This window comes from Microcaecilia unicolor, chromosome 8, assembly GCF_901765095.1.
Source record: "Microcaecilia unicolor chromosome 8, aMicUni1.1, whole genome shotgun sequence".
Classification (NCBI taxonomy): domain Eukaryota; kingdom Metazoa; phylum Chordata; class Amphibia; order Gymnophiona; family Siphonopidae; genus Microcaecilia; species Microcaecilia unicolor.
The window spans coordinates 227,741,935-227,864,776 of NC_044038.1; the positions used below are offsets into that span (position 1 = coordinate 227,741,935).

Consider the following 122,842-nt stretch of genomic DNA (forward strand, 5'->3'; position numbering starts at 1 on the left):
AGCACAGGTACTCGACGGTGATGGGGGAGGGTTGGCGATGCCGGGGGAGGGGTCAAAGATGGCGTGGGCGGGGGGGGGTCAAAAATGGCGAGTGGGGGGGGGGGAATGTATCCCCTTACCTTGGGCTCTGGCTCCCTCCTCCCGCCGAAGTCTGTCTATGCCCCTGCATTGTAGTTTCATCGCATGCCCCCTAGTCCTAGTATTTTTGGAAAGCGTGAACAGACGCTTCACATCCACCTGTTCCACTCCACTCATTATTTTATATACCTCTATCATGTCTCCCCTCAGCTGTCTCTTCTCCAAGCTGAAAAGCCCTAGCCTCCGTAGTCTTTCTTCATAGGGAAGTCGTCCCATCCCCTCTGGCAGAATCTCATCTTCATGGAGATTCTAGCTCTCTTTTTGCTTATAGCTTGGCCCTCGAGTTGTTGAGCCAGACATATAAATTGATTAAAAACATACATGTACATAATAATCAAAGCAAATTTCATTAAAAACATGCAAATAAATTATAAGAAAATGAATTTCAATATGACATCCATAAAAATAGCCAGAACAAAATGATTATAATATAACTAGTAAAAAAGGCCCGTTTCTGACACAAATGAAACGGGCGCTAGCAAGGTTTTCCTCGGAGTGTGTATGTTTGGGAGAGTGTATGTGAGAGTGACTGTTTGAGAGAGTGAAAGTGTGAGTGTGTGTGAGAGAGAGAGTGAGTCTCTCCCTGAGCCCTACCCTCCCAATCCATGGCCATCCATGTTTCTCTGTCACCTGCCCCCTCCATTCATCCCTATCCTGCATTTCCCCTCTCTGCCTGAGGCCTGCCCTGCAATCCATATCCATCCATGCCCATCTGTCCCGTCCATTCATCCCTATCCAGCAATTCCCCTCTCCCTGAGTCCTGCCCTTCCAATCCATATCCATCCATGCTCCTCTGTCACCTGGCCCCTCCATTCATCACTATCCAGCAATTGCCCTATCTGCCTGAGGCCTGCCCTGAAATCCATATCCATCCATGCCCATCTGTCCCCTCCATTCATCCCTATCCAGCAATTTCCCTGTCCCTGAGTCCTGCCCTCCCAATCCATGCCCATCCATGCTCCTCTGTCCCTTGCCCCCTCCATTCATCCCTTTTCAGCAATTTCCCTCTTTCCCTGAGCCCTGCCCTCCCAATCCATGCTCCTCTGTCCCCTGCTGCCTCCATTCAACCTTTTCCAGGAAGTCCCCTCTCTCCCTTCCATGGCCCCTCCTCGATGCTCCTCTCTCTCCCATGTCCCAGCCTGGCCCGCCCTCTTCTCCCCCCCCCCCCTTCGCATCCATGCATCCCTTTTTTGTTTTTTTTATTCTTTTTAACTTTACCTCCGTGGCGTTTCCGGCAGCGAAGCGTCAGGGAAGGAGGCGGCGCTCCCGACGTCTAGCTTTCCCTTCGCTGGAACACAGCGAAGGGAAGGCTAGACGTCGGGAGCGCCGCCTCCTTCCCTGACGCTTCGCTTCCGGATTTGTTTGTTTAGACGCGAGGGCGGGGCAGAGACGGCTGGGTGGCTTCACACCACGAACGCCACGAACCCTACAGCCAGGGACTCAGGGAGTGACGTCAGATGGCTTCAGAACGTTGTCCTCATTAGAACGTTCACGGTGCGTTTTATTATATTAGATTAGATAATACAGTAACAGATAATAACATTAACATGCATAAGAACAAACCATATTAATGAGTGCAAAATCAGCACCAGTTGATCATATTGAGTAAAACTGCAGAAACCAACAGACAATGGTGAAACCAATGACTAGCAAACCACCATCTTCTAATATAATAAAACGCACCGTGAACGTTCTAATGAGGACAACGTTCTGAAGTCACTAAAAGGTTCGTGGCGTTCGTGGTGTGAAGCCACCCAGCCGTCTCTGCCCCGCCCTCGCGTCAAACGTCATGACGTCGAGGGCGGGGAAAACACACGGATCGCGAGGGCAGAAAAAAAACCAAACTGATCGCACCCACGCACGGTGCGTTTTAGTATATTACATCTACCTCTGTGGTGGCGGTTCCGGCAGCGCAGCGTCAGGGAAGGAGGCGGCGCTCCCGACGTCTCTAGCCTTCCCTTCGCTGTGTTCCGCCCTCTTCTGACGTCAATGATGACGTCAGAAGAAGGCGGAACACAGCGAAGGGAAGGCTAGACGTCGGAAACGCCGCCTCCTTCCCTGACGCTGCGCTGCCGGAACCGCCACCACGGAGGTAAATAAAAAAACAAAAAACAAAAGAAAAGGGATATTGGGGGGATAGAAGAGGGTGGGCAGCAAAGTTGAACACTGGGAGCAGGAGGGCAGGGGAAAAACGACAGCATGGATGCGAAGGGGGGGGGGGGGGGGGGGAAGAAGAGGGTGGGCCAGGCTGGGACATGGGACAGAGAGGAGTATGGATGCGAGGGGGGGGTCATGGAAGGAAGAGAGGGGAATTACAGGAAAAGGAAGAATGGAGTGGGCAGGGGACAGAGGAGCATGGATGGGCATGGATTGGGAGGGCATCCCTCAGGGAGAGAGGGAAATTGTTGGAAAGGGATGAATGGAGGGGGCAGGGGACAGATGAGCATGGATGGGCATGGATTGGGAGGGCATCCCTCAGGGAGAGAGGGAAATTACTGGAAAGGGATGAATGGAAGGGGGCAGGGGACAGAGGAGCATGGATGGGCATGGATTGGAAGGGCAGGACTCAGGGAGAGGGAAATTGCTGGATAGGGATGAATGGAGGGGACAGATGGGCATGGATGGATATGGATTGCAGGGCAGGCCTCAGGCAGAGAGGGGAAATGCTGGATAGGGAAAAATGGAGGGGCCAGGTGACAGAGGAGCATGGATGGACATGGATTGGAAGGGCAGGACTCAGGGAGAGGGGAATTGCTGGATAGGGATGAATGGAGGGGACAGATGGGCATGGATGGATATGGATTGCAGGGCAGGCCTCAGGCAGAGGGGAAATGCTGGATAGGGATGAATGGAGGGGGCAGGTGACAGAGAAACATGGATGGCCATGGATTGGGAGGGCAGGGCTCAGGGAGATACGGGAATTGCTGGAAAAGGATGAATGGAGGGGGCAGGGGACAGATGGCCATGGATTGGGAGGGCACGGCTCACACTCTCTCTCTCATATACAATGTCTTTCTGACTCTCACTCTCACACACTCTGTCTCACACTGTATCACATTCACTCTCAATGTGCCACACAGTCACTCACACACTCGCTTGGTCTCATACACTCACTCTCACAGAGAATCTGTGTCTCACACACACTCTCTCTCGCACACACACACACACACACACACTCTCTCTCTCTCGCCCACACACACACACTCTCTCTCACACTGTGTCTCACATACACACTTGCACACACTCATTCTCACACACACACTCTCTCACAAACACACTCACACCCAGACTCACTCTCTCTCTCACACACTCACACTTTCACTCTGACTCTCAGTCACTCTCACATACACTCTCCCAAACATACACACTCCAAGGAAAACCTTGCTAGCGCCCGTTTCATTTGTGTCAGAAACGGGCCTTTTTTACTAGTCATTATAATGATTACAGACAAAAACAATGCAATACAAAAGGGCAGAAGTAACATCAAATAGGCACATACCTAAATGGGAATGAAAACAAGCTTTCCCCTTATTAGCTACAGGTCTTCTTGTTCAGAGCAGCACTTTCAATCCACAGGCAGAACTGGAGAATCTGCCATACTGTGGAAAGTGCTTGCTTAAATGTCTCCAGCAGAAGTCAAAGGTCGTCATTAGAAATAACTTATAAAGCTGATACAAACAAAAGCTATTATTCCAAAGCTGGATTAAATCACAAAATGTAATGGGGGGGGGGGGGCAGGAAAGAAAGGAATACAGACTGGATCCCGGGGGAGGGAGGGAAAAGAGAGGGACATGTGCTGGAGCCTGCAGAAGGGTAGTAGGAGGGAGGGAAGTGGGAGGAATATGTGCTGAATTCCCTGGGAGGACAGGAAAGGAAGGATGGAAGTGAGGGGGACACATGTTGGACCCCCAGGGAGGGGATAGGAGGAAGGGAAGTGCAGAGCTGCCATGGGGGTCGATCCACTCAGTGCGGGATTTTAGGGCCCACCCCCAGCCCACCCCGCCCTTTGCTTCACCCAGCTCTGTCTACAACTCCACCCATCCCGAGCCATTGCTCTGATCCAGCACAGCTGATTCATGGCCAGAAGCAAAAGGAGTGGTCTCCCCATCCAGCGGCAGCAGGAAAGACCTTCATAAAATGTCACCTCTCGCTGCTGTGGGATCAGCGGCAGCAGGACGTGGTGCTTTATGAAGGTGTTGCCTGCTGCCATTGGACGGGGAGGCCACTCAGCTGGAGATCCTGGCTTCTTGTTGGTAGTGAGGGAGACTTGGCAGGTGTAGGAGAGAGGCATGCTACACCCCTGGAGAAGGGCGCAGGAGGGTGAGAAGAGAGAGGGCCACATGCTGGACAGGAGGGAGAGAAGAGAGGGGGCACATGCTGGATCCCTAGGGAAGGAGCTCCCTATCCGTTTTCGCATCCTGTTCAAACTTCTTCTACTAACCTATAAATGTACTCACTCTGCTGCTCCCCAGTATCTCTCCACACTCGTCCTTCCCTACACCCCTTCCCGTGCACTCCGCTCCATGGATAAATCCTTCTTATCTGTTCCCTTCTCCACTACTGCCAACTCCAGACTTCGCGCCTTCTGTCTCGCTGCACCCTACGCCTGGAATAAACTTCCTGAGCCCCTACGTCTTGTCCCATCCTTGGCCACCTTTAAATCTAGACTGAAAGCCCACCTCTTTAACATTGCTTTTGACTCGTAACCACTTGTAACCACTCGCCTCCACCTACCCTCCTCTCCTCCTTCCTGTGTACATTAATTGATTTGATTTGCTTACTTTATTTTTTGTCTATTAGATTGTAAGCTCTTTGAGCAGGGACTGTCTTTCTTCTATGTTTGTGCAGTGCTGCGTACGCCTTGTAGCGCTATAGAAATGCTAAATAGTAGTAGTAGTAGAAGGAGCAAGAGGGAGAGGACACATGCTGGACCACCATGGGAGGGGGGGTAGGAGGGAGGGAGGGAAGGGAGAGGGCCACATGCTGGGGCAAGAGGGAGAGAAGAGAGCAGGGCATATGCTGGATCCCTACGGAAGGTGCAGGAGGAAGAGGACACATACTAGACCTCTGTGGGGAAGGGGCAGGAAGGAGGGAAGAGAAGGGACACATGCTGGAACCCTGCGTAGGGTTTAGGAGGTACAGGAGAGCGAGAGGACACCTTCTGTTACGCAGTGTCCTCTCCTCCAAGGATGCAGCGAAGGAGGTGCTGCAGACAAGCAGGGAGAAACAGGGAGCTTCCTCCTTGATGGTGGCAGTGGTAAATGGTGATGTTACAGAAGAAACAGTGCACAGAGGTAAATGTAGAAAAACACAAGGAAGTCTTCCCTGCTCATTTGTAAGGTTGCATGCACAACAGTACTGCTGGACTGGGCAGAGGGTGTGGAGGGAGAGAGTGAGAACAGGGGGTGCTATGCAAGGAGGTATCTCTCTGCTGGAACCACCTATGGTAGGTTGGGTGCTTAAAGTGCTGTAGGTTATGTTATGGGATGCTTGTATTCCACCAACTCCCTATCAAAGGTTCAAAGCGGATCACAAAGGAGTGGAGGAGTGGCCTAGTGGTTAGGGTGGTGGACTTTGGTCCTGGGGAACTGAGTTCGATTCCCATTTCAGGCACAGGCAGCTCCTTCTGACTCTGGGCAAGTCACTTAACCCTCCATTGCCCCATGTAAGCTGCATTGAGCCCGCCATGAGTGGGAAAGTGAGGGTACAAATGTAACAAAAATAAGATAGATACTATTGGAGATTCTACATGGAATGTTGCTATTCCACTAGCAACATTCCATGTAGAAGCCTGCGCAGGCTTCGGTTTCTGTGAGTCTGACGTCCTGCAGGACGTCAGACTCACAGAAGCGCACATGGAATATTGCTAGTGGAATAGCAACATTCCATGTAGAATCTCAAATAGTAGCAACAGTGGAGGAGTGGCCTAGTGGTTAGGGTGGTGGACTTTGGTCCTGGGGAACTGAGTTCAATTCCCACTTCAGGCACAGGCAGCTCCTTGTGACTCTGGGCAAGTCACTTAACCCTCCATTGCCCCCATGTAAGCTGCATTGAGCCTGCCATGAGTGGGAAAGCGCAGGGTACAAATGTAACAAAAATAAAATAAAGGAATAAAAATGTATGTTCCAAAAGTTAACATACAAGATATTTTTCAAACAAGTAGATTTTCAGATGTTTACAGAATGTAAAGTAAGAGTTTAGAGTTCTTAATTCCCTATGTAGCGAATTCCAAAATCTGACCATCTGGTAACAGAGAGAATGTGTTAATATACTCAGGCCGAAGGACAGTATAGCATACAAGAATGAAAGGTATGAAAGAGATCTAGAGCACCTAGAGAGTAACTGAATACAGTAGGTGCTGATTTCACATGTAAATGTTTAGAATAATTGCCTAAATTCTAGAATGATAAATTTTCCTATAACATTCTATATATCAGCTACTGAACTGCTGAAGAAATATTTCTCTGATATTTTGCAAATCCTTTCTGATAGCCACCCTCTGGTGTCTAAAGTGATTTATATTTCCCTTAAAATTTTCTTTATCAGAGAAAAGAGATGTGAACTTAACTGACATTTTGGAAATTCAGAAATTACAGATAGAGTTATATTATTAGTGACTTTCGCCTTTGATTTAGGTAGGAACAATGTTTTGAAATTGTATTTCCGACACATGGCTGATAGTTTTTTTCGGTTCAAAGATGAATATATTTCCTGACATATCAAGGGAATCGCAGACTAGGAAGTGTGAACTCTTGGCTTTTAAGCCAGGAATCATTGCCCTTGGTGGGACCTTCCTAGTGCGATTCCCTTGTAAGTGTTCTATTTCTTTGAATTTTAATAATTACTTATTTGTTGAACCTAAGAAATTACAAGAGTTTGTGGAATTGAAAGAACAGATGAAGAACCCTCTGCAGCAACTTCCTTTAGTTACCACTGTACCGGCTGCGATTACCGATTAACCTTCCTCCCTCAGAAAATGTGAATTGTAAGATTAACCATTTTGAGTTTTTCTCATTTTCTTTGAGATTGTTTTCCTGATCTTGGATCTCCCAATTGTGGACAATTATATAATATATATTGATGAGAGAAAATGTTTTCTTTTTCCTTTAAATTAATTTCTGTTTTTCCTTACTTTTATGTGATAAATGTGAATGTAATTAAGTAAAATGATAAATAAAATAATTAAAAGAAAAGAATAATTGCCTAAATTCCTCCTATGTGCAGAGCCTTGATGGAGTGTGGGCGGGATTAACATGCGTAACTTGTAGAATAATATAAGTTAGGCACATACACATCTGCATGGCTGGTGTAAATGCTCACGTCTAAGTTCATACGTGTGTATATTCTTTCATAAAAATAGGTGCCCACTGGACACACCTAAATGCTATAGAATTTCCCTCCGAATGTCTTTGCAGCGGCCGTAATGCTGGTGAAAATAGTCCCTCTTCAGGGCATTTCCGTCTCCTGAGAGTCTAAAGCTGTGGGTCCATGAAGCGGTGGCACTTTGTGGTCCACTGAAGGATGAAATCGCTCAATCAACATTTTAAGCAATTTATTAAAAAAAAAAGTTTAAACTTGTTGATAAAGTATTTGTAAATGATATTTAAAGATGATGAGACATTAACATCCTGAGCCATTTTAAGGTTACAGTGCTCTCTGCTGGTCATATACCGAACTACGCTATTAGAATTCTTTGAAGGCCTAAGAAAGCATGTAGATAAAAATGAACCGGTTGATACAATGTATATGGATTTTCTGAAATCAATTTGATAAAGTCCCTAATGGATTGAGAAGGTATGAGCAAAATCCAAATAAATAAATAGAAAAAAAACCCATTGAGCAGGGGAGGGGTGACCATTCGGCGAACCGGTCAGGGCCCAGAGGCTCTGCCTGGATGCATGGCGCGTTGCTGGTGATCTAGTGGCCTCAGCAGTGGGGAACATGTTCTTTCCTGCCCTATTCTCCCTTCCCGGCACTACTGTATTTTAAAAATGGCGGCCGAGACGCCCTGCGGAAGTCTCACGAGACTGTCGAGAACCATGAGAGTACCGCGGGAAGTCTCGGCCACCATTTTGAAAACACGGCAGCACCGGCAGGCAGGGGAATAGCGGCAGCACAGTGGGCAGGAAAGACTATCCCCTCCCCTCCCCCCCCCCCCCCCGCAGAGGCCACCAGACTACCAGGATCCCTCATAGGACCTGGGCAGTGGGGATGTTGGTTGTGGGGGAGCCCAGACCACCCTCAGTGCCCAGGGGCCCAGACCATACTCAGTCCGCCCCTGCCATTGAGATGGGACGATTCTATAATAGGACTCCCCCCCCCCCCCCCTTAGCCACTCCAGTGCGGCACAGGAAGCGCTTCTTCTAAAATGACATCTGTGAGCCAAAATGCCGTTTTAAAAATACTCGCCTTAACCTGCGTTGGCATGTCTGTACTAACTTGGCCCACGTAAGTGCACCTTGCATTGTGCTTAACATAGAGGGGCAATTTATGGAAAGGACATGTAAGTCAGATGTCCTCCTCATAATGCCCCCCAAAACCCCCAACCATCTCTCAGCCATTTTCGAGCAGGAAAAACTTTGTGTGCGTGTGTGTGTGTGGGGGGGGGGGGGGGGGAGGAGGGGTTACCTGTTTGAAAACACAAGACAACATCCAAAATGTACAGCCATTTTCTAAAATAAAAACATCCAAATTGTGAATGGCCCAAAATCAAGGGACAAGGACATCTGTCTGGCAGCATTTTAACAGAAATGGCCACTCGTATGTCCTTGCAGAGCAGAGGGGCAGCCCAGTGGTCAGTGCAGTGGGGACTGTAAACTTGGGCACCCAGGTTCATATCCCCCTAAAACTCTTTTATTTTAAATGCTGAGCCCTCCAGGAACAGGGCAACACCTACTGTATCTGACTGTACACTACCTAAGTGGCCTTCATAAATATTTAGGTACAGTGAACAAGTGCAAAATAATGCATGTGGGGAAAGAGGAAGCCAAACTATAGCTACGTGATGCAAGATTCCACATTAGGAATCACCCAGGAAAAGCATCTAGGTGTCATTGTTGATGATACATTGAAACCCTCTGCTCAGGTGTCTAAGACAGCAAATAGAATGTTAGGAATGGAACACAAAACTGAGAATGTTATATTGCCTTTGTATCGCTCCATGGTGCGGCCGTACCTCACATACTGTGTGCAATTCTGGTCACCGCATCTCAAAAAAGATGTAGCGGAATTAGAAAAGGTACAGGGAAGGGCAACGAAAATGATAAAGGGGATAGGACGACTTCCCTATGAAGAAAGGCTAAAGCGGCTAGGGCTCTTCAGCTTGGAGAAAAGATGGCTGAGGGGAGATAGGATAGAGGTCTATAAAATATTGAGTGGAGTGGAACGGGTAGACATGAATCATTTGTTTACTCTTTCCAAAAAATACTAGGACTAGGGGGCACCCAATGAAGCTACAAAGTAAATTTAAAACAAACCAGAGAAAATATTTCTTCTCGCAACATGTAATTAAACTGTTGAATTTGTTGCCACAAATTGTTAGTTTAAGCAGGGTTTAAAAAAGGTTTGGTTAGTTCCCCCCCCCCCTCCAAAAAAAATAAAAAGCCCCTAAGCTATTATTAAGATGGACATGGGGAAATCCACTGCTTATTTCTAGGATAAGCTGCATAAAATCTGTTTTACTGTTCTGGGATCTTGCCAGGTATTTGTGACCTGGATTGGCCACTGTTGGAAACAGGATACTGGGCTTGATGGATCTTTGGTCTGTTCCAGTATGGCAATGCTTATATTCTTATGTTCCAGGTATCTGTTTCTGGAGGGCTCACAATTTAAAGTCTTTGTTGACAGGTACACCTGCATGGCGCTGAAAGACAGGACAGGGTGCCAACAGTGTAAGACCAGCGCGGGACAGACGCCTTAGCTGGCGTGGGTTGGTGACCCCCACCAGCCAAACCAGGGGCCCTGGAGCCAGTTTGAGGGGGCACAGGCCCCCATGGCCCCCTGTAGCTATGCCACTGCCCTAGACCATTAACTAGTTGATTTTGGCATAGGCAGTGTGGAACTGGTCAATGTAGGGTTAACTTCTTTTAAATTGGAAAAAATGTTGTTAATTTATATAAGACTAACTTGCTCTCTCAGCCTTCACCCGTTATCTCAGGAAGGACCAATCCATGTAGATAGATTGTCCACGCACTGCGTGCATAGCTAAAAGATAAGCTGACTGTTGAAGAATGTTTTCTTACACTTGCTCAGGCACCAAAGTGACTTATTTATGATTCTGGGATTGGCCATCTGTATTCTGTCTAACCTCTGACCTTTGTATTTTGTTATCCATCAATAGAACGGATTCAACTCCTAACCCTTATTCACTTGTTCAGAACCCTAATTTTATCATCCTCACTTTAATATTCCCTTATCTCTTGTTTGTCCTGTTTGTCTGTCCTAATTAGATTGTAAGCTCTGTCGAGCAGGGACTGTCTCTTCATGTTCAAGTGTACAGCGCTGCGTATGTCTAGTAGTGCTATAGAAATGATAAGTAGTAGTAGTAGTCTTTGGGATTCCGGAATCTTGCTACTATTTGGGTTCCAGAATCTTGCTACTCTTTGGAATTCTGGAATCTTGCTACCCTTTGTCCTTATCCCTTATGTGTCCTGTTTGTCTGTCCTAATTAGATTGTAAGCTCTGTTGAGCAGGGACTGTCTCTTCATGTTCAAGTGTACAGCGCTGCGTACGTCTAGTAGCGCTTTAGAAATGATAAGTAGTAGTAGTAAAATGTAACCATTTTGTATGTTAGGGTAGGAAAAACCTACATGGACAGCAGTGTCCCTGCTGGTTGTTTCTCCCTGTTAATAGGATAGGCTATGCAATTCTAGAATAAAAGACTGGTTTCACTGACTATTTGTAGATTTGTTTATAGGAATGACAATTCAACAGCAGTTAGAGAGGATATTCAGAGGGACATTTTCGAAAGAAATGTCTAAGTTGCGATTTGGACTTCCTTGCAATATATGTAAACCACTTTGAATGTAGTAGCAAAAACCTCAGAAAGGTGGTATATCAAGTCCCATTTCCCTTCCCTTCCCTTATTCGCTAAAAAAACACGTCCGGGTGAAAACATCCAGGGACGTCCTTGTTCTTTTCGATTATGGGTCAAAGACGTCCAGTCCCGCCTTCGCTACGCCTCCGACATGCCCCCTTGAACTTTGGACGTCCGTGCGACGGACTGCAGTTGGAGACGTGCAAAATCGGATTTCGATTATGCCGATTTGGACGCCTCTGGGAGAAGGACGTCCATCTTCCGTTTTATGTCGAAAGATGGATGTCCTTCTCTTTCGAAAATGAGCCCATCAGTGACACTGTCTGGTTAAGTGTCGGTTAGGCCTCCACAAGCATTTTAAAAGCCCATGAGTGCCTTCTGACTGTTGACGTTGCTTTGAGTATCGATCCCATAGCAGATTGCCACTGAGAATCACTGGAAATCCATGTGATTCTTGTGGTTGTCAGCCAGATAATTTGCTTGGTTTGCTTCTGTGATAAACAGATGAGCTTATGCCTAGTGCTGAGTCTCCTGAAAGTTCATAACACGCCTGACGTGCCCTAAGTTTTCTATCTTGGCAGGGTCCTGGTTTTAATTTCTACAAATGACTTCTTCTTTCTGAAACTGTAGTGGCGTTAGGGTTTATTAAAGTCTTTTGACATGGTTTGTCCTGTTTCTTCATTACTTTTTATCTCTAGTGCTTAAATGCTATCAGCCCTGCGGCTGATTTTTTAGGCACCAGGCATTCTTTTGAAATTCAAAGTTTCTTTCTTACATTCTGCTGTGTCACATCCTTCGGTATTAGCTGGAGGGGAAGTTAGCAGGTGTACCTGTCAACAAAGACATTTAATCCTCAATGTTGTCACCTGGATGGATGTCTGTACACTTGTAGGCTAATAATCCCTTGGTATTGACATGATTTATGATGACATGTTTCTTTTAGTAACGTTAAGCTGGTAATAGAACCTTACAGACCTAAAGCAATTATCTATAAGGCCTGGGTAACAGTGATAGACCAAATCACAGGCAAATCTGAAATTGTTCCACCTTAAAAAGAATTTGACAGGCTGACGGGGATCCTGTTTTCCTAGAGAAAATGGGATTTTTTTGTAGGTTGTGAAGCCTTTTTTTTAAATTTTATTTATAACAACTTAATTTTACAAGCACTAAAATAACTTGCCAGAGATACAGAGAAAATAACACACAAGAATTATTTCAATCAGGTAATTCTATACTCTTCCTTAGACCACAAAATAGGAGAGTGAAACAAGACAAGGAGATCAATTAAACAACAGTAAACAAAGAAAACGTGGTATTAACCTGATTATCCCCAGTTATTATTTATCTGAATCATTACTCCACATTGATCGTCTGGTTGGCTTCTTCAAACCCAAAACGGTGTATAGTCAATTTATTTCGTTGGAAACATACTTATTGTCCAATATTAGTGGAAATATTACACCTGATTTCATTATTTTCTCTTTTAAAACCAGAAATTATATAACAATACAAACACTTAAGTCTCTAATCCAATTCCCACTGATTAAGGTAATCCCAGTTTCATAGGCTTCACTCCTTTTGAATTAATATACTAAGAGGAATCATTTCAGAGGAAAAATCTTTAGGAGTCATAGCCGGAACTCTGGGAAAAAAACAACCTCGTTATTAATCATCTGTAATAATATTCATTTTGTTCAAATTTTTCTGGTCTATTATCATTTTCAAAATCTTAACCGTTTCCTACTCCTGTAGAACTTCATTTGCTGTATCAATTTTTCATTCTTAAAGGATTCGATTAGATTATCCATGTGGCTCACTAATAAGATTATATCTGAAGCAAAATTATTTACTACCACCGTTAGGTCCTGGAGCACCTTCCAGATGATATTCAATGTTACCTCCACGGGAGCCAAAAACTCCAAGCTGATAGCTCTTACAGGTTTAGGAGTGGCACCACCGACACGGGTTCAGCTGTAAACGACTTCCGTTTCAGCATACACTCCTAACTCACTCCTCCACTCCTTTGGACATGGTGGTTAAATGATTTGGGAGCGATGAAGTTGTTTCCAGGTCCAAGAACATCGACGCTCCTTTGCCGGCGCTAATCAAAGGACTCACCAAGCCAGTCATCTGTGGGCAGCTCGTCGCGCAGCGGTCCCACACTTGCTGCACAGGGGACAAAACGCTGGCCATCGGAGGCTGACCCCCCATTGTCCCCTTCCTCTCAGTTAAGGTAACTGCAAATGCAGAGAGGAAATTTCAAATAAACAAAGACAGAACTTCAGAGGACAGCTGGGCCGTTGAGCGTACGAGCTTCAGGTCGCCATCTTTCCACTCTCCCTAGTTTGGGATACTCTTTGTCTGGTTTCTCCTCAGAGGCCTGTCTGATATGGGTAACCCTTCAGCATAGCTCTCTGAGTCTTTGAAACACAGAAGCCCCTCCACCACTACAAGGTGGTGTCCCTTCGGAGGGGGGTTGTGAAGCCTTTAAAGGACAATTAAAAGAAAGATATTGTAATACTTGGACTCTAGAGATCCTGATATGAATGAAAGAAAGAACTAAACCAGCCTTTTAGCCTCCAAACACTTAGGGGGTCTTTTACTAAGCGGCGGTAAGTCCAACGCGGGCTTACCACTCGAATCGTGAAGTACCGCCGGACTACCACAGCTAGGGTTACCATATGTCCGGATTTACCCAGACATGTCTTCTTTTTGAGGACATGTCCGAGCAACTGAGCGGGTTTTGCCAATCTGCCCGTTTGTCCGGATTTCTGGACAAACGGGCAGATTGCTAGCCTCCCCTCCCCTTACTTACTACTGCCCTGGTGGTCTAGTGACCTCTTCCACCTTCAGGGCAGGAAAGAGCCCCCTCTTTCCTGCCCGGAACCCTGCCCTGCGTGCATCCTTCCTGTTCCTGATCTCGGCGCCAGTTCAAAATGGCCGCCGAGAGTTGAAGTGACCTCGCAAGGCAGTAGTAAGGTAAGGGGAGGGGGGTGACGGGGAGAGGGAGTGATGGGGTGTGTGACGGGGGAGGGGGAAATGTGACAGGGGGTGGAACGAGGGCGTGAAAGGGGCGTGGTGGGGTGTGTGGTGGGGTGGGACATGTGTTCTCCTTTTTGGGGGACAAAATATGGTAACCCTAACCACAGCAGCCTGGCGGTAGTTCCCACCCCCAACATTCACCATTTCCAGCACGCTGCTCAATTACCACTGGGTTAGTGCAGGAGCCCTTACCGCCATCTCAATGGGTAAGTGCTCCCCCATGAAATGGCCACACGGCAGGTGCGTCACATGCCACATGGCCTTTTCTTTAAAAAGAAAAAGCATCCTTTTACCCACTGTTTTAAAAGGGGGCCTCAGCGCTCGTCAATAACACACACCGATGCCATCGCAGGCCCCCTTTTGCCACAGCTTACTAAAACGACCCCTTCCAGTGGTAGACCCAGAGCTAGAGATGGGTTGTTGTCACTTGCAATGGACAAACTAAAGCCTTTATTTTAGAAGCTCAAGGAGCAGGTTATGCTCCTTAGTGTGCTGCTGTGTGCACACCCTGAGTGTGCACCCATGATCACCATGCCTCTCCTTAGTTGGATTCTGTTTTTTTTCTCATTGCTTTTGCTCCAAACCCTGCCAGTGGCTTTGGCCTCTTCCCTGCCCAACCCTGTTCATTGAGGACTGTAGGCTAGAGACTTGCACGGGAACAGGGTTTGCGGGAATCCTGCAGAACCCGCAGGATTCCCGCGGGGACAGAAGCAGTTCTGCGGGGTTCCCGTGGAAGTGTATGCGGCACTTGCGCCAGCCTCTCACCTACCGAGTACCAAGTTCTTTGAGTGCTGTCTTCTCCTCCTCCTCCTTGCTTTAACAGCACAGATGTGGAAAGCCTCCATTAAGGAGGTGGTAGAAATACAAATGGTGACAAAATTCAAAAAGGCATGGGATGAACACAGAGGATCTCTATTTAGAAAATGGAAGTTATAAAAACCCTAAACTTAAATGGCTGCATGTGAGTGGATGAACGGGGATGAATGGGGACAGGTTGGATTCCAGTGGGGACGGGTGGGGACAGGTTGGATTTCCGCGTTAGGAGTTACGGATCAAGAAAGGGATCTGGGTGTCGTCGTCGATGATACACTGAAACCTTCTGCTCAGTGTGCTGCTGCGGCTAGGAAAGCGAATAGAATGTTGGGTGTTATTAGGAAGGGTATGGAGTCCAGGTGTGCGGATGTTATAATGCCGTTGTATCGCTCCATGGTGCGACCGCACCTGGAGTATTGTGTTCAGTACTGGTCTCCGTATCTCAAAAAAGATATAGTAGAATTGGAAAAGGTACAGCGAAGGGCGACGAAAATGATAGTGGGGATGGGACGACTTTCCTATGAAGAGAGGCTGAGAAGGCTAGGGCTTTTCAGCTTGGAGAAGAGACGGCTGAGGGGAGATATGATAGAAGTGTATAAAATAATGAGTGGAATGGATCGGGTGGATGTGAAGCGACTGTTCACGCTATCCAAAAATACTAGGACTAGAGGGCATGAGTTGAAGCTACAGTGTGGTAAATTTAAAACGAATCGGAGAAAATTTTTCTTCACCCAACGTGTAATTAGACTCTGGAATTCGTTGCCGGAGAACGTGGTACGGGCGGTTAGCTTGACGGAGTTTAAAAAGGGGTTAGATAGATTCCTAAAGGACAAGTCCATAGACCGCTATTAAATGGACTTGGAAAAATTCCGCATTTTTAGGTATAACTTGTCTGGAATGTTTTTACGTTTGGGGAGCGTGCCAGGTGCCCTTGACCTGGATTGGCCACTGTCGGTGACAGGATGCTGGGCTAGATGGACCTTTGGTCTTTCCCAGTATGGCACTACTTATGTACTTATGTCCCCGTGCAACTCTCTACTGTAGGCCAGCATTTACCCGCCCTTCTCCAGTTCTTCAACAGGTGAGACAAAAATACTTAGGGCACCTACTGGCTGAAATTACAATGCCTCTTTCACTCACAGTTACACCCTGACTTTCTTTGCAGCGCCTAAATGTCTTCTCTCTCTGAGAGAAGCATTTTCTAGTTAAGCATTTGATTTTGAAGCATGGACTGGACATACAAGCCCAGATTCTATATATGGCGCTATTAATTGTGCGTGCAGAGTTGGCCATGCGCCCAATTTGTGCGTGCAATTTAATTGGTTATTGAGCCAATTAGTGCTAATAATTGGCATTAATTGATAAAAATGTGGATGTATGCACATACATTGCTATGTGCCATCCAATACAGAGGAGTGCATAAATCCTTTAGTGCACAATTGAAAAGGGGGTGTGGCAATGGGAGGGGCATAGGCGGATCAAGGGCATTCACTAGAGTTGCACACAGTATTATGAAATTCAGGGGATCTGTGCATAAGATACGCGCAAGGATAAAGGGTACTACAGCTGACGTCACTTCCTGGCAGGCAGAGGAAGTGACCACCGCATTCAATGCAGAGGAAGCTGGCCGTCAGGTATCGGTGAAACTGGGATGAATCACTAACTTCTGCTAACCCCGAGATTACCCCCAAATAAATTCAACCCTCAATACTACCCCCTACCTTGAAGATACGTTTTAGATGCTGGTTTAATGTTCTCTGTTTGACTCACAAGGCTCTTCATTTTGGTTCTCCTTTCTACTTGTCTTCTGTCACTATTCCTTAAACTCCCGCTCGTGCACTTCAATCCCTGGATTCTTACTGGTTAATCCTTCCATCCTCTAGAAACGCACACTATGAATCGATCCAAAGATCGGCATATTATTTTTTATCTCCATCACTTTGGAATAGTCTGCCTCCACACCTCCGTTCTGAATTGTCATTCTCTAAATTTAAAACATTACTAAAGGCTTTTACTTTGAGTAAGTTTTTGGTTGCTCCCATCCTTGGGGACCGGTGGTTGCATTACTGCAATGAGTTTTAATTGGGGGATTGGGTAATATAGGTCCTTGCATGCTTGTGGTATGCTTATTACCCTGTCCTGTGATTTTATGACATTCGTTTCCAATTTTTATTTTTGTTATGATTTTATTGTAAGCTGCCTTGACCTGATATCAGATTTGGCGGGATACCAAACTCAAAATAAACATAATCACAGACATTTTTGTGTTCATTGTGTCTATTTTTTTGGTTCTATTTTTGAAAAAAACAAGTCCTAGGGTAAACACACAAAAATAAGCCATTGGGATGTCTGGGGCCCAGGGTTCTTAGTAGACAAGCCAAACAGACATCCCAGCAGAGCAGTGAGGCAGCCCGGGGGGCCACTGCAGTGGACTTCACATAAAAGGTCTCAGGGACACGGGTGTAGCCAGACTTTGACGGGAGGGGGGGCCAGAACCCGAGGTGAGGGGGCACATTTTAGCCCCCCCCCATGGTGCCGCGGACCCCCAGCACCCCTCCCCTTTCAAGCCCCCCTTCCCCCCACCGCCGTCAGGTACCTGTGCTGGCGGGGGTCCCCAACCCCCGCCAGCCGAAGTCCTCCTTAGCCGGTCTCCGGGCCGGCGCGTTGCTGCAGCTGATGTGGAAGCCTAGGATTCTGTTTCTTCTGTGGGAATGAAGGGGATATTGCACCGTTCACCAAAGAAAGTATTTATAAACAACTTGAAAACCTGAAAGTGGAAAAAGCTATGGGACCAGAAGGGATACATCTCAGGATACAGAGGGAGCTCAGAGAAATCCTGGAGGGACCTCTTAAGGATTTATTTAACGGATCTGTACAGACAGGAGAGGTTCTATGGGATTTGAGACGAGCTAATGTGGTCCTGCTTCACAAAAGCAGGGACAGGGAAGAAAGAAACTACAGGCTGGTAAGCCTCACATAGATGTAATCTACTTGGATTTCAGCTATGCCTTTGATACGGTTCCTCACAGAAGACTCATGAATACACCGAGAGGGCTGAACTTAGGACCCAAAGTGATGAACTGGATTGGAAACTGATTGACTGACATGTGACAGAGGGTGGTGGTAAATGAAGTCTGCTCAGAGAAAAGGAAGGTGAGTAGTGGAGTGCCTCAGGGTTCAGTACTGGAACCGATTCTGTTTAATATTTTTTGTGAGAGACATTGCTGAAGGGTTAGAAGGAAAAATTTTGCGGATGACACAAAGAAATCCAATAGAGTGGCTACCCCGGAGGGTGTAGAAACCATGAGAAGAGATCTCCAAAAATTAGAAAAATGGTCAAAGGTCTGACAGTTAAGATTTAATGCCAAAAAGTGCAGAGTGATGCACTTGGGGTGCAGAAATCCAAAGAAGACGTACCAGATACATAGTAACATAGTAGATGACGGCAGAAAAACACCTGCATGGTCCATTCAGTCTGCCCAACAAGATAAATTCATATGTGTATACCTTACCTTGATTTGTACCTGTCTTTTTCAGGGCACAGACCGTATAAGTCTGCCCAGCACCATCCCCGCCTCCCAACCACCAGTCCCCCCTCCCACCACCGGCTCTGGCACAGACCGTATAAGTCTGCCCAGCACCATCCCCGCCTCCCAACCACCAGTCCCCCCTCCCACCACCGGCTCTGGCACAGACCGTATAAGTCTGCCCAGCACCATCCCCTCCTCCCAACCACCAGTCCCGCCTCCCATCACCGGCTCTGGCACAAACCGTATAAGTCTGCCCAGCACCATCCCCGCCTCCCAACCACCAGTCCCCCCTCCCACCACCGGCTCTGGCACAGACCGTATAAGTCTGCCCAGCACTATCCCCTCCTCCCAACCACCAGTCCCGCCTCCCATCACTGGCTCTGGCACAGACCGTATAAGTCTGCCCTCCACTATCCTCCCCTCCCAACCACCAACCCCTCTTCCCCCCACCTGCTCCGCCACCCAATTTCGGCTAAGCTTCTGAGGATCCATTCCTTCTGCAGGGATCCTCAGATAGGAGTTGAGAGACTGATAATTGCTTCATGTACAATTTTTCATTCATAATAGATTTTCTACATGTTAAACTTCCATAGTTATCCCAGTATGTTTATGATACTGTATTGAAAAATTGGATTCTTACAGCAAATTACTTTCTTATGCATTATTCTTTGTTATGTATCCTGTACTGTTTATTGTAAGCCACGTTGAACTCAAACTTGTTTAGGATAATGTGGGATATAAATGTCACAAATAAATAAATAAATAAACACAATTCAGGGGAGGGACCTTAGTATGATGGTGTCCAAGGATCTTAAGGTGGTGAAACAATGCGACAAGGCATTGGCCGAGGCCAGAAGAGGCTAGCCTGCATAGACAGAGGTATAACCAGTAGAAGAAAGGAGGTGTTGATGCAGTGGCGTAGCCACAGGTGGGCTTGGGTGGGCCAGGGCCCACCCATTTATGGCTCAGGCCCACCCAATAGTAGCACATGTTTAGTGGTAACTGGTGGGAATCCCAAGCTCCGCCAGCTGAAGATTTTCCCCTGATACTAACAAAAACGCTACTCTCCATGACACCGGCACCTGCGCATGCTCAGTTTTCAGTGCGATACTGCTGCCAAGGTGGAAAGAAGCATTTTCCCACCAGCTGAGATCATTTTTTTTGGGGGGGGGGGGGGGGGAGGAGAACACTTGGTGCCCACCCAATTCTTGCCTAGGCCCACCCAAAATCTGTTGTCTGGCTACGCCTCTGTGTTGATGCCCCTGTACAAGTCATTGGCGAGGCCCCACTTGGAGTATAGTGTTCAGTTTTGGAGGTCGTATCTTGCTAAAGACATAAAAAGACTTGAAGTGGTTCAGAGAAAAACAACGAAAATGTTATGGGATTTGCATCACAAGACATATGAACATGTATACCCTAGAGGAAAGGAGAGACAGAGGTGATATGATACAGACATTCAAATATTTGAAAACTTTTAATCTACAAACAAACCTTTTCCAGAGACGGGAAAGTGGTAGAACAGGGAGGACATGAATTGAGATTGCAGGGGGGCTGACTCAGGAATAATCTCAGGAAGTATACTTTTTCATGGAGAGGATAGTAGATACCTGGAATGCCTTCCCGTGGGAGGTGGTGGAGATGATAACAGTAAAAGAATTCAAAAATGCGTGGGATAAGCACAAAGGAATCCTGTGTAGAAGGCATGGAACCAAACAAGCTTAGCAGTGATAGCACCAGTAATTGGGAAGCAAAGCCTGTGCTGGGCAGACTTCTACAGTCTGTGACCTGATTGTGGCTGGAAAGATTTGGATGGGCTGGAATGGGGCTTTGATGACAACTTCAGGAGTTGGGAAACAAGGCCAGTGTCGGGCTGACTTCTATGGTCTGTGCCTGAAAATGGCAAAGACAAATGAAGGTCAAGTATACATATGTAGTATCACATCATACCTTATGCTATAAGTTATCTTGTTGGGCAGACTGGATAGACCGTACAGGTCTTTATCTGCCATCATCTACTATGTTACTATGGGACTCATTTTCAAAGCACACAGACTTACAAAGTTCCATAGACAGTGACGATCCTAGGTCGGCTGCCACCTGGGGCAGATCGCCGATGCGCCCCCCCCCCGGGTGCAGCACGACACCCCCCCCACCTCGGCGCATCAACCTCCCCTCCCCCCGGGTGCATTCTTGGCTGCTGGGAGCTGCCGCATGGCTCTCGGCTCCGCTGGCTCCCTCTGCCCCGGAACAGGAAGTATTTATTTATTACATTTGCACCCCGCGCTTTCCCACTCAAAGCAGGTTCAATGCGACTTACATAGTAATTGGGATTACAAAGTATTGATGAAGAGAAATAAGTTGGGTGTTTTCGGAGTAATAAAAGAAATGAGAATGTAGAGATGCAAGGATGAGGGGAGTAGGAGAAGGATGAGCAAGGGTAAGTGAGCAATTGGAGGGGTAGATGAGGCGGAAGGGGATGGGCAAGAGTGAAGGGAGTAGGAGAGGTGAGAGCAAGGGTAGGTGAGCATTGGGGGAGGGGTCGATGAGGCGAAAGGCGATAGAACAAGGGATAAGCAGGGGAAAATGTGGCGGGAAATGTAGTCTAGGTCTTTGTCATTGTCTCCTGGATATGTGATGAATAGAAGGGTTTGTGGGAAGTAACCTGTTCCAGGGCAGTGGGAGCAGGGAACCAGCGGAGCTGACAGGCGCGTGCCTGCTCTGTGCACCCCTCCAGCGGCCTGCACCCAGGGCGGACCGCCCCCACCGCCCCGCCCTTGGTACGCAGCTGTCCATAGATTACTATACAACTTTGTAAGTCTAATTGTTTTGAAAATACGCTTCTATGTATGTTACTATGATAGAAGCAACAAGGTTAGTGTTATCTGTAATTAGTCCAGCTGTAAAACAATCAATATGTGTGATGTTATCGGCCTCATAATTAGCAAGCCGTAAATATAAAGATGCTCGGAGCAATTTTGGTCATGTTATGATTATAATAATGGGTTTGCTGTCCTTATTGCAACATTTTGTGGGTATTGGAATGCGCTCAACTCTTCATCGTGTTTCTCAGCATGTACCAGATATGTTTATCTCCTGTTGTATCATAGTAATTACAGTAATTCAAATACTGAAACTAATTACTCATGATGGTAGCCAAGGCAGTATATTTAGATGTTTTATGGTTAGATGTTTTTCATAGTTTTCACTTACAAAATCCATTTGTGTTGGAGATTTGAATGTAGTACCTCCATAATAATATATGGGATCTGTTTTTAGAAGGCCAGGCAGTATAGCTTAGGCCAGGGCTCAACAAATGCCAGGCTTCAGGTTACATTGGTGCCTGGAAATTGCATCCTGGTGCCTGGTATTTCTTGATCCCAAACGCTGCAATCCAGCTGTCTGAAATCTTGAGCCGCATGTTGCAGGAAATTCAGGACGTCTCATGGTTTCAAGTCTTGTGAGATTTGAAACCACGAGACCAACTTGACCCTTCCCCTCTTGATCTTCACTTTGAACAATGTTGGGTGTGGGGTGGAAAAGAAACAAAAGAGGTTTCAGCTGCCAATTCCTAAGTTTTTTGGGTTAGGTCCTCAGTGAAAATTTCTTAAGACTTGGCTTAGGAGACCCTGATGGGCATAATTGAACGGCGACGGCCTTCTCCGGGGCCGGCTCCATAAAGGGGCGGAGCCAACCGTATTATCGAAAAAGATGGCCGGCCATCTTTTGTTTCGATAATACGGTTGGGGCCGGCCAAATCTCAACATTTAGGTCAAATGTTGAGATCGCCGGATTTAGAGATGGCCAGCTTCGGTTTGCGGCCATAAAGGAAGCCGGGCCCAGCCATCTCAAACCCAGCCAAATGCAAGCCCTTTGGTCGTGGGAGGAGCCAGCATTTGTAGTGCACTGGTTCCCCTCACATGCCAGGACACCAACCGTGCACCCTAGGGGGCACTGCAGTGGACTTCAAAAATTGCTCCCAGGTGCATAACTCCCTTACCTTGTGTGCTGAGCCCCCCAAATCCCCCCCAAACCCACTCCCCACAACTGTACACCACTACCATAGCCCTTAGGGATGAAGGGGGGCACCTACATGTGGGTACAGTGGGTTTTGGGGGGGGGGGGGTTGGAGGGATCAACATTTATCACCACAAGTGTAACAGGGGGGGGGATGGGCCTGGGTCCACCTGCCAGAAGTGTACTGTACCCACTAAAATGCTCCAGGGACCTGCATACTGCTGTCAGGGAGCTGGGTATGACATTTGAAGCTGGCATAGAGGCTGGCAAAAAAAATATTTAAAATTTTTTTTTTGGGTGGGAGGGGTTGGTGACCACTGGGGGAGTAAGAGGAGGTGATCCCCGATTCCCTCTGGTGGTCATCTGTTCAGTTGGGGCACCTTTTTGATGCTTGGTCCTGAAAAAAAGGGACCAAGTGAAGTCGGCCAAATGCTCGTCAGGGCCGGCTTTGTTTTTTCCATTATCGGACGAAGCTGACCATCTTGTACCCATGCCCCCATCCCGCTTTCTGCACCCTGCCGACACGCCCCCTTGAAGTTTGGCTGGTTCCACAATGGAAAGCAGTTGAACCCGGCCCAAATCGGCCTTTGATTATACCGATTTGGTCAGGTTTAGGAGATGGCCGGCCATCTCCCGATTTGTGTCAGAAGATGGCCGGCCTTCTCTTTCGAAAATAAGCAGGCCTGTGTGTTTGGAGATTCCTCCTGATAGAACCTAGAATGGGCATGCTTCTATCACCAGTGATCTTCACTAATTTTCAAACACTGGCAAAACTCTTCAGTGTGAGAGCCAGAAGCATTTCCAGACTAAGTGGTTGGTGCCCAGTATCCCCCAGGCACTGAAACCAGAGCTACCAAGGGGACCAACCCACTCAGCAGGAGATCTAGGACCTGCCCCCAGCTCATCCTACTCCACCCAAAGCTCCACCCCACCCATTGAGTCCCTGGCACAGCTGATTTGCGAACCAACAAAGAAAGGGTCCAAAGTACAAAATAAAATCCAGAAAACAAAAAGAAGTACCAAGAACCTTCAAAATCGGGATACAATTCTTTTAATGATGTAACTTGAAAATCAATCTTCCGTTAGTGACCCAACACGGGCCATGTTTTGGTGCACAGCGCCTGCGTCAGGGGTCTATTGCAAGCGGGTGAATCTGTTTGAATGTCTGATTCAGGATGATCCATGATGGGGAGATCTTCCTCTTGTTTAACGCTCAGCAAGAACACAGATGTTATAACTGGAAGGCCTCTCCTCCGATCATCATCCTGCTCTCTCGTGTATTCCAAGCCTTCGGTGGAACCGAAGGGACTTAATAGGGAAGTGGAATGGTGGGCATTTTTGTAATCTTCATTGTATCGTGTTTGGAGGGGTGTTCCTGTTTTTCCAGAACTTCTTGTTGTTCCAGATCTTCCTTTTTACCGGGGGATGTGTGGTCATGTGTCTTTGTGCTATATATAGGACGGTGACACCGTCCGGTTTCTTGGTGGTTTTTTGAACAAGTATGAGAGGACCTGCATGAGAGGTGCTTGAGTTTCAGAGCTACCCGTTTGTTGCAGTATTACAATTTGCTTTTATTGCGAATGAATACATCTGAACATAGATTTTGAACAAGTTTATTGACCATGTGGTTTATTTTTCAGATTCAATGTCACACCGAACAGTTCTCGCTTATTGATAGTGTGGGTTCCTAGAAACAGCTGGGGACCCATGAAAGGGAAACCTGCCAATATGCTGACTATCTGATTTAAGATAAGTTTTCAATGTTTTTAATATTTATATGTTTTCACAGTATTTAGTTTTGGTATTTTCTAGCATGGGGGTGTGTCACAATTTAGATCAAATGTGCGATAATTATATGAGTCTATGGACAAACAATTGACCTATCCAAGTATTTGACCTGTTTGGTTGGCGATGGTCCAATTACAATAATGAGCACATTTGAAATGATCTATGCAGTAGCTTTGATATATTTAAGGCATTTCACTCTGGGTTATTTGATAAGCGAATGTGGGAGACTTGTCAGGCCTGTGCAATGAAGGGAGGTCTCTTTGCAATGATGCTTCCAGTCTGGCTGTTCAAACACTCTCAGATCAACCCGTGTAACTAAAATGAAGTCTGATTCCCCAGACTTGCTGTCTCCCTGAACCCAGCTTGTCTTCCCCAACACACCCTGCCCCCAAATTATCTCAAAGGCAGGAAGACCAAGCAAGGAGAAGTAGAGGTAGACTAACAGACGAATCCAACGCTGGAGATATTGTGAAGAAATACTTTATTGTTGCTGATATAGGGGGACCCGACACAGTCCGTGTTTCGGCGTCACAAAACGCCTACATCAAGGGGTCTTGTAATAGTCCCTCGGAAAACACTTTATAGATCAAATTTAAATTACCAAACTAAACTATTTCCAGGGCGTAGCCACAGGTGGGCCTGGGCCCCTCCACTGGAGACCCTCTCCAGCGGCTGGGTGCAACATTGCTGTAGCTGGCGAGAATCCCCAAGCCACACCATCTGAAGAACTCCAGAGCAAGTCAGCAGAAGAAATCTGGAGGAGTCGGTGGAGCACCAAAGAACATTGCCAGTCAGCAGCAGCACTTTGAGCCTCTGAGACCAGCACCGCAAGCACGTTCGGTTCACGAAGGAACAGTCTCTTTGAAATAGTGCATTATCAGAAAATAATGCAAAAACTGTGCACTATATAAACGGTCAGCAGCCATTCTGACTGTTTAAATAGTGCTGAATATCAGGGGGGGGGGGGGGAGCAGTGCATAGATTTAGACATGCTTCCAAGATATGTGCGCATCGTAGTTAGCTAACGAGCTGTTAACCATCAATAATTGAATGCTAACAGCCAATTATTGATGGTAATTGGCACCAATTAGGAGTTGTGCGTACTTCTGGCTGCATGCTATTCTATAATGCTGGGTACCTAAATCCCATAGCTTGCAACCCAAAAGGGGGTGTGGCCAAGGGAGGGGCATGGGCTGGTCAGGGACATTCCATAAAGTTGAGTGCAGTATTATAGAATAATGGGTCTCCACGCTCAACTTGGGCAGCAGGATTTACTGCAGGATTCAGCAGATGTAAGTCTGGCATTCAGAGTGGGGCACAGGAATCAGTGCTAAACGCTAATATATGAAGGGTGTGCGACCTCTATAGAATCGCTGTTAGCACCGATCTTTTCTGGCGCCCATTTTTGAGTTCCATTTATAGAATTCCCCCCTACCCCCTTAGTTCTATAAAAGTCACCAATAGCTGCACTCAGAAATTTGGGCTCATACCTAATTTGTGCACATAATTTAATTGAATAACAAGCTAATTAGCGCTAATAATTGGCTTTTTAACAAGCAGTTATTGGCACTAATTTGCTTTAATTGGCATTTACCTGTGATCTGAAAAAGGGAGGTACAGAAATAGGAGGGTCATGAGCATAACGGGGGGCATTTCTAAAATTAATATGCGTTGTTATAGAATAATGGGGTTACGCACCTAATGTAGGTGTACACATTTGCACTACGATACAGTTGGCACAAAAGGCTGCTCCCAAAGTTAAGTGTGATTCCCGGGTGTAAGTGCTATTCTATAAACTGTGCCTAACTTTAAGTGCATTTTATAGAATAGCACTTTTTTTGGCACTGATTTTTTGGGTGCCTTATGTGGAGGGGCATAATCGAAAGGGGCGCCCAAGTTTTCCTGAGGACGTCCTCGCAGGATGTCCCGGCGAAGGGATGTGGAAACCTGTATTATCGAAACAAGATGGGCGTCCATCTTTTGTTTTGATAATACGGTCGGGGACTCCCAAATCCTGAAATTTAGGTCGACCTTAGAGATGGTCGTCCCCAATTTTTGGCGATAATGGAAACCGAGGACGACCATCTCAGAAACGACCAAATCCAAGTCATTTGGTCATGGGAGGAGCCAGCATTCGTAGTGCACTGGTCCCCCTGCCATGCCAGGACACCAACCGGGCACCCTAGGGGGCACTGCAGTGGACTTCAGAAATTGCTCCCATGTGCATAGCTCCCTTACCGTGTGTGCTGAGCCCCCCAACCCCCCCCCCAAAACCCACTCCCCACAACTGTACACCACTACCATAGCCCTTATGGGTGAAGGGGGGCACCTAGATGTGGGTACAGTGGGTTTCGGGTGGGTTTTGGAGGGGGGCTCACATTTACCAGCACAAGTGTAACAGGTAGGGAGGGATAGGCCTGGGTCCGCCTGTCTGAAGTGCACCGCATCCAATAAAACTGCTCCAGGGACCTGCATACTGCTGTCATGGACCTGAGTATGACATCTGAGGCTGGCATAGAGGCTGGCAAAAAATATTTTTAAAGAATTTATTTGAGGGTGGGAGGGGGTTAGTGAGCACTGGGGGAGTAAGGGGAGGCCATCCCTGATTCCCTCCGGTGGTCATCTGATCATTTAGAGCACATTTTTGTGGCTTGGTCATAAAAAAAAGGACCAGGTAAAGTCGTCCAAGTGTTCGTCAGGGACGCCCTTCTTTTTTCCATTATCGGTCGAGGACACCCATGTGTTAAGCACGCCCCAGTTCTGCCTTCGCTGCACCTCCGACATGACCCCGTGAACTTTGGTCGTCTCCGTGACAGAAAGCAGTTGAGGATGTCCAAAATCGGCTTTTGATTATGCCGATTTGGGCGTCCTCTTTCGAAAATAAGCCTGATAGTAACCTATGGAACTTTGTAAGTCTAAGGGGCTCTTTTACTAAGCCGCGTAGGTGCGTACGCGCGTCCTACACGCATCAATTTTGAACTACCGCCCGGGCCAAGTGGTAGCCGGGCGGTAATTTCATTTTTTATGCGCATCTACTATGCACGCCGGAAAAATTTCCTGGGCGGTAATCGGCATTGTATGTGCGCTGCCGATTACTGTCCGGTTAACACATGAGACCTTACCACTAAGTCAGTGGGTGGCAATAAGGTCTCAGGCCCAAAATGGACACGCTCCAATTGTCATTTTGCTGCACATCCATTTTTGGCCAAAAATAAAAGGCCTTTTTTGCAAGGGCACTGAAAAATGAACCTGTGCGCGTCCAATACATGCGTCCACACCAGCAGAGGCCATTTTTTGGCGCACCTTAGTAAAAGGACATCTAAGTGCTTCAAAAATGAGCCCCATAGTTACCTATGGAACTTTGTAAATCTAAGTGCTTTGGCCCAGGCTCCCGTTGCCCCCTGTAGCTACACCACTGATAAAAAGTGCATTACCCATGCAACTGGACTTTTATACATTTGCCTACCCTCTGTGTTTATATGTGCATGTTCATAATGCCATTTCATGCACACTTTTAAAAATTGGAGGGAGAGAGTACAATACCCGAGAGCAGTGCTAGTGGTGGGTATGTACATTTTGTGCATCTTTTTCCTCCAAAAACTATCTGCACAAATTAGCAGGTGCACATGTATGCGGGTAATTGACTTGGGATCATTTTATTTTTATTATTATTATTATTTGTATCATTTGTATCCCACATTTCCCCACCTATTTGTAGGCTCAATGTGGCTTACATAGTTCCGTAATGGCGATCGCCAATTCCGGAATAAGAAATACATAGTTATAAAGCAGGTGACAGAGTGGATTAGGCAATGAAAATAGAGAGAATACATTTTCGTAATTAGAAATAAACAAGGTATTGCGTTAAAGTTCAAACGTGACAGGTTAACTTAAGCAGTCAAGAATAGAGAGTTCGGTTTTGTACAGTTCTGGCATGAGTTTTCTTGTCTGGTATTTAGGATGGATCATTGTGGTATGCCTTATTGAATAGGTTGGTTTTTAGTAGTTTTCGGAATTTAGTTATGTTGTGTATGTGGATGTATGCGCTTTGATCAGGATACTTTCCCCCCCCCCCCCCCCCCATGTGATCAGGTATAAAATGTATCTCCTGAGTTCAGTGGCCTCGTAATGTAATGGTATTTTTAGAGAATCTGATGTGGCCGGGCTGTTCGACTTTCTACGATGTTACATGCATCTGCGGACTGCACATTATCGCTTATCTCTCATTGGTCCTGTGGGTTTAGTTTTTCCTGTGGCATACACTACTTGAGGCAAAGCACATCAAATAAAAAAGACAATGAGGTAAGTTAGCATATGAAGGGCCATATATTAATTTATTTTTTTGTTATATAATATAATATAATAAATTAACATTTTCAGTATTATCTGAGAAGTCCACCTTTTCTTGGTTTCATACATATCAGTTGACAGACTAACCTCCCCCCCCCCCCCCCCCCCCCGTTTACTAAAGCTTAACTCAAATTATTTGCAGCAGGGTCCATTTTATTCCTATGAGCCGTGCTGCGGATATCTCGAGCTAAGCTTTACTAACCAACCCCCTAAGGCTCTTGCTGTTCCTCTGATTCATCCCCTTCTACATCTATAATCAGATATCCCTTTGCATTTTTAATCTTGTCAGAGGAAAAGTCCACCACCAGCTGCTTGGTGCCACTTCTGTAGGGGGTAATTTCAACCTGAAATTTTGAATTCTGTTTTGGCTTCAGGGATGGCACCCTAAAAAAAAAAGAAAAGAAAGAAAACACAAAATCATTGATTAGTAGAACATATTTTGCCGTTATTCCCCAGATTCTATAAAGGTTGTTCAAATTTGGGTGCAGATGCCAGATCCTTGTGTAAACTAATTAATTAATGAGCCATTAACAATTATTGGTGTTAATTAGCACTAATTAGGACACGCCTATGTGCTATCCTATAATTGTGCTCTTAGGGTCCCTTTTACTAGGCCGTGGCAAAAAGTGGCCTGTGGCACTGGAAGCGTGTCTTTTGGGCCCACACTGGGCCATGTTTGCCATGTCCTGGAAAAAGGGCCTTATTTAAGAGGACAGAAAATGGACATGTGACCAAATAAAAACCAGCACGTGTCCATTTTCGGCCTGAGACCTTACCGCCACCCATTCACTTAGCAGTAAGGTCTCACCCGCTACCCAGGCAGAAGGCATGCAGCGTTCACACGCCGTTGTTTACCGCTGGGTAAGCACCATGCAGTAGAAAATATTTTCTACCGCGTGTTTTTGGCACATGTCAAATTCAGAATTACTGCCCAGGCCACGCGGTAGCCAGGCGGTAACGCCCGTTTGGCACACGCTAGATGCGTGTAAGCACTTATCTGGTGGTAAATCGCAATGTGCACACACTGCATGCCTTCTGCCCGGGTAGCGTGTCAGACCTTACCGCTAAGTGGACGGGTGGCGGTAAGGTCTTCGGCTGAAAATGGACGCGCGCTGGTTTTTATTTTGCCGCACGCACGTCCATTTTCTGTCCCCTTAAAAAAGGCCCCTTTTCCAGGATGCTTTCTTAAAAATCTCAAAATCCCAACGCTCTACAATTAATTTAGTGAGCAGAAGTTCTTCCGAGCTTACTTTTTAGTGTATATAGACCTCAGAAGCGACTTGATTCACACAAGGTACTCCACCTTGTGACTCACTCTCATCATCATCGGCTTTCACTTTAATATAATGTAACTATTATTTTAAGTTTACTCTTGCTTGGCTGTTAATTTCACTTTAAAGTAAGAGTAAAGTGAAATTAACAGATAAGTTTCTTAAAATTGAAATGTAACTTTAAAGTAAAAGTTACATTTCAATTTTAAGAAACTTATCTGTAAGGACCCCAGCCGACATGGGCCATGTTTCGCATTACTGCATCAGGGCTGGTCCTTAATTTGCCACAGCTATTCTTACTGCCATCAGCTCATCAATAATAGTTAACATATTAAAATGTGGACCAGTGACAATGAAGACGAGTCACAAGGTAGAGTACCTTGTGTGAAATGAGTTTTTTCTGAGGTCTACGTATACTAACAAGTAAGCTTGGAAGAACATCTGCTTACAAAGGGCGTCTTTACTACTACTTACATAGTAACATAGTAGATGACGGCAGAAAAAGACCTGCACGGTCCATCCAGTCTGCCCAACAAGACAACTCATGTGTGCTACTTTTGTGTATACCCTACTTTGATTTGTACCTGTGCTCTTCAGGGCACAGACCGTATAAGTCTGCCCAGCACTATCCCCGCCTCCCAACCACCAGCCCCGCCTCCCAACCACCAGCTCTGGCACAGACCGTATAAGTCTGCCCAGCACTATCCCCGCCTCCCACCACCGGCTCTGGCACAGACCGTATAAGTCTGCCCAGCGCTATCCCTGCCTCCCAACCTCCAGTCCCGCCTCCTACCACTGGCTCTGGCACAGACCGTATAAGTCTGCCCCGCACTATCCCCGCCTCCCAACCTCCAGCCTAGCCTCCCACTACCGGCTCTGCTATCCAATCTCGGTTAAGCTCCTGAGGATCCTTTCCTTCTGAACAGGATTCCTTTATGTTTATCCCACGCATGTTTGAATTCCGTTACCGTTTTCATCTCCACCACCTCCCGCGGGAGGGCATTCCAAGCATTCACCACTCTCTCCGCTACTAGACGTACGCAGTGCTGTGGGCACGCTAAACGTTAGAGATACCAATGCATTCCTATGGGCGTCTCTAACATTTATCTCACCCACAATTTTAGCGTGCGCTAAAAACGTGAGCGCACCTTAGTAAAAGACTCCCTAAGTTAAATATAGAGTTTTGGGATGTTGATATTAATGTGAGAGGAGCCCTCACTTTTGACAATAATATTTGAGCGACCGGACAATTTGGCTGATTTTTCTTAAAAATCTCAGCAGCTCCACCCAGAACTGAGTATTTTATTGTATTCATTTTAATGCAAGGAGCAAGTTGCTTATGGAAGCTCAATTGATTTAGGATAATGTAACTTTCCATAAGCTAATTTGAATCTGGCTTTTTGTCAACACATTTAATTGAAGAAGTGGTTATGACATCTGGGCTTTTCTGCTGTATTGCTGTGCAATGTGATATGTTGAAATCTGTCTCAAATATGGAATATTGTTCTTGGATTTCTACTGCTAAAAATGGTTGTTTCTTTTCTGAAGCGTGTCAATCAAATGGGTTAGTTATAAGTTCAATAAATGAAATGAAATACTCTTGAATTTTTTTTCATGTGATGGAAATTTTGTATTTTTAACAACAGCAAGCCTGCACCGAATTAATTAAAATGTTAAGGGCCCTATTTACTAAGCTACACTGTAGGCGTGCTAAAAATGAGAATAACACAAAACAGCGAAGATGACCTCCAAAAAAGGGAAACATAAACAATAAAAAATAAAAACCCAAGTATAAAATAAAAAAAATAATAAATAAAAAATGATAAAAATAAAAGGTAAAAAATAAAAAATAAAAAAAAGTAAAAAAAAACTCAAGACGATACACAAAAAGATAAAAATCCAAATTTTATTGAAGGGTGAAATGACTCGACACAGCTGTGTTTCAGCCCAACTGGCCTGCGCCAGGAGTCTTTACACCATGTATGTGTTCTCTTGTCGTTTGGAAATCTATATGGAATGTTCTGTCAAACGGAACCTTATTAAACAAGCTGAACCTTTATAATCATACTGTGTAAACAGTCTTTCCAACAGTCACTACAAAGATCTTCGAACTCAAGACATCAAACACTGTCTGTAACAACTGGAGAAGCTAAAATGAGCGCCTCACTCAAAGGATTTTTATCTTTTTGTGTGTCATCTTGAGTTTTTTTTTACTTTTTTTGATTTTTGATTTTTTACCTTTTATTTTTATCATTTTTTATTTATTATTTTTTTATTTTATACTTTGGTTTTTATTTTTTATTGTTTATGTTTCCCTTTTTTTGGGTCATCTTTGCTGTTTTGTGTTATTGTCAATTGTTTGCGAGGACTAGTTTCTTTTGTTTTTTGGACATGTGCTAAAAATGAGTACACACTAAGACTAGAGACACCCATAGAAATATATGGGTGTCTCTAGCATTAGCTTGTGCTCATTTTTAGCGCGCCTCCAGCGCGGCTTTAGTAAACAGGGCCCGAAGTGCACAAAGAGACATCTATTTCAAACGATGTTTTGTGGTTTCATAGAAATCCACTTTAACATTACTGAGATGTCTCATTTTAAATAACAGTACCCAAAAGTTAGAGTTTCTAACACAGTTAATGTTAATCTTCTTTTGACAATATTTTGTTTGTTTATCAATGGGCAATGACGTCACGAATGACATCAGCAGTAAGTTGCACTAAGAACGCTAGTGCGCCTACAGCATGGCTTAAATGGAACGAGGGACTCCTACATAATGTGGCGTCGGTGCTGCAAATAGATGCCATTTTGGGCATGTAAAAGTTTATTTAATTCGGTGTAGGTTTGAGGTTGTTATTGCAAAATGTTTAGGGGGCTCAATGTTTTTCAGATACAGTCTATCTATCTATCTATCTATCTATCTATCTATCTATAGATATAGATATATACACACACTCAAATTGCAACTCTATTCATACTCTAACCAAATTCCATTCCTGAACACTCATAAGTAAATAAGTATTGCCATACTGGGATAGACCAATGGTCCATCAAGCCCAGCATCCTGTTTCCAACAGTAGCCAATCCAGGTCACAAATACCTGGCAAGATCCCAAAAAAGTTCAATACATTTTATGGTGCTTATCCCAGAAATAAGCAGTGGATTTTCCCCAAGTCCATTTTAATACTGGTGTATGGACTTTTCCTTTAGGAAGCCATCCAGACCTTTTTTAAACCCCACTAAGCTAACCGCCTTTACCTCATTCTCTGGCAACGAATTTCAGAGTTTAATTACATGTTGAGTGAAGAACATTTTTCTCTGGTTCGTATTAAATTTACTGCTTTGTAGCATGCCCCCTAGTCCTAGTATTTTTGGAAAGAGTAAACAAATGATTCATGTCTACCCGTTCCACTCCACTCATTATTTTATAGACCTCTATCACAAGTCCCCTCAGCTGCCTTTTCTCCAAGCTGAAGAGCTCTAGACGCTCGCTCGTAGGGAAGTCATCTCCAGGGCCGTGCTGATGCAGTAAGTGAGGTAAGCGCCACAGGGGGCTGCCAAATCTTTCACCTGAACTTGTGATTCTCCTATTTCCACTGCCCTCCCCTTTTCATGCAAAGGAGCAGTATTAATTGAGGCAGGCACGCTCTTCAAGTTACATGAGAATACAACCAGATTGCTATTTATGCTTCAGTTTGGGGCTAGCTCCTCAGTCAGGGTGAGTTTCAGAGCTTGACACAGCATTCAAATTAAAGAGAACTTGAAATTTTAAAAGTGCTAAAAATAAGTTTTAAAAGTATTTGCCTTAAATCTAATTGCAGAATTCAGGTGCTGGGAGTCTGTACTTGGTTGTCATATGCTCAGATTTGTTTAAATCATATGCAAATTAGTCCGGTGTTTTTCACTAAACATTCCCATGAGTGTCTGTATGTTAATCTGCATTCAAATAGAGCTCGCTGATTGGATGATCAGCTTCTGTTAAGAAATCTGCCCGGGAAGTGAACAGAGTGAGAGCTGTCCTTTGCCAAGAGAGACATCCAGCTGTGACTTCCTGTGTTTGTTGACTGAAGTTATAAAAGAGTGCCTGATTGTGGTAAATGAGAAAATATAAGTGAAAAGAGATTGGTGGCGATTGAAGTTTCTCTAGTGAGAAAAGGATCTGAATATTTCAGGATTACTTGAAGTTTATGAAGAATAGAAAAGGGTGAATTTCAGTTTAAGAGTGTTTAAATCCTATAAGCTATATAAAGGCTAGGTAGATTTAAGTGACTGTAAGCAAGGAAACCTTAATATTTGATCTGAAATAAATATTTGATCTGAGATAGTTGATCAGAGATAAATGTTTGATCTGAATTATATCCTTTGGTGCAAAGGAGATTAGAATGCAATAGAGTATTTCTTTCTGTTTACCAGTACAGTCAAATAATTCCATTCCACTTAAATAATTTTTTGTTATATATATGAGGGAGTAGTATCTGGATTTATTGTAAATCAAATTGATTCCATTCACAGGAATTCATATTCACCTTCATGCATTCATCCGATATTATCTTTTAAGGATGAAGTTTTATTTTATGTTCACTCTGTCTTTTGTGAGCTGAGCACAGTTAGTTTCCTCGGCTGGCACGACTACATATTAGAGGTATTTTGATACTGTGTGAAGTTTTACCACAGACGGGTGACATATATAAAACATTCTCCTTGGATAGGATGTGATATGTGAAAATACATTTTGCTTTAATGAAATTGCTAAACTTTAGAGTCAGAGACTTATCAATGAGGGATACATACAGTGCTATTTTTTCCTGAGGTCCGGCTTACTTGCCTGCTCCCTTCTGTTCCTGCTCTGCTGGACGGGGGGGGGGGGGGGGGGGGGCAACCGATAGTCTGCAGGGGGGCACCAGAGACCCTAGGCACGGCCCTGGTCATCTCATCTCCTTTATCATTTCCATTGCCCTTCTCTATACCTTTTCTAATTCCACTATATCTTTTTTGAGATGCGGCAACTAGAATTGAACTCAATATTTGAGTTGCGATCATTCCATGGAATGATACAAAGGCATTATAATGTCCTCACTTTGTTTTCCTTTCCTAATAATACCTGCATCAGAGTCACATATAAGTATAGGCAAAGTGATATATGTTCTATATTACATGGGTATGCTTCCATACATGCATGAAACAGCCTTTTGAAAATTACCCCATCTGTGTCACTTACTTTGTAATGAGCTGGTCCTCTACCAGGCCGCTGCCTTCTACCACCAGTTCACAGTCTGACACTTCCTCATTCAGAGGGTTGGCAAATATTACATCTACGGTAACTGGCTTGCCCACTTTGGCTTCTCCTTTAAGCTGTAAAAGAAAACAAAATGCCATCCATAGACAGTCAGAAATGTTTATTCCTTCTGTTTTTAGGGATATACTTAAACAGGGCTTTTTTTGAGGGGGTACTTGGGGGTACTGAGTACCGGCACCTTTTCCACTGTCTGCTAAAATTGACCCATGGACCCCAAGTTTTAACGAAAAATTCTGCCTTGTCATAGATTCTGTGACTGGTTGCAGGGGGCCTGGCTATTGGGTGGGTCCCTCAATGATCACCCCAACCCCTGAAGGGTGGCCCGGCATTTGAGTACCGGCACCTTTTTCGCTAGAAAAAAATACACTGGATATATCTGCATATTTTTGGCTAAGAACAAGGCTAATCTGCATATTTTGGTAACCCTAAACACAAAACCTAGAGGCAGGGCATTTTTTGAGGGGGTACTGAGTACAGGTGCCTTATCCATTGTCTGCTAAAATTGACCCATGGTGCCCAAGTTTTAATGAAAGAGCTCAGGCTCTACACACCAATTCTGCCTTGTCATAGGTTCTATGACTGGTTGCAGGGGGCCTGGCTATTGGGGGGGTGGGTCCCTCAATGATCACCCCACCCCTGAAGGGTGGCCTGGCATTTGAGTACCGGCACCTTTTTCGCTAGAAAAAATGCACTGCATATATCTGCATATTTTGGGCTAAGAACCAGGCTAATCTGCATATTTTGGTAACCCTAAACACAAAACCTAGATGCAGGGCTTTTTTTGAGGGGGTACTTGGGGGTACTGAGTACCGGCACCTTTTCTGCTAAAATTGACCCATGGACCCCAAGTTTTAATGAAAGAGCTCAGGTTCTACCAACCGATTCTGCCTTGTCCTAGATTCTGTGACTGGTTGCAGGGGGCCTGGCTATTGTGGAGTGGGTCCCTCAGTGATCACCCTACCACTGAAGGGTGGTCTATCATTTGAGTACCTGCACCTTTTTTGCTAGAAAAAATGCACTGTACTTAAACATCAGAGATCACAGAAAAATATTGTACATGTTGTTGGGGAAATACCTAGTGCACTTGAATATAAACTCACCTTGAGTTACAACTGAAAAAAGTGCGAGCCAAGTATAACGAAGTAAATAAATAAATAAATAAATAAAACAAATAGCATAACTAAACAAACAATGGCACATATCCATTCAACTTATATAAATAACATAACCCTGGTATGGATAATATACTGCTAAATAGCACACAAGAACCTAGTCTTCTCTAGGAAGTGATCTGTTGGTTAGCACAATGGACTGAGATCCAGGGAAGGTGGCAAAATGTAGTGAGAAGTACCAGACAAATGAGCAAATGGTGCAAACACAGCAGTTCTTTATAGTAAAAAGTTGCAAATAGCAGTGGCGTAGCCAGACAACAGATTTTGGGTGGGCCTAGGCAAGAATTGGGTGGGCACCAAGTGTTCTCCCCCTCCCCCCCAAAAAATCTCAGCTGGTGGGAAAATGCTTCTTTCCACCTTGGCAGCAGGAATGCACTGAAAGCTGAGCATGCGCAGGTGCCGGTGTCGTGGAGACTAGCGTTTTTGTTACCATTAGGGGGAAATCTTCAGCTGGCGGAGCTTGGGATTCCCACCAGTTACCACTAAACATGTGCTACTGTTGGGTGGGCCTGAGCCATAAATGGGTGGGCCCTGGCCCACCCAAGCCCACCTGTGGCTACGCCACTGGCAAATAGGACTCAACACAAGTTGTGTTTCAGCACATTGCCTTCCTCAGGCATCCATAGAATCCATACAGTACAATAATGATGTCTAGAAATGGGGAGTTGTGTCAAATATACCAAAATCTTTTAAGTGTTGTTTTTCCTTGTAGAGGCCGCTAGCAGCGAACAGCAATACAAATGCACTGTTTTGAAAAGGTGGATCATCATATACAAATAGAAAAAAGCCTCTATTATTATCCAAGGGTTTGATCAGTACAATCACGGGTCCCCTTTTAACTTGTATTTTTCATGATTTTTTCAGACTCAACTGTGAAGAGTGAATGACTCAAAACTTTCACTTAACTTGTGACTGAATGCCTCATTTAGGGACCCTCTTATAAAGCGTTGTTAAAATGTGGCCTTAACGTGCCCTTACGTGGGCCTTTCCCATGGGTTAAGGCCATTTATAGCGCAGCAGTTAAACGGTGGATTTCTGAATTTTTGTGTTAATGGCCATGCACTAATGTGGCATTAGCGTGTGGCCGTTAAAATAGAATAGCGTGTGTGAGCCCTTACCACCACCTATTTTGTAGGTGGTAAGGGCTCTTGCGCTAATCACATGCTAATTAGCGTGTGGTAATGTAGCTGCGCCAATTACCTCAGAAACGCCCACTCTCCTCTTCCAGATGCACCCCCTCCACAGTAAAAATAAAAATAATTTTTTTGAGAGTGGTGTGTGTGGGCTAACTGAGAACTTACCGCGGGAAGCCTGAGCGCAGTGGCGTACCAAGGGGGGGGGGGTGGTCTGCCCCGGTTACACGCTGCTGGGGGGGTGCCGCGTGCCTGTTGGCCGAGTCCGCTCGTTCCCTCCCTGCTGCTCCCTCTGCGTGGAACAGGTTACTTCCTGTTCCGGGGCAGAGGGAGCAGCAGGGAGGGAACGAGCGGACTCGGCCAGCAGGCGTGTGGCACCCCCCCCCCAGCGGTGTGCACCCGGGGGGGGGGTCGCACTGCACCCGGAGGGGGTGTAATTTCACCAGGGGGGGTCGCGCTGCACCCGGGGGGGGGGGGGCGCATCGGCGATCCGCCCCGGGTGTCAGCCAGCCTAGGAACGCTACTGCCTGAGCGTGCCCTACCGTAAGCTCCCTTAAGCATGCACTTACTGCCAAGCTATGGGAAAAAAGGCCCTGTGCTAGTGACAGGGCCGTTGTTCCTGCTCGCTAGGGCCCTTTTTACCGCAGCGGGTAAAAAGCCCCCAGACACACAAGAACTCTTACCGCACGGCCATGTAGCGGAGAGTCCTTACCGCCACCCATTGAGGTGGCGATAAGGGCTCCCATGCTAACCTGGCTGTAACTGGGCAGTGCATGGTGATGCCTGGTTACTGCTGTGCAAGCCAGTTCCAGGGGGTTTTCTTTTTCCCCCAGAAATGGCACATAATCGTGGTGGGACTACTGCCGGCGGCCATGTTGGGCTGGCGGTAGTCCCGGAACAGCGAGCTAGCATTGGGCCCTCAGATCAAAGGCTTCAACTTAGCTAACACGCCGCAGTGTATACCTTCAGAGCCAGCGGTAATAGTGCACACGAAGACGATCTAAATGTTTGTGTGCACTCTATGCGTGTGCATGCATTTTTGATAAACTACTTGGGCTTAATTTTGTAAAGTGACACTAACATTTATGCATCGAACATGATTAGAATAATGGTTCAGCAAATATGTGCAGATCTTACAAACAGACCGAGTCTGGGACTCACACTTAATATGCGTAACTTATAGAATACTTTAAGGTACGTGCGTATTTCAGCATTTAGGCAGGGGCATTCTGCCCTAAGTGCTCATGCCCCAGGTCCGCCCACCCTATACCCCAAGAATGCCTTTGTGCAGCATGCACATTAGTACACACAATCTAGTTGCTGTGCACACTTGTACATGCATACTGATCCATGCCAATTTCCATACGTAAAACATATTTTACACGTGCAAAATGATTTATAAAATTACAGCCAAGATGGAGAAAAACACCACAGCTCAACCAAAGCAGAGGATGGGTGCAGTGTACCCCCCCTCCTACACCTTTTCTGATCCAGTCTACATTATAAATTGTTCAATTTCATGAGCATGAATCAACGTGTAAAAGTGAAAGCAGGTGTAGCGTCAATCTCTTGAACGTATTTGTACTGAATTTTCCCAAGCTCACATTAGACAACCATTTCTTTACCTCAATGATGATGGGCGGATTGTTCAGGACGAAACTCCTCTCTATCAGCAGTCTCCCTTCTTTGTTATCCTCACACACAGTGGAGACTTTGATCATGTTACCGTCAGTCATCGATTTTTCATACTGAGAATAAGGTATCCTAATGGGTATCGCTTTCTCTGGATCATATCATAAAAAACAATATTTACGTTAGAAAACGTGATGTCAGCTCAGGCGAAATTGACGCATGCTTTCTATACTTCTACTCTGGGAAATCCACTTAACTACAACCAGTGCATTTTGTCTAGCAAAAAAGGTGCCAGTACTCAAATACCAGGCCACCCTTCAGGGGTGGAGTGATCATTGAGGGACTCACCCCACAATAGCCAGGACCCCTGCAACCAGTCATAGAATCTATGACAAGGCAGAATTGGTATGTAGAACCGGAGCTCTTTCATTAAAATACGAGAACCATGGGTCAAGTTCAGCAGACATGTGGAAAAGGTGCCGGTACTCAGTACCCCCAAGTACCCCCTCAAAAAAAGTCCTGACTACGACGGTCAAGGGATGGGTGAATAATGAACTCTTTTTGAACCAAATTGCATGGAATTCCTTCCACAGAAAATTTCATGTATTTTGATGTACCATGGTCATAAATGTTTGGTTTTCAATTTTCAAGGACCTGGTTCCCAAAATCCATGGGTGACTGTGATTTTGTTTACCTTTAGTTCTCTTCCGAGGTTATTAACCGACAACCCAAACAGAGCAATCATTCCCATGGAACTGGTACAACCTGCCTCGACTTGTGCCTAGGGGTGGATTTCCAGGAACCTCACCTAGCAGTTGCTATGGTCCCAAGCTCCTCTGGGTTGCTATGCTGAGATGTACATTCTACTGTCTTAATTGCTACTTGTTTTTTTACTCTACTTCAGAGTTCAACAAGTTGAGCAGGTAATAATAGTGGAGTTTCCAAACACAAGTTCCTTTCTACAGCTCCTGTAGACACAATATGCCACTGACATATCTAATGACAGGTTTTTTTGGTTGTTATAGCATGAATGTTTACCTTCATTGGGTTCAAGGGAAATAGACCGGGATTCATTCAGGATCTCATTCTCTGATGCACCCGTGTACATGATAGAAGATGCGTTGGTGTTGATCTCCAGCACTGCGTTGATAGACGCCTCATTTTTGAGGCTCAAGGTCATTGTGATATCCTTCCCAACCTCAAGGTCTCCAGTGGTGTCTAGAGTTCCGGAGATTTCAGGCTTGCGTACAGTCTCTGAAGCACATCCATCTGCACTGCTTGAAGACATTGGTTTAAAACCTGTGTTGCCTCCGGATAACCTTTTAAGAGCGTTATAGTAGATCTCTCTTTCTTTCGGAGAACCTGATTCAAAGGGAGGTACAATATTCAACTGAAAAAAAAACTGCCTGTATCATTCAATGCCAACCCTGAAGTGTTTCTATATCTGCTGTTGTCTGAAATATATAGTTTAATTTGAAATTAAATATGAGTAACAGGTGATGTCAGAATGACGGGGCCCTTTATTATCCATATAATTGGTTTGAAATTCAATGTGAGTAGCAGGGTGGTTGTGGATAGGTGAGGGGAGGGTGATCAACAGAGACATACAGCTTTATGGTTTATAATGGGCTAGGAACCCCAGATCCTTGTTAAGTCCTTTCTGTTGGGTGTTAAAATATTCAATCATTCTGACTTCACCCATCCTGTTAGAATATCAATGATATGCTTTGATGTCCCCATGCATACTTCCTACCCACCCCCCTCCTCCCACCCTGTCAGACTGTCATAGTAATGCTTGAATGTTTTCACTTATATACACTGTCAGCTAGCACATTTGCTTATTTCCGATCTGAGGAAGAAGGGCAACCTTCGAAAGCTAATCAAGAAATGTATTATGTCCAATAAAAAAGGTTTCATCTTATTTTCTTTTCCATGTTTTATTTTGTTTGATTTCTATAGATTCTACATGGAATGTTGCTATTCCACTAGCAACATTCCATGTAGAAGTCGGCCCTTGTAGATCAGCAATGTGGCCGCGCAGGCTTCTACATGGAATGTTGCTACTGGAATAGCAACATTCCATGTAGATTAGCAACATTCCATGTAGAATCTCCAATAGTATCTATTTTACTGTCATAGTAATGCTTGAATGTTTTCACTTATATACACTGTCAGCTAGCACATTTGCTTATTTCCGATCTGAGGAAGAAGGGCGACCTTCGAAAGCTAATCAAGAAATGTATTAAGTTATGTCCAATAAAAAAGGTATCATCTTATTTTCTTTTCCATGTTTTATTTTGTTTGATTTCTATTGATAACCTTAAGAGTGGACTAACACGGCTACCACACTCCTCTATTTGAGGATATAAAAATTGGTGTTTATCAATGATTTCATGGCACAGGTACTGTTGCTGTGTATGTGTTCCAGTTGCATCCAGTTCATCTATTTGTAGAAGACACAAAAACAGAGGGGGTCATTTACAAAGGCAAGCTAGCATTTTTAACAGGTGCTAAAAACGCTAGTGTACTTTAGTAAAAGGACTCCAGAGTGAAAGAAGGGAAAGGGAATGGTGCACGTACAATAGAAGTGATGTTTTCCCAGTAATTATCCAATAAACATCTACAACTTGATATTTAGAAACAGAGAAACATGACGGCAGATAAGGGCCAAATGGCCCATCCAGTCTGCTCTTCCACATTAACCACTAACTCCTCCTTTTCCTAAGGGATTCCACATGCCTGTCCCACGCTTCCTTAAGTTCGTACACAGTCTTCGCCTCCACGACCACCACCTGGAGGCCACTCCGCGCATCTACCACCCTTTCCGTGAAAGAGTATTTTCTTAGATTCTTCCTAAGTCTTTAAACAATGTGGTCCACATTTTTCAAACGCTTGCTGCGGTGCTGAAATATTTTACATTTATTCAGTGCTGCTATTTGGATAGTGGCTGGAGGGAGGACAATTTTGAAACTGGGTGCCTGCAGTTAGGTGCCCCAATGATGTGTGTGTGTGTGTGTGTGGGGTGGGGGGGGGGGGGTGGATGCCTTTTTTCTAATGGCATCTGGATGCCAAGCTTCCATTATAGAATGGTAGTATAAATCCACATTGATGTATTTAAGGTTAGGCATGACCATTTACATCATGTCAATGGTAGACATTAGTGAGGGCATCTAAGTGCGCCATGTCGCGCACATAACTGATAGTATTCGAAAAGTGCGTAAGTTCCACCCCTTACAGTTACACGCTAGGGGACTCTTTTACAAAGGCGTGTAAGGGCCTACACCTATCCAGCGTGTGTCAAATCGGTATTACTGCTCGGTTACCGCGTGCTCCCGGCGGTAATTCTGAATTTGGTGCATGCCAAAAACACGCAGTAGAATATATTTTCTATTTTCTACCGCGTGGTGCTTACCCAGCGGTAAATGGCAGTGGATGTGCGCTGCATACCTACTGACCTTACCGCTAAGTCAGTGGGTGGCCATAAGGTCTCAGGCTGAAAATGGATGTGTGCTGGTTTCCAGCCCCTTTAAAAAGGCCCTTTTACAGGACGCGGAAAAAGCTGTCCTGGCGCGCGCCCAAAAGACATGCTTACACTACTGCAGGCCACTTTTTGCCATGGCTTAGTGGAGGTGGTGGAGATGAAAACGGTAACGGAATTCAAACATGCGCGGGATAAACATAAAGGAATCCTGTTCAGAAGGAAGGGATTCTCAGGAGCTTAGCTGAGATTGGGTGGCAGAGCTGGTAGTGGGAGGCGGGAATAGTGCTAGGCAGACTTATATGGTCTGTGCCAGAGCTGGTGGTTGGAGGCGGGGCTGGTGGTTGGGAGGCGGGGATAGTGCTGGGCAGACTTATAGGTCTGTGCCAGAGCCGGTGGTGGGAGGCGGGGCTGGTGGTTGGGAGGCGGGGATAGTGCTGGGCAGACTTATACGGTCTGTGCCAGAGCCGGTGGTGGGAGGCGGGGCTGGTGGTTGGGGGGCAGGGATAGTGCTGGGCAGACTTATACGGTCTGTGCCCTGAAAAAGACAGGTAGAAATCAAGGTAAGGTATACATAGAAAGTAGCACATATGAGTTTATCTTGTTGGGCAGACTGGATGGACCGTGCAGGTCTTTTTCTGCCGTCATCTACTATGTTATAGCACTTATTCACTATCATATAGAATAGGATATAGTTCACTTATGTGCATGAGGGTGAGTTTCTCTACACATATTTATTTATTTATTTGGTACATTTGTATCCCACATTATCCCACCTATTTGCAGGCTCAATGTGGCTTACATAGTACCATAAACGGCGTTAGCCGATTCCGGTATGAACTAATACAATTACAAGGTGATATTGTGGTAGAGAGAGGTACATGTGTGGTAAATACAATTGGGGGAACAGTAGAGAGGGAGAGGAAGAGTTACGGTCTTTGGTTTCATTATGTCGCAGGTATCCAGGTTTTTTTATGTTGGGTCGGTGGGATATGCTTTTCTGAACAGGTCTGTTTGTTGTGCTTTCCGGAAGTTTAGGTGGTCGACCGTAATTTTTATTACTTTTGGCAGTGCGTTCCATAGTTGTGCGCTTAAGTAGGAAAAGCTGGATGCATAAGTGGATTTGAGTCCTTTGCTGCTTGGGTAGTGGAGGTTTAGGTATGATCGTGCCGATTTCCTAGTGTTTCTGGTCAATGAGGTCTGTCATGTATCCCGGTGCCTCGCCATAAATAATTTTATGAACTGTCGTGCCTACAAGGCTCACGTAACTGCACGTAGCCATTTACCAGCCTACGGGGGCAGGGGGAAGGAATTGAAAAAGCCCTCTTAATTGCATAAAGAGGCGTTTACGTGGAAGACTGGCTTTTGAGCTTTGACTTCAATGTGCCTAATGAGGCCTTCAGCCTTTTATTGACTTTTGCATCTAGTTGTGCAGCGCCGTTTTAGACAAAACAGAGAAATCGAAATCGAGATGTCCAGGTCGGGACGTCTCAAATTCCAGTAGAATTTTAGAACAAGGATTTTCCGCACAGAGCCTTGTTCTAAAATGCGTGCAGGAATAAAGTGTATGCACCCATTCTGTGTGGCGAGAACAAGCGTTTTACAATTGTTAACATCTGAAATATCAATACAGACAACTAGGGAACCTCCATTATTGTACCTGAATGTACATCGCTTCAATAGCCTTCGGGCTTGCAGCCAGTATATAAGAAATGAAATTAATAAAATAAATGTACATTTGAGGACTGGAACGTGCACTTAACAGGGGGTAAAGTTACTGCACACACTGAAAAACAGCCTAACACAATCACCCAGGTGATGTTTAAATTACAAGATAACAGGAATACCCTCAGAAACCAAGGCTCCCGCCAGGGTCTAGCCAACAAAACACCGTTGTCTTAAAAAAGACTTTGTGTCTGTGACTTAATCTCTTTCATAGAGTATATTTGCTGTTTCTATATTTACAAATTTAAAGCTCCCAAAGTCCTAAACATAACTGGATCAAAATGCATTACAAGCAACAGCATAGTCTGTTTTCTGCTTAGCTTGATCAATTCTGGCTTAACTCCCCCGCACTGCATCTGCTGACTTTTACTTTTTCAATGGGGCCAAATTCGTCTCACCCTTTAAAAAAGGGCTTCATCAGGAACCAATTGACTAAATCATACTGCCAGGGGTAATAATTTCAGAGTCGCTCAACCTCTCTCACTGCACAGGCATGTTGGAATAATGCATGTAGTGTTATTCTATAAACCACGTCCACGGTAAGACGCATAGGCCTGGGGAATGCGCCTACATTTAGGAAGTTGCGTCAGCAGAGGGCGGGACAGACAGAGCGCGGGAAGGCCCGATCGACGATGACGATCCATCCATACTTCTTTTACTTGCAGGCGCGAGGCGCTGCGCCTCGCCTCGGTTTCTTAGCTTTTTTAAAGGTAGGTTGCGGGAGCTTAGACGGAGTTCAGGGTAGGCACTGGGTCTGGGGGGGTGTCATCGTGGTGCACCCGGGGGGGGGGGGGAGCTGGCAAGAAGCATCCCCCTTGAGCTCACACCCGGGGCGGACCGCCCCTCCCACCCCCCCCCTTGCTACGCCGGTGCTTAGAAGAGATTGCCTGATGAAAGAGGTGCTATTCCACCAGGCAGAAAGAAATGAGTTTGCCTTAAAAGTGGTGGTTTGGCTGAGGGCTCTCTTTAAAAATTTACAGTCACATACTTATATATAAATGAAATAATAAAAAAAAATCTTGTATGTTTGAGTAAGGTGCTATTTGTCTACATCAGTGGCATCATATCTTTGGTTCAGTAGTTGGAGTATGAGGCCTTGAGCATCTGCACATGCTCAAAACCTGCTGGTTCCCACTCTCTCTGAACTTCCTGTTTTGAAGGGCTGGGAGCCAGCAGGCCTTGAGCATGAATGGAAGCTTAAGGCACCACAGTGGAAGTGATGTCTTTTTTTAAATATTTGCCGACTGCTTTCTGTTGCTGCCCTGGAGGGGCTAGTGAAGGAAAGCCGCTGAACCAGTGGCGTTCTGTGGTTCACTGCCACCCGGGGCGGATCGCTGCTGCGTGCACCCCCTCCCCGACCCAGTCCCCACCTGCCTACCAGCTCCGTCCACCCGGCGCCTCGTGCGACTCTGCGCTGCTATAAAAGAAGCAAATTGCCTCGTCGGCCCTTCCCTCATGGAATCCCGCCCTTTGATGTAACGTCCTATTTCCTCGAGGGCGGGACAGAGTGAGGGAGGGGCCGACGAGGCGATTTTCTTCTCTAGCAGCAGCGCAGACGCAAGGCGCCGCACCACACAGCTGCCGGGTGGATGAAGCTGGTAGGGACTCGCCAGCAGAGCACCCCCTATCCGTTGACACCAGGGGCGGACCGCCCCCACCGCCCCGCCCTTGCTATGCCACTGCGCTGAACACTGTAGGGGTGGAGGGAGGAGGGAAGGGGAGTTGATAACCCCCCCTTGTGGGGGGTGGGGGAGAGAATGGGAAACGCTGGACACCTCAGTGGGAGACAGGGAGGAGAGAACGGGGGATACTGTTCCCTCAAATATTAGTGGGAGTCCTTCATATACAGTCCTGCCAGTGGAGGGTGCTGCTTCATTATCACATTTTTAATGGTGAGAGATAGGCAAGTTCTGCAGGGAACCTTCTTGTTCCTTAGTGATTGAACAAGGGGGGGGGGGTGGTGCTTCAATATTGGGGAGCAGTGATGTTGAACCCTTCAGGCAGGGGTGTAGCCAGACACCCAATTTTGGGTGGGCCTGGGCCCAAGATGGGTGGGCAGAAGAACCCCGCCCCGTCCTACAGGTGATTTGGTCTTTCCTCTCGCCTGCATGCCATACGGTCTCTCAGTTGCTGCTTGCTGCAGGCGAAGATCTGCTATTTACAAGGTATGCAGGAGGGACAGATGTTGGGAGTTTTCAGCTGGTGGGGCTCGGGAATCCCTGCCAGCCACATCATAGGTGTGCTGCTACTGGGTGGGCCTGAGCTCAAAGTGGGTGGGCCTGGGCCCACCCGGGACTACCCTTGGCTACGCCACTGCCTTCAGGAGAGAAGAAAAAGAAAGAGAGGTGTTGGGTAACTCAGGAGAAGGGCAGAAGGGAAAGATTGCTGCATGACACATTGAGAAAGGGAGGTATGAAAGAAGAGAGATGATGTCAGGGGGGGGGGGGAGTAGGAAAGGGAAAGGGAGATGCTGGAGTTCACCTAGGATGTCAGATGCCCTTGGGTTGGTCCTTGTTTAGTACTACTACTACTACTACTTGACATTTCTAGAGTGCTACTACGGTTACGCAGCGCTGTACAGTTTAACAAAGAAGGACAGTCCCTGCTCAAAGGAGCTTACAATCTAAAGGACGAAATGTCAAATTGGGGCAGTCTAGATTTCCTGAATAGAGGTAAGTGGTTAGGTGCCGAAGGCGATATTGAAGAGGTAGGCTTTGAGCAAGGATTTGAAGATGGGCAGGGAGGGGGCCTGGCATATGGGCTCAGGGAGTTTATTCCAAGCATAGGGTGAGGCAAGGCAGAAAGGGCGAAGCCTGGAGTTGGCGGTGGTGGAGAAGGGTACTGAAAGGAGTGATTTGTCTTGAGAGCAGAGGTTACGGGTAGGAACGAAAGGGGAGATGAGGGTAGAGAGTAGAGAGCTGCACGGGAACGGGGTTTGCGGAAACGTTGAACCCGCGGGATTCCTTCGGGGACGGAGGCAGTTCTTGCGGGGTTCCCGCGGGGATGGAAGCAGCTCTGCGGGGTTCCCGCGGGGACGGAGGCAGCTCCTACAGGGTTCCCGTGGGGATGGAAGCAGTTCTGCGCTCTTCTCGTAGAAGTGTAAGCTGCACCTGCACCAGCCTCTCATCTACCGAATACCAATTTATTTGAGTGCTGTCTCCTCCTCCTCTTCTTCCTTGCTTTAACAGCATAAATGTGGAAAGTCTTCCATTAAGGAGGTGGTAGAGTCACAAATGATGACGGAATTCAAAAAGGCGTGGGATGAACACAGAGGATCTCTAATTAGAAAATGGAAGTTATATAAAACCTAACCTTAAATGGCTGCATGTGTGTGGATGTGTCAAGTGACGCTTAGATGGTGACTCTGGCTGTGATGAACTAGAGCTGATACCTGACAGACTTGTATGGTCTCTGTCTCATACATGGCAATCTGGTTTAGGATGGGCTGGAAAGGGCTTAGACAGCAACTTCAGTGGCTGGAACATGAGGACAGTGCTGGACAGACTTTTACGGTCTGTGTCCCACAAATGAGAAGACTAATAGACTGGAGTGGGCTTCAACGGCAACTCCAGTAGCTGGAACATAAGGATATGGCCAGATAGACTTTGTTCCAGAAACACGAAAGAAAGACCATAATCAAGTATATAATATCACACTCGTTGATTTAATGATGAATTGATCATAAGTGTGACTATTGGCAGAGTGGATGGACCGTTCAGGTCTATTTGCTGTCACGTACTATATTACTATTAATCCTCTTTGCTACCAGGCTGGTGCACAGACCTCAGCTCTGACACAGGCACGAGAATCAGATGTCACCTGACCTACTGGCGTGTGCATATGGCGACCTCTCAGCACACAGTGCAAGTGAATCGGAGACAAGTCTTACATGTGCGCACAAGAGTGTCCCAACTTCTGTTCCTTCCTTGCCTACAGTGCTGTGGCTCAAATCCAGAGAGAGACTGAGGGAGCTGACTGGAATTTTCTTTTATGTACCATTAAATTCTTACGGGGATGGGTGGAGATGGGTTAAATTCTTGCGAGGACGGGTGGGGACGGGTTGGGATGGGTTAAATTTTTGCGGGGATGGGTGGGGATGGGTAAGATTCCTGCGGGGATGGGCGGGGATGGGTAAGATTTCTGTCCCCATGCAACTCTCTAGTAGAGAGGTAAGGAGGGGCTGCAGATCGAGTGCATTTGTAGGTTAGTAGGAGAAGCTTGAACTGTATGCGATACCTGATCGGAAGCCAGTGAAGTGACTCGAGGAGAGGGGTGATATGAGTATATCGGTCTAGGCGGAATATAAGACGTGCAGCAGAGTTCTGAATGGACTGAAGGGGGGATAGTTGGCTAAGTGGGAGGCCAGTGAGGAGTAGGTTGCAGTAGTCAAGGTGAGAGGTAATGAGAGAGTGGATGAGAGTTCGGGTGGTGTGCTCAGAGAGGAAAGGGCGAATTTTGCTAATGTTATAGAGGAAGAAGCAACAGGTCTTGGCTTCTTTCTGGGAACACCCCCTACAGTTAGTGCTCAACTGTTGCACTTACCGCATGTAAATTCTTGCATTTAGTGCAAACTTTTCTTTCAAATCTCTGCAGCATTGCATCAAATATTTTGCAAACCAGCAGAAACACCTTTTCCTTGGCATATCTTTTGGACCCTTTCTGTAGCTGAGCAATTTCTGAGGAACTGAGGCAGACACCACTGTCATCTTTTTTAAAACAGAGCAGTTGGGACTTGTTACCAAAGGAGGTTTAAAATATATATATTTTTAGTTTACTCTTTCTTTCCTAAAGGGATGTAGAAATCATGTTTATCAAAAAAAGGTGTCATTTCTTTTGGCCATTTAATTTTCGTCAAGTGAAGGTCTTAAAGTGATAGAAAATAAAAAGTAATTTCCTGAGCTGCTATGTCATGCTCCATCTTTGACCGTCTTCACATCCTATATAATAAAACGCACCTCCAACATTCTGAAGCTGACTGCATGGCTGAGGCATTTCTGCTCTCTGTATCCATCTCCTGAATTGACGTCACGTACTTCCGGGTTCATCACAAGCAGAAGTGACCAACCACACAAGGTTTCTCGGCTTCAGAATGTTGGTGGTGCATTCTATTAAATAGGATTGGTCAGTTCCTTGAAGCACAGCCAGAGCTCAGCGTCCTGCACAGTAACGCTCAGACACCAGAGAGGGGGGGGGGGGGGGGGCTGACACCAGAGAGGGGAGGGAGGGGGGCCTGACACCAGAGGGGGGGATATCTCTGTCATACACACACTCTTTCTCTCACAGTCAATGTCTTTCTCTCTCTCACTCGCACACACTGTCTCTCACACACATAGTGAATGTGATACAGTGTGAGACATAGAGTGTGTGAGAGACAGTGTGTCACACAGTCACTCACACACTCTCTTGGTCTCATACACTCAGTCTCTCAGAGAGTCTGTGTCTCACACATACTCTCTCTCTCTCACACACACTGTATCTGTGTGAAACACACTCTCTCTCACACTGTGTCTCACATATGCACTTGCACACACTCTCATTCTCACACACACACACTCTCTCTCTCTCACAGACACACTAGCACCCAGACTCACTCTCTCTCTCTCTCACATAAACACACACACACACACTCGCACATTCATTCTCTCTCTCTCACACACAGTCACTCTCACATACACTCTCTCAAACATACACACTCCGAGGAAAACCTTGCTAGCGCCCGTTTCATTTGTGTCAGAAATGGGCCTTTTTTACTAGTCTAGACTAAAAGCCCATTTTTTTAATGCTGCTTTTAACTCCTAACCCTTACTCACTTGTTCAGTGCTCATGTTTTATTATTCCCACCTTAGTAATTCCCCGTTTGGCTGTCCTAATTAAATTGTAAGCTCTGTCGAGCAGAGAATGTCTCTTCATGTTCAAGTGTACAGTGCTGCGCATGTCTAATAGCGCTATAGAAATGATAAGTAGTAGTAGTAATCTTTGGGATTCCGGAATCTTGCTACTCTTTGGGATTCCGGAATCTTGCTACTCTTTATCCTTATCCCTTATTTGTCCTGATTGACTGTCCTGATTAGATTTTAGGCTCTGTTGAGCAGGGACTGTCTCTTCATGTTCAAGTGTACAGTGCTGCGCATGTCTAGTAGCGCTATAGAAATGATAAGTAGTAGTAGTAATCTTTGGGATTCCGGAATCTTGCTACTCTTTGGGATTCCGGAATCTTGCTACTCTTTATCCTTATCCCTTATTTGTCCTGATTGACTGTCCTGATTAGATTTTAGGCTCTGTTGAGCAGGGACTGTCTCTTCATGTTTAGTGTACAGTGCTGCATATGTCTAGTAGCACTATAGAAATGATAAGTAGTATTAGTAATCTTTGGGATTCCGGAATCTTGCTACTCTTTGGGATTCCGGAATCTTGCTACTCTTTGGGATTCCGGAATCTTGCTACTCTTTATCCTTATCCCTTATTTGTCCTGATTGACTGTCCTGATTAGATTTTAGGCTCTGTTGAGCAGGGACTGTCTCTTCATGTTTAGTGTACAGTGCTGCATATGTCTAGTAGCACTATAGAAATGATAAGTAGTATTAGTAATCTTTGGGATTCCGGAATCTTGCTACTCTTTGGGATTCCGGAATCTTGCTACTCTTTATCCTTATCCCTTATTTGGCCTGTTTGACTGTCCTGATTAGATTGTAGGCTCTGTTGAGCAGGCCTGGACTGTCTCTTCATGTTTAGTGTACAGTGCTGCATATGTCTAGTAGCACTATAGAAATGATAAGTAGTAGTAGTAATCTTTGGGATTCCGGAATCTTGCTACTCTTTGGGATTCCGGAATCTTGCTACTCTTTATCCTTATCCCTTATTTGTCCTGATTGACTGTCCTGATTAGATTTTAGGCTCTGTTGAGCAGGGACTGTCTCTTCATGTTTAGTGTACAGTGCTGCATATGTCTAGTAGCACTATAGAAATGATAAGTAGTATTAGTAATCTTTGGGATTCCGGAATCTTGCTACTCTTTGGGATTCCGGAATCTTGCTACTCTTTATCCTTATCCCTTATTTGGCCTGTTTGACTGTCCTGATTAGATTGTAGGCTCTGTTGAGCAGGGACTGTCTCTTCATGTTTAGTGTACAGTGCTGCATATGTCTAGTAGCACTATAGAAATGATAAGTAGTAGTAGTAATCTTTGGGATTCCGGAATCTTGCTACTCTTTGGGATTCCGGAATCTTGCTACTCTTTATCCTTATCCCTTATTTGTCCTGATTGACTGTCCTGATTAGATTTTAGGCTCTGTTGAGCAGGGACTGTCTCTTCATGTTTAGTGTACAGTGCTGCATATGTCTAGTAGCACTATAGAAATGATAAGTAGTATTAGTAATCTTTGGGATTCCGGAATCTTGCTACTCTTTGGGATTCCGGAATCTTGCTACTCTTTATCCTTATCCCTTATTTGTCCTGATTGACTGTCCTGATTAGATTTTAGGCTCTGTTGAGCAGGGACTGTCTCTTCATGTTTAGTGTACAGTGCTGCATATGTCTAGTAGCACTATAGAAATGATAAGTAGTATTAGTAATCTTTGGGATTCCGGAATCTTGCTACTCTTTGGGATTCCGGAATCTTGCTACTCTTTATCCTTATCCCTTATTTGTCCTGATTGACTGTCCTGATTAGATTTTAGGCTCTGTTGAGCAGGGACTGTCTCTTCATGTTTAGTGTACAGTGCTGCATATGTCTAGTAGCACTATAGAAATAATAAGTAGTATTAGTAATCTTTGGGATTCCGGAATCTTGCTACTCTTTGGGATTCCGGAATCTTGCTACTCTTTATCCTTATCCCTTATTTGGCCTGTTTGACTGTCCTGATTAGATTGTAGGCTCTGTTGAGCAGGGACTGTCTCTTCATGTTTAGTGTACAGTGCTGCATATGTCTAGTAGCACTATAGAAATGATAAGTAGTAGTAGTAATTTAGAAAAGCATAGAAGTTACATTATTGACTGAAGAAAGCAAGCAAATAACCAATATGTGAAGCAAAATGATTTTACTCACCTTCTGGATATTTATAGCTGTTGGTGATCTCCACGCGACCCTGGCTGCCCACCGCCTTCGTGCTGGTCCTTTGCCCAATTGATGATTTAGAATAGTAAACTTTCTTACGACTGCCATTATTATAGCGAATCCACTTTGTGCGATCTCCATTTACCTCAGCAAACACAAAGGCAACATCGTACCTCCGATCCAGGTAACCCTCCCTGACGGCTACCACTGAGGTGGGACCCAGGCAAAAAACTCCTGTAACAGTGGAAAACATTCGTTAATTAATTAAGCAGGCGGTTAGCACCGTAGCCAAACTTGCTTTCAGAATTTGGTAAGAGTAGGTCTTTGTGGCCATTGTTCCGTCATTACCTCCACTTGGCTCCTGGGGTGTTGCATCCAGAACCTGCCATCCATTAAAGTATGCTCCCAGATCTCTTCGGATGAACCAGCACTCGTTCCAGACATGGAAATTCCTATCAGTGTGGAAGAAATTAGGGACTATTTAATGGGGGGGGGGGGGGGGGGGGTCCTTACTGAAGTTCTAATTTGCAAATTGAGGGCTCCTTTTACTTAGCGGTGGTAAGCCCAATGTGGGCTTACTGCTCGCTAAACAGGAACTACTGCCGGGCTACCGCAGCAGCCCAGTGGTACGTCCCACCCCTAGCGCGCCGTCATTTCTGGCGCAACAAAAATGTATTTATTTTTGTAGTGCTGGAGTGTACCCAGTGGTAATCGAGCAGTTCCACGCGCTGCCCAGTTACTGCCGGGTTAACTCGGGAGCCCTTACCATCATCTCAATGGGCGGTGGTAAGGGCTCCCCCCCCGAAATGGCCACGCGGCAAGTGCTTCACTTGCTGCAAGGCCATTTCCCGCAGGAAGACGAGACTTCCCTTTTACCAGCTGTGGTAAAAGGGGGCCTCGGCGCGCGTGTAAAACACGCACCGACGCCAACGCTGGCCCCCTTTTGCCACAGCTTGGTAAAAGGGGTCTTGAGTTTTTTTTTTGCATCATTGGCATGAAAGAGTAGCCTAGTGGTTAAAGCCTGACAGCTTAGGAAGCCTAGTTTAAATCCTACTGCTGTTCCTTGTTATCTTGGGCAAATCACGTAACCTTCCATTGCCTCAGGTACAAACTTGGCCTTGCGCATTGTAATAGAATAATGGGGATACACGCCTAATGTAGGTGCGCACATGCACTGTGTTTCTATTGGTGCAAATGGCCACGCCTAAAGTTAGGCACGAGTCCCAGGCGTAAGCGCTAATCTATAAACTGCATCTAACTTTAAGCACGGCTTATAGAATGGTGCTTTTTCAGCGACAATTTTTTTTTGGCATCATATATGGAATCTAGCCCAGTGACAAAGTATGCACCTTTAATCGGATATGTGCGAATGTGAGTAAATGACCCCTTACAGAATACCAACTAACTGCAAAGTATGTAGCTTAATAAAATGGTAGGCATGGGTCCCTTCTGTGCATTTTATATGTGATCTTTTATATGCAATTTGTGACCATTAGATATTTATATTTTTATATTTTTTAATATATTAGTGATACGCTTATTAATTACACCAGGTGTCACTTTTGTCTACCATTATTTAATTTTTTCATGCACTGATACCAAGCATTGTGTATGGTGTTTGTTTGTTATTTCATTTAGAATTTTAATTGTTTACATGCCATTATTAAAGACTAGTAAAAAAGCCCCGTTTCTGATGCAAATGAAACGGGGGCTAGCAATGGAGTGTGTGTGTCCGTGCCCTCTGGCCTCTCTCCCCTCCCCCCTCTGAGTCCTTCACTGTTACAGAGCCAGCGATTTGATTTCGTGCTCTGCTGTTTTCCTTCACTGACTGTGTTACAGAGAGGGCGGGGCAGACACTCATAGGGAAACCGGATATCTCGCCCCCTTCACACTTCCGGCTGGAGGCTTCATAGAACGTTGGTGTTGCCTTTTATATAGAGAGATAGTAAAAAAGCCCCGTTTCTGATGCAAATGAAACGGGGGCTAGCAATGTTTTCTTCTGTGTGCATGTGGGAGTGTGTGTGTCCCTGCCCTCTGGCCTCTCTCCCCTCCCCCCTCTGAGTCCTTCACTGTTACAGAGCCAGCGATTTGATTTCGTGCTCTGCTGTTTTCCTTCACTGACTGTGTTACAGAGAGGGCGGGGCAGACACTCATAGGGAAACCGGATATCTCGCCCCCTTCACACTTCCGGCTGGAGGCTTCATAGAACGTTGGTGTTGCCTTTTATATAGAGAGATTTTGATTGTTATTATTTTAAATGTCTTTTAATAGACATTTTTAGATTTATCTACATGTTGATTTTAATTTTATTCTTTGTATGTCTGATTAACAGTGTACTGTAAACCCCTGATGCAGTCTTTTGTGGCGAAACGTGGCCACGTCGGGTATCTGGAAATAAATCATCTCAGCTATCCATCCTTTAGTCTGCTTTTTTTGTTTGACAGCAGGTATGGAGTTTGGGAAGACTATGGGCAGGTATGCATAGGTACCCACCTAGATTATAAAATGCTATAATTTCTGTGAACAATCTCTTTATTTAAATATACACTCGACTCAACACAGCCGTGTTTCGGCGCTACAGACGCCTTCATCAGGAGTCTTGTGATATATAGATATATGAATATTAAGCTCAAAGAGAATGAAAGCAAGGCTTCTACTACAATTGTAATCCACTGCCGATGCAGGAAAAAAGCTCAGCGTATTCACAGAAGTGCAATTGAATACGCTGAGCTTTTTTCCTGCATCGGCAGTGGATTACAATTGTAGTAGAAGCCTTGCTTTCATTCTCTTTGAGCTTAATATTCGTATATCTATATATCACAAGACTCCTGAAGAAGGCGTCTGTAGTGCCGAAACACGGCTGTGTTGAGTCGAGTGTATATTTAAATAAAGAGATTGTTCCTATCTACGTCGCCTACTGGTGTTGCTCAAGAGCCTACTCCTCCTACTCCCCCTTTTCTCAGATTCTACTTTTCGTAGGAATTTGTGTACCTCCACCCTTGTGGTGGTTTGGCTTGCCTGCGATAATTTCTGTGAACGCATGTCAAATATGGGTGAAGATATTTATACTAAACCTGCCATGTATGCTGGTATTTTAGAAAGAAAAATAGGTGATTTCTAACCCTCCTATTCGAGGAACTCTGTTATAAAATTACCCTCTGTTGAAAGTAGGGGTGTACACGGGAACCCCTCCCCCATATCTCGTTTCATTTTGTTTGCTATTAGCTTGATCTCTTGTTTCAATTTTGCTTCATTTCTGTTATTTTAGTGTGTGCAGAACTGTCAGAAATGAAAGGTTGTTTTGTCAGTTTTCAGATTGGAAATTCTACAAATGGATTCAACAAATTGGCAAAACAGCGAAGATGACTAACAAAAACAAAGATAATCCAAAATTTAAAAAAAGATCAAATTTGTATACAAATACATAAAAGAATTAAAAAATGAAAAAGACGACACTTGTTTATAAAAAAAAAAATTAACACACTTTATTAATTAAAGGATAGCAGGGAGAAAGGGACTCGACACAGCTGTGTTTCGGCCGTGCAGGCCTGCGTCAGGAGTCTTCTCACCGTGTGTTGATTTTTAATTCTATCCAATTATAAAGAAAATATGTGTGTCTCTTTTTAAAGCTGTAGCATTAAATGATCCTTGTAACAAAGTGAGGCAAAAAGCATCAGAGCAACGTTTCGTCTCTGTGAAACACAGCTGTGTCGAGTCCCTTTCTCCCTGCTATCCTTTAATTAATAAAGTGTGTTGATTTTTTTTTATAAACAAGTGTCGTCTTTTTCATTTTTTAATTCTTTTATTTTATTTTATTTTATTTTTTTTTAGTTTAAAGTAATTTTATTGATAACTCAAAGTTAAGCAATACAACACACAGCATACACAATATTGCCAATTTACAAACAATAAGATACTATGCATGAACCATACAGCTTGTAAACTACCCATTCCCCCCCCACCCCACCCCTCCCCTTCCCATCCCCTCCATCCCACCCCTGTATCACTCAATTTCCAAAAACTCAGGAACCTTCCTGTTGCTATCCGTATGAATTCAAGGAAGTACAACAGTACCAATAATCCAAAACTGTTTGGCAGTCTACAGATTATGTGGTTACCTCTGTACTCTAGGGAAAGCAGCTTACTACGAGACAGAGAGAAGGTGGAACCCCCCCACCCCCCCACCCACCCACTCCACAACCAAAATCAACAAGCATTAATAAGTAAACTCCGACCCCTTTATGTATTTGTATTTTTAAATACAAATTTGATCTTTTTTTTAAATTTTGGATTATCTTTGTTTTTGTTAGTCATCTTCGCTGTTTTGCTTTTTTTGGTGTTTTTTTGCGAAGACTGGTTTCTTCTGTTTTTTTGTACTTCAACAAATTGGGCCATTATATTCTGAACAAACCAACAGGAGTAGAGGCTGACTAACAGACAAGCCAACTCATAGGGAGAGTTTGTTCTCTTATTCCACAATGCACATGTTAGAAGGCAATTCTCTTGAGTCAATACACGTTGTGGTAAGTCTTTATATATATAAATGCCTTATGGCATTTTATTTATTTTTATTTCTGTTAGAAATATATACATTTTATAAAATGACTGAATGAGAAACATATATGTTTTTAGCTAAGATTACATATGCTTATTTATTTATATTTATATTTACATACTTCTTATTCTGTATTGTTTTATTTACATAATGTTTGGCATATAAATATGAAACACCTGTATGTTGTTTGTAGTATTTTAAATATGACACATTTATATGTTTTTTTTGTAGAATTATCTGTGACCCCTGAGGCAGGCGTTCTTTACGCCGAAACACGGACCGTGTCGGATCTTTTATGCAAGTTATTAAAAAAATGTCTCCAGCATCATCTCCCAAGTTGGCTTGTCTATTACTCAGCCTCTGCTCCTGTTGGTTTGTTCTACTTATTGTAGAGGTTTCTGCTGTTCTTTGTTCACCTTCCATTATTTATTTATTTTATTTGTACCCCGTGCTTTCCCACTCATGGCAGGCTCAATGTGGCTTAGGTACTTATTTGTACCTGGGGCAATGGAGGGTTAAGTGACTTGCCCAGAGCCACAAGGAGCTGCCTGTGCCTGCAGTGGGAATCAAACCCATTTCCCCAGGACCAAAGTCCACCACTCTAACCACTAGGCCACTCCTCCACTAGCAACAGTCTGTCTAGAAGCCTGCCCTTGCAGCCGCGCAGGCTTCTGTTTCTGTGAGTCTGACGTCCTGCATGTACGTGCAGGACGTCAGACTCACAGAAACAGAAGCCTGCGCGGCTGCAAGGGCAGGCTTCTACATGGAATGTTGCTAGTGGAATAGCAACATTAACATTCCATGTAGAATCTCAAATGGTAGCAACAGAATCTCCAATAGTTAGCAACATTCCATGTAGAATCTGAAATAGGGAAAGGGAACTGGGACTTGATATGCTGCCTTTCTGTGGGGCTTACATAGTATATACAGGTACTTATTTGTACCTGGGGCAATGGAGGGTTAAGTGACTTGCCCAGAGTCACAAGGAGCTGCCTGTGCCTGACGTGGGAATTGAACTCAATTCCCCAGTTCCCCAGGACCAAAATCCACCACTCTAACCACTAGGCCACTCCTCCACTCCACTTCTGGTCATTTTAAAATACCAGTAAATCTGAAGCGGAGGGTTCCCCTGAATGAACCAAGCACAGTTTGCTGAGTCATGTTCTCTGAAGACCTCTTCTCACTTATTAGTGTCAGCTCCGTGCTTTAACTACGGAATCATACCGTCACTGCCAATCTACAGCAGAGAAAGATTTACGCTAAGTATGGCTGCCTGGAAGTAGCATTTTGTTGTGCGTGTGCATGTGGAAGGGGTGAGAGAGAAGAAGAGAGATCATTTTATGCACTGGATGTTGATTATAATCCAGTCTAATATGAAAGATGACAAGCAAAACGTTTCCCCAGCTGCTGGCCTAGTACAGAAGAGTTCCTTCTTACCACACGCTGTCACCTCCATCTATGGTTCTTCCGCGAGTGTCAACATATTGGTCGATACTCAGGTTTCTGTTTGTGTCATGGGCAGACTCAAAGTTGGTGACTGTACGAGTTGGGATTCCCAGTGCTCGAAGAGCTAAATTTAAAAAAAAAGAAAAAGAGGGGTCAATATTTAGCCACAACAGTCAGTAGATTTGTTTAAATCAGGGTTGGGCAACCAATGGTCTATGAGGGCCACAACTCAGTCAAGTTTTCAAGATTTCTTCATTGGTTGCAAATCAATAAAAGGATTCGTTTTAAGATTTTGACCTTCGTTTTTAGGATTTTAAAATAAATGAAGCAGCATCAATTTTGTATAAATTATAAACCGCCCGATATTCCGCGCTATTTAACCAGCCAGGAATGCCTGCTAGTTTCCGCTGAATATTCGCAGTCAGCACTTAGGGTTCCTTTTACTAAGGTGCGCTGAAAAGTGGCCTGCGCTGGTGTAGACGCGTGTATTGGGGGCACGCAAGTCCATTTTTCAGTGCACCTGCAAAAAAAAAGGGCCTCTTTCTTTTGCTGAAAATGGACGTGCGGCAAAATAAAAATCAGCGCGCGTCCGTTTTGGGCCTGAGACCTTACCACCGCTTATTGACTTAGCGGTAACGTGTCACGCAGTAATAGGGTGGTAATCGTCAGCGTACGTACACTGCCGATTACCGCCCGGTTAGTGACACACAGTAGAAAATAGAAATTATTTTCTGCTGCGCATATTGGACATGCGTAGAAATTAGAATTACCGCTAGGGGCACGTGGTAGCCGGGCGGTAGTTCTGATTTCACGTGCGTTGTATGCTTGTGGGTGCCTCAATCATTACTTAACTACCCAGACCCATTTGAAAAGGATCTTTATATGCTCCAGAAATACTTTTTCAGTAAAGACTTACCCAATAATGTCTGCGCCAGTGGGGGAAGTTTTAAAGAATTTTAATTAATAAAGAAGAGAAATATATTTTGCAATACAACAGCTATTTCTTGCAAATACCTGTACAGAGGACACCTGCAAAGACCCAGCACTGCCCGTATTTGACCGGTCCCGAATTGTACCAGCGCTTCAGAATGGTAACACTCCCATTCCAATTAGAAGGAGCCACCCCGTCTGAAAAATTTCCTTTCCATTTTCCAAGCAGCACCCCGTTATCATTATTGCTGTTCACCTTCGGGGAGCAAAAAAAATGGCAAGATAGCACGTTAGCGCTTTGTGTCTTCCCCTCTATCTTTGTCTGCTTTTTACATAAACAAATCTTTTTCTTACCATGGCACTGAGCACTCTGCTAACGTATACAACATCATTCCTGCGGGCAACATCAGAGCCTGGATCACGGCGATAATATATGTTCCGATCCAATAGTGCCAGGCAGATATTCAGAATGCCGGATTCAAACTGTAAAACATAGTAACATAGTAGATGGCGGCAGAAAAAGACCTGCATGGTCCATACAGTCTGCCCAACAAGATAAACTCATATGTGCTACTTTTTGTGTATACCCTACTTTGATTTGTACCTGTCCTCTTCAGGGCACAGACCGTATAAGTCTGCCCAGCACTATCCCCGCCTCCAAACCACCAGCCCCGCCTCCCACCACCGGCTCTGGCACAGACCGTATAAGTCTGCCCAGCACTATCCCCGCCTCCCAACCACCAGTCCCGCCTCCCACCACCGGCTCTGGCACAGACCGTATAAGTCTGCCCAACATTATCCCTGCCTCCCAACCACCAGCCCTGGTACAGACCGTATAAGTCTGCCCAGCACCATTCCCTCCTCCCAACCACCAGCCCCGCTTCCCACCACCAGTTCTGGCACAGACCGTATAAGTCTGCCCAGCACTATCCCCGCCTCCAAACCACCAGCCCCGCCTCCCACCACCGGCTCTGGCACAGACCGTATAAGTCTGCCCAGCACTATCCCCGCCTCCCAACCACCAGTCCCGCCTCCCACCACCGGCTCTGGCACAGACCGTATAAGTCTGCCCAACATTATCCCTGCCTCCCAACCACCAGCCCTGGCACAGACCGTATAAGTCTGCCCAGCACCATTCCCTCCTCCCAACCACCAGCCCCGCTTCCCACCACCGGTTCTGGCACAGACCGTATAAGTCTTCCCAGCACTATCCCCGCCTCCCAACCACCAGTCCTGCCACCCAATCTCGGCTAAGCTCCTTAGGATCCATTCCTTCTGAGCAGGATTCCTTTATGTTTATCCCACGCATGTTTGAATTCCGTTACCGTTTTCATTTCCACCACCTCCCGCTTGCAAGCCTTCACATGGAGTGGAATGACAGGGGCATACATTCGTAGTTGCCAACAAAGAGCTGCACCCATATTGTATAAATCTGGCACACAGTAATGCTGGTCAGGGGGGATCCACACCTTCCACAAAGCACCAAAGGACAACACAGAGGGGTGGAAGCAAACAAATTCCAAGTGACCAACCCAAACAGGAAATAAGAGCATCAAAATAAGTTTACTGGGACCCTACATGGTCCGTGTTTTGGCAAACAGGCCTTCCTCAGGGGTCGGAATGCATTAAAATGCAACAGCAATGCAGGAAGCATATGAGCCTTTAAAAAGGCACAATGATAAGGCGCTGGCATCTGTGAAGTGACTGGTCTCAGGGAGAACCAAACAAAGTAACGCTGACCAGTGAAAACTCTGCTAGATTTCTGTGGGCATATTTAGACAGAACCTCACAAAGCAGGAATTTTCATCTAGTTCTCGAGGACTGCAAACAGGTCTGGATTCTAGGCTATCCCTAAGGAATATGAAAGAGGTTATCTGCACGTACTGTTTCAGTTGTATGCAAATCCGTTAATGATATCCTCAAAACCAGACTTATTTGCAGCTCTGGAGGGTTGGACTCGGACGCCTCACTTTAAAGGAAAAATGTTTTCTTTGGGAGGCTATAGTGTGCCAAGAAGAAGGTACGTTTTGGAGCCAAAGGAGCTCTGTGATCCTTTTCAGATAACTGGGTACAAGTGCCCTACGCTCTGTTGTAGAAACGTACTGTGGTTTATGCCCTGCTAGGTCCAGCATGACCAGGTCTAAGGACCTGAAGTATGGAATAAAAATAGTCCCTATGGTGTCAGTGGAGGAGTGCCCTAGTGGTTAGGGTGGTGGACTTTGGTCCTGAGGAACCGAGTTGGATTCCCACTTCAGGCACAGGCAGCTCCTTGTGACTCTGGGCAAGTCACTTAACCCTCCATTGCCCCATGTAAGCCGCATTGAGCCTGCCATGACTGGGAAAGCGCAGGGTACAAATGTAACAAAAATAAAATAGATACTATTGGAGATTCTACATGGAATGTTGCTACTATTGGAGATTCTACATGGAATGTTGTTATTCCACTAGCAACATTCCATGTAGAAGGCTGCGCAGGCTTCTGTTTCTGTGAGTCTGACGTCCTGCACGTACGTGCAGGACGTCAGACTCACAGAAGCAGAAGCCTGCGCGGCCACATTGGTGATCTGCAAGGGCCGACTTCTACATGGAATGTTGCTAATAACATTTGCCTAGCTGACGCTGAATTAAATACGGGGGGAATGTCCTTGAGACAGCCCGATATGGGCGAAACGTACGTCGGACGCCTGACCCCCTGAGTCCGACAAAATTATAAGATAAGTGTGGATCTAAACTAAAATAAATCTATTTGATTAAAAAATTAAGAACCAATGAGGAACTGGATACTCCTCTAAATCACCTTCTATATATTTTTTAGATGGACGATCTAGATTACTGAGGTTCAAAAATAAATATTCAAACTGTGTTTAGATATCTTGTTTAACATGAGATATTGTTGAATGATTTATTATATATAAATTGAAGAAGATATAAGGAAGGTTAAACCAGATAATTATAGTATTTGGAGCTGCTGGTAAAAATCTGGTTGTTTGAAGATCTATATTAAAATGCTTGCCAGCTGATCAGTAGTAGGCTATTCCACTAGCAACATTCCATGTGGAAGGCTGCGCAGGCTGTGAGTCTGACGTGCAGGACATCAGACTCACAGAAGCAGAAGCCTGCGCGGCCACATTGGTGATCTGCAAGAGCCGACTTCTACATGGAATGTTGCTAGTGGAATAACAACATTCCATGTAGAATCTCAAATAGTAGCAACAGTGGAGGAGTGGCCTAGTGTTTAAGGTGGTGGACTTTGGTCCTGAGGAGCTGAGGAACTGAGTTTGATTCCCACTTCAGGCACAGGCAAGTCACTTAACCCTTCACTGCCCCATGTAAGCTGCATTGAGCCTGCCATGAGTGGGAAAGCGCGGGGTACAAATGTAACAAAAACACAAAGCAGTCTGGCCAGTTGCAGACAATCATGTGTTGGAAAGATAAGCTATACCGGTTAGATAAGTGGTTAATAGTAAACAAGATGAAGGAACAGTCTGAAGAAATCTCTAGGGTATTGCGTGCATGGAGATGGAGCAATGTAGGTGGTTAAAACGGAATGAGTTGAGTATGTGAAATGACAAGTACACATGTTTATGCGGTGGGTGGGGGGGGGGGGGGAGCAGATGTGGAGCAGGTGAGTGGAAAAGCAAGGTTCATGCAGTGATCATACTGTGAAGCCAACCAATAAAAATGGAGGAAAACTAATAATTTATTTATTTATAACATTTGTCTCCTACATTTTCCCCACCTATTTGCAGGCTCAATATGGCTTACATAGTTCCGTAATGGTGATTACCAGTTCCGGAAAAGATAAATACATAGGTAAGATAGAGGAGACAGAATTGATTAGGTATTCAAGTAAGGAAAGTTCATTTTATAGTAATAAATGAAATGTATTAGATGAAACTTCATTGGTGATAAATTAGCTTGAACAATCAGGAACATTAAACTTCAAATCATGATAAAAATAGTATGAACAATTAGGAAATAAAGAATTACGTTTTGTGTAGGTCCAGTGTACATCTTGTTAACTGGTAATTAGGACGAGTTATTGTGGTACGCTTTCTTGAATAAATTGGTTTTCAATAATTTACGGAAATTAATTGTGTCGTGGGTTGTTTTTATGGATTTTGGTAATTCATTCCAGATTCCCGTGCCTATATAGGAGAAACTGGATGCATATGTTAATTTATATTTTAGTCCTTTACAGTTGGGATAGTGGAGATTCAGGAACGTACGTGATAATAATAATCAGAGAAACTGCACTGATGCCCTCAATGAGTCTGATTTAACACAGAGACATAGAAACAGAGAAAAATGTAGGCAGATAAAGACCAAATGGTCTGTTCAGTCTGCCCATCCATGCCATCTGCTCTTCCTATCACTCCCTTAGAGACCCTATGAACTTGTTTGAATTACTAAGGCTTGTTCCCCATTTTGTGCCTGTGGGACTTTAGTCAATGAGGATGAAAATAGCAAAAACCTTTAGAACATCAGGACCTTAAGAGCAGCACAAATCATTCACATTAGCATTCAGGATTAGATTCTGTAAATGGCACCCAAATTTAGGTACACTGGAAATAGCAAAGATGACTCCAAAAAAAGTCTCTTGACAATGCTTGATGAATCACTTTATGTCACTGTAAAGACTCGACGTGGCCATGTTTCGACCCACTGGCCTGCCTCAGGAGTCTACAAAATCTCTCAGAGACATCTTTTGGTGTCTCACCTTGACTACTGCGTTCAGTTCTGGTCACTGTATCTCAAAAAAAGATATAGCGGAATTAGAAAAGGTTCAAAGAAGAGTGACCAAAATGATAAAGGGCATGGAACTCCTCTCATATGAGGAAAGGCTAGGGCTCTTCAGCTTGGAAAAGAGACGGCTGAGGAGGGATATGATTGAGGTCTGCAAAATCCTGAGTGGTGTAGAACGAGTAAAAGTGAATCGATTTTTTTTTACTCTTTGAAAAAGTACAAAGACCAGGGGACACTCAAGGAAATTACAAGGAAATATTTTTAAAACAAATAGGAGAACATATTTTTTCACTCAAGGAATAGTTGAGCTCTGGAACTCTTTGCCGGAGGATGTGGTAACAGCGGTTAGCATATCTGGATTTAAAAAAGGTGTGGACAAGTTCCTGGAGGAAAAGTCCATAGTCTGTTATTGAGACAGAAAAGGGGTTAGCCACTGCTTGCCCTGGGACTGGTAGCCTGGAATATTGCTACTATTTGGGTTTCTGCTAGGTATTTGTGTCGGGATCAGCCACTGTTGGAAGCAAGATACTGGGCTAAATGGACTATTGGTCTGACCCAGTGTGGCTACTCATAATATCAGCAGAGAACTCCACACAGGCGGTTTAAGAGGCCAAGAGCCTCTCCTTCCGTTTAAATCGCTTTGAACATTGACTGGTATATGTGTGCATTCATACCTGTTGTTTAGGGTACTATCATTTTGTGAGATAAAATATGTAAATACTTATGAAAATCCAAACATATGCATGTAAATGCAAATCACTTTTCGCTCCTGCTCTTCAAAACACCCCGGGGCCAATATTCAGCCGGCAGGAGGCACTCTGCATAAGTGCCGCAGTCGGAGCTGACCCTGGGCCATTTCAGGTGACCGATATTTAATATTTGGGGCTTTTTGAATGGCGCTAATGGAACCGGTTAAGCGATTATTCAGCGCTTATTGGTTAAGTTAGTAGCGGCCAAAGATAGGACTGCTATTTATGCGGTCTGATTTTCCCACTAAACATACAGTGGTGGAAATAAGTATTTGATCCCTTGCTGATTTTGTAAGTTTGCCCACTGACAAAGACATGAGCAGCCCATAATTGAAGGGTAGGTTATTGGTAACAGTGAGAGATAGCACATCACAAATTAAATCCGGAAAATCACATTGTGGAAAGTATATGAATTTATTTGCATTCTGCAGAGGGAAATAAGTATTTGATCCCCCACCAACCAGTAAGAGATCTGGCCCCTACAGACCAGGTAGATGCTCCAAATCAACTCGTTACCTGCATGACAGACAGCTGTCGGCAATGGTCACCTGTATGAAAGACACCTGTCCACAGACTCAGTGAATCAGTCAGACTCTAACCTCTACAAAATGGCCAAGAGCAAGGAGCTGTCTAAGGATGTCAGGGACAAGATCATACACCTGCACAAGGCTGGAATGGGCTACAAAACCATCAGTAAGACGCTGGGCGAGAAGGAGACAACTGTTGGTGCCATAGTAAGAAAATGGAAGAAGTACAAAATGACTGTCAATCGACAAAGATCTGGGGCTCCACGCAAAATCTCACCTCGTGGGGTATCCTTGATCATGAGGAAGGTTAGAAATCAGCCTACAACTACAAGGGGGGAACTTGTCAATGATCTCAAGGCAGCTGGGACCACTGTCACCACGAAAACCATTGGTAACACATTACGACATAACGGATTGCAATCCTGCAGTGCCCGCAAGGTCCCCCTGCTCCGGAAGGCACATGTGACGGCCCGTCTGAAGTTTGCCAGTGAACACCTGGATGATGCCGAGAGTGATTGGGAGAAGGTGCTGTGGTCAGATGAGACAAAAATTGAGCTCTTTGGCATGAACTCAACTCGCCGTGTTTGGAGGAAGAGAAATGCTGCCTATCACCCAAAGAACACCGTCCCCACTGTCAAGCATGGAGGTGGAAATGTTATGTTTTGGGGGTGTTTCTCTGCTAAGGGCACAGGACTACTTCACCGCATCAATGGGAGAATGGATGGGGCCATGTACCGTACAATTCTGAGTGACAACCTCCTTCCCTCCGCCAGGGCCTTAAAAATGGGTCGTGGCTGGGTCTTCCAGCACGACAATGACCCAAAACATACAGCCAAGGCAACAAAGGAGTGGCTCAGGAAGAAGCACATTAGGGTCATGGAGTGGCCTAGCCAGTCACCAGACCTTAATCCCATTGAAAACTTATGGAGGGAGCTGAAGCTGCGAGTTGCCAAGCGACAGCCCAGAACTCTTAATGATTTAGAGATGATCTGCAAAGAGGAGTGGACCAAAATTCCTCCTGACATGTGTGCAAACCTCATCATCAACTACAGAAGACGTCTGACCGCTGTGCTTGCCAACAAGGGTTTTGCCACCAAGTATTAGGTCTTGTTTGCCAGAGGGATTAAATACTTATTTCCCTCTGCAGAATGCAAATAAATTCATATACTTTCCACAATGTGATTTTCCGGATTTAATTTGTGATGTGCTATCTCTCACTGTTACTAATAACCTACCCTTCAATTATGGGCTGCTCATGTCTTTGTCAGTGAGCAAACTTACAAAATCAGCAAGGGATCAAATACTTATTTCCACCACTGTATCTGATCAGAGCTGAATATTGCTGGTTATCGCGCAATATAACCGGTTAACGTTTTGGCGCTGACTGTGATTATTCAGCGGAGATAGCCTGTTATTTTGCATTGAATATTCACGGTTAGGTGCTGAAATGCTATTTAATAGGTCATTGGCTGTTTCTGGCTGGTTAAATAAATAACTTTGAATATTGGGGGGGGGGGGGATCCTGAACAGCAGGTAATGTTACCCCTGTAGGCAGTTCACATTTATGGTGAAGCACTGGGATAAATGATGAACTTGATCGACCTACCAACCAGAAACACATCCGCATCAGCACGACAATACCTAAACCTCAACTACCCAAATCAACCTACACATCCAGTTTTTCCTACATTAGCACACAACTATGGAACGCACTACCAAAAACCGTTAAAAACCACGTACGACCACCTCCAATTCAGGAAAAAACTAAAAACCCACCTGTTTCAAAAGGCTTACCCCCCCGACCCAACTTAAATACCTGAATTCCGCGACACTGTAACACCACAGTCCCTACTGATCACCAAACAATCTCATCTGTTCTTGCTATCCTCTTTATGGTCCCTACCCTTCCTACCTCAACTTAACCATTATTTGAATTTGTTTTACTCCGGAGTCTATCAACACCTCTCCAGTACCATGTAAGCCACATTGAGCCTGCAAATAGGTGGGAAAATGTGGGGTACAAATGTAATCTACTATAATAAAACTCACCCTCAATGTTCTGAAGACAACGTTCTGAAGTCACTCAGTCACTCCCTGAAGGGTTCATGGATTCATGGTGGTGAAGCCACAACACTGACCATGTCTCTCTGCCCCGCCCTCGCATGACGGACCAATCAGAAAAAACACCCTCAACATTCTGAAACACAAAGGACCATCACAACACCGTTCCCAGGCAACACAAGGCAACGTAAGACGGACCAATCAGAGGAAACTACGTGACAATAAGGGAGGAGCATTCCCCAGCAGAATGGCTCATTATCTGTGCAGCACGGAGAGCACAGAACCACTGCTGGAACGAGAGAAGAATATTCCTGCTGTGGGTATGTGCAAAAATAGACCGGGGGGGGGGGGGGGCGGGGGGGAGAAATTTTTAAATGCCTAATGCCAGTACTGAAGAGTGCCAGAGGACCTATAGCACAGACTATATTTGGGATCGCTTGACATGGAGTCAGAGGAGCCTGAAAACAACGTGCCCGTCACCATCTGGGACGTGGGCGAACAGGACAAGCTGCGGCCCAGCTGGAAGGATTACCCGCGACCCAGCCAGCAGCAAACAGCGACCAAGGACAGCACAGCACATCCCCCAGCCCCCAAGCAAAAAACAAAACAAAAAAAGACACACATCAACAACCTGCACACACACCGCACCCTCACACACTCACACACACACACACAAAATAACTGTGACACATACACACACACACACACAAAAGCCACATGCTAGCGCCCGTTTCATTGGTTTCGGAAACGGGCCTTTTTTACTAGTAAATAAATAAATATAGCTTTACCTGCGGATGGACAATTTTATCAAAGTCCATTTCTCTGGGAAAGCAGTGCGCTACCCACAGGAACAGCTTCGTAAATCACAGGAGTCGACTCTGTGGGTGCTGTGGTTGCTTGAGCACCCCCAGTATTGAGAAAATTCCTTGTATATGTCCAGGGAGGGGTTATTTCCATTGGGCTTAGCACCCCCAATAATTTTGAAAAGTTGGGTCCTATGTCACAAATTATGCTGTGGAGCGGTAGTTGTAAGTCATTCCAATTCAAATCGTCACTTAAATAAAATATTAGAACCAGGACCCACACCTGTTCAAACCAGCGGAAGCTTTTGTCGTGTTTCTCTGCACTAGAAAGTGCTGAGGCATGGAGGCGCCCATTGTCCACTTACCTGACCGTAATCCCAACGTCTGCTTCCAATCGATTTCGCTGTTCCCTGATAAATGATGCCTGTGTCATTCAGAACATACTCACTCCGCTCAGCGCCGTTAGCGAGGTAGACATCATCTCCTAAAAGCCACAAGGCCAAGAAATCCATTTAACCCCATCTCCATTCCTAGTTATAGTTCTGTTTAATCAGTAACGTTAGGGAGACCTACGCTATGACAGAAAACTGTTTCGCATATTCAAATTCAAAATATTAGGGTAATAATGCATCTAGGATCAACCCACCAGTTATCCCTTCATTCTATTACAAGTCACCAAATTTCAGCATCTTTTGTGTGCTTAAATTTATAGAATACTGCCATCCACGTGGGTATAGATGACGACAGAAAAAGACCTGCACGGTCCATCCAGTCTTCCCAACAAGATAAACTCATATGTGCTACTTTTTGTATATACCTGACTTTGATTTGTATCTGCCATTTTCAGGGCACAGACCGTAGAAGTCTGCCCAGCACTAGCCCCGCCTCCCAATCACTAGCCCCGCCTCCCACCATGGACGTAATGGCAGTAGCATGCCTCAGCATTATTCTATAATCATGCAATTAAATGACATAGCTTGTAATCACTGTTCTCTCTAAGCTGGGCAGGAGTCCTCCACCTACAGTTCTGCCAGTGGGGGGAGCTGTTTCACTACCACATTTTCAACAGTGAGGGACAGACAAACTCTGCAGGACTCCAGGGAACTGCCTGTCCCTGGTATTTGAAAGCACAATATTGAAGCACCGCCACCCACTGGCAGCAATGCAGTTGGAGGACTCCTGCTCAGCTTAGCGGGGACAGTCCTTGTAATTGTTACAAAGGTGTTCAGAGGAGAGGAGCATAGGTAGAACATGGGTGGGATAGCCTAGTGGTTAGTGCCGCAGACTTTGATCCCGGGGAACTGGGTTCAATTCCCACTGCAGCTCCTTGTGACTCTTGAAAAGTCACTTAACCCTGGTACAAAATAAGTACCTGTATATATGTAAACCGCTTTGAATGTAGTTGCAAAAACCTCAGAAAGGCGGTATATCAAGTGCCATTAACAAGATTCCATGCACAATCTCAAAGAGTAGCAACATTCCATGTAGAACCCCAAAGAATAGCAAGATTCTGGACGTCAGACTCAGAAGAAACTTTCGGCGCCAGCTTTGCAGACTGCAGTGGAAGAAATGAAAGGACCTCGGCTTGGCTGGCAGGGGTTGGGGGTCTCCCGCCAGCTGAAGGAATTCTTTTAAAGGCAGCCGGCAGCGGCAGGAGGAAGCGGACCTCGGCTGGCGGGGGTTGGGGTCCCCCGCCAGCGAAGGTAGGCGACAGCAACGGCGGGGGAGGGTTGGCGGCGGTAGGGGGGGTCCAGGGTGAAATCTGCGGGGGCCCAGGCCCCTGTGGCCCCACGCAGATACGCCCCTGGTGTGTGTGATACACAGACTCTCTGTGAGACTGAGTGTATGAGACCAAGAGAATGTGTGAGTGACTGTGTGACACATAGAGAGTGAATGTGATACAGTGTGAGACATAGAGTGTGAGAGAGACAGTGTGTGAGAGTGAGAGAGAGAAAGACATTGACTGTGAAAGAGAGAGAGAGTGTGTGAGAGAGAGACAGAGAGTGAATGTGCGAGTGTGTATGTGTGTGTGAGAGAGAGAGAGAGAGAGTGAGTCTGGGTGCGAGTGTGTCTGTGAGAGACAGAGTGTGTGTGTGAGAATGAGAGTGTGTGCAAGTGCGTATGTGCAGTGGCATTCCTAGGGGGGGCTGGCACCCGGGGCGGATCGCCGATGCGCCCCGCCCCCCGGGTGCAGCCCCCCCGATGCAGCGCGGACCCCCCCCGGCGAAAGGACACCCCGTGAAGGAAACCTCCCCCCCGCCGGGTGCACGCCGCCGGGGGGGGGGGGGGGGGTGCCGCGCGCCTGTCCTCCGTTGTTCCATGCTTCTTCTCTGCCCCGGAACAGGAAGTAACCTGTTCCGGGGCAGAGAAGAAGCATGGAACAACGGAGGACAGGCGCGCACGGTACCCCCCCGGCGGTGTGCACCCGGGGCGGACCGCACCCACCGCCCCCCCCTAGGAACGCCACTGCATATGTGAGACACAGATACAGTGTGTGCGAGAGAGAGAGTGTGAGAGTGAGAGAGAGAAAGACATTGACTGTGAGAGAGAAGAGAGTGTGCATGTGTGACAGAGATACCTCCCCCCCTCTCTCTCTGGTGTCTGAGCGTTACTGTGCAGGAGGCTGAGCTCTGGCTGTGCTTCAAGGAACTGACCAATCCTATTTAATAGAATGCACCTCCAACATTCTGAAGCCGAGAAACCTCAGGTGGTTGGTCACTTCTGCTTGTGACGAACCCGGAAGTACGTGATGTCAATTCAGGAGATGAATACAGAGAGCAGGAATGCCTCAGCCATGCAGTCAGCTTCAGAATGTTGGAGGTGCGTTTTATTATATAGGATACCAACACATTGAACGCCATCAGGGTGATTCTATAATAAGGCACCTGGTAGGAGCCTATTCTATAAAGGAAGGTAGGTGCCTACTTTCGTTTGCACAATACTAGTGTAACAGGGTAGATACATGCATATAAATTAGGCATGAACACTTATGTCAGTCACGGGGCTGGTGTAAGTATGTTCCGGTGATGTATTCGTAACTTACAGTAGTCTATAAGTTATGGGGTAAATTCTCAAAAAGATGTCAAAATTCAGGCACCAGGATGAAGTGTACCAAGTCTACATTTATAAGTCTAGTTTAGTTGTGAGCAGTTATGGTAGCTCAATGGCTGGTGTAATGCTTGTGCCTAATTGTAGGCAGTTAGGCGTGTAAAGACTAGTATTCTATAACCTGCGTGTGCAACTGTCTGACACATCTCAGATCCCCCCATGCCCTTCCCAGGTCCATACCACTTTGACATTGCACGCTTTGGAATTTGAGTGAGCAGCTTACAGAAAATCAACTAAGGACAATTGCAGGTGTAACTGCTAATTGGTGCCAATTATAGTCTATTCTTGATCGTTAACACCAATTAGCGGCTCATCATTAAATTACGCTTTATGCAAAACTGTATGCTCATATTTGCACACTAGTCACCAATTTCATTGTGCTACCTTATAGAATTAGGGCGTATGGGGCCGATATTCAGACCACAGGAGGCAGCCCGGCTAACTCTCGTGGTTGGTGGTGAACCTGGAAATTCAATGCTAGGGCCATATCCTACTAAGTTATAGCAGCCAAAGATAGATCTGCTATTTATGCGGGTCTATCTGCTGCTAAACTTAGCCGGTCAGGCAATGAATATGGGTGCTAACCGGCTATGTCACGTGACATAGCTAGTGACCAGACTAGGCAGCTTTAGGCTATTTAGATTGTAAGCTCTTTTGAGCAGGGGCGGTCCTTCTCCATGTTAAACTTGTACAGCGCTGCGTAACCCTGGCAGCGCTATAGAAATGCTAAGTAGTAGTAGTAGTTTAACTGGCCAGGAACAGCTCCTGGCCAGTTAAATAGTACTGCATATCGAGCGGTATGTGTCTAACTTTGTTTCCTGGTCATGATCTGCTCTACACAAACCCTCAAACTATGTAAGATATGTGCATATTTATAGAATAACAAGGACTTCGCAAAACCAATCACACTAAGGAGATGGCGAAGATGACACAATGAGACGATGATGTTGTGTGGTCTAGAAGAGTTATTAAGCAGCACTACGCCTTGACTCGGCACGGCCGTGTTTCGGCTCAATGGCCTACCTCAGGAGTCTTCTTGTGTCGTGATGATTAGCCTGCCTATTGAGCTCATTTTTGAAAGAGAAGGGCGCCCATCTTTTGACACAAATTGGGAGATGGGCGTCCTTCTCTCAGGGTCTCCCAAATTGAAAGCCGATTTTGGGTGCCCTCAACTGCTTTCCATCGCGGGGACGACCAAAGTTCCTGGGAGCATGTCAGAAGCATAGCGAAGGTGGGACTGGGGCCTGTTTAACATGTGGGTGTCCTCGGCCGATATTAGAAAAAGAAGGGCGTCTCTGACGAGCACTTGGCCGACTTTACTTGGTCCATTTATTCTTACGACCAAGCCTCAAAAAGGTGCCCGAACTGACCAGATGACCACCGGAGGGAATCAGGGATGACCTCTCCTTACTCCCCCAGTGGTCACTAATCCTCTCCCACCCTAAAAAAACTTTAAAAATATTTTTTGCCAGCCTCTATGCCAGCCTCAGATGTCATACTCAGGTCAGTGACAGCAATATGCAGGTCCCTGGAGCAGTTTTAGTGGGTGCAGTGCACTTCAGGCAGGCGGACCCAGGCCCATCCCCCCCCCCCCCCACCTGTTACATTTGTGGTGGTAAATGTGAGCCCTTCAAAACCCACCAGAAACCCACTGTACCGACATGTAGGTGCCCCCCATCACCCCTTAGGGCTATGGTAGTGTTGTACAGTTGTGGGGAGTGGGTTTTGGGGGGTCTCAGCACCCAAGGTAAGGGAGCCATGCACCTGGGAGCAATTTATGAAGTCCACTGCAGTGCCCCCTAGGGTGCCCGGTTGGTGCCCTGGCATGTGAGGGGGACCAGTGCACTACGAATGCTGGCTTCTCCTATGACCAAATGGCTTGCATTTGGTCATTTCTGAGATGGGCGTCCTTGGTTTCCATTATCGCTGAAAATCGGGGCCGGCCATCTCTAGGGACAGCCATCTCTAAGGTCGACCTAAATGTTGAGATTTGGGCATCCCCGACCGTACTATTGAAACGAAAGATGGATGCCCATCTTGTTTTGATAATACGGGTTTCCCCGCCCCTTCGCCGGGACGTCCTGCGAGGACGTCCTCAGGAAAACTTGGGTGCCCCATTCAATTACGCCCCTCTACATCTCTGGGTATGATGAAATATATCAAAACTTATCTTTAAATAAGTGCCTCTCTTCTCTAGCGGCGGCTGGTAGCGTTAGCGGCCATGTCAAGTCAAGGTGTAGTGCTCTTTAATAAATCTTCTAGACCACGCAGCATCATCGTCTCATTGTGTCATCTTCACTGTCTCCTTTGCATATTTATAGAATGACACTTAAGGGAAAATTCCGCAAAGGTGTTTACATGGACACATATAAGTACATAAGTAATGCCACAGTGGGAAAAGACCAAGGGTCCATCGAGCCCAGCATCCTGTCCACGACAGCGGCCAATCCAGGCCAAGAGCACCTGGCGAGCTTCCCAAACGTACAAACATTCTATACAATCAAGCCATTGTGACATCACTAATGAGGTTGGCTCTTCTTGGTGGAATGAGGCACTATGACATCACAATAGGTTAAATCACTGCTCTATGTAATAAAAGTGAGCCAAGTAGAGGACATAAGTACATAAGTAATGCCACACTGGGAAAAGACCAAAGGTCCATCGAGCCCAGCATCCCGTCCACGACAGCGGCCAATCCAGGCCAAGGGCACCTGGCAAGCTTCCCAAATGTACTTATACACGCATATATGACAGTATACATCTTTTTTTATAGAATTACCCCTACAGGCATAAATAAGTGATAAATTTGGAAGCAATTAGACTTAAAGAAGAGCTTAATGTTTACCTGAGCACCAAGGGTTGAAGAGCAGGGTAAAGTTTCCGACTGTAATGGCGTAGTTCGCCCCATTCGATACAATCTGGGCAGTGAGTTTGTAATGCCCAATGGCTGCTCTGGCTGAGCTACTGATGAGGACGTTCAAGGTGCTGCCGTTAGTAGATTGCAAAGCGGCACTCCAGGAGCTGTTACTGGAGCCATCAAGAGTGAAGACGAGTTTGGTGTTGGCCTGTTCCGAAGGCTTTGGTCCTTCAGTAAAGTGAAATGAACAATTAGATTCATCCACCACTTTGCTACAAAAGAACAAGCGCATACTGACAAACACTCTTGCCTGGCCAGGTCTGTTTCTTCCCATATGTGTCTGGGAGTGGCTGTCAGGATATGCAATGCCTATGTGTGTACATGTATGAACGTATTTCATGCTATACATGTAAAGGGGGATTTTATAACAGGGTGCCCACATGTGTACTGTATAGGGCCGCTGAGAGACGAGGCCGGGCCCGTGGCAAGGCCGCCCCGCCTCCGCCCCTGCTGCTGCCGCCCCCATCACTCCCCCTGCCGCTGCAGTCCGCAGTCTCACCTGCCTGCCTCCACGGCTCCGGGCCCCCTGCATTCAAAGCGGCAGTCGCAGATCGCCTCTCTTCTGGCCTTCCCTCCCTGTGTCCTGCTCTCGAGGAAACCGGAAGTTACATCAGATGAGGGTGGGACACAGGGAGGGATGGCCAGAAGAGAGGCGATCTGCGACTGCCGCTTTGAATGCAGGGGGCCCGGAGCCGAGGAGGTAGGCAGGTGAGACCGGGCACTGCAGCGCCGGCGGCCTGACCCCGGCGGAATTTTGCACCCCCTGCCCCCCCCTCTTGGCGGTCCTGGTACTGTATATTTATGTGTGCACTCCTTGCACATATAAATATACAGTAAATTATCACTTATATATATAAGTACCCTAAATACTATTTTATAAGAGCACATATAGATGCTATAATGTATAACTGCAACGGGACATACATGCACGTGAAGCACGATCGGTGCTCTCACTTCCGTACATAACTTACAGCATGCCGTGAGTTACACATATTCTTGCTGCGTTTAGGTGCCTGCAAATTCACCAGGTCTATGGCTGGTGTAACACCAAGTTATGCTAATATTCAATAATGATACCTAGATGCACAGGTGTCCTTACAGAATGCAGTCCTATCAGGGGTGCCTACCTAGAGGTTCCCTGTTATAGAACTACCTCCGGACTGCATATCTGTATTAACCAGTTGTAGGCATTTGCCTGTGAAGTGTATTGGAGAGTAGCCCTTGGAGAAATGAGAGTGTGTTGGAGACTGCCTCTTTGCAATCTGAGGGGTCCTTTTACAAAGGCGTGCTGAAAAATGGCTTGCGGTAGTGTAGGCGCGGGTTTTGGGCGTGCATAAATCCATTTTTCAGCGCGCCTGCAAAAAAATGCCCTTTTTTTGCCGAAAATGGACTTGCGGCAAAATCAAAATTGCCGCACGTCCATTTTGGGTCTGAGACCTTACTGCCAGCCATAGACCTAGCGGTAAAGAATTTAGTTGGTAATGACCTATGCGTGTCAGATGCCACTTGGCGCGCGTCCGTTAAGCGCGCCAGATAATAAAAAAATATTTTTCACACGCATGTAGCGGACGCGTGCCAAAATTGAAATTACCAAAAGGGCCATGCGGAAACCGGGCGGTAACTCCAATTTGGCACGCTTTGAGCACACGTAGGCACCTACGCAGCTTTGTAAAGGGGGCCCTGCGTGTGTATTGCATAGGCCAGCTCTCTGATAGGTGAAGGTGTGATGGAGACCATTTCCTTGCAATATGGCACTTCCTTTCTGTGAGGGGAGTGTGATGGCGATTATTACCTGTGGCTGCAGTGAAGACGATCCTTTCCTTAGATTGCATAGCTCTGTTGCAGGTCAGGCTGATCAGGAAAGACTGCCCGCGCCTCACAATGAGCTCATTGCTTCGGAAGTAATTGGTATAGTGGGATTTCTTATTGGAGCCATGATTCAGGCTGATGCTTGTCACTTTTAGGGCTGTAAAATAACAGACATTGTATATATGTATCAATCTGATTGACCTTCCATTCAGAAACATGTCTGAAACTTCTCGAACTTACCTCAACCTGCATTACCCCAATTGCAAAGGTCTCAAGCACAAAACCTATTATGGATCCAACTTCTCATTCTTAGGCAGCCAACTCTGGAATGCTCTCCCCAGACCTATCCGTTCAATCAGTGAATGTCTACCCTTCCGGAAATCTTAAAAAACCTATCTGTTCAAGCATGCCTACTCAAATGACCCAAATTAATCTTTTGATCCCATCTACCCAACACATGTCCTGGAAACAACGATAATGATTCAGACTACATCTCCCACCTAATTTCCCTATGCCTATCTTGTGTCCCTTCCCCTCCCGCCTCCACTACCCCTCCTTCCATGCACAACTACCCTTGCTTATACCTCTCCTACTCCCCTACCCTTACCCTTCTTTACCTACCTATCTCTCTTACATGTACCTCTTATAATTCTGCTATACTTAACTTATTTTCCCTCTCAGTACTATGTAATCCCAATTACTATGCAAGCCGCATTGAACCTGCTTTAAGTGGGAAAGCGCGGCGTACAAATGTAATAATACATAAATAAATATATAAATATATCTAAGACTGATAGTCCACATGTCAACCTAATTATGGGGAAACCATGTTAACCTGCCCAATGTAAATTAATAGAAAAGTAGTAAATTAGATGGGTACAAGTTGACATCTGTTTGAGGTTCAAAAATGTTTAAAGATGCAAGGTATGGAGACTACGGCAGCAGGGCCGTGCCAACACAGTAAACGAGGTAAGCACGGCAGGAGGGCGCCGTCCTCTGGGGGGCGCCCCGCCGCACCATGCTTATCTCGCCCTCCCGCTCCCATGTCCCAACTGCCCGCCCTCTTCTCCCCCCCAACAAGATCCCTTTTAAATTTACCTCCATCCGGCAGCGAAGTTGCAGCGTCAGTGAAGGAGGCGGCGCTCCCGACGTCTCTACTAGTCTTCCCTTCGCTCAGTGTTCCGCCTTCTCAAGGAAATGACATCAGAAGAAGGCGGGACATTGAGCGAAGGGAAGACTAGTAGAGACTTCAGGAGCGCCACCTCCTTCACTGACGCTGCGCCTTCGCTGCCAGACGGAGGTAAATTTAAAAGGGATCTTGGGGGGGGAGAAGAGGGCAGGCAGTTGGGACATGGGAGCGAGAGGGCAGGGGAGAGATGAGCGTTGATGGGAGGGCAGCGATCATTTTCACGGGGGGGAGGGAGCGCGTGCGCCAACTGTTCATCTGCGGGGGGGGGGGCGCTGGGGGCGCCAACTGATCTTCTGCAGGGGGGCGCCACAGACCCTTGGCACAGCCCTGTATGGCAGTTCCTTCCTTGGTCATATAAAAGTTTTGGTCTCTAAGTGAGTCCTCCTGGGACAGAGAAATACCCAGTGTACCTGAATGTAACTCACCTTGAGCTACTACTGGAAAAGGTGTGAGCAAAATCCAAATAAATTATTTGAGATTCTGTTGCTACTATCTGAGATTTTACATGGAATGTTGCTACTATTTGAGATTCTATATGGAATGTTGATATTATCTGAGATTCTACATGAAATGTTGGTCTACATGGAATGTCGCTACTATTTGAGATTCTACATGGACTGTTGCCATAGTGGAGGAGTGGCCTAGTGGTTAGAGCACCAGTCTTGCAATCTAGAGGTGGCCAGTTCAAATCCCACTGCTGCTCCTTGTAATCTTGCGCAAGTCACTTAACTCTCCTTTGCCTCAGGTACAAACTTAGATTGTGAGCCCTCCTGGAACAGAGAAATATCCAGAGTACCTGAATGTAATTCACCTTGAGCTACTACTGGAAAAGGTGTGAGCAAAATCCAAATAAATTATTTGAGATTCTGTTGCTACTATCTGAGATTTTACATGGAATGTTGCTACTATTTGAGATTCTACATGGAATGTTGCTATAGTGGAGGAATGGCCTAGTGGTTAGAGTGTTGGTCTTGTAATCCAGAGGTGGCCAGTTCAGATCTTGTGCAAGTCACTTAACCCTCCATTGCCTCAAGTACAAACTTAGATTGTGAGTCCTCCTGCGACAGAGAAATATCCTGTGTACCTGAATGTAACTCACCTTGAGCTACTACTGAAAAAGGTGTGAGCAAAATCTGAATAAATAATTTTATGTTTCCTATCCAACTCCTTTGGTGGTTTTAGAATTGAAAAGAATGAAGGTCTTCACAGAAGAACAGAATGTTACCCCTTTTGATCAGGAAGCTATGGGGGTATTTTACTAAGGCGCGTTGACATTTTTAGCGCACGCTAAAAATAGGCGTGTGCTAAATGCTAGAGATGCCAATGTATTCCTATGGGCATATTTTTAGCATGTGCTAAAAATGCCAGTGCGCCTTAGAAAAGACCCCCTGTGCTTTTAACCCTCACATCTTTGGCTAGTAGGACGTGACTTTCCCATATTGCACCGGTTCTCAGTCATTTCAGAAGGCCAAGAGGGGACCATCCTCAGCCCATAATTCTGAAGAGATCTAATGGGTTGCGTTAGTCTGGTGTCCTGCTGTGGCAAAGTTTTCAATTCATTTGCTGTTGGGTGCACAAAACCCCATCAGTTCTTTAGGTCATTGGGAGCATGAAGCTGGGCCACGTGACTGGAAATGAGTGTACATGAGAACCTACCGGGCATGATGGCAGCTGGTAACGTTGCATTTTCTTTTAAGTAAGGCAAGAAAACAAGCGACAGTAAGCTCATGGCTCTTTGCATATTGTTCTCTCTTAAGTTACAAATGTTGTGGCTCAAGATAATTACCTTGCCTTTGTGTAAATAGTTGCAGGACGCCAGCCAAATTTTCAACTATTTATTTATATGCATCATTGGTGATTAATATTTTAAAAGAAGGCGGTGCTCTAGACTTTGTATTTTCCAGTCAATTGCCGCCAGTAATTACAGGGCACTACAGTGCTAGTTTCTAAGCCAGCGTTTTTTGTTTTTATTTAAACTCAGTCCTCAAGACAAACTTAGCCAGTCAGGTTTTCGGGATACCCACAATGAATATGCATGAAATAAATTTGCATGCATTATCTCAGATCTAACTCATGCATAATCACTGTGGATATCTTGAAAACTTGACTGGCTGGGTGTGTCCTGAGGACTGGTTGAGAACCCTTGCTGTAAGCCAAATAAACACATTTGTTTTCTGTCCTGAAATTTCAATCCTGTGAAACAGGTCGCATCCTTACACTATATGAGTGCATTCCTACTCATCACAAATTAACATTGACTATTCCATTAGTGAGTCTACTGCTTCGAAGCTAAGGGAGCTGAAAAGGGCACAGCTGCGTGTTTTTTGTTCCCTCTGCACACCACTGCAAACCTTACAGTGCCCTACCATACCATGCCAAACCACAGAGTCTGTCCCTTCGACTCCTCCCTCTCCTTCTCTGCGCATATCCAGCAGATAGCCAAGACCTGTCGCTTCTTCCTTTATAACATTAGCAAAATTCGCCCTTTCCTCTCTGAGCTCACCACCCGAACTCTCATCCACTCTCTCATTACCTCTCGCCTTGACTACTGTAACCTACTCCTCACTGGCCTCCCACTTTGCCATTTATCCCCCTTCAGTCCGTTCAGAACTCTGCTGCACGTCTTATCTTCCGCCTGGACCGATATACTCATATCACCCCTCTCCTCATGTCACTTCACTGGCTTCCGATCAGGTACCGCATACAGTTCAAGCTTCTCCTATTAACCTACAAATGCACTCGATCTGCAGCCCCTCCCTACCTCTCTACCCTCATCTCCCCTTACATTCCTACCCGTAACCTCCGTTCTCAAGACATATCCCTCCTTTCAGTACCCTTCTCCACCACCGCCAACTCCAGGCTCCGCCCTTTCTGCCTCGCCTCACCCCATGCCTGGAATAATCTCCCTGAGCCCATACGCCAGGCCCCCTCACTGCCCATCTTCAAAGCCTTGCTCAAAGCCTACCTCTTCAATGTCGCCTTCGGCACCTAACCACCATACCTCTATTCAGGAAATCTAGACTGCCCCAACTTGACATTTCACCCATTAGATTGTAAGCTCTTTGGAGCAGGGACCGTCCTTTTTTGTTAAACTGTACAGCGCTTCGTAACCCTAGTAGCACTCTAGAAATGTTAAGTAGTAATAGTAGTAGTTGGGGAATGTTGATGATGCTTGGGGAAGCAAGAATAATCAAGATTTTCTTTAGCAAGGCTGATTCTATCATGACTAGCGTGATAGACTTCGAACTGGCATGTCAAATGACATGGAGTAAACATACTTAAGTGGATCTTCTTGATTTATTCTCCATTTGAATGCGTGTAGAATGATTTTGTTTCATTAGTAATGTACTGTATATTCTCTTATTGCTATGTTACAGAGTGAGATATTTTGCTAGGGAGGGGCTATATTTCAGGCTGGCCCTGCTTTAGGAATACCTGAACTTTCTGACACATACTGAAGTGAATTTGTTGGCATACTTTTGAGTTGATTTGTTCATGAGCCTTAACAAACTGAAGGGGGTCCTTTTACAAAGGCGTGCTGAAAAATGGCCCGCGGCAGTGTAGGCGCGGGTTTTGGGTGCGCGCCTATCCATTTTTCAGCGCACCTGTAAAAAAGGCCTCTTTTTTCCCCCCCTGAAAATGGACGTGCGGCAAAATCAAAATTGCCGCAAGTCCATTTTGGGTCTGAGACCTTACCGCAAGCATTAGACCTAGCGGTAAAGAATTTGGGTGATGATGACCTACTCGTGTCAAATGCCAACTTGATGCGCATCCACTACGCACGCCAGAAAATATTTTTTAGACGCGTGTAGCGGACATACACCAAAATTGAAATCACCGCAAAGGCCACGCGGTAACCGGGCGGTAACTCCAATTTGGCATGCGTGGGGAACACGTAGGCACCTACGCTGCTTAGTAAAAGGGGCCATGAGGTCTTTTTTAACTAAGCTGTGGTAAAAAGCGGCCTTAGAGTGTCCTTACGTGGGTTTTTCCCGCTCGCTGAGGCCATTTTTACTGTAGCTGTAAAAATAGCCTTTTACTATTTTTTTGTATTAATGGCCATGTGCTAATGTTATGCAAGGGAGCAAGTTTCCGCTCAAGATAGTATCTCTTAGTATAAATAACGGAAACAAGTCATTAAGTAAGCCAGTGAGACTAATTTTTCAGGAGGAAAAAGCCTCAAGAAGCACCTTTTCCACTAACGAGGCGGATAAAGGGCTAGGGCTTCTTCATCATAGGCAAAAAACCTCCTGGTGTAAATTGCTTGCCTTCTTAATCATAGGGAGCTTCAATGACGTGACATAGTGAGCTTTCTCTAAATCTTCCTCTATATTAATTTTAAAGAGGGGGTACGTAGCTCTAGGAACGTGACTCTCTTCAGGGCTCCTCCGTGTTCCTGATTGGTAGGTCAATAAGGTCTGACATATATCCTGGAGCCTCACCGTGGATTATCTTATGAACCAGGGTGCAAACCTTAAAAGTGATCCGTTCTTTTAAAGGGAGCCAGTGTAGTTTTTCTTGTAAGGGACTAGCACTTTCATATTTAATTTTGCCAAATATGAGCCTGGCTGCCGTGTTCTGTGCAGTTTGAAGTTTTTAAATAATTTGTTTCTTTGCACCCAGCATAGATGGCATTGCAGTAGTCTAGTTGGCATAACACCAATGATTGCACCAGTCTGCAGAACGCACTTTCCATGCAAAGAATCTGTTGCTCAGTGTTCAGCGGGGCAGTCACTGGTTAAAGAGATTCGGATTAGTGATCTGAATATCGTTAAGCGGATTTTTTAGCCACTGTAGTCATTTAAGTGAAATTGCTGACTATGAGGGGTCCTATACATTAAGACAAAGGTTCTCAATCAAGTTCTCGGGACACATCAATCCAGTCCAGTTTACAAAATATGCACAATGACTATGAAACTTAGAAGCATAGGGACACATAAAGGACATATGGTCTATCCAGTCTGCCCAAATATATACAATGTACTTTCTCTTCCTAAGAGATCCCATGTGCTTGTCCCACGCTTTCCTGAATTCAGATACAGTCTGACAGTGCGAATCAGTTTGGCTACATTACCACACTTTGATTAGTGCCAGAATAGCGTGTCAGCCCCTACCGCCTATGAAATAGGTGTCGGTAAGTGCTCACATGCTAATGGCAAAATTAGCATATGGCCATTAATTTAGAAAATAGATAAAATCTGTCTTTGTCTCCACCACCTCTACCAGGAGGCTATTCCATGCATGTACCAACCTTTCCATAGCAAAGTATTTCCTTAGATTACTCCTATCTAAAACCTTCGAGTGGAGGAGTAGTCTAGTGGTTAGTGTAGGGGACTCTGATCCTGGGGAGCTGGGTTCAATTCCCACTGCAGCTCCTTGTGACTCTGGGCAAGTCACTTAACCCTCCAGTGCCCCTGGTACAAAATAAGTACCTGAATATATGTAAACTGCTTTGAATGTAGTTGCAAAAACCTCAGAACGGTGGTATATTAAGTCCCATTTCCCTTTCCCTATTTGAGATTCTACATGGAATGTTGCAGTTGCTACTATTTGAGATTCTGGAATGTTGCTACTATTTGAGATTCTACATGGAATGTTAATGTTGCTATTCCACTAGCAACATTCCATGTAGAAGCCTGCCCTTGCAGATCAGTAACACGGCCGCGCGCCATGTTGCTGATCTGCAAGGGCAGGCTTCTACATGGAATGTTGCTAGTGGAGGAGTAGCCTAGTGGTTAGTGCAGTGGACTTTGATCCTGGGGTACTGAGTTCAATTCCCACTGCAGCTCCTTGTGACTCTGGGCAAGTTACTTAACCCTCCATTGTCCCTGCTACAAAATAAGTACCTGAATATATGTAAACCACTTTGAAAGCAGTTGCAAAAACCACCAAAAGGCAGTATATCAAGTTCCACTTCCCTTTTCTCAGAAATAAGCAGTGGATTTTTTTCAAGTTCATTTTAATAATGGTTTATGGACTTTTAGCTCTTTTTTTTTTTTTTTTAGCCCTTCCGCAATAGCACTCACAAAGATGTTACAGAGAGCTGGCCACCACTGATAACATCCTTTTCCTCAGAGTGAACTCCATTGTGTCCCTTCCTCTTAACCAGTTTCTAACCCAGCCAGTTACTTTAGGGCCCAGACTAAGGGCATGGGATAAATTTGCATGCACTGCCTTCATGGTATGCAGATTTATCTCAAGCATATTCATTGTGAATATCCTGAAACCTGACTGGATCAGTGTGTCCCCTTGGACTGGGTTAAGAACCCTTGCATTAAGATGAACAGAGAACACTGAATTTTGATGTTGTCTTTTAGCCTTACCTAAATGAGTAATTTTTGACTGGATGTCAACCTCCATATCATGTACTGCTTGCTATTGGTAGGATTTTAAATTATTTTCCCCTCTTGTCTTCTTGCATTCTTTTTTTTTTTTTTACCCTCCTCAGGTCTCCCACTTAGCCATCTCTCTCCTCTTCAATCTGTTCAAAATTCTGCTGCACGACTAATATTCCGCCAGTGTCGTTATGCTCATATTAGCCCTCTCCTCAAGTCACTTCACTGGCTTCCTATCCTTTTCCGCATACAGTTCAAACTCCTCTTATTGACCTATAAGTGCATTCACTCTGCAGCTCCTCAGTACCTCTCCACTCTCATCTCTCCCTACATTCCTTCCCGGGAACTCTGTTCACTGGGTAAATCTCTCTTATCTGCACCCTTCTCCTCCACTGCTAACTCCAGACTCCGTTCCTTTTATCTTGCTGCACCATATGCCTGGAATCGACTTCCTGAGCTGGTACATCAAGCTCCATCTCTGACCGTCTTCAAATCTAAGCTAAAAGCCCACCTTTTTGATAACTCCTAACCCTTATTCACTTGTTCAGAACCCTTATTTTATCATCCTCACTTTAATATTCCCTTATCCCTTATTTGTCCTGATTCTCTGTCCTAATTAGATTGTAAGCTCTGTTGAGCAGGGACTGTCTCTTCATGTTCAAGTGTACAGCACTGCATACGTCTAGTAGCGCTATAGAAATGATAAGTAGTAGTAGTAGTAGTAGTAGTACATATGTACATAATTAATGTAGCCAAAATCATTAATGAGTGGATTTTAACATGGTCTAGCATATAGCCCTTCTTATCTAGTCAGAGTACAAGATTTATGCTAATGGTTCAAAGTTTTCTCATGCATTATGGGTAGCAACTGGGCTACTATTAAGAAGTGTTATTTTACTACTAACTCGTGCTATTTTACTACAGGTCCCATTTTATGCAGTGAGACATAATTACAAATAACTGAGGCTAACAGTCAAATAATACGTCTTAATGGTAGCCCACGTTGATTAATCCCCCCTTTTGTTAAAGAAAAAACAAATGTCTCTAGATTAGAAATTGAAATCACTGCTATATGTACATAAGTACATAAGCACCGCCATACTGGGAAAAGACCAAGGGTCCATCCAGTGGCATAGCAAGGGCGGGGCGGTGGGGGCAGTCCGCCCTGGGTGTCAACGGGTGGGGGGTGCTCTGCTAGTGAGTCCCTACCAGCTCCATCCACCCAGCAGCTGTGTGGTGCGGAGCCTCGCTTCTGCGCTGCTGTAAGAGAAGAAAATCGCCTCGTCGGCCCTTCCCGCACTCTGTCCCGCCCTCGAGGAAATAGGATGTTACATCAGAGGGCGGGACACAGTGAGGGAAGGGCCGACGAGGCGATTTTCTTCTTTTACAGCAGCGCAGAGTCGCACGAGGCGCCAGGTGGACAGAGCTAGTAGACAGGTGGGGACTGGGTTGGGGGGGGGGGTGCCGCCGTGTTACGCCAGGGGGATGCCGTGTTGTCCTGCAGCCGGGGGGGGGGGGGGGGGGGGGTACGCGCGGCCAATCCAGGCTTCAAGAACCCGGCAACCCCCCCCAAAAAAAAATTTTTTTTAAAATAATGTTCAATGGACTTTTCCCTCAGGAATCTGTCCAAACCCCCTTAAATTCCGTTAGGCCAGCTGCTGTCACTACATTCTCCGGCAACGAGTTCCAGAGTCTAACTACATGCTAAGTAAAGAAAAACTTTCTCCTATTTGTTTTAAATCTACCATATTCTAGCTTTATCTTGTGTCCCCTGATTTTGTTGTTGTTTGAAAGTGTAAACAAACGCTTCACATCTGTCCGCTCGTATCCGCTCATTATCTTGTAGACTTCTATCATATCACCCCTCAGCCGCCTTTTCTCCAAGCTGAAGAGCCCTAACCTTCTCAGCCTTTCCTCATAGGGAAGTTGTTCCATTCCCTTTATCATTTTCGTCGCCCTTCTCTGCACCTTCTCTAATTCCTTTATATCTTTTTTGAGATGCGGCGACCAGAATTGGACACAATACTCGAGGTGCGGTTGCACCATGGAGCGATACAATGGCATTATAACATCCTTGTGTTTGTTTTCCATCCCTTTCCTAATAATACTCAACATTCTGTGCGCTTTCTTAGCCGCCGCAGCACACTGAGCAGAAGTTTTTAACGTCTTATCAACGATGACTCCCAGATCCCTTTCTAGGTCCGTGACTCCTAACGCGGAACCTTGCATGACATAGCTGTAATTCGGGTTCCTCTTACCCACATGCATCACTTTGCACTTATCAACATTGAACTTCATCTACCACTTGCATGCCCAATCTCCCAGTCTCGCGAGGTCCTCCTGTAATCTTTCACACTCCTCCTGCGACTTGACGACCCTGAATAACTTTGTGTCATCTGCAAATTTAATTACCTCACTAGTTACTCCCATCTCTAGGTCATTTATAAATACGTTAAAAAGCAGCGGTCCCAGCACAGACCCCTGTGGGACCCCACTAACTACCCTTCTCCACTGAGAATACTGACCATTCAAACCTACTCTCTGCTTCCTGTCTTTCAACCAGTTCTTAATCCATAGTAATACCCTATCTCCGATCCCATGACTCTCCAGTTTCCTCAGGAGTCTTTCATGAGGCACTTTGTCAAACACCTTTTGAAAATCCAGATACACAATATCCACTGGCTCCCCATTGTCCACATGTTTGTTCACCCCCTCAAAAAAATGCAGTAGATTGGTGAGGCAAGACTTCCCTTCACTAAATCCATGCTGACTTTGTCTCATCAGCCCATGTTTTTGTATGTGCTCTGTAATTTTATTCTTAATAATAGCCTCTACCATTTTGCCCGGTACCGACGTCAGACTCACCGGTCTATAATTTTCCGGATCTCCTCTGTAATAAAAGTGAGCCAAGTATAGGGCAATCAAGCCATTGCGACATCACTGATGAGGCTGGCAGTTAGGCATTGGTGGAATGAGGCATTATGACATCACAATATTAGCTCTGGTTATCAGAGACTGACACACTAAGGGGGGGGGGGGAGAAAATGAGCCAAGTATAGGGCAGTCAAGCCATTGTGACATCACTGATGAGGTTGGCTCTTAGGCATTGATGGAATGAAGCATTATGACATCACAATATCAGCTCTGGTTACCAGAGACTGAAACTCTTCACACTGGAGGGGGGGAGTTATCAACGTGGGCTACCCTTAAGATGTGCTATTTTACCACAGGCCCCACTTTATGCAGCAAGACCTAGTTACTAATAATTGGGATCAACAGTAAAGTAACACATCTTAATGGTAGCCCATCTAGTAACTTCCTCCCTAAACTGTCTTCTGAGTATTATGGACTTTTTCAAAATGCATTTTCATTTCACTGAAAGAGATAATATTATAAATAAAAGAGCTTGTTAGAGAAGTGCTACATGTAACACATAACTCATTGCGAAGCTAGGGAGGCCCTTTTACTAAGCTCTGTAGGCACCTACGTGTGCCCAATGTGCGTCAATTTGAAACTACTGCCCAGCTACCATGTGACCCGGGCGGAAATTTCATTTTTTTACATGCATCCAGTAGGCACGCTGGAAATTTTCTGGTGCGCGGCACTAACCGGGTGGTAATTGGCATTTTACACGCGCTGACGATTATCGCCCGGTCAATGGGTCCAAAATGGACACGCACCAATTTTCATTTTGCCGCATGTCCATTTTCAGCCCCCCCAAAAAAAGAAGGCCCTTTTTGCAGGTGCACTGAAAAATAAACCTGCACGCGTCCAATACGCACGTCTACACCAGCACGGGCCACGTTTCGGCGCACCTTAGTAAAAGGACCCCTAGATTCATAAAGACAAAGAAACAACAGCCAGCAAACACGTTGGTGATGTTTTTTTTTTTTTTGGGGGGGGTGGGGGGCTAAATGGATTAATTTAAACTTACCATATAAAAGTTATACTGATAAATAATATAGTTATTTCCAAAGCTAGCCATACAATATCAAAGTAGGCTATCGACAGTATCCCTTAGAACTTAACATATGAATGTTCATTTCTAGGCAAATCATACAAGGGACATAGAACAGATTGTATAGCTCCATCAATAACTGCTACTTGTCTCTAGCAGCAACCATTTCGTGTTGTGATTTGCATTTTTTAAAACAAAATTATAACACAGTCTTCCCAAAGAGTACAGTAAAATGGAGAGGACAAAATGCACTTACAACAACTGGTCTTGCAGCTGAATTACTGCTTAGGTAACAAATCATAGTAAATTAGTTTCTAATCCCTTCTACTCACCTGCCATAATCTCTTCTCCTCGTTCTGTTTGTCTCTTCCTTCTATTGCTTTCCTACTTGAAGTGCAGAGCTGGATATAATGATACCGAAGACGTTCTGAGATGGTCAAAATGTATAATCCATGCTCGGTGAGTCTCCTCTTTTTTAAGTCACTGAAAATTCAAATGAGATGGGTGAGGCTTCTTGTAATGATTTTAGGATACTTCTTTGTGTTACTCAAGTTTGGGAGTGATCAGGAAAGAGCTGTGCGCTCCATAGAACTTGCTGGGGAACATATTTGAAATATTACCTTGTGTCCTGGAGACTCATTCATGACTTGGTGTTGCATTTTTATAGGTGTGAATTACTCTTACTACACTAAGGGCAAAAAATGTGGGGGAAAAAAAAAGCTTTGTATATTTACCCTGTAGGCAATATTTCCTGTAATCTCTACAGGAGCTGCAAGAGTGCCCTCCCCCGCCCCTTTTCTCCCATTTCACTTTTTCTTCTATCCTATCCAATTGTAGTTCCTTTCTCAATTGTTTTATAATGAATTATACCAATTTGTAAATCACCTAGATAGAATCCTCTTAGCACATAAGCACCGCCATACTGGGAAAAGACCAAGGGTCCATCAAGCCCAGCATCAGCGGCCAATCCTGGCTTCAAGAACCTGGCAACCCCCCCCCCCCCCAAATATATATATTTAATAATGTTCAACGGTCTTTTCCTTCAGGAATCTGTCCAAACCCCCCTTAAACTTCGTAAGGCCAGCTGCTGTCACTACATTCTCCAGTAACAAGTTCCAGAGTCCAACTACACACTGAGTAAAGAAAAACTTTCTCCTATTTGTTTTAAATCTACCATATTCTAGCTTCATCTTGTGTCCCCTGGTTCTATTGTTGTTTGAAAGTGTAAACAAATGCTTCACATCTGTCCGCTCTACTCCACTCATTATCTTGTAGACTTCTATCATATCACCCCTCAGCCGCCTTTTCTCCAAGCTGAAGAGCCCTAACCTTCTCAGCCTTTCCTCATAGGGAAGTCGTTCCATCCCTTTTATCATTTTCATCGCCCTTCTCTGCACCTTCTCCAATTCTTTTATATCTTTTTTGAGATGCAGCGACCAGAACTGGACACAATATTCGAGATGCGGTCGCACCATGGAGCGATACAACGGCATTATAACGTCCTCGTGTTTGTTTTCCATCCCTTTCCTCTTAGGCTATTATGTCAAATATTAATAATCTACCTGCCTTTTTACCATTGAGTGTGGTGCTGTAATGTACTGGATTCATTTGAACAGGTTAGGCATGTCTTCTGGGAGTCCCTACGAATCTGCTTGCCCTTCTTAATTGAAACAATGAGATTGCAGCATCAACCCTGACGATAAAAACCCAAGGAGTGGACTTCCATGCAGCTTATTAAGGTTGTTCTTAGGTTATTGACATGGGGAGACAGGTTAGATGGAGATAGTCAATGACATTTTAATAATATCAATGTGGAGACTGACAGTGTGATATGATAGAAGTCTACAAGATAATGAGCGGAGTAGAGCGGACAGATGTGAAGCGTTTGTTTACACTTTCAAACAACAATAGAACCAGGGGACACAAGATGAAGCTAGAATATGGTAGATTTAAAACAAATAGGAGAAAGTTTTTCTTTACTCAGCGTGTAGTTGGACTCTGGAACTCGTTACCGGAGAATGTAGTGACAGCAGCTGGCCTTACGGGGGTTTGGACAGATTCCTGAAGGAAATGTCCATTGAACATTATTAAATATATATATATATATATATATATATATATTTTTTTTTTTGGGGGGGGGGGGGGTTGCCGGGTTCTTGAAGCCTGGATTGGCCGCTGTCGGAGACAGGATGCTGGGCTTGATGGACCCTTGGTCTTTTCCCAGTATGGCGGCGGTACTTATGTGCTAAGAGGATTCTATCTAGGTGATTTACAAATTGGTATAATTCATTATAAAACAATTGAGAAAGGAACTACAATTGGATAGGATAGAAGAAAAAGTGAAATGGGAGAAAAGGGGCGGGGGAGGGCACTCTTGCAGCTCCTGTAGAGAGTTATCCCCTGGATTCTATATAAGGCGTCCACAATTGAGTAAAATATTTTAAACTATCAATAATTGGGTGCTAGCAACCATTTACTGACGTTAATTGGCACTCATTAAAATTTATGCACGCTTCTGACTGAGTGGTAATCTATATGGCAGAGTGCTTAATTCTATTAGTAAAGAATAGGATTAAATGATCAATATTCTCAATGGAGAAGGGTAGATAGTGGGGTTCCCCAGGGGTCTGTGCTGGGACCTCTGCTTTTTAACATATTTATAAATGATCTAGAGATGGGAGTAACTGGCGAGGTAATTAAATTTACTGATGGCGCAAAGTTATGCAAAGTTGTCAAATCACAACAGGATGTTGAAAAATTGCAAGAGGACCTTAAGAGACTGGGAAGCTGGGCACCCAAATGGCAGATGACGTTTAATGTGAGCAAGTGCAAAACGATGCACGTAGGAAAGAGGAACCATAGCTACGTGATGCAAGGTTCCATATTAGGAGTTAGCAGGAAAAGGATCTAGGTGTCATCATTGATGATACATTGAAACCTTCTGCTCAGTATCAAGCAGTGGCTAAGAAAGCGAATAGAATGTTAGGAATTATTAGGAAAGGAATGGAAAACAAAATTGAGAATGTTATAATACCTTTGTATCACTCCATGGTGTGACTGTGCCTCGAATACTGTGTGCAATTCTGGTCACCGCATCTCAAAAAAGATATAACGGAATTAGAAAAGGTGCAGAGAAAGGCAATGAAAATGATAAAAGGGATGGGACGACCTCCCTATGAAGAAAGGCTAAAGCGGCTAGGGCTGTTCAGCTTGGAGCAGAGAAAGCTGAGGGGAGATATGATAGAGGTCTATAAAATAACTGAGTGGAACAGGTAGATGTGAATCGCTTGTTTATTCTTTCCAGATTTAAAATGAATGCACTTATTCAGTCGATACTAATTGCCGATTGCCTAAGTGCTTTTGAAAATGGACTTCACAATTGATAGAAATAGATTAAAATGGGTGGGGAAATTTGGAAAGGTGTGTGTACAATTTCTTGCAGGGGCCTATTTACCAAAGAGCATTAATGCATTAAAGTGTGTTACATGACTTTGTTAAAACTATTGCAGCTGCTTGAGTTACTGTTAATGCTCCACCCAAAAAACTGGCCTAATGAGAAAAAATTTGTAATGAGCTGTGTCACATGAAAGTGCATGCAAATCAATTTATTGATATTAAAATGGATTAATGCATTAACACATGTGTTAATATGTCAAGAATGCAAACATCACCTCAGTGGTTGCAGTTAAGTGTTGTGTTAGCCAGTGTGTGTGTGTGTGTGTGTGGGGGGGGGGGGGGGGAAGGGGGGTCTGATTCCCTCCTTGCCCCATGATGTACAGTAAGGGCTCCAATGAACTAAGGATCTCTCCCCCCTTCAGAATTAATCCCAAAGTGCTCAGGCAGCCCCCATGTCTTAACGCCTCAATTCTGACATCCTTCATGTAGTGAAGGCCCAAGCCCTTCCATCCTCCCCACATAACTCCCTAATATCCTGATCAAAATGTTTCCTTCCCTCCCCCATCCCCTCTATCTCTTCAGAGGCCTTCAGCAATGATACTTGGTGGTCTCATGTGCTTTTCACCTCCATGTTCTTCCACGTTCATTTTGGTTTTAAGACTGGATTCAAGAAAGACGTTAGGCCCTTTAGTAAATCAAGTGTCAAAACTATAGCCAAGACCTTATTTTTTAATGAAGTTTTGTCCTATCATCTATTTCACAAATCATTGACCTAGATGCTACCACTAGGGTCAAAATCATTGATAAGGTAGCAGCCACCGAACCATGGGTGAGTGATAATCAGGATCGGAAGGTAGCCCTGAAATCTTTTCAGTAAAGACAGTAGGTGCAAAAAGGAAGAGGGGAACAGTGTTATATATTATGAGCAAAATAAAAACCATTGAGCTACAAGGTGAGCAAGGAGTAGCTGAATTATTGAGGGTTGTCTAGAAGAAACCTAGGGTTTGACATCTACACGCTAACTACCATCACAAGAGGAAGAGGGAAATATGAGCATGTTAGAGAGTGCCAGGACAAATTTGAAGTAGAGAAATACTGCCATTTATGCAAAACATATTTCAAAAGAAAATTAATCAAGAAACTCCCTCATGGCAAGGTGGTACTGACAAATGGAGACAGTGTCTTGAGTTCGTACATTAAGGGACAGTCTGGAATCCAATGATCACTAATCCTGTTTTGTTCAATGTAAACTCTGGATCTGAATCAAATGGTATTAGAACAAGCACCATCATTAAGAAAATGACCAATTAAGGACGTTTTGTTAAGAATATGAGACCTAAGAGATAGAGGACTATATGACAGCAATGAAATCTCGCCGCACCTTATGACTGGAATAGGCTTCCTGAGCCATTACGTCTAGCTCCATCCCTGGCTGCCTTCAAATCCGGGCTAAAGGCCTACCTGTTAGATGCTGCTTTCGACTCCTGACTTGTCACTTTTATCTTATCCTTGTGTCCTTCTGTCTGTCCTTCCCGTATCCTTATTGATCCTGTCTGTTTGTCCCGATTTAGATTGCAAGCTCTTTTGAGCAGGGACTGTCTTTCTTCATGTTCAATTGTAAAGCGCTGCGTACGACTGGTAGCGCTATAGAAGTGATTTATAGTAGTATAGTAGTAGTTCTAATGCCAACAAATATTTGTATTGAACATCCTATCAAGGAAAACAGAAGAATATTGTGAAATAGGGGAAAACAAAGAGTTCAAAAATAGCGTTCAGGAAATAAAAAACAGATGCAGAAGGAAAGGCGGGGAAATTTACTAGGGAATGCCGTTAGTCTGGCAAAGACTTAAATAGAAGAGTATATTGCTCAATCAATATAGGCAGAGGAAAAAAAAAAAAAGGGAAACAAGAGGAATCTGAAGAAAGCAATTATTTTGCTTTGTATTTACGTTAGAAGAACGAAAGAGTGAAAGAGAAAGGGAAGTAACATTTGACCATGGGGCGATCACATCGTTTACTAGAAAGGTCATATTCAAAATACTAGCACTGCTGAAAATAGACTCCGATTATAAGAACTGATGGGGTACGTCCAAGAAAGATATTCAGGAGTAGATTCAGTAAGGGGTCCTTTTACTAAGGTGCACTGAAAAATGGCCTATGCTGGTGTAGATGTGTGTATTGGAGGCGGGCAGGCAGTGGTGTGCTGGAGCAGGCTCTCACAGGCTCGCAAGAGCCGGTTGTTAAGTTTTTAAGAATTTTGGGAGCCGGTTGTTAAAGTAGGGCCCTCCATGACTACTTTAACAACTGGCTCCCAAAATGTGGGCTTGGGCCCCCTGCTGAATTCTCTTTTACTTTGCTGGTGGGGATGCTGAGCCCTGCCAGTCAAGTAAATAGACTACTGCTGCTCCCCACTCCTTGTTTCCAGCTCTGGGCAGCAGGCTGGGACTTCTCGAGCATGTGAGAGAAGTTCCAGTATGCTGCTCAGAGCAAGACATTGGGAGTGGTGGCAGTCCATTTATTGGCTGCCAGCAAAGGTATGCCTAGCGTGCCCGCACGAAGGGAGGGAGGAGAGAGAAGCAAGTGTTGCCCCCTCCCCCGGCCACCCCTGGCCCTTCCAAATGCAGAGCTGGCTACGTCCAGAGAAAGAGCCTGTTGTTAAAAATTTACCAGCACACCCCTGCGCGCAGGTCCATTTTTCAGCGCTCCTGCAAAAAAGGCCTTTTTTTTCCCCAAAAATGGATACGCAGCGAAATAAAAATCAGCGCATGTCCATTTTGGGCCTGAGACCTTACTGCCACCCATTGACTTAGCGGTAAGGTCTCATGCGTTAACCGGGCGGTAATCATCAGCGCGTGTACACTGCTGATTAACATTCAGTTAGTACCATGCGGTAGAAAATAAAAAAATATTTTCTGCTGGGTGTATTGGACACAGGTAAAAAATGTAATTACCACCCGGGGCATGCGGTAGCTGGGTCGTAGTTCCAAACTGATGCATGTTGGATGCACATAGGCACCTACACACCTTAGTAAAAGGACCCTTTAATGGTGCCTAAAAAATTGGCATTAAAAAAACCGCTTAAATGTTATTCTATATATTCTTTACGAAATACCTATTTGAGGTGTTGAAATATCCCTAGACATCTATTCCACCAATAAATAAAATCTGTTACCTTCCAGTAACTAAACAATCGGAGGTGAATCCAATTGAAAAAAAAATCAAGAATTAGAACTGAATTTTCAAGAAATTTCAGCTTTATTGGAAGAATCCATATCAGAGGTCCCTATACGTAGGACACTCTTAGTGTCATTTATCTTTGAGCAACATTTAAATGCCTAAATGAAACTTTACTTTAAAAACTCATTCAAAACATTTTGTGGACAAAAAATTTGGATTTTCCCTGACGTTACTAGAACAACTCAAGAGCGAAGAAAAATGTTCCTTGCGTACAGAGAAGAGGTTAAATCCATGGGAGCAAAAGTTTTGTTAGCATATCCCTGTAAATGTTGTATTAAATAGTTGGGCAACAAATATGTTTTCTTTGATCCAGATCAACTTTTTTTTTTTGTTACATTTGTACCCTGCGCTTTCCCACTCATGGCAGGCTCAATGTGGCTTATATGGGGCAATGGAGGGTTAAGTGACTTGCCCAGAGTCACAAGGAGCTGCCTGTGCCTGAAGTGGGAATCAAACTCAGTTCCTCAGGACCAAAGTCCACCACCCTAACCACTAGGCCACTCCTCCACTGTTGCTGCTATTTGAGATTCTACATGGAATGTTGCTATTCCACTAGCAACATTCCATGTAGAAGTCAGCCCTTGCAGATCACCAATGTGGCCGCACAGGCTTCTGCTTCTGTGAGTCTGACGTCCTGCACGTATGTGCAGGATGTCAGACTCACAGAAACAGAAGCCTGCACAGCCACATTGGTGATCTGCAAGGGCTGACTTCTACATGGAATGTTCCACAGCTAGTGGAATAGCAACACTCCATGTAGAATCTCCAATAGTATCTATTTTATTTTTGTTACATTTGTACCCTGTGCTTTTCCACTCATGGCAGGCTCAATGCGGCTTACATGGGGCAATGGAGGGTTAAGTGACTTGCCCAGAGTCACAAGGAGCTGCCTGTGCTGGGAATCGAACTCAGTTCTTCAGTTCCCCAGGACCAAAGTCCACCACCCTAACCACTAGGCCACTCCTCCACACTTTATAGAAAATAAAAGAAACTGCCTAGATAGTCTGTGTAAAGTAATTAAGAAATTATATTGCCCGGACTTTAACAATTACAAAGCATATGCCTGATCCGTTAAGTCCCAGCAATATAATTTCTTAATTACTTACACATGGACTTATCTAGATCGCCTCATTTAAACTCCTCCTCCCAAAGCTTAATGTGGTCTAAGAAAGCAGAAATCAATATTTTCTTTGTTGAAATAGTTTCTTTTTTCTTCTTCAGAGGTTATGTGTTTGATAATGAGTAATTACATAGTTTTCTTTTCTCCCTTTTTTGTCCTTATTTTAAACACAATCTCTGTAATGGATATGCTGTTTTGCAAATTTATAAGTTAATCTTGTAAATGTAAAGAAAAATTTAATAAAGAAAAATTTTAAAAAAAAATGTTATGCTATACTCTCCGCGTAAAGGTTGGTATGGTTCATAGAATAACGCTTAAGTGCTATGTTTGCACATAAATGTAGTCGTGACCATTTGTACCAACAATAACATTGTGCGAATACTCACGTCTACATTTATGCGTGGAGGAGTGTTATTCTGTAATTACGTGTGTAACTGAAAGCCACACCCCTGATTCACCCTGAAACTCCCATGACCATTCCCTTTTCGCATCACCTTTATTGGGACACATGTAAAGTTTAGACACAGATCCTGGGCCTGTGGAGTGGAGGAGTGGCCTAGTGGTTAGGATGGTGGACTTTTGTCCTGGGGAACTGAGGAACTGAGTTCAATTCCCACTTCATGCACAGGCAGCTCCTTGTGACTCTGGGCAAGTCACTTAACCCTCCATTGCCCCACGTAAGCCGCATTGAGCCTGCCATGAGTGGGAAAGCGCAGGGTACAAATGTAACAAAAATAAAATAGATACTATTGGAGATTCTACATGGAATGTTGCTACTATTGGAGATTCTACATGGAATGTTGCTATTCCACTAGCAACATTCCATGTAGAAGGCTGCGCAAGCTTCTGTTTCTGTGAGTCTGACGTCCTGCACGTATGTGAGTCTGTGACTTTGGGCCTGAGGAACTGAGTTTGATTCCCACTTCAGGCACAGGCAGCTCCTTGTGACTCTGGGCAAGTCACTTAACCCTCCATTGCCCCATGTAAGCTGCATTGAGCCTGCCATGAGTGGGAAAGTGTGGGGTACAAATGTAGCTAAAAAAAAAACAACTTTACGTGCATAACACTCAATTAAATATAATTAGTGCCTATCGTTGCTTGTTAAAAAGCCAATTATTGGCTCTAATTAGCTTGTTCTTCAATTAAATTATGCACACAAATCAGGAACATGCCTAAATTTGCATGCACAATATTTGGCGACCTTTGCAGAGTCAAAGTACTAACACTGCCGAAAACAGAGCTGATGAGTTATGTTCAAGAATTGGCAAAAATATTTAAAGTACTAGCACTGCTGAAAATTAACCCAGGTTTGGACAAATTCCTGGAAGAGAAGTCCATAGTCTGCTATTGAGACAGACATGGGAAGCAACTGCTTGCCCTGGGATTTGTAGTATGGAATGTTGCTACTCTTGGAGATTCTGCATGGAATCTTGTCACTCTTAGGATTCCAGAATCTTGCTATTCTTTGGGGTTCTACATGGAATGTTGCCACAATTTGGGTTTCTGCCAGGTACTTGTGACCTGGCTTGGCCACTGTTTGGAAAACAGGATACTGGGCTAGATGGACCATTGGTCTGACCCAGTATGGCTACTCATATGTTCTTATGTTATAAGACCTGATGGGGTATGTCCAAGAAGATCAAGGCCAAGAAAACATGACCTCATTTTGGTCTGCTCACTGAGCTGGAATGTGTTGAGCAATATTTGTAGCAAGCCCAAACTGATGGAATGTCTTCCTGATTAAATTAGAGATGGATATGGTAGACATTAGGAAAAGGGTGAAGACTTTTTATTTGGTTATTAGTACCTCGTGTTGTCTTTCTGATGTTTTGATATTATGTGTGTCTTTATTTATGCTATGTTAATACTTCTACCATGACCTAAAACTACTCATGATTAGTGGGTTACAAATATTTTTGCAACATAACAAGGGCAGCAGAAACACCATCAATCTGATATTTAAAACCAGCATATCTGACAGACCCCCCCCCCCCCCCCCCACCAGTGATGTCATCACACTGCTGTTAAGAAGTGCGCAGCTTCTCTTCCTGTTTTCTGGCTTCACATGCTGCAAGGAAGCCATCTTTGAGCCATGCTCGAGCTGAGACCGTGCTTCTCTGCAAGGGAACCATGCTTTTCAGTTGATATTCCTTCATGCACCCCTCTTCCAAACGAAGATGCTCGTGGCTTCTCTTCCTAATTGTGATTTTGTGTCCATGCTTTTAGACATGAATTTTTGGATCTGGGACCCTGCTTTTGTAGTGAGGGAGCCGGTTTTTTGATTTGAAAAATGACCTGCGGTACTGTAGTTTTGGATGCACGCACATCCGTTTTTCAATGCACCTGTAAAAATGCCTTTTTAAAATTTTGACCGAAAATGGACGTGTGGCAAAATGAAAATTGACGCGCATCCATCTTGGGTCTGAGACCATACCACCAGCCATTGACCTAGCGGTAAGGTCTCATGTCGTAACAAGGCGGTAGTGCTCTACATGCATAAAATGCCAATTACCACCCGATTACCGCCTGCGTGCCAGAAAATAAAAATATTTTCTGGCGCGCGTAGTGGACATGCATCAAAAATTGAATTACTGCAAGGGCCAGGCGGTAGCTCGGTAAGGTCTCACACGTTAAGCAGGTGGTAATGGTCTATGCCTTTTACCGCCCGGTAGCGCCGCGCACCAGAAAATAAAATTTATTTTCTGGCACGCGTAGGGGATGTGTGCCAAAAATGAAATTACCACCCAGGCCACGTGGTAGCCAGGCGTGAACTCAGATTTGGTTGGCGCACGTTGGGCGCACGTGGGCGCTTACGCGGCTTACTAAAAGGGCCCCATTAACTTATCACTTGTAACAAGAAAAATAACAAGAACCTGGAGAAGGGAAAATGTCTTATCACTCCACATTAGGGATGTTCATTTATTTTGAATGAAGTGGGACATGGAATGAAACAAGCTTGTTTGATGTCGTTTCAAAATGACCCAAATAAAAAGCTTTATCTGTTTAGTTTTTGGCACATGATCTTAACAAAACAAAAAAAAAAAAAAGGAAAGCAAAAATGTGAAGAAAGCAAAAACACCGAAATGTAGTAAACTCCCATAAAAATATCATCCACAGCAATACCAACAGAGGAGAATACAGTCACTAATAAAAGAATAACACTACTGTTTATGTTGTTTTGCTTTGATTTTTACATAGGCTTTGTACTATTGTGTTATTAAATATGACTTGAACTGAAAAAAAAATACTATCCAAAACTGCCCCACTATGAATGCAGCTGTGACTGGTGCTTAAGGAGCTTTTTTACAAAAGCGCACTGAAAAATGGCCTGCGGTAGTGTAGATGCGTGTTTTGGGCGCGTGCAGAATCATTTTTCAGCGCACCTGTAAAAAAAAAATGCCTTTTTAAAATTTTTGCTGAAAACGGATGTGCGGCAGATGAAAATTGCCGTGCGTCCAGTTTGGGTCCCAGACCTCACCGCCAGCCATTGACCTAGCGGTAAGTTCTCATGTGGTAACCAGGCGGTAGTGGTCCACATGCGTAAAATGCCAATTACCACCCGATTACCGCCCGCGTGCCAGAAAATAAAAATATTTTCCCCCCGCGCGGTAGCTCGAAATTGACGCACATTGGGCACGCGTGGAGGGGCATAATTTTTATTCTATATAAGGCTTGGAGTGACATAAGAAACAAATCTACAGTCCTCTAGTGTGAAAGATAAGTGCTCTTTCGGACTTTGCTGATTTGTGAAAGCTTTATATAGATCTAGTAAAAGAGGCCCGTCTCTGAGCAAATGAAACGGGCGCCAGCAAGGTTTTCGTCGGCAGCACCCCCCCCCCCGCCAACCCCTTCGTTGTTGTGGCATTGCTCCGCCATCAACGTCATGACGTTTGACGCGAGAGCGGGGCCCGTAGCGATTTCCCACCCCCCCGCCTCCCTGCCTCCCTCCCTGCCAACCCCTTGGTTGTTCTGCCATTGCTCCGCCCTCGAGGGCGAGGCCAGTAGTGATTTCCCCCCCCCCGCCTCCCTGCCTCCCTCCCTGCCAACCCCTTCGTTGTTCTGCCATTGCTCCGCCCTCGAGGGCGGGGCCCGGAGCGATTTTGGTGGCTTCACTATCACGAACCTTTGAACCTTTTTGAAGGAAGTCAGGGCTTGGCTTCACTGACGTCACTGTCTTCAGAACGTTGAGGGTGAGTTTTATGTATATAGATAAGAATTTGGCAAAACAAGAAGCCATTAGAAAATATTGTTATTACGGTTATTTTCACAAATTGTTTAGAATGTATTAGAGAGCAACATAATATCTTGGAGGTTTTTGTTTGAGCCAATGATGAACAGAGGATAAGAAGTGTATCTGTTTTAGCTCCAATAGACCATCATATAGTCTAGGAGCTGTTTGAGGCTCTTTTTTCCTCCTTAATAAATACAAAAAATCTCTCCAATGCAATAAATTAGAATACACCGATTATTTGTATCATTTTCAGGATTATTCAGTGGAAGAGGTAATATAGAGGGGCATAATCGAACGTCGCCGGCGAAATAGATCGCCGTCGATCTATTTTGGCGGCGGCGCTACAGCTGGCCGGAAGCGTATTATCGAAAAAGATGGCCGGCCATCTTTTTTTTCGATAATAAGGTTTAGCCTGGCCAAATGCCAGAGTTCGCCGGGGTTGAGATGGCTGGTTTTGTTTTTCAGCGATAATGGAAAAAAAATGCCGGCGATCTCCAACCCGGCGACATCCAAGGCATTTGGTCATGGGAGGAGTCAGCATTTGTAGTGCACTGATCCCCCTCAAATGCCTGGACACCAACTGGGCACCTTAGGGGTCAGTGCGGTGGACTTCAGAAAAGGCTCCCACATGCATAGCTCCCTTGCTTTGGGTGCTGAGCCCCCCCAACCCCCCTCCAAACCCACTACCCACACATGTACAACACTACCGTAGCTCTTAGGGGTGAAGGGGGCATCTACATGTGGGTACAGTGGGTTTTGGAGGGCTCCCATTTCCAGTACAAGTGTTACAGGTGGTGGGGGTGGGCATGGGTGCACCTACCTTAAGTGCACTGCCGTACCCACTAAAAGTGCTCCATGGACCTGCATACATGCAGGCCTCTAGGACTTGTTGCTGCTGTATAACCTTGGCACAGTAGTTGACACCTGAAGACTAATCTCTTTGAAAAAGTCCTTTATTTGAATAAGCACATTTACTCACAGTTAACTGCAGATCAGAGGTTGTGCCCCACTGGCAACGAGTCTCCCTGGTACTGAGATTAGCAGTAGGTCAGAGCTGGCAAAATGGTGTACAGTGCCCTCTTTCAGCAACATTCAAGGTAATAACTAAGTTCTCTAACGTGGGTAACACATGAAAGGGATCTAAAACTGGCTTACAAAAATGGCCTCATGGAGTACCGGAAACAAAACAGGGCACACTTTGACCCAGTTAGCAGGGGGAAAAGCACCATGGGAGTAGAGCCCAGTACCCTACACCCACCACAATGCATTGCTGATGTGACTCTGCAGTACACCTAACAGAAAAGGTGTCACACTCACCCGAGAGCCACATCACAACCAGGGAAAGGCTGTCAAAGGATAGAACACATTCTGCTGTCACAGAGGTGGGTACGGCATTTGAGGCTGGCATAGATGCTGGCAAAAAAGGTTTAAAATTTTTTTTTTTTAGTGTGGGAGGGGGTTGGTGACCACTGGGGGAGTACAGGGAGGTCATCCCCGATTCCTTCCGGTGGTCATCAGGTCAGTTGGGGCACCTTTTAGAGGCTTGGTCGTGAAACTAAAAGGACCAAGTAAGCCCGGCGAAATACTGCTTAACGCCGCTTTTTTTCCCATTATCGGCAAAAGCCACGCCCATGTCCCGCCTTCGCTAAGCTACCAACACGCCCCTTGAACTATCGTCGGCGAAGCGAGGGGAAAGCGGCGATGCTGTCAGAAACGCCGCTTTCGATTATACCGATTTCGCCGCTTTTAAGAAATCGCCGGCCATCTCCCGATTTATGTCGGGAAATGGCCGGCGATCACTTTTGAAAATAAGCTGGATAGTGGTATTATTTAAGTGATTTTTTCCACACCCTAATAGTTGGTATTTAGTGGGCACAGCACAAGCTTCACATTCACAAAAATCTATGCAGGAGAGATTTTACAAAAAAAGATAATTATAGAATAATAGCTTGACTCCTTCGCAGTTGTTCAGTGTTACTCATTTCTTGGGCAGTGAATGTGCTGACTTCCTTGTTCTGATGAATAAATTAAAAGCATTTTCTTTCTTTTAGTCATAGGAGTCTGTCTTTTTCTATTTTTGATAACAGCTCATTTGCTTATGTGATATTCTATACTGAGTAAATTCTTTGGGGACTGCTCAAGCAAATCTCTTCATAAAGGCGGCTAATAAATCCCAATAAATAAATAAATAAATAAATAAGTGAGGCAAGTTTTTTGCATTTACTGTGCATTAACTGCCAAAATGAACACAAGGAAAATACTAAGACTGTGTGGTAACTGTCGAAGGCTAGTACAACATTCCCCCGGCAACTTCCCCCGCCAGCCGAAGCCGTCGTCCTTCGTTCGTTTGTTTTCTTCTTTCTGAGTCTGACTCGTCTCTGATGACATGTGCAGGATGTCCTTGGCCACCTTTAAATCTAGACTGAAAGCCCACCTCTTTAACATTGCTTTTGACTCGTAACCACTCGCCACCACCTACCCTCCTCTCCTCCTTCCTGTACACATTAATTGATTTGATTTGCTTACTTTATTTTTTGTCTATTAGATTGTAAGCTCTTTGAGCAGGGACTGTCTTTCTTCTATGTTTGTGCAGCGCTGCGTATGCCTTGTAGTGCTATAGAAATGCTAAATAGTAGTAGTAGTAGTAGTAACTTCTGCACAGACAAGTTCCCTACCTAGTGCCACCTCTTGCATTAAGTGCACCCGAACTCACTGCACGTTTGACTGCACATGTTACTTATGGAGCGGCATGACGTCTTAAGTCCAACTTTGGACGTTTTGCTAAAAGCATCCAAAATTCAAGTGGGGAATATAGCCATTTTCAAAACAGAAAAATGTCTATTTTTTGTTTTGTTTTGAAAATGACTATTTGCTAGATGTTTTGTGCTCTGTGAATTTATCTTTTTGGTCCAAGTGAAAAATGCACAAAATCAAGCCATTGGGATCTAGGAGAAGCCAGCGTTCTTAGTAGACTGGCCACATAAACATCTCAGAAGAGCAATGGGGCACCCTAGGGGGTAGACTTCAAATAAATGCTCCCAAGTACACATCTCCTGTTGCTCCCTTATCTTGTCTGCTGAGCCCCCCAAAACTCACCCAAAACCCACTACCCCCAACTGTACACCACTACAATAGCCCTTATGGGTGAAGGAGGGGTACATGTATTATTTATTTTTATTTTTTTTATTTGTATCCCACATTTTCCCACCTATTTGCAGGCTCAATGTGGCTTACATAGTGCCATAGAGACGTTCGCCATCTCCGGCATAGAAACAAATACATAGAGTCATTGTGGTCGAAGAAGGTTGAGGTGTTATAGACACATTGGGACTCGTTGAGAGGATGAGTTATGTAATGACTGTGGGTATGTGGGTACAGTGGGTTTCTGGTGAGTTTTGGAGAGCTCACAGATTCCACCACAAGTATAACAGGTAGGGGGAGGTATGGGCAGTGGCGTAGGAAGGGGGGGCAGCGGGGCAGTCCGCCCCGGGTGCACGCCGCTGGGGGGGGTATTGTCTCCGTTGGTTCCTTGCTCCCTCTGCCCCGGAACAAGTTACTTCCTGTTCTGGGGCAGAGAGAGCAAGGAACCAATGGAGCCGACGCAGCTCCCAGCGACATGGACTTGGGGGCAGATCGGCCCTCCTGCCCGCCCCTCGCTTCTAAAGTAAGTAACAATGCGCTCCGGGGGGGGGGGGGGGGGGGGTGCGTGCCGGAGGGGGGGGGGGGGTGCGTGCCGGGGGGGGGGGGGGGGGTGCGTGCCGAGGGGGGGTGCGCAGCGGCAACCCGCCCCGGGTGTCAGCTGCCCTCGCTACGGCAGTGGGTATGGACCTGGGTCCACCTGTCTGCAGTGTACTACATCCACCGCTAGACTACTCCAGGGACCTGCATTCTGTTCTAATGGACCTGAGTATAAGATCTGAGGCTGGCATAGAGGCTGGTAAGTACGTAACTGTTGACATACTGGGAAAGACCAAAGATCCATCAAGCCCAGCATCCTGTTTCCAACAGTGGTCAATCCAGGTCACAAATACCTGGCAAGATTCCAGAAAAGTACAATAACATTTTATATTGCTTATCCCAGAAATAGTGGATTTTCCCCAAGTCCATTTAATAATGGTCTATGGACTTTTCTTTTAGGAAGCCGGTCAAACCTTTTTAAAACTCCGCTAAGCTAACCGCCTTTACCACATTCTCTGGCAACGAATTCCAGAGTTTAATTACACGTTGAGTGAAGAAATATTTTCTCCGATTCGTTTTAAATTTACTATATTATAGCTTCATCGCATGCCCCCTAGTCCTAGAATTTTTGTAAAGCGTGAACAGACGCTTCACATCTACCCATTCAACTCCACTCATTATTTTATAGACCTCTATCATATCTCCCCTTAGCCACCTTTTCTCCAAGCTGAAGAGCCCTAGCCACTTTAGCCTTTCCTCATAGGGAAGTCGTCCCATCCCCTTTATCATTTTCGTCACCCTTCTCTGCACCTTTTCTAATTCCACTATATCTTTTTTGAGATGCGGTGACCAGAATTGAACACAATATTCGAGGTGCAGTCGCACTATGGAGCGATACAAAGGCATTATAACATCCTCATGTTTGTTTTCCATTCCTTTCCTAATAAAACCTAACATTCTATTTGCTTTCTTAGCTGCAGCAGCACAGCGAGCAGAAGGTTTTTAATCACATTTTTTGGGGGGCTGGGAGTGGGAGGGGGTTAGTGACCACTGGGGGATTCCCTGATTCCCTCCAGTGCTCATTTAGGACATTTTTGTGTGGCTTATTCGTTAATAAAACAGGTCTAGGGGGGCATGTCAAGATGGTGCCGAGAGTGGACGCTCTGTAAGTTAGCTCCAGCTAGCCTCGCTAAAAATTGCTGTTTCTTGCTACAAAATGCCTCATTCGAAAAGAAAAGGGGCTGTCCGGGCAGTTCCCCCACCTACCGGGTCGTCCACGCCAGCGAGACCGGGGCTGGAGTGCTTTCCCCCCCGCTCTTTCTCAAGTAGGAAGCGGGGTGGATTCCTTAGCGGGAGGACCCGGTGATGCGGCTCCCCCGCTGGAAAGTGAAACATCACTCCCCCCCCCCTGCCGTTCTCTATGATTCCTCCGTGCCCCGCAACGATAGCGAGCCGAGAGGTGAACCCAACGGACACCGGAAGCGTGGAGGTTGGCAGACCCAGTGGGGTGACCGGCTCAGCTCAAACAACAAAGTCTACGGGGAAGGAACCGGAGGTTAGCCTTGGGAAGCTCTGGCTGAAGTTATTAGATATGGACAAAACCTTACAGAAATCATCAGGAGAGGTAAAAGCTTTGAATTCTAAAATACAAGACTTGAAAGACTCAGTAGAAATGATTAAACAAGATTTTTCATCTAAAATAGAGAGTTTACAAAATGAGATGACTCAAACAAACGAATTTAAAGCTGCAGTAGTGAAAGACAATGCGGATATAAGAAGGAAGATCGAACAAATAGAGAATTATAACAGGAGACTGAATCTCCGTCTGCTTAATTTTCCTAAACTCTATGGGGTATCCCCTTTAGAACTGTTTACCAGATTCCTGAAAGAAAAACTTAAATTACCCGCAAGAAGCAATTCCTCCTTTAAACAAAATTTACTTTATACCAAATACAATAAAAAAAAAAACAGACGGAGAAAGAAATGGCAACGCAGGACATGAAATTGATGTGGATAATCTTACGGCTATTTTAGAACAGTCATTGGACAATGTCACCGAAAGAGCGACGCTGATTGTACCTTTTGTGTTTCAACAAGATTTAAATTCAATTATGAGACTCTATTTCAAATCAACGAACCATAAATTTGGCGGGGAGAAACTATGGCTTTATCCTGATGTGAGTAAAATAACTCAACAAAGGAGGAAATTGTTTCTTTCTATGAAGCTAAAGACAATAGAAATGGGAGGATCTTTCCTTTTAGTATATCCATGTAAATGTATTGTGAGGTTTAATCAGATAAAATATGTTTTTTACTAGTAAAAAAGGCCCGTTTCTTAAGGCAAGGAAACGGGCGCTAGCAAGGCAATCCCCCACCCTCCCTCGCTATGTCGCTCTGTCCCCTCCCAGCTTCCCTGGCCTGCCACCCACCCAGTTCAAGGCCCCCTCACGCCCCTCCCACCGACTTCCAGACTCTGCCCTCCCTCCATTTTCAACACCCTCTCCCCCTTCGCGTTATGGACCCCTGGACCCCCCTTCTGCGACCCTGTTGACCCCCCCTTCTCGCCGAAAACCGTCCCCTGCCGCCGTTGAGTACCTGTGCTGATGGGGGACCCCAACCCCGTCAGCCGAAGTCCTGTTCTGGCCTTCACGGCGTTGCCTCCTCAATGATCTTCTGTTTTCTGTGCGTACATCAGACGCACGCAGAGGAACTTGAACAGAAGATCATTGAGGAAGGAACGCCGCGAAGGCCAGAATTATTCTTATTGGCTGTATTTTACTTAATCAGAATATTCCTGTTTAAATTGGTGATAAATCATAAAACAGGTCCAGAAGAAAATGGCCAACTCATAGCCCTGGATGCTTTTGTTTTGTTCCATTATGGCAGAAAAACGTCCAAGTGTTAGGAGCGCGCAGATTCTACCCTTAACACACCCCTGACATGCCCCCTTGTGATTTGAATGCACTTTTGACTGACTTCATAGAAAAAACATCTACATTTTTTTTTGTTACATTTGTACCCTGCGCTTTCCCACTCATGGCAGGCTCAATGCAGCTTACATGGGGCAATGGAGAGTTAAGTGACTTGCCCAGAGTCACAAGGAGCTGCCTGTGCCTGAAGTAGGAATCGAACTCAGTTCCTCAGGACCAAAGTCCACCACGCTAACCACTAGGCCACTCCTCCACTGTTACTACTATTTGAGATTCTACATGGAATGTTGCTATTCTTCCATGTAGAAGTCGGCCCTTGCAGATCACCAATGTGGCCGCGCAGGCTTCTGCTTCTGTGAATCTGACGTCCTGCACAACATTCCATGTAGAATCTCCAATAGTATCTATTTTATTTTTGTTACATTTGTACCCTGCGCTTTCCCACTCATGGCAGGCTCAATGCGGCTTACATGGGGCAATGGAGGGTTAAGTGACTTGCCCAGAGTCACAAGGAGCTGCCTGTGCCTGAAGTGGGAATCAAACTCAGTTCCTCAGTTCTCCAGGACCAAAGTCCACCACCCTAACCACTAGGCCACTCCTCCACTGTTGCTACTATTTGAGATTCTACATGGAATGTTGCTATTCCACTAGCAACATTCCATGTAGAAGTTGGCCCTTGCAGATCACCAATGTGGCCGCGCAGGCTTCTGCTTCTGTGAGTCTGACGTCCTGCACGGGGGACACATTTGTACCCCACACTTTCCCACTCATGGCAGGCTCAATGCGGCTTACATGGGGCAAAGGAGAGTTAAGTGACTTGCCCAGAGTCACAAGGAGCTGCCTGTGCCTGAAGTGGGAATAGAATTCAGTTCCCCAGGACCAGAGTCCACCACCCTAACCGCTAGGCCACTCCTCCACTTGGACGTTTTGTTAGAAAAATGTCCAACTGCAGATTTATGCCACTTTTTGAACGTTTTTCTCTTTTGAAAATGAGCTCCCTGGTGTGCTAAGTGCAATGTGCAGACCACGCCCAGTCTCCACCCATACCCCACCTGGTCCCTGCACTTGCAGTTTTAGTGTGTGACAGCTGTGCTAAAACTAATGTCATTATTCCTTTCTATAGAGGAAGTAAACAATGTATTAACTTCTCTCCAAAGGAAGAAAGTAACAGAGCTCTATTGGAAAGCACCAGATGCGAATCGGAGCAATTTGCTGCATTATGTTCTTTGACTCATACGCTTCACATTATCCAAGAAAAGCCTGGATTACGTTGAGTTTGAATGACAAGAAGCCTGAAGCGTTTTAGCATAACTAGGAAACTTTCCTGAATTTCACCTCACAAAGATAATTAAGTGAATTTTGAGAAGAAGACGTAAGGCCTGTTTCAGAGGAACTTGTCCGGGTAGAACATAAGAATATAAGAACATAACAATACCATGCTGGTCAGACCAATGGTCCATCGAGCCCAGTATCCTGCTTCCAACAGTGGCCAATCCAGGTCACAAGTACCTGGCAGAACCCCAAAGAGTAGCAAAATTTGAGAAACCCAAATAGTAACAACATTCCATGCTACCAATCCTAGCACAAGCAGTAGATCCCCCATTTCTATTTCAATAGCAGACTATGGACTTTTCCTCCATGAACTTGTCCAAATCTTTTTAAACCCAGATACGCTAATCACCGTTATTACGGGAAGGTGGTAGAACTAGAGGACATGAATTGAGGTTGAAGGGGGCAGACTCAGCAGTAATGTCGGAAAGTATTTTTTCACAGAGAGGGTGGTGGATATGTGGAATGCCCTCTCGCAGGAGGTGGTGGAGTTAAAAATGGTAATGGAATTCAAAAATGTGTGGGATAAACACAAGGAGTCCTGTTTAGAAGGAATGGATCTACGGAATCTTAGTGGAGACTGGGTGGCAACGCCAGTAATTGGGAAGCAAAACCAGTGCTGGGCAGACTTCTATGGTCTACGCCCTGATCGTGACTAAATAGATAGGGATGGGCTGGAGTGTAAATTTTAAGGGGCTTTGACGTTAGCTTCAGAACGTTTAGTACAAGAAGAGTGCTGGGCAGACTATTACAGTCTGTGCCCTTAGAATGACAAGGACAAATCAAACTCGGGTATATATATAAAGCATCACATACCATGTAAAATTAGTTTATCTTGTTGGGCAGACTGGATGGACGGTACAGGTCTTTATCTGCCGTCATTTACTATGTTACATCCTCCAGCAATGAGTTCCACAGTTTATCTATTCGTTGAGTGAAAAAATATTTCCTCCTATTTGTTTTAAAAGTATTACAATGTAACTTCATTGAGTGTTCCTTGGTGTTTGTACTTTTTGAAAGAGTGAAAAATCGATTCATTTTTACCCGTTTGACAAAACTCAGGATTTTGTAGACCTCAATCATATCTCCCCTCACCCGTCTCTTTTCGAAGCTGAAGAGCCCTAACCTCTTTAGCCTTTCCTCATATGAGAGGGGTTCCATCCCCTTTCGAATTTTGGTCACCCTTCTTTGAATAGTATCTAATTCCACTATATCCTTTTTGAGATACAGCAACCAGAACTGAACGCAATACATAGTAACAAGGTAACCTAGTAGATGACGACAGAGAAAGACTTGCACGGTCCATCCAGTCTGCCCAACAAGATAAACTCACATGTGCTACTTTTTGTGTATACCTGACCTTGATTTGTATCTGCCATTTTCAGGGCACAGACCGTAGAAGTCTGCCCAGCACTAGCCCTGCTTCCCCCCACCGGCTCTGCCACCCAATCTCGGCTAAGCTTCTGAGGATCCATTCCTTCTGAACAGGATTCCTTTATGTTTATCCCACACATTTTTGAATTCTGTTACTGTTTTCATCTCCACCACCTCCCGCGGGAGGGCATTCCAACATAAGGTGTGGTCGCACCATGGAGCAATACAGAGGCATTATAGTAATCTTGGTCTTATTTACCATCCCTTTCCTAATAATTTCTAGCGTCCTGTTGGCTTTTTTTGGCCGCCACCACACACTGGGCAGAAGGTTTCAGCATATTGTCTACAATGACACCTATCAGGTCCTATCTAAGAAATGCTGCTCACCAGAGCCAGACACTGATTTTCAGTAACATTGTCCAAATAATTACACTGAAAATCTTTAGTGACCATCTTGGCACTATCCAAATAGTGTCAGGGCATTCTGATACCACTGCCATTTAGCAAGGGTACCCGGACAAATATCCAAGCAAGTCAGGACAGCTAAACAGCTGTCTGGATAGTTATCCAGGTTCTGGTTCTGAATATCAGCAGTACCTGAATAGCATCTGGTGGGCGCTTTATACTCGAATGCTCAGCACTTATATCCAGGTAAAGCCCAGCATTGAATATCCAGGTTTAAATGCCGCTCCAAGAGTTTTCAAAAAATAGTGACTGCAGAGCTAAATATCTGGGACTAGACTTCAGTATCTAACTGAAAATAGGGGGCAAATTTAGGTTGCTAAATGTAGGAACTCAGGGGTCGATATTCAGTGTGATGTAACTGACCAGAAACGGCTCCTGGCTGGTTGAATTGTTTGTTTGGGAGAGGTATTGGGTATTCCCGTGGAAGGATATCCTCCTATCACTAGGACCCAATACATCTCGGGAGTAAGGAGACTTTCTAATGATCAACCTCAGGCTACTTCAACCTTGAATTTGACCGAATTCCTCGAGAGTTCCTTGGAATTGATCACTGAGAGGACTGCATTGATTGTCTCATTTGCCCTTGAAATGGACAGAAGTATCATTCTGAGACTCTATTTTCCTCACTTAAATGATTTATTTCTTGGACAAAAGATAAAGATTTTTCCAGACACGGCAAGGAGTACTCAAAAAAGGAGAAAAGAATTTCTGATCTATAAGCCGCTACTTTTTTTGTTAAAGTTTCCCTGCAAGTGTCATGTTACTTTTGAAACAGTTAATTATATATTCTTTACTCCTGAAAAATTGTTAGAATTTCTTAAAATGAAGGAGAGTGTTAAAACTCCTGAAGAAATGACCCAAGTATAGGAGCACCGTAACGTTGGCTGCGGAAGCCTGCTCTGACCCTTCCGTTAATATAATCAGGCTTATTTTTCCTTTCCTTTTCTTTTTTTCCCTAGTATCTTGATTCAATCTTTTTTGTGGACAAATTTAAAATGTTTCTTTTTCAAACCATCATTGGTTTTTGAGAATTTATTTTCCTTGTATTTCAATTTCTGAATTTCTATTATTTATGTCTTTGGATGTAAATGGAAAATATATAAATAAAGAATTAAATTGTTCAGAGCTAACTGCTAATTTTCAATGGCTTTTAAGCTGTGGGCACAACTGAAAATGGTCAGTTATCACCGAACTCAAAACCAAACATTTTGAGGGCGATCTGGGGTGGAGTCAGCACTTGGCCGGTTAAGTGCTGATATTCAGCATTTAGGAGCTCTTTTTACTAAGCTGCGTAGGCGCCTAGGAGCACCCAACGCGGCGGCAATTTGGAGTTACCGCTCAGCTACCGTGTGGCCCTTGCGGTAATTTCATTTTTAACACGCGCCCGGTAAGCGTGCCTGAAAATAATTTTTATTTTCTGACTCACGGCAGAAACTGGGCGGTAATCGTCATTCTACTCGCGCAGATGATTACCGCACAGCTAACACATGAGACCTTACTGCTAAGTCAATGGCTGGCGGTAAAGGTCTCAGACCCAAAATGGAAGCGCGCCAATTTTTATTATGCCGCACGTCCATTTTGGGCAAAAATTTTAAAAAGGCTTTTTTTTACAGGCATGCTGAAAAACGGATCTGCGCACGCTCAAAACACGCGCCTACACTAGCGCAGCCCATTTTTCAGCGCACCTTAGTAAAAGGACCCTTAACCGGCCAAGGTAACTGTCCTGCTTAATTTCGAAGGAGAAGGACGGCCATCTTCCGACACAAATCGGGAGATGGCCGGCCTTCTCCTAAGGCCAGCCAAATTGGTATAATCGAAAGCCGATTTTGGCCGGCTTCAACTGCTTTCTGTCGCAGGACCGGCCAAAGTTCAAGGGGGCGTGTCAGCAGTGTACCGAAGGTGGGACGGGGCGTGGTTAAGAGATGTCCAGCCTCAGCCGATAATGGAAAAAAAAGAAGGCCAGCTCTGACGAGCATTTGTCCGACTTTACTTGGTCCTTTTTTGTTAACGACCAAGCCTTGAAAAGGTGCCTGAACTGACCAGATGACCACCAGATGGAATTGGGGATCACCTCCCCTTACTCCCCCAGTCGTTACCAACCCCTTCCTCCCCCCAAAAAAATTAAAAACATTTTTTTGCCAGCCTCAAATGTCATACCTAGCTCCATCACAGCAGTATGTAGGTCCCTGGAGCAGTTTTTAGTGGGTGCAGTGCACTTCAGGCAGGCGGACCCAGGCCCATCCCCCCCTACCTGTTACACTTGTGGTGGTAAATGGGAGCCCTCCAAAACCCACCACAAACGCACTGTACCCACATCTAGGTGCCCCCCGTTACCCTTTAAGGGCTGTGGTAGTGATGTACAATTGTGGGTAGTGGGTTTTTGGGGGGGGGGGGCTCAGCACAAAAGGTAAGGAAGCTATGCACCTGGGAGTAATTTGTGAAGTCCACTGCAGTGCCCCCTAGGGTGCCCGGTTGGTGTCCTGGCATGTCAGGGGGACCAGTGCACTACAAATGTTGGCTCCTCCCATGACCAAATGGCTTGGATTTGGCCAGGTTTGAGATGGCCGCCATTCGTTTCCATTATTGGCAAAAACCAATGGCGGCTATCTCTAACGCCAGTGATCTCTAAGGTTGACCTAAATGTTGAGATTTGGGCGTCCCCGACTGTATTATCGAAACAAAAGATGGACGTCCATCTTGTTTTGATAATACGGGTTTCCCCGCCCCTTCGCCGGAATGTCCTTAGAGATGAGCACTCTTAGAGATGGGCGTCCCCGTTCGATTATGCCCCTCCACGTAAATAGGACCACATAAAAGCCAGTCCTATCTTTGGGGGTCTTTTACTAAGCTACGGTAGCGTTTTTAGCTCGTGGTAGAAATCATCTGGTGGTAAATGCCGAGAAACCCATAGGACTATAATGGACATTTCGGCATTTACTGTCAGCTGATTTCTATTGTGAGCTAGAAATGCTACCACAGCTTAGTAACCCCCCCCCCCCCCCCCCCTTTATGCGGTTCACCATAGCTGGTTAATATATTGGATTTAACTGGCTATGGTGTAGCTGCTCTTGAAACCCGGAAATGCAATGTTGAACCCTGGGAACCCTGGACATGGCCTGACATTGAATTTCTGGGAAGAACATCGGCTATGATCAGCAAAACGCTGAGTGCCACCAGCTGAATATCAACCCCTCAGCTTTTTGGGGGGAATATTTGTCCTAACAACTACGTACATTGTTATTTTTTTTTGTTTTGTTACATTTGTACCCCGCACTTTCCCACTCATGGCAGGCTCAATGCGGGCAATGGAGGGTTAAGTGACTTGTCCACAGTCACAAGGAGCTGCCTGTGCCGGGAATCAAACTCAGTTCCTCAGTTCCCCAGGACCAAAGTCCACCACCCTAATCACTAGGCCACTCCTCCACTCCACTAGGCCACTCCTCCACTCTTATGTGGCTAAAAGTCTGTACAGTTAGCCCCGTCTTTGGCCGTTTTCAAATCCGGGCTAAAAGCCCACCTCTTTAACGCTGCTTTTGACCCCTAACCACTACTCACTTGCCCTGTATCCTTTTATCCCCACCTCTTTAATTCCTTTACCTCTTAGTTGTTCTGTCTGTTTGCCTGTCCTATTTAGATTGTGAGCTCTTTGAGCAGGGACGCACAGGCTTCTGTTTCTGTGAGTCTGACGTCCTGCACGTACGTGCAGGACGTCAGACTCACAGAAGCAGAAGCCTGCGCGGCCGCGTTGCTCATCTGCAACGGCAGGCTTCTAGATGAAATGTTGCTAGTGGAGGAGTAGCCTAGTGGTTAGTGCAGTAGAACATGGGATGTTGTTACTATTTGAGATTCTGGAATGTTGCTATTACTTGAGACTCTACATGGAATGTTGCTACTATTGGAGATTCTGTTGCTACTATTTGAGATTCTACATGGAATATTGCTATTCCACTAGCAACATTCAATTTTTAGATTGTGAACTCTTTGAGCAGGGACTGTCTTTTTGTGTATGGTGTACAGCGCTGCGAATGCCTTGTAGCGCTATAGAAGTGATAAGTAGTAGTAGTAGTAATGTAGAAGCCTGCCCTTGCAGATCAGCAACACGGCCGCTCAGGCTCACAGAAACAAAAGCCTGCGCGGCCGCGTTGCTGATCTGCAAGGGCAGGCTTCTAGATGGAATGTTGCTAGTGGAGGAGTAGCCTAGTGGTTAGTGCAGTAGAACATGGGATGTTGTTACTATTTGAGATTCTGGAATGTTGCTATTACTTGAGACTCTACATGGAATGTTGCTACTATTGGAGATTCTGTTGCTACTATTTGAGATTCTACATGGAATATTGCTATTCCACTAGCAACATTCAATTTTTAGATTGTGAACTCTTTGAGCAGGGACTGTCTTTTTGTGTATGGTGTACAGCGCTGCGAATGCCTTGTAGCGCTATAGAAGTGATAAGTAGTAGTAGTAGTAATGTAGAAGCCTGCCCTTGCAGATCAGCAACACGGCCGCTCAGGCTCACAGAAACAAAAGCCTGCGCGGCCGCGTTGCTGATCTGCAAGGGCAGGCTTCTAGATGGAATGTTGCTAGTGGAGGAGTAGCCTAGTGGTTAGTGCAGTAGAACATGGGATGTTGTTACTATTTGAGATTCTGGAATGTTGCTATTACTTGAGATTCTACATGGAATGTTGCTACTATTGGAGATTCTGTTGCTACTATTTGAGATTCTACATGGAATATTGCTATTCCACTAGCAACATTCCATTTTTAGATTGTGAACTCTTTGAGCAGGGACTGTCTTTTCATGTATGGTGTACAGCGCTGCGAATGCCTTGTAGCGCTATAGAAGTGATAAGTAGTAGTAGTAGTAATGTAGAAGCCTGCCCTTGCAGATCAGCAACACGGCCGCTCAGGCTCACAGAAACAAAAGCCTGCGCGGCCGCGTTGCTGATCTGCAAGGGCAGGCTTCTAGATGGAATGTTGCTAGTGGAGGAGTAGCCTAGTGGTTAGTGCAGTAGAACATGGGATGTTGTTACTATTTGAGATTCTGGAATGTTGCTATTACTTGAGATTCTACATGGAATGTTGCTACTATTGGAGATTCTGTTGCTACTATTTGAGATTCTACATGGAATATTGCTATTCCACTAGCAACATTCCATTTTTAGATTGTGAACTCTTTGAGCAGGGACTGTCTTTTCATGTATGGTGTACAGCGCTGCGTATGCCTTTTAGCACTATAGAAGTGATAAGTAGTAGTAGTAGTAGTAAAAGTAGAGGTGCATGTTGAAATTTTGTACAAAATGCATGAGTTAGCAGCTGTCCTACTATGTGTGTATATTTTTTGACAATGTGACCAGTTTCCAACCACACCCCAAAACATCCCAAGCCTTCTGAAAATTCACGTGTATTTTCAGGAAACTGAAAGTTCCCTTATCTGGCTTCACAAGGGGTTTAGGGTGAGAAGATCATTCAGATCCCTGTAAACCTTTGGCTTTTCACAATTAATTAGTGCCAACCATGATGAGTGTAGTAATATATTTACTGTCCATTGAGCATTGTACAAATTAATTGGATAATAGAAATTATAAAAATAAGCATCAAGCAAGTAAATGTTTTGTCTCTACTCAACAACCAACATAGATCCAATTCCCAGACCACTGAGTCATCAAGCTTCCCGTAAGAATAGCTATGCAATTAATTAGTACTATTCTGATCTCATTCCAGTGAGTCCAGTCCTTTCTCTTCCTCCTCCACCTAGGAGTATATTTTGTTCTGGCAGTGATTAACGTGAAGCTGCAATATCACCGTTGTAGGTTACTGGAAAATTCTATTTCACTGTTTTTCTTATCAGTCAACAAAAGAGCTAAACACCCTTTAATGGAGAAAATAAGTTTTAGGATAAACAGTTTTCCACATTTGCAATCAATAGAAATCAAACAAAATAAAACATGGAAAAGAAAGTAAGATGATACCTTTTTTATTGGACATAACTTAATACATTTCTTGATTAGCTTTCGAAGGTTGCCCTTCTTTGTCAGATCGGAAATAAGCAAATGTGCTAGCTGACAGTGTATATAAGTGAAAACATTCAAGCATTACTATGACAGTCTGACAGGGTGGGAGGATGGGGGTGGGTCGGAGGTATGCATGGGGACATCAAAGCATTTCATTGATATTCTAACAGGATGGGTGTGGATAGGGGGTGGGGTGATCAACAGAGACATACAGCTTTATGGTTTATAATGGGCTAGGAACCCCAGATCCTTGTTAAGTCCTTTCTGTTGGGTGTTAAAATATTCAATCATTCTGACTTCAAAGGTCTTACGTTCTTGTATGGTTTTAAAGTTACATTTGCAAGAAACTGCAGCTCTGAATATGCTGCAGCACAGAGAAAAGAAGCAATTCCATATTGTCATTTTCTGAAAATTGATGGCCCACCACAGCCATGTTTTGTGAAGTGCCTGCGTCAGGGGTCCTTAGCTCTGTATGAAAATAAGCTCGGTGTGACAATCGGGCTCATTTTCGAAAGGGAAGGACGTCCATCTTTCGACATAAAACAGAAGATGGACGTCCTTCTCACAGAGACGTCCAAATCGGTATAATCGAAACCCGATTTTGGACGTCTCCAATTGCAGTCCGTCGCAAGGACGTCCAAATTTCACGGGGGCATGTCGGAGGTGTAGTGAAGGCGGGACTTGGGCATGCCTAACACTTGGACATCTTTGACCCATAATTGAAAAAAGCAAGGACGTCCCTGATGAACACTTGGACGTTTTCACCCGGACGCGTTTTTATTACGAATAAGGCACAAAAAGGTACCCGAAATGACCAGATGACCACCGGAGGGAATCAGGGATGACCTCCTGTTACTCCCCCAGAGATCACTAAACCCATCCCACCCTCAAAAAACATCTTTAAAAATATTTTTTGCCAGCCTCAGATGTCATACTCAGGTCCATGACAGCGCATGAAGGTCCCTGGAACAGTTTTAGTGGGTACTGCAGTGCACTTCAGACAGGCGGACCCAGGCCCATACCCCCCTACCTGTTACATTTGTGGAGGAAACAGTGAGCTCTCCAAAAACCACGACAAACCCACTGTACCCATATATAGGTGTCCCCCTTCACCCATAAGGGCTATGGTAGTGGTGTACAGTTGTGGGGAGTGGGTTTTTTTTTTTGGGGGGGGGGGTTTGTGGGGCTCTGCACACAAGATAAGGGAGCTATGTTCATGGGAACAATTTATGAAGTCCACTGCAGTGCTCCCTAGGGTGCCCAGTTGGTGTCCTGGCATGTCAGGGGGAGCAGTGCACTACAAATGCTGGCTCCTCCCATGCCCAAATGAATGAATTTGGATGTTTTTGACAGGGATGTCTTTGGTTTCGAAAATCGCCGAAAGTCAGAAACATCCATGTCTAGGGACGTCCAAATTTAAGGATTTGGACGTCTCTGATGGTAGTTTCGAAACGAAAGATGTCAAAATCGCAACTTGGACGTTTCTTTCGAAAATGCCCCTCTATACAAATAAGCTCCTCACACCAACCTCACGTGTACTTTATTTTACTTTTAAAGAGGCTATGAACATGTACTACTTATCATTTCTATAGCGCTACTAGACGTACGCAGCGCTGTACGCTTGAACATGAAGAGACAGTCCCTGCTCGACAGAGCTTACAATCTAATTAGGACAGACAAACAGGACAAATAAGAGATAAGGAATTACTACGGTGGGGATGATAAAATATAGGTACTGAACAAGTGAGTAAGGGTTAGGAGTTAAAAGCAGCATCAAAAAGGTGGGCTTTCAGCCTAGATTTGAAGACGGACAGAGATAGAGCTTGATGGACCAGCTTAGGAAGTCTATTCCAGGCATATGGTGCAGCAAGATAAAAGGAACGGAGTCTGGAGTTAGCAGTGGAGGAGAAGGGTGCAGATAAGAGAGATTTACCCAGTGAGCCTAGTTCTTGGGGAGGAATGTAGGGAGAGAAGAGTGGAGAGGTATTGAGGAGCTGCAGAGTGAATGCACTTATAAGTCAATAAGAGGAGTTTGAACTGTATGCGGAAACGGATATGGAGCCAGTGAAGTGACTTGAGAAGAGGGCTAATACGAGCATAGCGACACTTGCGGAATATAAGTCGTGTGGCAGAATTTTGAACAGATTGAAGAGGAGAGAGATGGCAAAGTGGGAGACCTGTGAGAAACAAGTTGCAATAGTCTAAGCGAGAGGTGATAAGAGTGTGGATGAGGGTTCTGGTAGTGTACTCAGAAAGGAAAAGGCGAATTTTGGTGATATTATAGAGAAATAAACGACAGGTTTTAGCAGTTCTGTTTTTTTTTTTTTTTTTTTAAAGTGTCAGAAATGTTTAGGTACCCATGCCAATCGCACTGCCCACACCATTAAAGTCTGTGGCATTCGTAAGAACTGCCAGGTGTTAGGAACAACAACCAGAATGCACTGGGTGTGGCGCAGGAGTGACAAAATTAAATTTCTAATTAATTTTGATATGGTATTGATGGGTGTTGCCATATAATGTGATCCAACTCGAATGGAATTCAGTGCTCCTCACAGGAACTGTTTTCTTTTAATTCATTACAGTGTCATATTCTATAAACACTGCAGTCAGCTAAGGCATAATACTGTCATTTTTCAATTATCTTCATCGAGCTGGGAGTTATGTGATCGAGGAGGCTGTTATTGATGGCTGTTTGTGTAAAAGATTAAAAGAACTGGTTTGCCAATAGATTCAGATAATGGTAGGATGATGTCATGTGCTCTCTAATAACTCTTCATTCCACATCTACCACGCAGCTAAGAGTGGACATGAAGATGAAGGGGACCTTTTACTAAGCTGCATAAGCGTGTACACTCGCCCAACATGTGCCAAAATGGAGTTATTGGCATTTGGCGAGCGTAGGTCGTTACCGCCCGGTTACCGTGTGAGAATTTACCACTAGGTCAATGGCTGGCGGTAAGGTCACAGACCCAAAATGGATGTGTGGCAATTTTCCTTTTGCTGCATATCCATTTTCGGCAAATTGTTTTGTACGTGCAGGACGTCAGACTCAGAAACAGAACAAAGGAAGAAGAGGACCTCAGCTGGCGGGGGTTGGGGTCCCCCGCCAGCAAAGGTAGGCGACGGCGGGGGAGGGTTGGCGGTTGGGGGGGTCGAGAGGGTCATCGGCAGGGGGCGTGAAAGTTGTTGTTGGTGGTGGCAGCGGCGGTGGGGGTCAGCAATGGTGGGGGGTGTCAGCAATGGCGGCAGCGGCAGAGGGGTCGGCAATGGCGGAGGGGGGGGTGTCAGCAATGGCAGGGGGGTCAGCGGCACCGGAGGGGGGGGGGGCTAAAATGTGCCCCCTCACCTCGGGCTCTGGATACCCCTCCCGCTGAAGTCTGGCTACGCCCCTGCTATACAGGCTAAAAAAATGACAAATATTTAGTAGGAAAGAAACTACAGTTTTGCATAGGAAAGAAAACTGATACACTCAGACAAAGTCAAGTTAGAAGGAGATTTAGAAGGGAGGTAGGTAGGTAGATAGGTAAGTGGGTTGTCGTGGACAAAGAGGGGAAGGGAACAAGGGAAAAAAAGAGCAATGGAAGATACTCCTCTATGCAGAGCCAAAAGCAAGGGTAAAAAGCCAGGTTTTCAAAGTGATCTTAAATTGTTTCAGTGAAGATTCTGCATGCATAACTAGAGGCATCGTGTTCCATGAAAAATGGTAAAGAAAAAAAGAAAGATCTGTGCCTGGTGGATTCAAGAATAGCCTGTTTTGGGCCTGGGAGAACCAGGCCACGATCATTTAGGGATCGAAGAACATGAGACGGAGGAGTAATGGTTTATAAATGATGCGTTGTTCCACTGGAAGCCAGTGGTGATTTTGAAGAAGAGGAGACGCATGACATAGGAGTCTCATAGCTGTGTTTTGGAGTGTATCATTTCTTTATACCGAAACGGGGACAACCAAGATACACGATATTACAATAATCTAACCTGGGAATAAGCAAATAAAGAATAAGTTATAAATCGTAATCAGCGTATCATTTGGGGGGGGGGGCTGGGTATAGGGACACCCTAGCACTGTTATATTTGTGCAGAGAAAATGATGGAGACCTTTGTGGCTGGTGGAGGGGGGGGGGGAAGTGGAGAACTGTGAGGATGGGGAGGGGCGGAGATCGGTGTGGCTGGGGGTGCTGTGTGGCCGGGGGGCGGGAGGGTGCCGCAAAAAATTGTTTGGACACCAAGGATGCTGTGAACCGAAAAGGTTTGGGTACCACTGCCTAAATGTATGTAAATGTGAGTGCCTGGCTTATAAAAGCAGTGGCGTAGCCAAGGGTGGGCCCGGGTGGGCCCAGGCCCACCCACTTTGGGCTTAGGCCCACCCAGTAGCAGCACACCTGTGATGTGGCTGGCAGGGATCCCCAAGCCCTACCAGCTGAAAATTCCCAACAACTGTCCCTCCTACATACTTTGTAAATAGCAGATCTTTGCCTGCAGTGAGCAGCGACTAATACATACTGCTCACACTGGCCCCACATCCTTTCCTCTGATGTATTCCCGCCTATGCAGAAACAGGAAGTTGCATCAGAGGGAAGGCTGTGGGGCCAACGTGAGCATTGTGTATTAGTTCTGCTCGCTGCCGGTGAAATTCTGCTATTTAAAAGATGTGCGGGGGGTGGGGTGTGTTTGAGAGAACATATGGCATGCAGACGAGAGAGGGAGAGACCAAATCGCTTGTGGGACAAGGCAGAGTTCTTCTACCCACCCATCTTGGGCCCAGGCCCACCCAAAATTGGTTGTCTTGCTATGCCCCTGTATAAAAGTACCCGACTGTAAGTCCTCAGGGGACAGAAAAATACTTTCTGTACTTGAATGTAATATGCCTTCAGCTACTACTGGAAAAGTATGAATTAAATTGAAATCTCTTTCCCTAGTAATGCATGCAAACTTTTTTAGCATGCTTCACACTCCAGTCAAGAAGAGAGCTACAGGCAGTGCGTTTTTTCTAGCAAAGAAGGTGCCGGTACTCAAATGCTAGGCCACCCTTCAGGGTTGGGGTGATTACTGAGCAGTGGTGTACCAAAGGGAGGGGGCAGTCTGTCCCGGGTGCATGCCACTGGGGGGGTGCCACGCGTGCCTGTCCTTCATTTGTTCTATGCTCCCTCTGCCCCGGAACAGGTTACTTCCTGTTCCGGGGCAGAGGGAGCATGGAATGAATGAAGGACAGGCACGCGCAGCACCCCCCCAGCGGCGTGCACCCGGGGGGGGGGGTCGCGCTGTACCCGGGGGGCGGGGTGCATCGGCGATCCGCCCTGGGTGTCAGCCCCCCCAGGAACGCCACTGTTACTGAGTAGGGTTACCATATGGCTCCAGAAAAAGGAGGACGGATTGAGCCAGCAATAGAAGTAAAACCCGGCTGGCTCAATCCGTCCTCCTTTTTCTGGAGCCATATGGTAACCCTATTACTGAGGGACCCACCCCACAATATCCAGGGCCCCTGCAACCAGTCACAGGATCTATCACAAGGCAGCATTGGTGTGTAAAGCCTGAGCTCTTTCATTAAAACTTGGGATCCATGGGTCAATTTTAGCAGACAATGGAAGAGGTGCCGGTACTCAGTACCCCCAAGTACCCCTTCAAAAAAAGCCCTGGAGTAACCTAATGGTTAGTGGAGTGGCCTGAGAACCAGAAGAACTGGGTTTGATTCCCGCTGCAGCTGCTTGTGACTCTGAGCAGGTCACTTAACCCTCCATTGCCCCAGGTCCACTTTGATTGTAAAGGCAGTATATCAAATCCCTTCCCCTTTCCTGTTAGTTAACCAGCCCCAAATTTCCCAGTAGTGTCCCAAGAGTAGGCAACCCAATAAAATGCTGTTCTCTTGCTAAATATAAAACCCTTTACTGGAGGAAGGGGTTGTGTGATTGTTACAATGAAGAGGCTTCAGCTATTGACCATCAGATAAGGGACTTGGCTGCAGATGGAGATAAGATTAGAGGATCCCTCAGAATGCCACATCTTGGATTACGAAAGAGTTGAGGCTTCTTTCCTCCAATGCTGATAATTTTTTTTATCTCCAGTGTAAATTGAGTCTTGTTGTTTTGCAAATTTTTGGCCTTAGGAGATAAAACAGAGTAGCCATGCAGAAAAATTTAGAAGATTCGGAATGTCATGAGAACTTTAAAAGAAAGATTAGTTCACGAGTAGTCATTTTTGGGTGACTACATTTTCCAACAAACCTTGTAAATTAGATATTGATACAAACATATGGACTACAAGACCAAGAGTCAAGCCTGACAACAATTTCAGGGCTTTGAGTGTGTTACAGGTGAGACAAGCTGAGCCCTGGTAGGACTCATCACTACTTATAGACACAGCTGGAACAATGTTGCTTATTTATATAGTCTTGTTCCCTTTGATTTCTGGGAGTTGATGTTGTGGTATGGTGGATTTGCTATATAGGTTCCAAGTGAATTTTTTTGCAGTGTTTTGTGTTGCTTCAAAGAACTAAGATGTAATAAATCCAAATTCTGTTCCTACGGAGATGTCCTAGTCCATCCCAGCCAATTATTTCAGAGGGTATATTCAAACATTTCTAAAAACTTGGAGACTTGGTTATAACCATATACAGTATCATCCCCATCATGTTTGGTTGCATGGTAGAGACTTGACAACCAGTGTTTAAGCATGGGTGACCGGGCACACACAGAGTGGCAGGTGCGGCTCTAGCCACCTTATTGGGCAGACTGCCATCATTTACTGCGTTACTGTTTTACTTTCTCTCCTTCCTCTTTCTCAGTCCCAATCTCAGTCCCCTCCCCTGTCTATGTGGTTGGCCTGATGGTAAATTGCCAACCAGTGTTTAATAATGAATGAGTATAACCTACACAGAGTGGTATGTGAGGCTCTGGCTGTCTTGTTGGGCAGACTGGATGGACCGTGCAGGTCTTTTTCTGCCGTCATCTACTATGTTACTATGTTAATATGTTACTATGTAACTGTGTTCCTGTGTCTTGTTCCAGCACACCACAAGCCTAACTCTCTAGCTGTTCAGCTCAATTGACTCCTCAGGCTGACACTGCTTTTCTTCCTTCTCAAGCTGCGAAGGCTGATGGGACAACTTTTACTTCTGCTCCGGCAGCCTTACTTCCGTCTTTGTACGCATACAGGTGCTTCCAGTATCTGAGTGCACCAAGTAGGATGGGAGGTCTATGAGTCCCCATTAAGGGCTTGAGTTGACTGATTCATATCAGCACCCAGAGATTTCTGCAGCTGGCCTGGAGATCAGTTTTTGAGTTGTGGAGTGGCCTAGTGGTTGTGGAGGAGTGGCCTAGTGGTTAGGGTGGTGGACTTTGGTCCTGGGGAACTGAGGAACTGAGTTCAATTCCCACTTCAAGCACAGGCAGCTCCTGGTGATTCTGGGCAAATCACTTAACCCTCCATTGCCCCATGTAAGCCGCATTGAGCCTGCCATGAGTGGGAAAGCGCAGG

At 45.2% G+C, this 122,842-nt stretch overlaps 1 protein-coding gene across 1 annotated transcript; it reads right to left on the reverse strand.

Moving 5' to 3' along the window:
* Nucleotides 1-28,857: 28,857 nt before the first annotated feature.
* On the reverse strand, nt 28,858-88,040 carry LOC115476919 (protein-glutamine gamma-glutamyltransferase E-like). Its single transcript, XM_030213499.1, has 13 exons — nt 87,936-88,040; nt 76,105-76,278; nt 74,241-74,480; nt 68,653-68,771; nt 59,756-59,884; nt 59,486-59,657; nt 58,463-58,595; nt 52,819-52,922; nt 52,462-52,704; nt 40,251-40,574; nt 39,206-39,363; nt 35,198-35,331; nt 28,858-29,094 (listed from the first exon to the last, which is right to left on the reverse strand). The coding sequence occupies exons 1-13, from the start codon at nt 87,940-87,942 to the stop codon at nt 28,920-28,922; spliced, it is 2,112 nt and encodes a 703-aa protein (XP_030069359.1). The 5' UTR covers nt 87,943-88,040; the 3' UTR covers nt 28,858-28,919.
* Between the last annotated feature and the right edge of the window lie 34,802 nt (nt 88,041-122,842).

Coding starts and splice junctions, on each gene's coding strand:
- LOC115476919 (XM_030213499.1), bottom strand. Junction 52,705..52,818: donor ACCCCAGGAGCCAAGTGGAG/GTAATGACGGAA, acceptor CCACTGTTACAG/GAGTTTTTTGCCTGGGTCCC. Junction 40,575..52,461: donor CAGCTATAAATATCCAGAAG/GTGAGTAAAATC, acceptor CCTTTGAATCAG/GTTCTCCGAAAGAAAGAGAG.